The sequence below is a fragment of the Vulpes vulpes genome, chromosome 6, assembly GCF_048418805.1.
Source record: "Vulpes vulpes isolate BD-2025 chromosome 6, VulVul3, whole genome shotgun sequence".
In the NCBI taxonomy this organism is placed as follows: Eukaryota; Metazoa; Chordata; class Mammalia; order Carnivora; family Canidae; genus Vulpes; species Vulpes vulpes.
Window position 1 is genome coordinate 109,535,197 of NC_132785.1, and position 144,179 is coordinate 109,679,375.

The 144,179-nt window shown below is 42.9% G+C and overlaps 1 protein-coding gene and 1 long non-coding RNA gene across 6 annotated transcripts; one reads left to right on the top strand and one right to left on the bottom strand.

Moving 5' to 3' along the window:
- Positions 1-44,659: 44,659 nt before the first annotated feature.
- LOC140599232 (uncharacterized) lies at positions 44,660-47,192 on the bottom strand. The gene is made up of 2 exons (XR_012001916.1): positions 46,833-47,192; positions 44,660-45,515 (listed from the first exon to the last, which is right to left on the bottom strand). It is a non-coding gene; the product is annotated as an uncharacterized lncRNA (long non-coding RNA).
- A 16,254-nt stretch (positions 47,193-63,446) lies between these two features.
- On the top strand, positions 63,447-119,459 carry GPATCH2L (G-patch domain containing 2 like). Of its 5 annotated transcripts, none has more exons than XM_072762081.1 (11): positions 63,516-63,603; positions 64,040-64,251; positions 66,202-66,873; positions 80,812-80,876; positions 86,168-86,344; positions 87,874-87,953; positions 90,847-90,905; positions 93,748-93,787; positions 96,108-96,193; positions 107,772-107,866; positions 114,482-119,459. In XM_072762081.1, the coding sequence occupies exons 3-11, from the start codon at positions 66,212-66,214 to the stop codon at positions 114,640-114,642; spliced, it is 1,425 nt and encodes a 474-aa protein (XP_072618182.1). In that variant the 5' UTR covers positions 63,516-63,603; positions 64,040-64,251; positions 66,202-66,211; the 3' UTR covers positions 114,643-119,459. The 5 variants fall into 5 exon arrangements, with proteins under 5 accessions (XP_025852192.1, XP_025852194.1, XP_072618180.1 ...); XM_072762080.1 differs by lacking the exon at positions 93,748-93,787 and adding an exon at positions 93,844-93,898 and having other exon boundaries at positions 63,528-63,603; XM_025996407.2 differs by lacking the exons at positions 64,040-64,251; positions 93,748-93,787 and adding an exon at positions 93,844-93,898 and having other exon boundaries at positions 63,447-63,603.
- The last annotated feature ends 24,720 nt before the right edge of the window (positions 119,460-144,179 follow it).

Here is a 144,179-nt window from a genome sequence, read left to right on the forward strand (position 1 = left end):
GTCTATGGCTGCCTTTGTGTTACAAAAGCAGAACTTGGTTGTGACAGAGACCATGTGGCCTGCAAAGCCTAAAATATTTAATGATCTGGCTCTTTTCCTCCCAACCTCCCCTTAGAGGAAAGAATGAAGATGACGCATAACAGCCTCCACATGCTCCCTAAAGTTCAGCTGCGTGGTGCTCAATTGCAGTAACAGTGATTTGAGTTAGATGTAAGGGAAGACTGGACGAATGTGATAAGGTTCATGGCTCCTAAAAGAAAGAGACAAACTTCCCTTCAGCAAAGTGTTGGGGGGGGGGAGCCACTTCTCAGTTCCAGCACGGTTGGGACACAAGCTCTCTGGAGACAGAAGCTAGGAGGAGTGACTCTGGGCTTCTTCTGGGCCTCTTCAAGATTGGGGAAGGCGGGGGTTCTCTGGGAGCCACATACCTTTGGCGGTGGGCTCAGAATAATGAAGACAAAGCCCAGAGGAGGGGGGTGAGGAGCAAGGGAGGAAGGAAAAGGCAAATTTCTCTTTTGGCGAGGTAGAAATCCAAAAGCAAGGGTGGTGGAAGCAGACGGAGCAAGCGGCTGGCCCTCTTGTGGCTGTGACGGGGCGAATTAATTCCCGGCATATGTTCCCAGCATCTGTCATGGTGGCCTGGACCGGAGGGGTCAGCAAGAGAGGGGACCATGCCAGGGCTGAGCGTTAGCCCAGAATTCCCGGGCTGCTCGGGCTCTTGGCTCCCACGGAACCGTGGCCGGCCAGCGCGCCCAGGAACATCTGTTGCAGCTGCAGCAAGCAGTGCTGCTTTGGGGAGGAGAGGGAGTCCCCTCCGCGTGCTCTCTGCACGAAAACACCTGGCTCTGAAGGGGCTGAGAGAAGGCCAGTAAGAGTCCTGCAAAACGGTCTTTTCCAGATCTTGGCTGCAAGGAGATGCGACCTGCCAGCAGACGGGAGGGGGGGGGGGTGATGTAAGGGACTGCTGTGGGAGGGGCAAGGGTGGGGGTGCTGCAGCCCTGGATGGAAAGAATGCAGAGATCTTGGGATGACCTCCTAAGTCCCAGAAGCCCCCTGGGTACTGTTTGGGCTGCTTACTGCAAAGTGTCCCTCGGGAGTCTGATCCACGGAGAGAGGCAAGAGGGCACAGGGTCTAGGAATGTAGACGACGCCAGGTTCGGGTTTCTGCTCTTCCACGCTCTACCTGTACAACCTTGCACGGGTCCCCATACCTGTCTATGCGGTGGTTTCCTCATCTATAGAGTGACGTAGAAAATAATTACCATCTCAGAGGCTCCAGGCTGATCAAACAGCCCGCTACACATCAGGTGTCTGGCACAAAGTAAGCACTCAGTGAGGGTAGTTCGGATCACACGGAGGGATAGTCAGGGATCACTTGTTGCCCCGGATAGGGAGTCATGGGCATTAGGGTCTATATGGGCGTCTACCCTAAGGTCATGAACTGGAGGCCCACAGGCTGACTTTGACCTAGAGGTCATGTTTGATTGGCCTACCCACTTTTTTAAATTGTGTAGTTAACTCTCAGTATTAAAAATGCAAAGGTGTCACATTAAACCCAGATTTCTGGCTTCTCTGGGGGAAATTAGAGGATCTGGCCACTCTGGGGCCACAGCTCCTATGGTGGTGATTGGCCTGAGCAAAGAAGCAATGGCTCCTTTAAGTAGGGGCAGTTCAGCATCCCCCCACTCCCTTCTCCCTTACATGTTGGCCCGGCCACTCCGGACCTCGACCACCGTGAGACCCCTGCCCAGCCTCCCCCTTGCCAACGAGGCCCCTGCCCTCCGAGAGCCCTTGCGCTGGCTCATGATCTGAGAGTGGAGCCTGAAGTGTCCTTTGTCAGTAACCAGGACCCTCCGGTGGATGTGTCACCTAAAATCACGCAAGCTCTGGAAAAAGATCTAGTTTGCCTGCCACGAGCTTCTCCTCCTCTGATCGAGAAGCCCGACCCTGTGTCCGGCACGGATCTGACGAAAGTATGAGCAGAGTCCTGGGGTATTTCCTGGGCCAGTGACTGGTTAGCCATTTGCCCTCTACCGAACCACTTAAACTGCCATGAAACTAACAGTGTCTGCTCCGGAAGAGTGTCCAGCTCAGCAGTCAAGAAAGATAGACGGTGGGCACCTGGGTGGCTCAGGGGTTGAGCATCTGCCTTCGGCTCAGGTCATGATCCTGGGGTCCAGGGATTAAGTCCCACATCGGGCTCCCTGCATGGAGCCTGCTTCTCCTTCTACCTCCCTCTCTATGTCTCATAAATAAATAAATAAAATCTTAAAAAAAGAAAGAAAGAAAGAAAACTTGCCTCCTTCTTTCTGTGGCAGCCACCAGTGCCTCAAGCATGCCACTGAGGCTTTAGGAGGCTGGGGGAGAGCTGAGACTGCAGGGATCATGTCTGCCCTGCAGGCTTCAGGGGCAGGAGAGCACCCACATCCATCAGGCAGGAGGAGGGACAGCCCCACGGGTGCACCACTCAGCTCACCCTTCAAGAGAGAGGACGTAGCTCGTGGACAACATCCGGCCACGGAACCTTCAGGGTCTGCCCCAGTGGGCAGACAGCACCCAGCCGGTTGCTAAGTGTGGTGGTGGCGAAGGCTCGCCACTGCTGGCCAGCTCGGGCCTCCTGTACGGCAGTCTTCCCTGCAGAGCTCTCCCTGGGCCGGCCAGGACGTCCTCAGGAGCTGCACCACAGTCTGACACTCTCACTGCCCGGTCCTCCTTCCTTCCCCCTCTCTCTCCACTGGTGACAGACCTTCATCATTGGAGGCTTGCCCTGCTACTCCTGCCTCCTCCCCTCTGCATCCTTCACAGGCCTTAACCACGTGGTATCTGCTTCCTCAGGGATCCAAAGAGTGGGCCTGGGGTGGTCCAGCCAGCCAGGGCAGGCACGTGCCAGCGTGGGGCCGGGGAGGGGGGCCAGCTTGAAGCCTCTTCTCCAAAGCCACATGCCATGGGAGCCCCAGTGGCTCAGCTGCGGTGTGGGTGGGATTCCCAGAGAGGGATAGAAGGAGCGACCACAGGTAGATTCCTCTGTCGCTCATGCCGGTTTAGTAACAAATCCAACTGAGTAGGCCCGGCAGGCGTTTGGCAAAAGGAATTTGGTTTCCTTGCAGCAGGGAGAGGCAACAGCTCTCCCCACCCCTTCTTTTTGTTTTGCTGAGGTTGGGCATGAAGAACTTCTATTGGTGGCTTTATGGCCAGAGAACAGGGATGTCATGGTGCATCAAGGGTGCTAGGAGACGAGGATGTGCCCTCCAGAGAGCTGCATGTTGCCCATAGGGATCTAGGGGCATCGCCACTGAAGGTGGGAAGAGAGAAGGAGTTTGGGCAACTGCACCCCAGACCTCAGCGGGGTGGGGCCGGGTAGCAAAGCCCCCTCTGCCATGCGGCGGTACTGGTGGCAGGTTCTCTGCCCGCAGAGGGGAGCCTGCGAGGCACTGGTGAAGGGCCAGGCTGTTGTTATGGGAGCCCGGTGGCAGTGGGACACCGAGACACAGTGCCGGCCACGGGGTTCTTGTGGATTTAAGGACAATGAAGCAAAGACGAAATAAGAAAGATGCCTCACCGGGTGTAGATGACAGAGATGGTACTAATAGGGGAGGCTAAGCAAAGAGGAAAAAAAATAGTTTAGCTCTTTAACTAGAGAGCAGAATAAAACAAAATCAAACCCCCAACCTGGGTGGGGTGGGCAGGGCGAGTGAGGATGGATGGCGGAAGGGCAGGAGGGAAGTTTCTGGGGGTGATGGAAATACCCTACAGCTTGACTACGGCTGTGGTTACACGTCTTTTTATATTTGTGCAACTCAGCAACTACCCACTTAAAAAAGGGTGATTTTTTATCATATATAAGTTATACCTCAGTAAACATGACTTTAAGAGAAGACTCTCCCCGCCACCGCTCACAGCTAAGGTGCATCAGGAGTTGGGGGAGTTTGTGTTTATCCCCCCACGTCCCCCGTGCCGTGGTGCTGGGCAGCCTGGGGGCCCTGACCAGCAGGCTGGGAAGCAGAGAGGTGCTCCAAGGCCACCTCAGCCCCGGATGCCCTGCCCAGGGAGCTGCTCAGAGTCCGGGGCAAGCTTTTATATCTTATCTGCAGCTTAATTTTCCATGATTTTCCACGAAAGGAGAATCCAGTACATTTGACGATCGGGGACAGCAGATGGCCCGATTTGAAGTAAAACACGGGCATCTGGCAATCATTTTTGACATTCTAATGGAAGCCTGGGTCCGCAGAGCCCAGAGTGAGGAAGGACACAGAGACCCTTGAAGACCCGAGACTGTTGAAAGAAGATACGACCCCAGAGAGAGCAGCAGGCTGTGCCTTCTTCTGCACTGCAATGGTTCTTTTGACCTGGGGGAGGAGCAGGGATATGAAAACTTTTGATACGAGTCCTTTAAAAAAAGTTTTTTCTTTAAAACCTTATGAATGCTATTGTAAAATATTATCTTATTATATAAAATATTATAAAATACTATTCAGGAATATATATTCACTGAATTAAAAACTATGTATCTAGATATAGTGAATATTCCTTTTCACTCTGTCCTGCCCCGTCCATTCCAGAGGCCTCCCCAGAGGCGACCGTGGTGTTCCTCCAGATGTTTCAGTGCATTTACCTACACATGGATGTACGAATAGAGACCTAGGACTTGGCTTTATTTATGTAACTGGGACCATTCTGCAAGCGTGGCCTCCGTTTTGCTTTCTCCGCTTAGGAATGCGTCTTGCACTTGCCCCTCTCTTCCTCTCTTCCTCGCTCTCCTCCACACTGGCGCTGCCTCACCTTCGAGTTCTTTCCGCCAGGCTGCCATTACGCCTCCAAAAGGACAAGCAGCTTTCCTACCTATCCCGATGCACCCTTGGGATGAGAAATGACAGAGAGAACACAAGTCCTCTGGGGTAGCTACTCCAGGGCAATGGGAGGCTGAGGGAAGCAAGAGGGTGAGGTCACAGAGACAAGAGGTGGGTGGCCCGTGGCGGGGACAGAGGAGGCCTGGCTTGAAAAACTGGGCCAGTCTGTGTGTCAGGGGCTGTGGGCGGGCTGTTGCATTTAGTTTTAGAGGGGAAATCAGGGTTGGATCCCCTGTGGGTCTTCTGTTCGGCCCTTTTTTTTTTTTTTTCAAGATTTTATTTTTTTTATAAGAGACACAGAAGGCAGAGATGCGGGCAGGGGGGAAGCAGGCTCCCTGCAGGGAGCCCGATGTGGGACTCGATCCCAGGACCCTGGGATCACATCCTGAGCTAAAGGCAGATGCTCAACTGCTGAGCCACCCAGGCGTCCCTGTTCGGCTGTTTTTAATACACTGGTGAGTGTTCTGTGGCCGGCACAGTATCAGGCGCTTGTCACCCAGTTTTGTACCTAGTTACAACTAAGAGCTAACTCCCTGTGTTGTCCTTAGCTCCGGGTACTGGTTGCTGTCTCTCTCCCTCTAGTAATAGTAATGCCTAATGTTTGGGAAGCCCTTACCACATACCAGGCAATGTACAGAATGCTTTTTTTTTTTTTTTTAAGATTTTATTTATTTGAGAGAGAGCATGAGCAGGGAGGAGAGGGAGAAGCAGGCTCCCTGTCGAACAGGGATCTTGACATGGGACTTGATCCCAGGACCCCAGGATCATGACCTGAGCCAAAGGAAGACGTCCACCGAATTGAGCCAGCCAGGCACCAGCAGCCCCAGAAGATTTTATTTACTTATTTTAGAGAAAGCGCATGTAAGCAGGGCAGAGGGAGAGAATCTCCAGCAGACTCCCCACTGAGTGGAGCCCACATGGGGCTGATCCCATGACCCTGAGGTCCTGGCCTGAGCCCAAACCAAGAGTCAGACCCTCAACCGACCATGGCACCTGGGTACCCCTACAAAATGCCTTCTGTGCATCATATCCGTCCGTCTTCTCACCTCCCAGGAGGTGGGTACTGAGTCATGCCGGCTTTGGAGGTAAGAGGCTTTTTTTTTTTTTTAAGTTATGAAGAATTTAAAATTTTTTAAAAAGTTTTATTTATTTATGATAGTCATCAGGGGGTGGGGGGCAGAGACATAGGCAGAGGGAGAAGCAGGCTCCATGCACCAGGAGCCTGATGTGGGATTCGATCCCGGGTCTCCAGGATCACGCCCTGGGCCAAAGGCAGGCGCCAAACCGCTGCACCACCCAGGGATCCCTGGAGGTAAGGGGCTTAGACCCAGAGCTTTCTCATTTCGTGCTCATGAAGCATCTGGTGAGGTGAGTAGTGTTCCTTCCTGTTTCGTGTATCATCAGCGTCCTGTCACTTCCTCCTCCTGACTGGGGCACAGCAAGGTTCTGTCCCCCAGCCAGGGTCTCCCTCAGGTTTTCTTCCTGGTCTCCTTTAAGGAGGCCATTTCAAGTGTTTTCCTGGAGGCTAGAAGCAAAATGAGATCATCTGCAAAGTAGGGTTTCTCAGAGGTGGTCACCTGGCATGGACCACCCGCATCAGAAGCATCCACAGAGCTTATCAAATATGCACATTCCTGAGCCCCCAGCTGCTGGATTGGAGTCTGAGCAGGGAAGACCTGAGAATATGCACTTTATTTCTTTTCCTTTTTTTAAAATTTAAATTCAATTTGCCAACATATAGTACATCATTAGTTTCAGATGTAGTTTTCAATAATTCATCAGTTGCATATCACACCCAGTGCTCATCACATCACGTGCCCTCCTTAATGTTCATCACTCATTACCCCATCCCCCCACCCACCTCCCCTCCAGCAACCCTCAGTTTGCTTCCCAGAGTTAAGAGTCTCATGGTTTGTTTTCCTGTCCGATTTTTTCCCCATTCTCTTTCCCCTCCTTCCCTATGGTCCCTTGCCCTAGTTCATATATTCCACATACAAGTGAAACCATATGATAATTGTCTTTTTCCGACTGACTTATTTCACTTAGCATAATACCTGCCAGTTGAGGCTATGCATTTTAAACAAGCACCTTCCCAAACCCCAACCCTATTCAAGAACCTTTCGAACTGCTGGCTCACAGGTAGTGGTCTGCACTCTCACAGTACTGACTAAGACAGTTTACCTGCCCTTTTGGTATTAGTGGTCAATCTTGAGAAATCCAGAGTATCCTAGGAAAATCAAAGAGACCTCTGGTTTTTTGGGAAAGATCCAGCAATGCCAAGAATACTGTCCCTTGAAGCACTAACTGGAGGAGTAGTGCAGGGTTTGGGCTACCCTAGTCGGCCCCAGTCCCTGCCTCCTCCTCCTGGCTTCCGTGGACATTTTGCTTGTGACCACAGGTTAAAGGAGATGGCAGTGCTTGTGTCTGTCAGCGCCAGTGCCAGGTGGCCAGGGCACGACAAGCAAGGCTGATTGTGGTATGCACTTCCTCCCTGCATGCAGGCCTGCAGCTTTGTGGAGCCCGTGCAGAAGGCATCAGAAGGCATCCTTCCCCCACCTCCCCCTCTGCTCTCCATCCTTGGGCAGCTGCTGACAGATGTGTTTTTGAAATGATCCAGAAGTGAAACATGTCCTCCAGGTTGGCATAAGATCAGCCTTTCCCAAAGCATTGTGCATGGACCACCTGTACGAGATCCTTCTAGGGGGGCTCACAAAATATAGATGCCTGGCTTCCACGCAGGGACCTGGGCGATCAGAATCCCTAGACTGGGGGAGTCAGAATTGCTGGGGTTGGGCCTGGGAATCTGCATGTTATTAAGCACAGTGCCCCAGGGGATTTTGATGCACTTTAGGGCATCAAGGCCTATATCCACCAGGAAGAAAGAGGTTAAATGAAAGTTTAATTGGGCCTCGGGTCAGATCAGCCTTCTGGGTCTTTGGCTTCCCCAAAAGAAGCAAATCCTTTCCCCAGCCCTGCACCTCCACGGCAAATTTGGCTCCCGTGGCCTCACTCCACCCCCAGGGCTCAGCCTTCTATCAGATTCAATCTCCTGTCACTTTCAGGACCAGTTCATTATTCCTTTATTATTTCCATTCTCCTGCTTATCATTATTAATAATCACTCTGGACTGGCCAGGGTGCTGACAGCTCCCCCTTGTCCATTCTTCCTGTCTGTTTTAATCCTGCCTGCTTATCTGGCATTAACCTGATCTTTTCTCTATTTAATTAAGCAGTGCTGGTCAGCCCACTACGGCCTGCTTGGAGATGGGAATGATCAGGTCTTCTGATAGGCAGAGGAGTGATAGGCTCTGTGGCCAGGACATTCTACCTCTCAGAGGGGCCCGAGGGCAGGGACATGAGTCCCAGGAAGGGCCACACTGGGTCTGAGGGCTGGCGAGCCAGGGATGGTTGATGACCAGTACCCACCAAGAAGCGGTGCTTCCCAAACCTTAGTGAGCCTCAGCATCACCGAGAAGGCCTGCTACAATATGGATTACTGGGCCCCATCCCAGGATTCTGATTCAGTAGGTGGCCATGAATCTGAATTCCTCATAAGGTCCAGGTGGTGCTGAAGCTGGTGGTGTCACTCACAGTCGAGTGGCCCGGCATTAGCCGGCCAACCTCAGCATAGTGCTGGATGCCGGCCTACTCCAAGTGTGCCTTGCTGGGAATGGACTGATGAGGAAGAGACTTAGGGGGAGATTTTCACAGATGTGAGGTGGTGAGGGACTGTACGACTGCACCAACAGGGTGTGTGGACTCCAAGGAGAGGGATGGATCTGGATCCAGCATCTGGTCTGGAGAGCCTGGGGGGTCTTCGTGCCGGTAGGGGCAGTGCAAGAGAAAAAGCAAAGACATTTAGTTTGGAGCAACTCGCAGTGTGCTTGACAGGAATAAGGACAGAGGGAACACCTAGGGGCAGGTCTGGGATGTGCTGAGGTCAAGAGAAGCTACATAACTCTCTGGGGCTAGAGAAAAATGAAAGCTCCGGGATCCTTCAAAAATTATTAAGAATTCCAATTCTTGCAGGACAACAGAGCATTAGACCAAGCATGGGGCCTTTTTAAAATGCAGGGCTCTTGTGATGGCTCTGTGGGCCCTTAGGTGATTGGGGTGTCCACTTCTAGATGCCACAAAAGATGACATGGGAAGTCACAAGGCCCAAGGTTCACAATTCAGAGCCTTAGGAGGGAAGAACCCCAAATAAGAAAACATGATGGGAAAAATCCTAAAATAAGTCACTCATCAGACAACCCGTAAGTGAAGGGTACCATGGCCGGTAGAATCTGACAGTGTCTGTGGATGGACCTTCAACAAGCCTATGAAGTGTGTGTTACTGTCTCCCTTTTACCGATGAGGAAGCCGAGGTGGGGAGAGGCCCAAGAAGATCCCCAGGGAGGGGACCCGCTCATTAGGCCCTGTTTGGGGTGGGAGGTGCTCTGTGCAAATGACAGAGGTGTTGGGGGGCTGATGTGGACGAGGGGTGCTGGGGGTGTTGCAGGGAAACGCACAGATACCCAAGTGCCCGCCAAAGATGGAAGATGGAAGGATTTAGAGCAATTAAAATGTTTTGCCTGGGAGCTGTTTGGAGCCTCTTTTTTTTTTTTTTTTTTTTGAAGCGAGAGTTTCCTGACTTCAAGGTGTTAACCGGCTCTCTAAATGGTTTTGTTTTTTAATTGCAGCAAATGACTGTGGAGCCATTAGATTTTTGCCTCTGTGGTTGTTTCTGAGCCCTTCCAGGCCTCCTCCTTCTATTTATTCTGTTTAATTCAGTCAGGTAGCTCCGGGGCAATGGAGATCAATACTTCTCTTTGATAGAAAAGAGTCAGGTTTGAAACCCAGAGATAAAACTGACACATTTTGTATAAATTTAATTAAAAATGCACCTTTAGTGGCTTGTTGCAGGCACAAAGCCGAGGTCTATCTCTATCTCCCTGTCTCTCCCTGTCTCTCCCTCTCTCCTCTCCCCTTTCTTGTTGCTAACCGGGAGATCTCTACATCTGCCTCGCCAGAGTCCCGGTTCGTGATTTTGGACTTGAAACTTCCGTGCCCTGGGACACCGGGAAGGGGCTGCAATTCTCAGCAGATGCGCCCGGCCTCCTTTTGTCCAGAGCAGGCTGAGGGGAGGACTTCTGGGGGACAGGCCTGGGAAGCAGAAGCCCCAGGATGGGTTTGCTTTTCTTCTTCAAATCCTTGTCTTCGGGCCCCGCGGCCTGTATGCTCAGCGGCTCCTCTCGTTGAGCATGTTTGACCTGCCTGCCAGTGCACCTGCTCACGCTTCTGGGGCCCTGTGGGGGGGGAGGGGGTCCGTGGCAGAGGTGGGAGTGGGGGCACAGGGCCTGGAGCCCCTCTCTGGTGACCCCAGGGCTGCTGCACACATTCGTCTTGTGTTTTACAGCCCCTCCCCCCCCCCCCCCCCCCCCCCCCCCGTCACCTCCTTCCCCGCCTGGCTCTCCCCCTTTCACGCGCCTCAATCCCATCTGGCTTTCCTCATTTTTCACTTGAGTGGGTTTCCTATCCCCGACTCTGCTCTGGCCTCACTCTGCTCAACACCAATAAAACACACTCAACACAGGTAGAACAAGGTGCCCGGGCCCGGCGTGACAAATGACTCACCAGCCCTCGCTAAGCGCGGCTGTAAATCGCCCCTCCCGGGGCGAGCCTGGGCCTGTTGTCCCGCGGCCCCTCAGTGGGGACAGCGAGTTGGCAGCGGGGGGCCCCAGGCCCAGAGTTGGGTCAGCCCCCCTCCCGGGATCCGGGGAATGGCAGGGTGGCAGGGGAGGGACAACCGGAATGTACCTGCAGCTTGGACAGGGGCCGCTCAGACATGCGAATCTATTGGCCATTAACCCCGACAGCTGGCACGTACTACACACTTTCGTGTGCCAGGCACCGTGCACGGGTTTATGTTACATTTTCTTTTTTTTTTTTTTTTAAGATTTTATTTGTTTATTCATGAGAGACACAGGGAGAGACGCAGAGACACAGGCAGAGAGAGAAGCAAGCTCTAGGCAGGGAGCCTGACGCGGGACTCGATCCCGGGATCCCGGGATCACGCCCTGAGTCAAAGGTAGATGCTCAACCACTGAGCCACCCAGGCGTCCCATATGTTAGGTTTTCTTTGACCCTCCCAACGATTCGGTGTGTTGCAGCTGCCGTGGCTGCCCCCCCAACCCCGTTTCACAGATGAAGGCCCTGATGGAGGCCTAGCAAGGTCACAGAACCTGTCCGAGGTCACGTGGCTAGGAAACATCCAGGCAGCGTTAGGGCAGACCTCCCAGACGCTGAGGTCTGGGCTGTTCTCAGTGCCATATCCTGTGTGTGTGGCAGCAGGTTGGGGACACTGGGAAGCAAGCAGATTTCCTTCTCTACTCCGTGAGGCTCCTCCCTCTGGAGGCCCCTGCCCCACCGTGTGCGTGTGTGCGGGGGGAGGCTTGTTGCTCCTTCTCCCCAGGAGGAAAGGGTCATCAGAAGGCGGGGGCCCGGGTCCCTGCTCTTGGCCTCCCTGGAACAGCAAGGCTGCCTCCGCCACGCCACGGAGAAGCAGATGGGGGAGCGGTGGCCCTGGCGGAGGGCAAGGGGAGGGCTTCTCCAGCACGTTCTGTTGCCAGGGGAGCCTCTGGGCTTGTGGGTCCGGTGTGTGGACCCAGGGCCTGTGAATCTGTGCCGGGACCCCCACCCCCGGGGGTGTGCACAGGCGCTGCGGTGGGACAGCATGCTGCAGCCCGCCTCCGCCTTCGCTTTGGGTGCCTTGAGCCGCGGCACAGGACTGCTCAGGCTGGAGAGGCAGACGTCGGGGTTTGAGCCCCTGGCCCTTCCTCCCTGCGCCTGCCTCCTCTCTGGCAATTACAAACACCAGCCGCTTTGTGTCTAAAATGGCTGAGATAATTGAAACGGAATTCGGAATCAGGGCCCTGCAGGCAGCACTTGTTGAAAGAAGAAATAAAGATCGTTTGGGTCACGTCTTTTGTAATTTGCGTTTAATAATCGTACCAGGAGGTGCGCACAAAGGGAGAGGCGCACACGAGCCGGCTCCCAGCCTGCCGGCCACCCTCCCCGGTCTGCTGGGGGGGCGGGCAGTGGGGGAAGGTGCCAGGCAGGAGGCTCCCAGGTTGGACAAGGTTGTCTCCATGGGGCAGTGGCAGGAGACGGGGCACAGCTGGGGACGGGCCTGAGCAGCCGAGATGGCAAGCTGGGTGCCCTCGCCCCTGTCCTGGGCACATCCTCCACACACACCCCTCCCCCCTGCAAGGGGAGGGTGAGAGTGGGGTGGGCTAGCAGGAGCCCCCAAGACCCATGCAGTGATTTCAAACAGGCTGCAGTGGGGCTCTCGTTGGATCAGATGCTCGGGACACTGCCACTACTCAGTATTGCCAGCCACACCTGGAGCTGGGGCAGAGACAGCATCTAGGCTATGGGGTGTGCGGAACTTCAAAGGTGTCCCCCAGGTGCCCCACAACCCGCTTTTCCTAAGAATCACAGCTGCTCGCATTTGGGTCCTCAAGGAGTACGCAACGTCTACACTGATACAATCCCCTCGCCCACCAACACCATGTGCTCCTCATACATAGTCACCGACTCCCCACTGCTTCCAAAAACATTTCTCCCTCTTCCCCCACAAGGCTGTCTTTTCCTGTCTGCAAGAACCCATGGACTCAGGATCCCAAAGGCTCCCCACTGTGTCCACCATCATCGTGGGGTGGGGGAAGCTGTGAGTTGCTTAGGCTTGGGGTAGAGAGATGGTGGTACAAGCTGAACTGTGTCCCCCCCTCAAATTCATAGGTTGGAGTCCTAACCCCCATTGTCCAGAGTGAGATATCTCCATATTTGGAGATGAGGGCCTTTGAAGAGGTGGTTAAGGTAAAATGAGGTGGAATGTGTGGACCCTAATCCAATAGGTCCTTAGAAGAAGAGAAAGGAACACCAGGGATGTTCATCACAGGGGAGAGACCACATGAGCACACAGTGAGCAGGTGGGCGTCTGCAAGCCAAGGAGAGAGGCCTCAGGAGAAACCAACCCTGCCAACACCTTGATCTTAGACTTCCAGCACTGTGAGAAAGTACCTTTCTGCTGTTGAGGCCCCCCAGGCTGTGGTACTTTGGTATGGCAGTGCTGGTAAACTAACAGACGGTGAGCTGCGGGGGACACTTGCTGGTGGTGCTCCTTGCCCTGCGTCCTCTCCCTCCCTTGCCCAGGCATGCCTAATGTATGCTTGGGCAGCCCCGGTGGCACAGCGGTTAAGCGCCGCCTGCAGCCCAGGGTGTGATCCTGGAGACCCGGGATTGAGTCCCGCATCGGGCTCCCTGCATGGGGCCTGCTTCTCCCTCTGCCTGTGTCTCTGCCTCTCATTCTCTCTGTGTTTCTATGAATAAATAAATAAAATCTTAAAAAAAAAAAAAAAAAAGAAAGAAAGTAGGAAAGAGAGGAGCTCCAGCTGTTTTCCATTCCCAGCGGGGCCAGAATCTAGATGACACATGGCTCAAGGAAGGGGCTTTGCCTGCCAGTCTTTGCCCTTGGTTCTTTCTCAAAGGCTCTGTGCTGCCCACCACCAGGCCCTGGGGTTGGGATGCTCACAGCTCAGGGATGTCCAACTCCAGTGTCTTCCTTCCATTCTCCAGACCCTGACCCTTTTGCCATTGGTCATGTTGGTGATGATACAAGGGGACTCTAGGCGCTTGCAGAAGCCAGAGCCCTGGTGTATCCTAGAGACCTGTCACCTGGAATTGCCTAGTCAACAACAGCCCTGAACAAATTGCTGTAGAAAAGGAGGGATGAAAGGAGAGCTTTTCCAGTCCTGGATATCTGGTGTGAGCACTGTGAATTCCTCCCCTGCCCAAGAGTCCTGGCACCCCTCCCAGGGCAAGGCCATAGGGTCCCAGAATGGCTGGTGGGGCACACTCTGGTCCTGGGCCCTTCGTGGGGCATGGCTTGGGCCATCAGAGGAGCAGGCTCTGGGTAAACTCTAGGGCTTGGGGACAGAGGAAGGAGGCAGGAGCAAAGGATGGAAAGGGCCAACCGTGTCCTGGACTTTTTAGCTCAGAAGGGCCTTGTGGGGAAGAATCCTGGATCTGCTAACATTCCTAAGGACCACTTCTGCTTCCAAGAGCTGGTTATATGCTCTTGACCTCTCTCATCCCTGCGGGCTGGCAGTAGATGGTGGCACCTCCATTGTAGCAAAGAGGAAGTGGGGGCCAGAGAGGTTATGTACTTGCTCAGGATTGTGAAACTCCTAAAGGGCGGAGCTATAATTCAAAGCCAGGACTTTGGGCCTCCCAATCCAGCTTTCTCCTCCTTCCAGAGCAGCCCACAGGCTGAGTCCAGCCCACCGCCCATTTCTGACTAAACTACAAACGGCTTTTATATTTTTAATTGTTTGGTGGAAAAATCAGAAGAAAAATAGTAGTTCATGACAAGTGAACATTATATGAAATTCAAACTATACACATAGTTTATTGGCCCACAGCCACACCCATCTGCTAGTGTATTATCCGTGGCCGTTTCCATGCTATCTTGGCAGAGCTGAGGGGTCGTGACAGAAACTCTATGGTTCTCAAAGCCTCAAATATTTACTTTCTAGGCCTTTATCGAAAATGTTTGCCAACTTCTGCTTCAGAGCCACACACAACTTGGGAGATGGAAGAGATCTTAGAAACCACCTAGTTCAAAAATCTTGATGCTCTTACTCTAATCACCCATTTTCCAAATAACTGGAACAAGGCCCATCGCATGGGAAGGAGCCACAGTCCAAAGCTGCCCTTGGGTCCCAGAAGTACAGTATTTGCTCCTTTGTCTGTGCCTCGGGTGTTTACGGGGCTCCTTTGACACCAAGTTAGCAATGTTCTCAAGCTCAGGAGCTCGCAGCCTGCGGGAGCACCAGACCCTGGGGCCCAGAGGTGACTGTCACTCAGCCAACAGGACGGGGCCCACGTGATGGAACTTGGGGTGCACCACGGGTGGTCGTGTTGTGGTTTCCTCTGGTTACATCCTGGCTCGATGACTGGTGACCTTGGGCCAGTTACTTGCAGCTTCTTGTGCCTCAGATTCTTCACTTGGAAAGTGGCAGAAGTAATCGTGTTCACCCCATGGGACTGTGTGAGGATTAAATGCCTACAAGGGGCTTGGAAGGGCCTCTGGCCCATAGTGTGTATTGCGTGAGTGGTGGTAATGATGAGCCCTGGGGTAGTCTGCTCATTATCCTAGCCCAGCTAGACCGAGACAGAGATTTCTACTGGCTTCCCCGTCCCTGCAGGGGCTTCCTTCCCCGGGGCCTTCACAGGACCTTCAACTGCAGAGAGACACAGGCCATGGGTCTTAGCTTGAGATTTTCTGCCAGTTTCTTAGAGTCTATGTCTGGGCCTAAGGGGACGGGAGAGGGGAGAGGGTGCGGGTGGTGGGGGAGGAGTGGGGAAGTGGGTGGAACCAGAGGATCAAGGCCACAGCCTGGAATCCTGTCCATCAGGGGAACCAGGGTGCTATTGAAAAATATGGGCAAGAACGCAGTGAAGGTGAGCAAATTGACAACATGCTTAAATCCCATAAATATAATACGGAATCAAAGGAGCAATTAGTGGAAGAAGATGCACTATGTGCTGGCCATTTATATAGAACTTTAAAACATACAAAATAGTAGTGCCTTCTGTTTCAGGATACATTTCTGCATGGTAAACATCTAAAGAAATTTGCAGGGATGACAAACACTGAATTCAGGGTGGCAGGTCCCCAGAGCGGAGAGTAGTTACTCCAGGACCTTGACTTGAATTTGGAAAAAAAAAAGTGTAATTTCTTAAGCTGAAAGGTGAGTGTCTGAGAGTCCCTCCTACTACTCTTTTTGAAGGCCTTAAGTATCTAATGATATATATATATTAATTTAGGCAGGGCTGGTTTTGCGCAACCCAATAGAATTTGGAGGCCTCTGATTTTTACCAAGATGCCTTGTAACGGGTTGGTAGGGATGAAGGCATCCCAGTGTATTGTGTGCTCTGGTGACTTGTGGACATACACCTGACACTCTGTGGCCCCCCATCCATGGCCACTGGTCTCTTCGCCCCCACATATCCCCGGCCTCTCCTGCCCTCTCTGTCCACGCCTAGCAGCCCTTCCCCATCTGCTGGCTGTGTCGTTCCATGCCCAGCCATGTGTCCTCTCTAGGCTGCGGAGCGGCAGAGGCTCTGGCCCCCCTCCCCGGTGAGGCAGAGGGGCTTTGGAACATGTGTTTCTGGGAGGCAGACACCAGCTGGTTGGGGAGACATTTGCATATTCAACTGAGCCCCCCAGAGCCAAGCCAGGACTGTGAGGAGGAGGCTGTGGCAGGACGGAGGGACAGGGAAGGCTCTGGTCAGCTAGGGGTCAGGTGGAACAGATTTCAGGCTGCAGAGACAGATGGTTAAAGCAGAAGAAGAGGGAGGGAGCAAATCCCCACTCTGACATGAGGGAAGCCATTCGAGAGCCCTGAAATAGCTTCTCTCTTCACAGGGCTGTGTGGCTTCCAAAGCATTTTCGTATCTTTCATTAGATACTTCACTGTAGTCCTGCAAAGTTGGTATTAACATCAGCCCCATTTCACAGATGAGGAAACTGAGGCTCAGAAAAGTTAGACCCCTTGTCCACAATCAGAGGGCTAGGTAGTTGTGGGGTGGGGGGGGGGGGAGATGTTCATCCCTTGATCTTTCTAAGGCTGACTTTAATTTTTTTTAAAGTAGGCTCCACACCCAGCATGGAGCTTGAACTCATGACCCTGAGATCAAGAGTCGAATGCTTAACTGACTGAGTCACCCAGGTATACCCCCTAAGGCTGACTTTTAAAAATTCAGATTCAAAAATAAATAAATAAATTCAGATTCCCTGGGGTGCCTGGATGGATTAAGCGTCCAACTCTTGATTTTGGCTCAGGTCATGACTTCAGAGTTGTGAGATGGAGCCCCATGTTGGGCTTCATGCTGGGCGTGGAGCCTGCTTAAAATTGTCTCTCTCCTCACCCTCTGCTCCTTCCCCTGTGCACTCTCTCCCTAAAAAAAAAAAAAAAAAAAAAAAAGATAAAACCCCTCAGATTCCCTGACCAGTACTCTAGTCAGTCATTGCCACTTCACCCCATTTAAAATGTCCTGCATAACACCTATTATTAGTAGATATTTTCTTGTTAATTATTGTTTGACTCTCTCAATAGAACACTGTTGTCCTAATAACAGGGATTTTGTCTGTTTTGCTCATTGTACCTCCCCAGCTTCTAGAAAGGTCACATCATAGGTGCTAGATACAAATTTATTGCATGAGTGAAGTGAATGGTGGCTTCAGCTTCAGCCTGGGGATGGCCTGACACGTGCCTCGTGCACAGACCTTCTTGTGATTGGCAGCCGGGGAGGAGGAAGCTACTTCCAACTGAGAAATCGCTGAGAAGGCATTTACTTGTGTGTCCAAGCCCCAGAAATGTTGGAGGGTTCATAAATGATCTCCCATCCATTCCCAAAACATGATCACAGCAACCACACTCTCCCTGTCTTGACCCAGCCTGAACAAATCCCCTCTGTCTCTCTGCTGGGGTGGGACAGCCAGTTCTAGCATGCGGAGGTCAGACAGGAGGGCAGGAGTATAGAGACCAGTGCTTGGGTCACCTCCAGAGCCAGAATACCCCCCTAAGGCCACCACACCCCAGGAATGGGGATGGAGGGATCACCCATGAGCTCCTTCCTCCAGGTGCCACGGCACTTCACCTCAGATTGTAGCCCTGTCTTTTTTCTTGCCTGCCTTTCTTGCATTCAGGGCTAAGAAAGATAAAATGACACTAGGAGGTGTGCATTTGGGTCTGTGCAGGTGGCCCTTTAAGATGCAGGGCGAGTCTCCTCACCTAGGAGCCAGGACCCAGCTCAGGTCTTTTGTGTTCAATCAGGACCCAGCTCCCTTTGTAGACAAAGCATTTCCAACCTTTGCAGAGAGCATGAGTTGCAAATCTCTGATCCCAGTGACTGAGCCATTGGAGCACACAGGCTGGTCAGATGTGGGCAAGGCTTTTGATCTACTGGCTCAGGTCATGGGCAATAAAGGGGTCTGGTCTTCCCAGCCACCATGGGAGGGCAAAGGCTTCAGGCAACTGTAATGCAGGAGGAAAGTGTACTAGGACTAGGAGCCCCAGAGATCCAGGTGGGTGGCAGTGGGGGAAGGCAGGCTGGGTCCGGGAACAGAGACCAGGCACCAAAATACACAGAGGCAGGACAACGAGATTCTCCTGGGGACGGTCGCTAACGGGCTACAGCCCCCTTCGCTGCATCATCACGAGGTGGCTATAGCAGCTCCAGCTTTGGGTCCTCAAATCCACTGGGGAGAGCTTCTTTCCAGATTCCCAGAAATAGAATCATTATGCACCACGGCCTCTCCCCAGGCCATGTGCCCATTCAAGAACCAATTGTTAGGTTGGGGATGGGAAGCTGGGATTGGCTGGGAAGTAGGTTACCTGTGCTCAGCTGGTGTTGGGGCCCTCGGAGCACGGGGCTGAAGGGTAAGGGAGAGCTGGCTTCCCAGAAGGGAGTTGGGGTACAAAATAGGAAGGAATTAAAATTCCCTTTAAAAAAAATTGTCCACGGGATCCCTGGGTGGCGCAGCGGTTTGGCGCCTGCCTTTGGCCCAGGGCGTGATCCTGGAGACCCGGGATCGAATCCCACATCAGGCTCCCGGTGCATGCAGCCTGCTTCTCCCTCCGCCTGTGTCTCTGCCTCTTTCTCTCTCTCTCTGTGACTATCATAAATAAATAAAAAATTTAAAAAAAAAATAAAAAAATAAAAAAAATTGTCCACTAGTCAATGATTGGGATTCTTTTCCACCCTGAAAATCTGGTCACTTCATATGAGGACAGTTCAAGAATTTCCCAAAGGGGTGGTAAGCCAGAAGCTCTGAGGCCCCCAAATTCTCCATAAATATGTACTGAATTAAATGTATGTTTTAGTGTCCAGTTGGCCGCTGTCCGGGGGTTGGGGTGGGGAACACAAGGCAACAGTCTTCTCTCTCTCGCTCTCCCTCACCTTCTCTTTTCATTAAGCAACCATGTGTTAACTAGATGAAATAGTAGACTTTTTTGTTGTTGAAAGCTTGGGAGGGCTGAATCAACAGAAATCAGAAACCCTACTATTTTAGCTCTTTCTTTTTTTTTTTTTTTTTTTTTATTTTAGCTCTTTCTAACGTGATTGATTCCACAGTTTTCCCCTATTTTGTAGGAACACGTAGCATGTGTAGGACAATCGTCTTATGTTCATGGGCTTCTGCCTCCCACCCAGGATTATCATAATGAGTCCACCCACATATAGTTTTCCAAAGTTTGATGAGTGACCTGGATCAGAGGGACAAGTTGGCAGGAGGGGATCAGGACAAGGGAGTATCCAGACAAGGTGCTATATGAGGAGTGTTCAAAGGAACCGGGTCTATTTGTTCAGCAGAAGAGTTTTCAAGAGCTGTTTTCAAAAGCATCATAAGAAAGGCTCCATGGATTTATCATGTGTGACTTCCAGAAGAAAGAATCAATGGTTCAAAGTTCAGGGGAGGCGGATGACAGCTTAGTATAAAGAGGAATTCTGTGGGACTACAGATGCCCCTGATGGGAATGGAATGTGGTGACGATAGCAGTGAGTCTCTGCCACTGGAGGCCTCTCCGCTGAAGTTGGCTGTTTTAGAGGCGACTCCAACACCAGGGATTGGTGCTCAGGACCTTAGAGGGTTTTTAACTATCAAGTTCTCCAGTTGTGCAGACGGAAACACAAAAGAGCATGAGGCCCAAATCTAGGGGAGCATGGAAGTCCTTCTACCCCCTTCCCTCCAATCTTAAGGTGGGAGTTCTGTAAGCGCCTGTAAGGAAGAGTGTGGTGCAGGGCTGGGAAGGCCCATGGGTGGGGCCAAGCCAACTCCTGCACACACAGACCTCCCTCACACACCGACCCCGCACATGTACAGTCCCTGCTCACACACAAATCCTGCCCATGTGTGGACCATGCATAAGCTGCAGACCCCAGTTTCCTGCTCACTCCTACTGAGCTGGCCCTGCCTCCTAGAGCGTGTGGCCACCAACAGGCCTCCCCAAAGGCCAGCCCTGCCCTGGGAGCTCACCAGTTTGCCTGGCGAGGTCCAGGCAGAGGAAGTGTGAGGCACAAAGACAGCGGTAGACTTAGGGTTTGACCCACCTTGACTTGAATCTCCATCCTGGCCCTTTACAGCCCTGGCAGGTGACCCCACATCTTTATTTCTAAAATGGAGAGACCAAGATCTACTTTGAGTCTTGATGTAAGACACAAAGAGATGTTGGAGAGCCTAGAAGGGGAAACAGAGCCTGGGGGAATTTCAGCCACCCAGGCTACCCATCCAACCAGAGGCAGAGCCTGGACTTGCATTCCTGAAGCCGGTTGAGTGCCCTTGCCAGGACTCCAGGCTGTTTCCCAGCCCTGGAGGATAGCTTGGGCTCCGGGGCCACAGGTGGCTTTATGACTCCCCAAGTCCAACGCAGCCTTGCCCCCACCTCGGTTTCGAAGCAGGGGCCTGGTGGCAGGCAGCCGGGAGGCTGAGCTCTCTGCAGGGCATCCATCACTAGAGGTCACTCTTCCTCTGTGCGTGTAGTCTGGAGGGCAGAAATGAAGCTGCCGAGTGGGTCTGGGACTGCAGGTGTCTCCTCCGGGGAGGGTGCCTTTGGGCCTACTTTGCCAGAAGTGAGAGCACCACCCCTTCCCAACATCTCTGGGACTGAGGGGGCCGGAGCTGTCTCCTCCCGCCCTCCTCCCCCGCCCGCAATAAGCCAGTCCACCAAGTGCCTGAGCTTGCCTGGATGCAGGTGGGAAGGCTTATGTGGTCCCAGGGTGGCCTGGCCAGGCCAGGTTTCCATTTAACACTTTCTGGTTCCTCCTGAGCCAGTTGTAGTGGGGAACAGGCCTGAGGAGAGGCATTGCAAGGCAAGAGGCCTGGATTTCCCCTACTAGTTCCTAAGCTTGTTCATTATGACCTATGTCAGAGCTCCCTCTTCTCCCAGGAGTGGCCTCACTCAGCACCATCTCTTTTCCAACCACTCTGGCCACCTCCTGTGCCTGCCAAGCCCATTCCTGCCACAGGACCTTTGCACTTCCCTCAGCCTGAATGTACTGCCCAGATCTTCACCTGCGCTTTAGTCTGAGCTCCAGTGTTACCTCCTCAGAGAGGTATTCTCTGACTTCCTAGTCTAAATTAGCCACCTCTGAGTTTCAGCTGGCTACCTTTTATCTTACTATCCTGGTTGCCTCCTTCATGGCCCTTAGCAGAACTGTAATCCTTGGTTATTGCGTACGCCCCCAGACTCCCATTGACTAAAGCCCCGTGAGCACAGGGACTCCATCTTGCTCTCCTCTGTACTGCCAGCTCCTAGAATAGTGCCTGGCACATAGTAAGTGCTCAATAAATATTCATTGGATGAATGAACTAAAAAGTCTTAGAAAATAGACTGTTACTATTGTTCTGTTTTATAGATAAGGAAGTTCGTGAGAATAGAAGATTTTCCAAGACCACGCAGGTAGAAAATCACTGAGTGAGGGACTCCACCCCAGCTCTTTGGATTTGAAATCTGTCTCCCTTCACCTCCTGACCCCCAGCAGTCTCTGTGCCATTTCACAACCCGAGGCCAGACACCATGTGAGTTCCCCGGTGGCGGGTCAGCAGGTGCAACCTTACCCCCCTCCACCCCAGCCTTCACGATCTGGGGTGGGAGTGGGGTGCACAGTAAAGACAGCAAAGCGAAAAGGAGGTCTTGGGGTGAAGAGTTATCTGGGGACCCCCCAGTCCTAATGTTGCATTTTTTTTCCAGGATAAAATTAAAAGCATATGTAAACGGTGCAAACCTCTTTTGAGGTGAAAAGAATACAAGTGACCACATTCCAATGTTTGTGTTTACAACAGTTGCTTCACGGCACTGAGTTGACAGGTGAGTACCCCAGTGCATGCCTAAGGCAGCCCCATCCCCCCCTCCCCCAGAGCATGAGGATGGGCCTTGGCTCCTCTAGGTGTCCTCCATGGATGTGCACGGCTTCCTGGGGCCCTGAGAACACTCAAGGCCGCACAATGTGGATTGTGAAACCAGATTGTCCTGTTTTCACCTGCCCCCTCTGGCCTGGTTTATATAGCCAGGCAGTAAAAATTATAGTCAAACCTAGGCTATTTTTCATTCTTTTAATTTTCCAAAGACTGGACAAGTCTCCCCAGCCCCAGTCCCAGCTCCGATCCCCCAACCCCTACCATGCACCTAACATCCCACAGCAACCCCACTTTGTCCCAGACACACCACTCGTTGCTTCACCTGTGTTCCCCACTGCCCTTGAGATTGAATTGCCTGCCAGGCTTATGGGGGTGGGCTGAAGTGCTGACAGAGAGGCGCCTGGTATTTGGGGTCCGATGGAGTCTCTCTACCCCCGGAGGAGAAAGAAATGGAGGAGAAAGAAAGACAGTTATCTCTGGGGCTACCAATAACATTGGGCTTGGAGAGTGGGGTTGAACCTATGTAGACCAAATGTGAAACCCCTGAGGAGCACAGGGATCCAGCTCCCTGGGGGAGGCCAAACCCAAACCATTAAGCACCAAGTTCTTAGACCCAACCTGTCCTAGCCCTGACTTGGCCGGAACCTGATGGAAGGTCCCTGGATTAGGAGCCGGAACACCTCAGCCCTTCCTTATAACTGGGAGGCTTTGGGCCCCTCGCTTGGCTGCTCCAAAAGCTAAGTGAATGTAGTAATGATATGATATGAATAAAAGGTGGATATAATATAAATAATTTACATTTGTAAATAATTCTGCTACCGCGAGCATCAATAATGTGGTCATGCCTGTGAATAAACAGAGATTATAAAGTGCTGTGGATGTGCAAGGTGGGCCCAGGCCTTTGCTTCGTGTTTTCCATCTTTTTCTAGAGCAGCAGCGGGTCAAGGTTTCCACCAGGCAAGGAGTGTGCTTCGGGCCTCAGTGCCTGTGGCGGCTGCTCCAGCCATTGGCCCACGTCCCATGCCCCTCTCTTTCCTGGCATGTGGGAGGATTATCCTTCTCTGCCCCCCTTAAGTTAAGCAGCCCTATGATGAGTTCTGGCCAGTGGGTTGTGAAGTGCTATGTGTTGCTTTGAGGCTGCAGCCTTTCTCTGCTGCTGGGAGACCCTCCAGCCCTGCTCCTCACCGGCATCGTGATCCTAGGACTCAGCTCGAGATGGGATCCTGTCAGCCTGGTCTCTGAGTCACGTCAGCAAACAGAGCCTCCCTGCCAACCTGCAGCAAGAGTGCAGCTTGAGCAAGAACTGAATTGTTTTTGTTTTGAGCACTGAGGTTTGGGAGCTATTTGTTATGACAATGCAACCTAGCCTGATCTATTTTTTTTTAAGATTTTATTTATTTATTTGTGAGAGACACAGAAAGAGAGAGAGAGGCAGAGACACAGGCAGAGGGAGAAGCAGGCTCCATGCAGGGAGCCCGATGTGGGACTCGATCCCGGGTCTCCAGAATCTCGCCCTGGGCTGAAGGCAGGTGCTAAACCGCTGAGCCACCTGGGCTGCCCTAGCCTGACCTAACTGATACGTAAGTGCTCCAATGGTTAAGTGTCAACATTTGGGGGTTCAGGGACCCACGACCTCAGAATCACGTGGAACAGCCCTGTTAAACACGCAGATTCTCAGGCCCCACTCCAGATGCACTGAGTCAGAATGCCCGGGGGTGGGCCCCCAGGATCTGCAGTCCTAACCACAGTGAGTGCATCTGCAGAGAAGCAAACAGGCCACAGGCCTGGGGAGTGGTGGAGGCGGCCTCTGCCCCTCATCCACTTCTTGGGCACCCAGGGCAGGTCCGCTCGTGGTGTGGCCTGGGTTCCCCGGGTGTGGCTGCGCTCCGGGCCTGAGAGGTCCCTGCCCTCCGCTCCCAGCCACAGAGCTCCACCTTGTCCTGTCTCCTCTCCTGCCACCTGGCAGCTCCGCAAATCCCCTGGGTCGGGCCTGGCGAAGGGAGCAGAGGAGTGTGGGAACAGGAGCTAGAAACCCTGCGTGATGGATTGAAGGAGACGAGACCATTCCCGGCTGCTGGCTGATGTGCAGCGCCGGTGACAGGCGGCGATGTTTGTGCTCTGAACCCGCAATCTCAGCTAATGGGAAAGATTGAGGGGTTCGGAATGAGATGCGTCATGGGCTACAGCCTCAGGGGCCGAGATGCTGCTGGAGGGCAGCAGAGCTGCGTGGCTTCCCGCAGCGGGGACTGGGCGACAGCGTCCTGCCCCCGCCCAGAATGTCTGGGGCTCACTGGGGGCCGGGTGCCCTCTGGCCGCCTGTGACGTCAGGAGGGCCAAGCGGAGGAGCTGTGGCACCCGGCGGCAGGTGGGCCTCCCTGTTGCCCAGGCGATGGGCCCCTGCGACTCCGCGGGGCTGCCGGGCCCAGCACACACCACGCCGTGGCCAAGGGCGGTGACGCCCCAGTGGGCCGAGGGAGGGCGAGGCCCGGGACCAGAGCAGCCCCGAGGGACCTCCTCCCTGACTCTACCCGGGAAGTCCGGGGAGAAAATAAGAATCCAAAGCTCAGAATCAGAGGATCGGCTCAGAAACCTCCCGTCACTTCTCTCTGGGTTTTGAAGCCAGGCCGCCGGCGCTCAAACTGCAGCACTGACCTTGGACAACGAATTCCACGCCTCTGGGCCTCCGTTTCCTCAGCCGTAAGGTCCAAAAGGAGAAAAAATCCCACGTCCTGGGAATGTGGTGCTAAGGGCTATAAAGCAGTGTCTGAATCCCCAGGGGATCTTGTTAAAATGCACATTCCCACTCGGCAGATCTGAGTGGGGCCTGAGAGCCCTCGTTTCTAATAAGCTCCCAGCTGATGCCCACGGGTCACGATGTTAGCAACAAGGATGCAGGGGCCCAGAGCAGGTGCCAGGCTCAAACAATGGCAGCTTCGGTTGTTGTCACTGTCAGTGCAAAACAGTGAGAATGTGCTTTTCCCCACGACAGCTCACACCTTCCTTCTTAACTTCCTGTTCTATGCAAGGTGTCCCTTGAAGCCACCCAGATACAGATGTTGGAGAGTTAAAGTGGGGTTCATCACAAGCCTCACCTCTAGAACTTTCCCCGGGCCTTGGGTCCACCACGGCTGGCCCAGTGGCCAGCTGTCCATTTAGAGGCAGCTCTAGTCCCCTTGACCTAGAGCTGATGGGCCCAGTCCTTGAGGAGGACTCATGGGAGGAAAGCCTAGGGGGTCAGAGGCAAGCTCCTCCAGCCGCAGTGGAAGCAGCATGGCTCAGTGGTTGAAAGCACTCGTGTAATCACTCAGAGCTGCAGTTTGCTCATCTGTAAAATGGGGCTAACGCTACCACCATAGCTTTGTTGTGAGCATGAAGTAACGGAAGCAAGACCCTTCTACATGGTGCGCACCAAATGCAGGTCATATTGTAACCATTTCCGTCCCCATAATTCTGGGTCCTGTCTCCTCATGACCTATCCCCCAAAAGCTGGCCTGGAACCACTGAGCTGTGATAGGAACTGTGGTTTTGAACTGGCCCTGCTTTAGCTTGGAGGGAAAGTGATTCCTGTGGTTTGGAGCCAAGTTAAGTGTCGTAGAAGCACGGAGCCAGAGGATCTAGAGGAGACACCAACTGTTTACACCTGTGGCTCAGGTGAAGCAGACAAGCCACTACTGAGAAACTGGGAAGAGGAGAAAGAGGGGGAAAGAAGATGGAGAGAAGGAAGAGGAGTGGGTAATTTTGGAGATGCAGATGCAGTGCCACCCTCCCCTGAAGGCTGACCAGTCCATGACCGGTGGAGTCTGGGGAGGGTAGGGGTGAGGCTGCAGGGTATGTGGTGGCTGCAGGAGGGCTGAGGTCTTCACATTTCCTTTATCCATTCATCCATTGATGGGCACTTGGGTTATTTCAGTGTCCAGGTCTTTCACCTCCTCAGTTAAACTTATTTCCAGGTATTTTTTTATGCAAATGTAAATGGAATTTTCTTAATTTCTCTTTCTCATAGTTCATTATTAGTGTATTGAAACACAACAGATTTTAATATATACATTTTGTATCCTGCAATTTGACTGAATTTCCCTGTATTAATTAGTTCTAACAATTTTTTTATGGAGTCTTCAGTGTTTTTTTTTTTTTTGAGTCTTTAGTGTTTTCCAATATCATGTCATCTGCAGACAGTGACAGTTTTTCTTCTTCCTTTCCAATATGGATGCTTTTAATTTCTTTTCTTGCCTAATTGCTCTGGCTAGGATGTCCTGTACTGCGTTGAATGCAAGTGGTGAGAGTGGGCATCCTTGTTTTGTTCTTAATCTTAGAGGACAAGCTGTCAGCTTTTCCCCATTGAGTATGATGTTAGCTGTGGGCTTGTCATAAATGGCCCTTATTATGTTGAGGTACATTTCCTCTATACCCACTCTGTTGAGAGTATCATGAATATATGCTGAATTTTGTCAAATGCTTTTTCTGCATCTATCGAGATGATCACATCATTTTTATTCTTTATTTTGTTAATGTGGTTATCACATTGACCAATTTGAGGATTTTGAACCATCCTTGCATCCCTGAGATAAATCCCACTTGACTACGATGTATGTTTCTTTTAATGTATTGTTGAATTTGATTTGCTAATATTTTGTTGACAAGTTTTATATCTATGTTCACTGGGGATATTGGCCTGTAATTTACTTTTCTTTTCAGGATAATCTGTCCTCGCAATATAGGTTTTGTAGTGTTCTCTCTTCTTCTGAATTTTGGAAGTGTTTGAAAAGGACTGGTACTAATTCTTCTTTAAATATTTGGTGGGTTCACCAGTGAAGCCATCTGTCCTGGACTTTTGTGTGTTGGGAGGTTTTTGATTATGGATTTAATCTCCTTACTAACAATCAGTCTGTTCACATTTTCTATTTGTTCATGATTCACTCATGAACAATGATAGGTTATATGTTCCTAAGAATTTATCCATTTCTTCTAAGTTGCTCCATATGTTGCCACATAATTGTTCATAGTAGTCTCTTATAATCCTTTGTCTTTCTGTGATATCAGTTGTAGTGTCTCCTCTTTTATTTCTGATTTTATTCATTTGAGTTTTTGTTTTGGTGAATCTTGCTAAAGGTTTGTCAGTTTTGTCTACCTTTCAAAGAACCAGCTCTTGGTTTCTTTGAACTTTTCTACTACCTTTTTAGTCTCTGTTTTATTTATTTCTGCTCTGATCTTTGTTATTTCATTCCTTCTACTAACTTGGGGCTTTGTACCTCTTTTTTAGTTCATTGAAGTATAAAGTTGTTTATTTGATATTTTTCATGTTTTCTTGATGTCAGGATTTACTGCTATGAACTTTCCTCTTAGAACTGTTTTTGCTGCATCTTGTAAGTTTTGGTAGGGGGTTTACATTTTTATTTGTCTTAAGGTATTTTTAAATTTAAATTTCATTGACCCATTGGCGGTTCAGTAGCATGTTGTTTAATCTCCACATATTTGTGAATTTTCCAACTTTTTTCTTGTAATTGATTTCTAGTTTCATCTCGTTAGGGCTGGAAAGGATGCCTGATATTATGTCAATCTTCTTAAATTTGTTAAGATTCGTTTCGTAGCCTAACATATCATCTCTCCTGGAGAATGTTCCATGTGTGCTTGAGAAGACTGTGTAATCTGTTGCTTTTGGATGGAATGTTCTGTATATACCTGTCAAGTCCATCTGGTCTAATGTGTCATTTAAGGCTGATGTTTCCTAATTGATTTTTTTTGTCTAGATGATCTATCCATTGATGTAAGTGGGGTTATTAAAGTCCTCCACCATTATTGTATTGCAATTTCTCCCTTTAGGTCTGTTAATATTTGCTTTATATATTTAGGTGTTCCTTATTATTATTATATATTCATTGATATTATGTTATAAACATTACTATATTAGGTTCTCCCAATATATTTTAACTATTTTTGAGTGTACAATTTAGTAGTGTTGAGTACATTCATATTGTTGTACAACCAATCTCCAGAACTCTTTTTTGTCTCCAAACTGAAACTGTCAATTTGGCTACCGGAGGTATATCATGTGAGTAGAATCATGCAGCATTTGTCCTTTTGCGACTGGCTTATTTCACTTAGCATAATGTCCTCAAGATTCATCCATGTTGTATATTTTCAGTTTTTAAATCCAGCTTTACTAGTTGTTCTTGGAGGCCAGATGGGCCAAATATAAGCTAGTCATCCAAAGCTAGAAGCAGAAGTGCAGGCCAATGGCTGTATGAGGCATGGGGCCAGTTCCCCCACTGCAGCCAGCCATCACTTCTAGGAGGCTAGTGTGAAAGCATCCCTTCAGCTCAGCACCTCATTTGTAAGGAATAGCTTCCAAGAATAGGCTGGCGAACTCAGCTGGTTACAGTGGGCTCATGAAGTCAAGTTCATGCATTCGCTTCCTCCAAGGGCAGTGTTGTATGCTGATAGGGAACCCAGACTCTGGAGTCAGGTGGCCTGACTGGGACTCCTGGTACTGTTACTTTCAATGTGTTCCATTATAAGTTGGAGATGATGATACAGTTGTGGGGATTTGATGAAATCGCCTCTCTAAAGTGCTTTGCCATGCCTGGCAAAGAGGAGATGCTCAGCAAAGACTTGAAATGACTGGTTTTATTAGTATTTCATTAGTTAAAACTTCATCCATATGACTTCTGATGTTGCCCAACTTGGACAAAAATGAGCAAGATGTGGTCATTCTTAGGCTAGTCTGGTGGTTTTTAATTTTTGAATATTTGTAAACACTAGAACCCTTTGGGCAAGTTCTTTTATGTAACTTTAGCATTGGGATGGAAAAGGAGAGTTTCTCCAACTGGGAGGGTCGGAAGTCTAGCCCTCTCTGAACCACAGGCACATGCATACTCTCTACACACATGTGTGAACACACACATACAAACACACGCACACACACACACACACACACACACACACTTTCTCACTCAGCCTCCCGAAATGGAACTTCTATAAAGCCCTGGGCACGATGGAATTGAAAACCACTACCTTGCAGGAGGACCCCTAGGAGGTGTCTCTTTCCCTGTGAGCAGGAAAATACTGGGCTCCATGGGAGGAAGAGAAGGGCCTCTGCCTGATGGGCCTTCAACATAGTTATGAACAGGCTGGGCTGCCAGGAGCTTGAATCAGGGCCACAAGGAAGAAATGCTATGGGCCCCCCATCCTTTTATCTCACCTCTCTCATGTCTTCACAAAATATTTTTCCCTCTCTTCTCAAGAGGAAAGACAACTTAAAAAGCAAGGTATCATGGGGTATATCTCAGGGCATCTGCATAAGCTCACAGTATATTTCTCTTTTTTTTTAAGATTTTATTTATTTCTGAGAGAGAGACAGAGAGTAAGCACAAACGGGTGAGGGTCAGAGGAAGAGGGAGAAGCAGACTCCCCACTGAGCAGGGAGCCCAATGCAGGGCTCGATCCCAGGACCCTGAGAACAAGACCTGAGCCGAAGGCAGACATTTAACCTACTAAACCACCAAGGCACCCCCAGTGTGTTCATTTCTAACACTGAGCCAGCCGGAGAAAGGGGTGTGTCAGATGTGAGTGTGCATGTGTGTTCCTGTGTGAACATTTGCATGTGTTCATCTACGTGTGTATGTGTTTATATATGTGCAATATATCTGTGCCTGGGTATCTGTGTTCATGTGTGTGTTTCTGCTTGTGTGCATGCATTCTCAGAGAGGTCCTCATACTTCATCCTGTTCCCCTGCAAAACTTCTAGTTAATTCACTAATTCACTCATTCCTTCAATAAACTAAATAAAATATCTTAAAATGATGAATTATAATTTTGCTAAATGCCACAGTGCCACAAGAGCAAACGCCTATGATTCTGTGATCTCATAAGGTCTTCAGAGGCACCTGTGCCTCCTTGATCTCAAATACTGCCAAGAAGGCAAGCACCTGGTTCCTGGCCCCCCCTGCAGCTGTGTGTGTGCTCTCTGAGCCTTATTTAGGTGTACAACCCTATTCCTCCCCCATCCCTGTGGCATTGGGCCATCACTGAGCAGTTCCTCTTGCTGCTTTTTTGCCACACCAGACAGATGTGGGTCCCATCAGAGGGTTCCCATGTCAACTCCAGATGTGTGCCTGTGTCCCTGGATGGGTGTGTATATGCTCCCTTGGATGTGGGAAGGTGTGTTTTGGGTATGAGGTCTAGGGGGATACTGAGATCCTTCTGTGGGGACATGTCCCAAGTGTGTGGATGTATCTCCGAGCTTGGTCTGGGCCTGGACCCATTCCAGCCCGTCCCCCAGTAGCCCCCACTGCGTTGTCCTGCCAGTAATTACAGCAGATAAACTGCTTGAGTTGAGGGCTGCTGTCCCCGGCTGGCTGCCAGCCGTGCGGCCCCAGGCTGCGCCGTGGGAGTCCATTCATTTTAATAAGAGGTACACCCTGTGTTATTAAGAAGAGTGTTTATTACTGTCGCTGCGCACTGACAGCAGCTTCCATCATGGTTAAACGGCAGCTGGGGGAGGGGTAGGGGGCCGTGCACTGCAGCTCTTCAGAGGCCCTGGCCCAGCTGGTGAGGCTAGAGAGGGAAGGTCTCCCTCTCTCCCCGTCTCACCCTGGGATTGTGTGGCAACCCCTTTCCAAGCAAGAAGGGAGCCGTTCAGCTGATCCTGACCCTGCTTGAGGCGAGGGTCAGAGCTGGTGATGTGATGATGGAGGGATCTTTGCTCACCATCCAGATGCTCCCAGAGAGAGAAGGGGACCCCAGTTTTGGGCTTGTCCTAGGGCCAGGCAGGGTGACCTGTTGGCCCCACTGGCCCCACTCTTGATTTCACATGGAATGTTCTACCCAGGGCATTGCTTGATGAGTCCTTGGACTCATACAGTTTCAGCTCCGTCTATAGGAGCCTACTCCCAGGCCTCAGTCTCATCCCACCTCCGGCTAAGGTCATCTTCCATCTCCATCCCACTGAAGAAAAGCCCCATGGAAAAGGGCCTCTTCGGTCTGTTCACAGCTCTGTCCCAGCACAGAGAGCAGGGCCTTGCATTGAGCAGAGATATATTCAGCCATCGAATCAATGAAGACTCACCGAGCTCCCTACCTTGCCTGTTGTTTTTCAGGATGCCCAGGTGTGGACAAGCTGGGGCACAATAATGAGAAGTGTGGTGGGGAACAAGAAAGAACAGAGGTGCCCAACTTTCTCCATTCCCGGAGTTCTTAGCACCTTAGTTGTTTTTTTTTTCATGATGCCCTTTGCTGGAAAGAAACACCTACAAGTTCCATTTATTAACTGACTAGATCTAAACTACTTAGGTAGCCAAGTCTTCACAACTAAATGGGCATTCAAAAAAACAATATGTGTAAGTTGAAATGAAAACTTTTTTGTCCTCACAGACCACTTACATATCAATAGGATGGGTGTGCCTGTTGGGCACTGCACATCTTCTCAGACTTTGCTGTTATATTGGACACCGTCACCTCGTTGGCGTTCCACATTGATTTCTATCACAGCAACCACCGAAAAGCCAGCTTCTCAAAGATATGATTCCGTTGCAAAGAATGTAGTGTGACAGAATGTGGAAGCTGTGAACTACCTCAAGCTAGTAGTGTCTGACTGATGCTGAGCATCACAGTGTTTGCCTGGAAGGTTTAAAATGTCCTATGGGGAGCACCTGGGTGGCTCAGTTGGCTCAGTGTCTCAGCCACGTGATCTTCATCTGGCTAATGATGTACAAAGAGGAAGTGTGCTAGGGACTTCTAGAAAATATATTTTGCTTCCCCATAGGAAAAGGTTAGAGAAGAGAATTCACTGGTGCTGATCTTTCCCCTTTCTTTGTGCCTCAAAGAAGGTTGCAATGCCTGGAACTGCAGTAGCAATCTTGTGATGAGGCGCAAACCAACAGCCCAGGACAGCAGAACAGAAATAAAGAATCTGAGTCCTTGAGATATGGTTAAGCTGCTAAAACAACCCTAAGACTTGCTGCCTCTGGACTTCTTGGTATGCAGGCTCTACACATCCTTACAACCAAGGCACAATGGCTGAGAATTCTGTGACTTCCAGGTCACAACATTTTTAATGGAGGCAGGTGCTTTTCTTTACTGGTAGAGGCCACGGCTTAGCTTGGTAAGTGATCAGGAGAAGGGTTCTGACTTTGGTTAGGGATTGTTGTTTTGGGCCTCAAGGAAACTGAATTTACTCTTTTTTTTTTTTTAAGATTTTATTTATTTTAGAGAGAGCACAAGTGGGGGGAGATGGGGAGAGGGAAAGGCAGAAAGAATCCCAAGCAGATTCCACACTGAGCACAGAGCCTGATGTGAGGCTCAATCCCAGGACCCTGAGATCACAACCTGAGCCAAAATCAAGAGTCAGTCAGTCAACCGCCTAAGCCACATAGGTATCCCTGAATTTATTCTTCTTGATTGAGTATAACTTTGACTCTAAGGAGAAAGACACTAATACCACATTGTTTCAAATTTCCAATAGGTGGTGCCACACATTCTTTATTAGTAAGATTGATGCTCCCCAGTTTAGAACAGTGTGCTTACCCAAGAGATGGATTTGGAGCTCCTAGAAAGGTATGTGGGTCACAAGGGGCCAGCACTGCTCATACCAGCCAAACCTCACTTTCCCTGTTTTATAAGATTGATGAGAGGAAAGCCAGAGATATCATATTCTTATATTGCAAGGTGTTCAAAAAAACATATCACAAAAGACTTGAGGCCTGATACAGAAATATGGGTTGAAGAATAGCACAGCCTTAGTCCATCTTTTTTGATCAATCAAGTCTCAGCTGTTTGTTTGTTTAGCAAACACTTTCCTATCTATTATTTTCCATGAGCCAGGTCCTGTTCTAAGAACTTTACAAATATCAACTCATTTAATCATCACGACAATCTTAGGAGATAGGTGTTACTGCTATTCTGTCATTGGATTGATGTCAGCCTAGATGGAATGTCTAGTGGCAGGCCACAGGGCTCTGCTCTTAATCCTGTCTTGTTAAGTTTTTTAAAATCAAAGTCTTGGATAGGAAACACATAGCCATACACACAGTTTAGGGCTGCCAAAGCGATCCTATATTAGCGCTGCAATCATGGGGCTGAAACTACCAAGCTAAGATTGAATAGGATTATGTATAAAACTATGCACCTTTGTTTTAAAAACTTCCATGGTGTTAACACACAGGGGAGGTTGGTAGCTAAGTGGCAGTATCTGTGATGAGTTGCCTGCAGACTCAGAGAGCCGGAACTGCAGTGTGGTCACATAATAGCAAATGGGACCCTTCACGTGTGATGGAAGTGGGGTGTATTCAGGGGTAGGTTATACCCGCAACCCAATTTTCACAGTTGATATCACACATGGGAAATTGGGTTCTACTCTCTGAACTACACCCCGCAGAGAAATAGCAACACACCAGGAAGCGCACGGAGAAGGTGATCAGGATGGGATGGGCCTCCAAACCATGATGACTACTGTGGGCACTGGTTGTTTTGGTCCAACATCCATTCTCCCTTGTTCTAGAAAGAGCTCTATGATTTTTCATAGGGTACCCACCCACCTCACTGCATGCATCAGGTAGGTAAAATCAACCTCCAGTGGTGGGTATATGACCCAGGCCTGACCATTCCAAGGTGTCCATCTTCCTGGACACAGGGACTGACTTAGGGGTGAACATGTGATCCAAGCCCAGTCAAAGGGAGCCCTATTTATGGCCTTTTCTGGAACCACTGGGAAAGAAGAGATCTTTTTCTGCCACATGTGCTGAGCTGGTGGGACTTAGGCTGAGTCCGCCAAGGGCTGCCACATGGGGAGTGTGCCTAAGAATAATGTCAATGAGGAGGAAGGTGTAGGCAAGAAATGGGGACAGGTTCCTGAAAATGTTGTTTGAACACTTGGGTTCCACAGTGACTAATACTGGATTTTGCCAGTTTCACAAACCAATAAATTCCTTTTGGGGTCAGGATTTTGTCTCTTGTGATTCCGACTGACATAGCAACTGAGCCTATTTGGCCTGACGAAGGGTCTTCAAATTCTTAAAGTCAATGAGACTTTTCCATGTGGATCCTGAAAGGAGCAATTAGAGGACCTCATGAATTTGAGCTCCAGGAAGATAAGAATTTTCTATGGACAAATACTGCCCAAGGATGGAGCAAGCCATCCCTCTGAGCTTTAGTGAGCTCTCTGGCCCCAGAAGATGCCAACAGGGACTGTAGGAACACCTATGTTGTGGTTATCATGAAGGCTCTTTGTTCATAGGATAGAGAATTGGGCAAATAGACCTTGAACTCTGAAATATGATGATTCAACTACAAATTTGTGGTTGGGTGTGGTGGAGGCAACAACTCAGTAGGATTATGGTCTGGTGAAAAAAGACATCGGAATCAGAATCTTTGGGTCCTCATCTCTCTTTCATTGACCAGCTGTATGGCCCAAAGCAAGCTGATTAACTCTTCTGATTCATGTTCTCCATCTGCTCAAGTAGGGAATGGGGATGATGCTATCTGCTCTCTCAGGGAGATATTATGAGACTCAGGTACAGTAAAAGCTACAAAAGGTTTGAGGAAATTAATGCAACATCCAGATAGATGTAAGAGGCTGGCAGTAAGTGGTAAAGTGGAGAAGGACTGCAAGCAGGATGGAAGGTCCGAGTGGGACCACCCAGTAGCCATGCTTGGGTAACAAGGGCATCCTCATGATTCCTATGGGGAAGAGTCAGGTGATATAAATGATGGAACTGGGATAGAGTGAGATGACAGGTATCTGTGAGTGTGTCCTGTGACCCTACCCTGTCTGAAGAAAGGCAAGTTCCAATTTGATAAAACAACTGAAGAACACATAAAGACATCTGTGGGGCCATATTTGGCTTATGGAGCCCAGTTTGTAGCCCCGTGACTAAATGAATAGGTAAAGAAGGACTTGGAAGCTGGCCTGTGTCTTATGATGAATGAGAGTGTTTCAGAAGTCAACTCATACCAACTCAAGGATCCATCTGTGGAAGGGGAATATGCCTGCCATGCTCAGGATTTTAGTCTATCAGATTCCCATTCATTTTCAGATGCTTTAGTGAGGACAGATCCCCTTATGCTAATCAGTGAAGCTTGGAAAGACCCTGATAAGTCCTACACACAACTCATGAAGTCTTCCACACAATGTCTACCATCCAGGTGACTGGAGGCCCCACTCCAGACTCTCTCAAGATATTGGAGAGATCTGCAGGCTTGGTGATGGTCCTGTTCTGTCTACTGACTAGAATGAAGCTCCCGATGGAGCTGCTCAGAGAACCTCAACCAACAAGGGTCAGGCCAGGGGTTTGAGCCTGGTTCTTCCTCCTTCCTTCCCTCCCCTTATGATGCAGTAAACCAGCCTAGGAGCTGCCATCCATGGTCCTGCTGCTCACGCCTGTCCCGTTCTCCCCAGGGACCTCAGCATGGATGTGACATTGGGACTTGTGTGGAGCTTTGGCTTTGGCAAGGTTGATTGGGACCCACATGTCAGCCTGGGCCACTTCCTCATCACCGTAACTCTGCGCCAAATAACAAGACCACGGGAATCTGCTAGCGCAGACCTGGAGAGCGCACTCCATTACTCTCTTTTATTCACTAGGGAGATTTATGTGGCCTATCTCCCTTCCCTTTGTCCACCTGCGAGGCCCTATAAGTCATGTCCCCGGGCTGACAGGTCACAGGGCCTGTGCCGCTGCTCTGTCAGAGTGAGTGATGCCGGGGGGTGATTGAAGGAAAGGAAGGGTGAGAGGTCAGCAGCAGACGGCATGATGGGAGTTGGGGATGTAATTATCACTCCCATGACATACTGCTGGCTGGCTCTCCCCCTTCTTATAATAGATATACACACTTGGGTGCAGCTTAAAGCGGGGGAGGGTGGCAGTGCTAAGAGGGGCTGGAGGGACCTGCCTGAACTAGCTGTGTGCCGTGGGCCTCGTAGGTGAGCTTCCAGCACCAGGGCAGGAGTACACCTGAGGCCCCCTGGATAGCAGGCCCTCCTTGCAGTGAGACAATTTCCCAAGGCCAAGGCGCAAAGCATGGGACAGAGAAGTATGGCTTACCTGTGTTCTTGTTACTCGCTCTGCCAGAAAGTATGGAGGAAAGGTACAGACAGAGCCTGCTCAGGAGGAAACTCCCCAAATTATCCAGAGCTGAGGTTTCACTAATTTTCTGGACAGCATGGCACTTCCCACTGGCATATAGTCAGTCAGGGGTGCCGAGCCACACGGTGACACAGGATATGTCAAGCCCCCACCTGCTCTAAAACCTCTCCCTCCCCCACTTGCCATGATGCCTGGAAGCTTCTCCAAGCGAGCTATCCCAGAAGACTGCTCTGGCTGCCTGTGAGGTGGGAGGGATAGGCCCCAGGCTGCCTGGGACTCAGTACACTGAATGACAACTAGCACCACTCAGCGTGGTCAGACAGTCCTAAGGGTGAATTCTAATGGGTATTAGGAAAAGTCAGGAAAAGTTATTCTGGAAAGTGGGCTTGAGAGAGGGCCCTGGGGAGGCCAGGCCTTGCCCAAAGTCTGTGTGCTGGAGTGAGGCTATGGAAGGCTTCAGAGAATCCTCAGCTGCACAGCCAGGTCACCTGTCGGCAGCGACTCCCTGCATGCAGGAGAGTCCCAGAATCAAGGTGGTACCTGGCTGAGTCAAGTATCCACCTCTCTGAATTCACACTCTCGTGGGTTGCCTTCCATGTTGAATCAAGACTGGCCTGTGACTTGTAGCAAAAGGGAGGCTGTGCAAGTTCTATGCCAGGGGCTGAAGGTGCCTTCTGACTTCCATTTTTGGTCTCTTGGGGTTTCTGAGTGACCTTGTAAAGAAGTCTGGGTTATCTTCTTAGAAAACTTAATGTGCAGACAAAGAAAAGCTATGTGCAGAGTAAAGCCTAGAGGATGAAAGACCAAAAAGAGGGAGCAGTACCCATGTTCCGGCCATCCCAGCTGAGGGTCCAGGCATGAGAGGGAGGTCACTTTCAATCCTCTAGCCCAAATTGCAAACCGTAGGCCAAGCCCAGCCAAACCACATGGGGCAGAGCTGTGCTGTCCTGGCTGAGCGCTGCCCATCAACCCCAACATCCTAAGCCATAAAGTGGTGATTGTTTTAAGCCATGTTACTTTGGGATGTTGGCTATGCAGTCATAATGACTCTCTTATCCATGGTCCCTAGAACCATCCTCCCCTGCTACTGGCCTCCTGCCAGCCACACCCCCCCCCCGAAGCCCAAGGAAAGACCCCTTATTGAAGCAGATACAGTTGTACCAACTAGAATTCCTACCCAGAGGTGTACCAAGGGTAGGGTGGGGGAATGGCCCATTCCGAATGCAGGCATTTAGAACTTAGACTCATAAAAGTTTTCCAGGGAAGAGTGTTTTATCACTGGCATGGTTTAGAATTGCTAGGACATGTTAGCGATAAAAAGCAGAATGACTTTCAATTATTCTCATGATTGTTTTTAAATTCTTTGAGACAATACACCCCTTATTGCTTGTACCTGCAGCAGACTATGCTCATTGATCACCCTTGAAATGCTGCTGATCTTAGATCTTCCGGTGACAATGTGAGCTTCAGGAAGGGAGAATTGGGAGGACGTTGGATTTGGAAACAGCCCAAAGGCCCAAAGAAGGAAGCACAGTAGGTTTTCTTGGGTCTGCAACGTATGTAGTGTTTTTGCAGGCGTTATTGCTTTGATCCTCAGGGAACCCTGCCTGCATTTTGACAGAGGGAGGTAAGAGGCTCTCCAGAATGGAGATTTGCCTGAGTTCACAGAGCAAGGACATGGTGAGGCTGCATATGGACACAAGGCTTTTTCACTTTGGACCACAGAACTAATGAAGGTGGAAAAGTGAGCCCCTGCCCTGAAGCCTGGGACATCCCGGACAAGGCCAGGGTGCTCTCTGACAGAGGCTATGGCAGCCTCCTCCTAAATTCCTTTCTGAGACTTGTATCCTCCTTTTCACAGCCACCCCAAGGAATTAAATCCTGCTCCTCCCTGTCTGTTTTACAACCCTGACATGTAGTGTAGTGGTGAAGTGGTCCTGGAAAACCTGGGTTCAAATCCTAGCTCTGTCCATAACAACAGAACTATTTGACCCTGGACAAATTTCTCAAACTCTCTTTGCCCCTCCCCCTTTTTCTCTTTCCCTCTAATGGGATTAGCAAGAGGATTTATTTCATTAAAACTGATATGAGACTTAAATGAGTTGATATACATAAAAAATGTGTAGCCTCTGGCCTACAATATTTTTAATTAAGAATCACTAATAAAACTTTAGAGGCAGGCACTTTAAGAACAAACATTAACTCATTTAATTCTTCTAACAACTCTGTACGGTAGGTACTATTATTATTCCCATGGAATAGATGGGGGACTCAGGGCTCAGAAAGGCTAAGTGACTTACTGGGGGTCACACAGCTAGCAAGTGGTGGGGTCAGGATTCAAACCCAGATACTTCTGCCTCCACACATGGACTTCACATCAACACAGAGCTGTGGTCAGTAAGTCTCAGCTATTTCATTTTACCTATTTCCCCTGAAAAAACTCCAGTATCTCCTCTACCTCTCTCTCCATGTCTCTTCCATAGACATTATACCAGGGTCCTTTTCGTCAAATGGAAAAAAAAAATCAGAACAGTTAAAGCAGGTACCATTTCCATCCACCAAGGAGGCAAACATTGTGTGGTAACATCAAGGATCATCAAGAGTGTGAGGAAGTGGGTACTTTCATGCACTGCAGATGAAAGTGTTTGTGGTAAATCTTTGAAAGGATTATTTGGGGGCCGGGCGCCTGGGTGGCTCGTCAGTTAAGGGTCTGACCTGTGATTTCAGCTCAGGTCATGATCTTGTGGGTCATGATATCAAACCCCACATTGGGCTCTGCACTCAGCAGGGAGTCTGCTTGAGATTCTCTCCCTCGCCCTTTGCCCCTCCCCCAACTGGCTCTCTCTGGATATAAATAAATAAGTCTTTAAAAATATTTATTAAAAAAAAGTAGGGATTGTTTGGAAAAGATAATTAGAATTAAAGCCATGCATTCCTTATGAACCAACAATGTCACTTCTTGGTATCTTTTCTAGAGAGACATATGCACGCATGCATGAGGTGACATGGGCACAGTGTCCACTTCTGCATTGTTGAGAGTGACAAACCAGGAACAAAGTAAGTGTCTATCAACAGGGGATGGCTGCACAAAATACAGGGCCACATCCTGCCCTGCCCACTGTGGAGCATCATGGAGCATCATGCAGTGGTGAAAACAATGTGGGAGCTCTGCAGGCCCTCCATGAAAGGCTCACCAAGATAGTGTCTGTTCACTCATTCATTTAACCAACAAACATTTACTGAGCACCTGCTGTGTGTGCCAGGCACTCTTTTAGGTCCTGGGGACACAGCTGTGAACAGGGCAGACAAAAATCCTTGACTCTGTGGAGCTTCCAGTTACTGCTGAGTGAAAAAAGCTAAGCTGCAGAGCAACACATAGAAAGCCACTTATGTAAAAACGAACCCACACCACAGAACAATGATGATACATGTTTTCTAAGGGCATTCACATATGCATGTAAGTACATAGGAAAAGAACTGAAAAATACACACCAAATTACCAAAAGTGATCATCTCTGGGAGATCAAGAGGAAAGACCAAGACTTAAGGTTGGCTAAACATTGTCATTTATTTTATGATAAGAATTTGCTTTGTATTACTTTTAAAATGAAATTTTAATATTAAAATAGGAAAAAATTGATGGGATCCCTGGGTGGCTCAGCAGTTTAGTGCCTGCCTTCAGCCCAGGGCCTGATCCTGGAGGCCCGGGATCAAGTCCCACGTCGGGCTCCCTGCATGAAGCCTGCTTCTCCCTCTGCCTGTGTCTCTGCCTCCCTCTCTCTCTCTCTCTCTCTGTGTCTCTCATGAATAAATAAATAAAGTCTTTAAAAAAAAAAAAAGAAAAAATTGATCAAGGAATGGACTTCCTATGGCCTCACCCCTGAAATTAGACAAACCTATTGCCTTAATCTACTCAGGCTACCAGAACACGATGCCACAGACCAGGTGATTTAGATAACACACCTTTATTTCTCACAGCTTGAGAGACTTGGAAGTCTAAGATCAAGGTACTGACCAGTTGAGTTCCTAGCAAAAGCCCTTTTCCTGGCTCGTACAGAGCCACCTTCTCACTGTGTCCTTGCAGGGCAGAGAAAGGGAAAGACAGCTCTGGCTTCTCCTTTTATTCTTGTAAGGATGCTGATCCTATCATGGGTCCCCACCCTTATGACCTCATCTAAACCCAGTTACCACCCAAAGGCCCTATCTCCAAATACTATCACATTGAGGGTCAAGGCTTCAACGTATGAATTTTGGGGTGACTCAAACATTCAGTCCCTAACACCTGAATTCAAATCCCAGCCATTTACTGTGTGGCTTTGGCAAATTATTATTCTGTCTCAAACCCTATTTACTCAGCTGTGAAATGAGGCATACACCCCTCACTTCCCTGGATTGTGATTTTTGAAAGACCCATGTAAGAAATGCCTGACCTATAAATGTGAGTCCCATTTTCCTGAACCCTGCTTCCCTACTGGGCCTGCACCAGACCTTCTCACCTCCCTGCCAAACTTCTTTGACCTCATGCATGTGACTTCCTGTCCTTGAGCCTCTGCATCAAGGTTTGTGAATGGAGAAGACATGACGCGGGTGCCAACGTCCCCCAGGCCAAGCAATCAGGAATGTGCTCGTGGTTGCCCAAATTTGGGCATATTGATTTGTTACAAGAAGGCAAATACAAGTCATGGGGAACTGTGGGTTGTCTGTGGGTTGTAAGAGAGTGTTAGAAATGAATTATTGTAAGATTTGGACTCATGGTAGGTGATATGGGGGAGGATTCAAGGAAGTGGGGCTTTGCTCTGGGCAGAATGCTGTCAGGAAGTTGGAGCAGTTCTATGATTGGGTATCTTAATGAGGCTTACCTAGAAGGAAACAGAAATAGATCTAGGTTAAATCTATAATTGGTAAAGAAGCAGGCATCAACCAGTTAGTCCAGAGAGGGGAGTAGTTGGTCATTTTATGTTTTGGATAATGTTCTTGTTTTTGTCTATGTTAAGACATGATCTTGAGGCAGTCTTGTTTTCACCTTGATTCATCACGGTTACAGAGTGGCTTCGTCTGATGTTGGTGTTCTGTGAAATTGTTTACAGTCACCAGGAAAGCACCACAGTCTACCTGTGAGTGCCAGGTCAGCTCTCTGATGTCAGAAGCAGCTTTTCTCCTTCTCATGTGTGAACATCTTTGAGGTCAAAGTATTTTTAGGGTCCTTAGCTTGAGTTGGAGAAAGAGGATGACATTAGCCCTGTTCTTCCACCTTTGCCCAGGAGAACTCCAAGGGCTTCTCTGGCCCCAAGCAGTACCCAAGATGATAGGGTACCCAAAGATCAGGAATCTGCATTCTCAGCAGCTGCAAAGGCAGATAGGTGTGAATTCAGAATAGGAGTGAAGTCAGAAGAGGAATGTAGCAGGTGTGTGTGTGTGTGTGGTGGGGAGATGGAGGGTGTTTTCTGTTGAGAAGGTAGGAACACTATTCCCAGCCCAGTGCAGGGCTCAGGGATGATGGAAGAAGTGTAGAAGGTCCTGTGGCCAGAGAATCAATGCATGATAGTGCTGCAGAGATCACTTGGAGCATCAGGGGGAGCATAGACTATACTTGCAGAACTTTTCCTCAAATGAAATCCTGTGCATTAATCCAGCACAGGTCACAGACATCAGTGGAGCCACTAAAGCTGAATCAGAGGAGCAGGGTATCTGGAGCCCCACCTACTCCTCCTCCTGGAGCCCCCTTATCAGTGGTCCCTGAATCATCACTGAGGACCCCTTAGAACTCTAAGGGTTGCAGGGTTAAAGTCCCTTATCTCACTCCATACTGCACTTTCTAAAAGCCTAGAAAGGAGTGGTTACTTATTCAGGGAACTACCTCCTTACCTATCTTCTAGAGTCTACTGGGTCCTCCATGGCCTGAGGGATTTTGTTCACATCTCATTCAGGTCTTCTTCCAACAAGATTTTTACTTTCAAGAACTTCTCTTTGGGAGATGTTGGCTAAAGGGTACAAAGTTACAATTATGTAGGATGAATAAGTCTAGCAATCTAATGTACAGACATGATAACTGTCCCTAATAATACTGTATTGAACACTGGAAATTTGCTAAGAGGAGATATCAGATGTACTCATCATACACAAAATTGTAACTGTGTGAGGAGATGATGTGTTAATTAGCTTGACTGTAGTAACCACTGTGTATATGAATATCAGATCATGTTGAACATCTTAAATACTTTTATTTAAAAATATGTAATTAAAATATTTTTTTAAAATCTCCCCTTGATGGTAAGAGGGCATGATAGATTCTTCTAGAGTACTAGAACTCTACCATATTTTGATTTGAATACATGAGTATATATATTGTATACAGAAGGCCTCTGGCTCTAACTCAAACGTGGCTCCCACCTGCTCGTAAGAGCCAATTATGTGAATCTCTTCCCAGCTCTGCATTCAGTGGCATCATGTTAGTGACTTGAAATTGGCCATGCTGGGATTTACGCCATGGTAATGGGCAAAGTTACAATCAGGGCTTTTTTTTTTTTCTCCTGAAGAGCCGGTTAAACATTTACCAGCACATTGCTGGGTATATATATATATATATTTCTTCTCTGTTTCTTTGCTGCTCTCTGAACAGAGCACTTACTTTGTTTGCTGTGTTGAGTTGAGGGTCATGTCCATTCCTCCTACAAGGCTAGGGATTGTTCAAGAAGGATTGCATCTTCCTGGTCTCTGGGACATGCCTGCAGAGCTTACATGCCCCAGACCCTTACCAGAGGCCTGTCGAATGAATGAAATGGGCTTCAGAAGAAGATATAATATAAGAAGAAAGAGAGGAGAGATTGGGTCTGGAGGAAGAAGAAACTGCCCCACTGACTAGGTCACACTGTCAAACTAGGGGTGACTCTTTAGGAACTAGAAGGGCCAGCGTGGTTTGGGATGTAGTCTTACTTGGTGGAGGAGCCTGACCAAGCAGTCTTTGAGATCTCCACCTCCGCAACCTCACTGTCACAGGACACGGCTGTGAATAAGAGCATCAAGTCAGAAGCCACTCTGCCACGCTGGCTGCCCCAGGCTGTGAGCTTCCTGGATCTGGCACGGAGACATTACCTCCACACGCACAACCTTCTGGACTCTTCTGGATCCTCCAGGACTAGGGGATTTCACTCTCACATCTAAGCCAGGCCTCCTTTTAACAAAGGTTTTTATTCTTAAATGTCTCCTTGCCTGGAGGATGGACATGTGAGGGAGGCAGCTGGCCTGCTAGAAATGTTCTATAGCTTGATCTGGGTGATGGCCACACGAGTGGTTGTTGTCTGTAAAAGGTAACCACCCCCTACACTTAACTGTGCATTATGTGTGAGTTATACATCAATGAAAAAGTAAAAGAAAGAAAACTGAAATCATGCCCCTGTTGAGGAAGGCGCTAGCCCAGCGAGCATGCCTCCGTCACCTGCAGGGGATCCTGAGCCAAAGGCCAGCAGGAATCGAGGGCCTCTAGAGGCTGGGCTAACCAGGAGAGAGAGAAGGTGGAGAGGCAGTGAAAATAAAGAACTCTGGGGCTTCCCTGCAAAGACAAGGGTGGTAGGGCCATTTGGGGTCCGGCCAGAGGAAGGCATTGGGCTTGGCGGAAACCCTTGGGAATGCGGAGGGCAGAAAGGAGCCTGGAAGGAAAGCCCGGGCTGCGCTTGCTGGGCGGTGGCCAGAGCCAGTGCTTGCACTGTGCTGTCCGAGGCGTCTGTCTAGGAGGAGGGCCGAGGCAGGCTGGGGATGAGGGGAGGGGGAAGACAGCGTGACTGCGTCTGATCTACAGTGACGAGTACCAATGTTAACTGTCACCTCTCATCTCCAAACTAAATCACACCTGGAATTGGAGGCGCCGAGGAGCTGATAGAGTCAGCCTCGCAGAGGCTACAAGTCAATCAGTGCGGAGATGCGCACGGAGACACCGGCTCCATGAGGCCGGGCGCCTTCATTCATTCTGGGATTTACACTTGTCAGGCTGCCGCCTGGGGGTGGACAGGAGGAGGGGTGGGCAGGCTGGTTTCACTCCAGCTCCACTTAAAACTGGATGACTGGCGGCTTCACTCCAGGGGCGCTGCAGGTTAGGTCCACTTGCTTTTGCTGCGCCTTTACTTCTTTATCCTCTGGGTCATTCCCCAGGGTCAGGGGACTTTCGGATCAGTGGACTTCAGTCTCAAGGAACAGAAAGAAGCCCAGCAGTGGGCAGATTGGGAAAGATGGGTGGTCTCAGGGCCGGCAGGGGTGTGGGGGTACCGGCTGTCCAAGCAATGCTTGCCATCCTGGGAGCATATAAGGGGAAAAGAGATCTCGGTACTTAGAAGGCACCAGCCAGGGCATATGTTTGGAAGGGAGCAGTGAGGCCCTGTGGGGGAAGAGAGATAGATTTAAAATGACTACTTTGGAGCAATTCTGTGGTCAAATGAAATGTAGCCAAATGACTTTGTTTGGCCTTTTCTTCATTCCTTTACCCATTCGGTCAGTGGTATTCAGTGAGGCTCTATGGAAGGGCTAAGAATCCAACAGTACAGAGCCCCCATATCCTGCGAGAAAGGAGGACTTAAAGTGTTAAGAACTTCTTAGGCTGACATTTCTGTCACAGAATTAGTCTATGAATTGGTAACCACTATCCCTCCATAATCCTCTACACGTTTATAAAGTGCTTTTTCACATATGAACATAACTGTGCTGAGGGCTGTGCCAAGGAAAATGCCTGGAGATATAAATTCCAGATGGAGAGAAAAAAAAAACACTGGGTTTCCATTACTGTTTAAACATCTATTTTATTTTTGTTACTATGAAAGTAATATTACTTTATAACAGGAAATTTGGAGCAATAAGGAGGGGAAAAATCACCTAAAGATGAAGCTAACATTTTGATAGCTTCCTTCTTGTCTTTTTTCTTTTGTTCCTCCTTGTCTCTTTAACTTTTTTTTCCTCAAAAGCCCATAGCCCAGGGCATGTCCTATGTCACTCCAATGCAGAGTTAGGGTGGAAACTTCATTTTTCTCTTCTGACCCCCAATCAGAGTGGCCCCTGAGGACGAAGCTTCATCCTGCCTGGTGCCCGGGCACAGAAATGGTGATATAGGCATTCGGCAGGCTGATCTCTTAATCCAGATTGGTGTAGTCATTTGAAACTGAAAGCAGCTCCTTTTTATGTCGCCTGCTTCTCGGCATTAACTTCTCTTTGATGTAATTTTGGCTTCCGATGCTTTCTTCCTTCATGGGTTAGATTAGTGTGAAATTGGCCTGGCTCCTCCAGAGACTGCAGTGTTAAGCTTCAAATACTTGGTCCTTATTGGAAATCCTTAACCCACATCAGGGGAGAAAAGTGGCAGCATTACTTGGGAGTAGGGGGGGTGGGGTGGAGTGGCGGGGAATGAGGAGGAGGATTGGGTGTAGGGCATCAGGGAGAGAAGTGCTTATTGGCAAGAGGAGGATGGGGAAGTTGAGACTCCTGTCATGTATTGACTGCTGAAGATCTCCTCACCTTGATGGTGGGGGGATGAGTAAGAATGGGTCTTAGGGAACTTGAAGATGGTTTAATAGGGGAAGAAATCTTGTTTCTTGGCTGGAGCTCTGGCTGGAGCTCTGGCTGGAGCTGTCCAAAGGTCTTGGTTCTGAAAGGAAGGTGACAGTGTTTGGGAAAGGAATGGAGCAATGTCACCTTTCCTAACCCTGTCTAGATCCCCGGGGCTGGGCCTGCTCCTGTGAGTGCTCTATCTGGTTCAGGTGTGACCTTGAAGTACATACAAGACACAGTTACCAACGTTCTGTGAGACCTGGCAGAAAGAAGTCGGTCCCTTTACCTGTTCTGTCCTGTTCTCTTACCTCCTCTCATCTAGTGGAGAAGAATGATAATTTATTTTTGTTTTCTAAAAGATTTTATTTATTCATTCATGAGAGGCACAGAGAGTGAGGGGCAGAGACACAGGCAGAGGGAGAAGCAGGATCCCTGCAGGGAGCCCAATGCAGGACTTGATCCCAGGACTCCAGGATCATGCCCTGAGCCAAAGACAGATGCTCAACCGCTGAGCCACCCAGGCGTCCCAATAATTTATAATTGAGCTAGACTCCTGGAGGGAGTACTTAAAGGCAAGGGAGACTCAACTGAGCATCTGACCCAGGAGAGAGTTTCTGCATAGTTTTAAGGCAGAACCGGTGTCTGTGTGTCGGGGCGGGGGTGGTGGTGGTGGTACTCCTGCAGTTGATTTGGAGGGAAGAGATACTCCAGGTTTGGGATAGCACCTCAACTTACTCCTCAGTGACACCCTCAGACCTCTGCACTTAAAATCAGATTGCTGCCTGAGGATATCATTGGAGGACAGAAGCTGCCAGAGGTGACTCTCATGGCCAAACTGGCCCATGCTGTCTATAGAGGAAGTAATCACCAAACCATCTGACCATCGGAGTGTCCTGGAGGAGCTTCAGACACTCCATTCAAAGACAGTTTAGTTCCAGATATTTCAAGTTGGTTATCAGCCAACATAAACTTTCCCCCTGTAACTCCCACCCACTTTTTTCTGCCAGACTACCCTTGACCTTTACTTGTGTCCCCAGCTCCTGTCCCGGTTTCTATCCCTTCCTGCAATGCTTCATTCCCCAGCTTTGGCCCGATACCTCTGTGACCTTTCTTTCCTTGGCGGGTTCTCAGTTCTTCCCTTCACTCCCAGCGGGTCCTTGCACCCACCTGCCCACTCACCTGGATCCTTGGGTTTGTCTCCTGCTTCCCCCCAGCTCGGCCCACCTGTCCCCACTCGGTGGCCCTGCCCTACCAGGTCTCTGCAGATTGGAAGGGCCCTGGCCCACTTGGGTTTATTTAGCCTTGTGCCTCCCTGCGCATGGGCCCTCCTCTCCCTTTCTTGAGTCCGCAAATCACTCCTTCCAGTGTCAGCCGGCAAATTGGTTTATCCTCCCCCCAACCCGGCTTTCATTACCTTGCCGAAATGAAGCGATATCTCCTCGGCGGAGGCTTCCCGTCCGTGCCGCCGCTGGCATAATAAATGAAGACAAAGTGCCGGCGGCATAGACCATCTCTCCCACCGCACCACCAGCCGCTGCCAGCTTCATTATTCGCTTAAGTTGCCGGAGAGAATTACTTAACCCTGACCCGTGTATTAGGGGCCTGTATTAATGCCGCGACAGGCGCCTCTTACGGCAGAGAACAATTTATTAGTGCCGAAACAGGCTGCTTTTCTCTGTCATTTTTCCAATCTGAGCTTTGAACACACATCATTAAACTTGTCTGACTCTCTCCCCTTCTCCATCATTCCTTTTTCATTTTTTTAAACAGAAAGCACCGTGCAGAATGGAGATTGTTCTGAAAATCTCCAAGTGCCTCTCTCTCCCTCTCTTTTTTCTCTTTCCTCCTTTTCCTTTTCTTTTTTTCCTCTTTCCAGTTCTTTCCTTGTCCTCTATTTTGGTTTTGGTCTCTTTGCTGGTGGCTCTCCCATTTTTAGGGTCAGAATAAAGATGGGAGGGAACAATTTGGCTCCAGGAAGAGAATCCCTTTGGGTGTGGGGGTTGGGGGATAGAAACAACAGAGCTCCCTAGGAGTCCCCTGAGCCCTGAGTCAGTCAATCTGAGTTGCCCTCAGATTCCTTTTCCAGAGGCAGCCTGGCCCCCTTTTGTGTCTCCAGCTGGGAGCCTCTAATTTGAAACCAGGCCTTGGGATGATTCTGGGAGCTCAATGACCCCAGTGTGAGGAAGGACTGGGCAGGGTTCCTGCTTGTCATAGGGACTTTATCACGTCCACATCTGGGAAAGGAAGTGGCGAGGGGTTCAGAAGCATTCCAAAATGACTAAGCAATGTCTGAAACACCCTGTGCCCCGGTGTGGTAGCTGTGTGCTGCCATAGGGCCACATCCCTGGCTGTCCCTGATCAAGGCACACGGTGTGGGGTTCAGGTGTTGTCATCTCCAGCTCCCCCTGGGGCTTTGTCCCACCTGAGCTCCACCTATAGCTTCCATGTGCTCCCTGGCCCCTGGTCCTGGCTCTTCAGGTATTGCACACGCCCTTGTCTCTAACACCACTGCTGCTCAGAGCCACAGGAGGCCATTCCAATGCAGCGCTTGCCCCTTCTTCCTGGTAATTCTCTCCTGCCTTCTGTACTGGGGACACATGTGGCCACCGTCTTAGTTCATGTTCCCTGAAAACAGAGCTTGAGCAAATTTGGGCACAGGTAGGTGAGAGCTGACACCAGGAAACAGGGATGAGGGGTGGACAAAGTGAGGCCAATAAGAAGGAAAGGCCAATTAAAGAGTGCGTTATCCAGAGGGCTGTTATAGGAGTGGGCTTGACTCCTCCAGGGCTTCTGAGCTCCGTAAAGAACACCTCCCAGAATCACCCTTCTGGAAAGCCTTGGAGTGTTTACCCACAGGTTCTTGCTCCCCATTGGCTAAGGGTTGCCCCTGGGGTATAAACTCTCCCATACCCCTCCACTGCACTTGTGCATTGCTTGAGGGGTACTGCTGAGCACTTTCTTCTTGGAGAAGTTCCTAGGGCAGAGAACTGGAGAGAAACATATAGTGCTTCTTGAGGCCCCTGTGCTTGGGATGCATTCACCTGCCATAGTTACAGCTATGGCTGAAATCAGAGGTGCGCCGAGAGGATGTGAGGCAGCATCAGTGGCATCCACTCCTGCCACCACCCCACATGTCTGCCTCCTGTCCCCATGCCTCCCCCTCAACTCCCAACCTGCAGGGCCGCTGGCAGTTCCCAGCTCTATCCAGGGGCTGCTGACACAAATGACAGCACAGACCAGACAGAAACATAAAGTGAGGCAGGATGGGGTCAATAAATAGGAACTGTGGGGACTGGCAAATCAGAGAGTAGAGATGATTTTTTAAAGACAATGACACAATTTTAAAAACCTATGCTATTAGACAGACCTTTCTGGGGGGCTAGGAAATTTGACTGCAGACTCCCAGTTTAGCATCAGGGTTGATGGAGTCTTTTCTATTTTTTTTTAAGACTTTATTTATTCATTCATGAGAGACACACAGAGAAAGAGAGAGAGAGGCAGAGACACAGGCTCAGGGAGAAGCAGCTCCAAGCAGGGAGCCTGACGTGGGACTCAATCCCGGGACTCCAGGATCACGCCCCGGGCTGAAGGCGGCTGAAGACGGCTGAAGGCGGCGCTTAAATCGCTGAGCCACCCGGGCTGCCGGGGTTGATGGAGTCTTGAGAGAAGATGTGACTTTTGTGAAGTTTTTACTCACTTTTTTTTTCTTTTCTTTTTTCTTTTTTTTTTTTTTTTTGCATTCTTTGCAACTTGAGCCAAGCCGACGGCTTTGGGACTCCTTTGGAAATAGGACTAGGGCAAGGGGCTGAGGGGGACCGAAGAGGAGGAAAGCCCATCGAATTGAAAAGTCCAGCGGCTTCCTCCCAGCCCAATCCTCCCCAAATTCCCCTGGCCTCCAGATCCCCACAACCCTCCCTCCCGCTTAGCTCAATAGCTCTTGAAAGTTCTCTAATCACCTCTCTGCTTCCTGCATTAATGAGCCTCTCATCTCACTGATGGCAATCAGAATATTTGCTTATGAAAGGGACACGGTTAATAACACGATTGCCCCCCTCCGCCTCCTTCCTTCCTCTCCTCCCCCCTCCCCTTCCCTCGCCCTCCACACAATTCTCTCAATTAACGATAGGCAGAAATTAATTTTTCCCTTCGATCGAAACAATTGCAGGGAAGCGGATTGCCAGCGTCGCTCCAGATAGGGACCGCTCCCAGCAGAGTGGAGAGAAAGGAGGGGAGATGGAGGAGATACGCACGGCCCTATCTGCAGGCACAGGACAGAGTAATACAAATGTTATCCTTAGAAATGTACTTAAAGAGGATATGTTTATAATTCGGAGGGGATTTTCGGGGGCTCTCCTGCCCTCCCTCCCTCTCCAGGGCACTCCACTCGACTCACTTCTGTATAGCAGAACCCAGAGTTTGTTGGGAATTTTGCTATTGCTGCCTCAGTGAGTGGAGTGGCCTGGGGTGAGAAGGGAGAGCAGATTGTGGGTGGTGGTGGTGCCCAAGGCCATTGTCCTGAGTCCACTAGTGATAGTGCTCTCTTTGTGCCCGAAAGCCAAACATCAAGTGTTGATCTGGCTGTTTGTTGTATGGGCCTGGCTTATTTGCCATGTTTCCCCTACCTTCTGTGCCTGCCTGGACTTTTGGGTTGGGCCTCCTTCCCAGCCCATTTCTCCATCCAGGTAGGGAGGCCTTCGTGGAAGCCAAGATCGTATCTTAGCAAGGTGGGTAAGAGGACACAGACTCTGGAGCCAGACAGCCTTGGGTTTGAATGCCGCTCGGCTGCTTAGCAGCTCTGTGGCCACAAAAGTGAAGTAACTTGGTTTCCTCATTTGTAAAATGGAGATCACACGTACCTCATAGGGTTGTTAGTAGGATGGGATGGGTGAGTATTGGTAAGTACTCAGAATAGTACTTAGTGGGTAGCAAGTGTTATTGGTATGTTTGGTAAAGAAGTAAAAAAAAAAAAATTTTTTTTTTTAAAGGCCCCTGTGACAGTCAAGAATTTGTTGATCCATTCATTCAACAAACATTTGCCGTCCTTTGCAGGACATACACATTTTAAAGATTTGGTGGGCTCAGCGCTCCAGTTACAATATGGGCAACGGTGGTATGGGCAGAAATCACCAGAAGAGTGGTGCGAGGGGTGCTATAGGATTTCACAAGGAGGAAGGAGGGAAATTCAGGCGGGACAGGACAATCAGGGTTGGCTTTACAGAAGGGGTGGCCCCTGAGCTGAACTCGGAAGAGTAAGTTGAATTCTTTCTATCGTTGGGGAACGTCCGTTGCTATTGGGCTCGGGGTGGGGTGGGGGGGCCAAGAAAGGGTGCCTCTATCTGCAATGCCAACAGGTCAGGAGGGCAAGTTAGAGACCTGGGGGGCGTGGCAGGGGGGAGGAAGGGGGACTCGACTCGGTCCCCCGCCCCTCCCCCCTCGTCATCACCATATGCCTCGGGGTTCACCCCACCCCCCCACCCCACCTCCACCCCTCGGTCCCAACTCTCCCTTTTCTCTCAACATCCAAGAAAGATTAACTTCTCTCGCGGCGAGAAAGTTATCATTAGCAGAGAATTAAAAGAGTGATTAATGGGGCCCCCCCTCCCCAGGCCTTATCTGGTGGCGGTGAGCTGGACAATGCAGCGGGTGGGGAGGAGGAGAGCTGGAGAGGGAGAAATGGAAAACAATAAATATTAAGTGCAAAGGGAAAGAGAAAAAAGGGGGGGGGGCGGGGGAGCTCCAGCGCGGTTCCCACTTGTTAGATTGAAGGCGCCTCTCCAGAGGGGGGAAGGCTCCAAATTGCTAATTAGCGCCTCTGAAAAGGCCCGGCTCTGATATGCGCGCGGCTGAAAGGGCTCCGTTAATGAAGCGGCGGCGAGCCCGCTTCCCTTTGACCGGCCTTGCTCCCTCCCGCGAGCCCCGGGCCGCCCGAACAATGCGGCGGGGGGCGCCGGCTCCCCCAGGCCTCGGCGGGACGGCCCGGGCAGCGCGCGCGGGGAGCGGCGCGGCGCCCGCGAAATGTGGAGGGGGAGATAAGGCCGAGCGCAGGGAAGAGGCTCCCTCCCAGGGGCCCAGGGAAAATTTGCAGTTATTATGAAGGAGATGAGACAGATTAAAAGCCCTTGTGTTCGCCGCTCTGCCCCTTTATTTAGTGGCTTCATCTAGGAGATGAAAGAAGTTGGAAATGACTTTCTCTGCTCCGCGCTGCGAGAAGCTTCATGGCACATTTCTTGACTTTATTCCTTCTTTTGTTTCTCCCTTCCTTGCCTTTAACCCCTGGCACACTCCACTGTGGCCACAGGCACCGGAGGCCGCCAAGTGGGGGGACTGGCAGGGGCCTCCCTCGTTGATTGAGCCCTGGCCGCCAGACCTCGGAGGTCTGGGGCTTCTTATGGTTGATCCCCCGGGGTAATGGCCCAGCCAGGGTGGGGAATGAGCTTGCCATCCCTGGGAGCCCCCAGGAGGAGGCTGGGTGACCCGAGATCCTGATGGATTAGGGCTTCTTCTAGTGCCCAGAGGGTAGCACGGCATTGCGCACAGGGACTCCACAGCCGAATCACCTGTGTTCAAACCCAGACTCCACCACGCATTAGCAGAGACCTGGGGCGAGTTACTTCACTTCTCTGGGCCTTAGTTACCGATCTGTCAAATGGGGACAATGATCATATACTAATACCTACTTCATAGAGTAGGATACACTGATTGGCTGTGTAACTTTCCCTGGTTTTTCATGCCTCCCTTATTCTATACCTACTGTTGGTGCCTTTCCACGCTGACTCTGGGCCCAGCCGCATCACTGGCTTTGGCCAGCTTGATTTAAACAAAGGCATGAAAAAGCACTATGTGTTTCTATCTTAGCATGTGTGCCTCTGTGTGTACCTGTCTTAGAAATTACCACAGTCATAAGAACACACCATGACTTGCCTCTGGCCGTGCAACCGTGACTGTAACAGCCTGCTGGAGGCACATGGGAAACATATCCGGGAGTGCTGAGTTGTGCCAGACAAGGATATACTAAAGCAGCCAGACCTCAGTTGACTGAAAATACATGAGCAAACTTAGCCAACCTGCCAGTCCTAGTCCAGATGGGTAAGGCTTTCTAGAAAGCTTATGGACTTGTGAGAAATAATAAGTAGGTGTTGTTTTAAGCAACTAAATGTCAGGGTGGCTTGTTATGCAGCGTTGCTATACAGTAGATAACCAATACACAAATTGGTGCCTAGACGTTTGATGTTGCCAAAACCAAAATCAAACAAAACCCCATCCTAAGACACATAGCAATGGCTTTAGGATTGGAAAGCAAGTGGAGTCCAGAAAAGATGATAAATTGCTAGAGTAGGTTGGACAAAAGCTGACCTGTATTATGTATGGTGAAACAATCAATAAAACTGTGGTCTGAGGTAAATTTGGAAGGTAGAAAAAGTACTTAATGAACTTAGAGATTTAAGTAATGAGATTTGGTGGAATGTTGGAAGGATCATCTGGCTCTTACTAAGTGAATATGGTAAAGGACTATGAGAAAGAGATGAACCCTAAAAAGGCAACAACTGTTTGTCAACAGAATGTAGGGTATATAAAGGTCCCAGAACTTGCTGAATTGAAAGATAAAATTGTTTCTCATCTCCAGTCTCAAGATTCTCAATGTATCATATGGAACCACAAAAGGCCATGAATATTCAAAGGACTCTGGAGCAAAAAGAATAAAGTTTGAAGCATCGCACTATCTGATTTCAAAATATACTACAAGGCTACAGTACCCAAAACAGCATGGTACCAGCATAAAAAGAAACAACATAGATCAAAGGAACAGAATAGAGAACTCAGAAATAAATTCACACTCATGGTCAACTGATCTTCAACAAAGGTGCCAAGAACACATAAAGGAGAGTCTTTAACAAATGGTACTAGGGAAACTGGTTTTTCACATGCAGAAGTATGAAACTGAACCATTATCTCATTCCATATACAAAATTAAACTTAGGCATCTGGCTGGCTCAGTTGGTAGAGCCTGTGACTCTTGATCACAGGGTTGTGAGTTTAAGCCCCATGTTGGATATGGAGATTACTTAAAAATAAAATCTTAAACAACAACAACAACAAGATTAAATTCAAAATGGATTAAAGACTTAAATGAAAGACCCGAAATCATAAAACTACTAGGAAAAAAAAAACAGGGACAAAGCTTCTTGACATTAGTCTGGGCAATAATATTTTGGATATCACTCCAAACACCACAGTCAACAAAAGCAAAAATAGACCAATGGGATTGCATCAAACCAAAAGCTTCTGCAAATTGAAGGACATAATCAACAGAGTAAGGAGACAATCTATAAAACGGGAAGAAATATTTCCAAACCATACATTTGATGAGATGTTAATGTACAAAATATGTAAGGAACTCAACTCAGTAGCAAACACACACACACACACACACACACACACACACACACACACAAGACAAACAACCTGATTTAAAAATGAGCAAACAACTTGCATAGACAGTTCTCAAAACACACAAAGGAAAAACAGATATGTTTTGTGCTTACATCACAAATCATCAGGGAAATGCAACTCAAAAGCACAATGAAATATTATCTCACATCTGTTAGAATGTCTAGTATCAAGAAACACAGTGAGGATGTGCAGAAAAGAGAACTCTTACATGCTATTGGTGAGAATGTAAATTGGCATAGCCATTAAAGAAAACAGTAGAGAGTTTCCTGAAAGAGTGAAAATAGAACTTCCATATGATCCTGCAGTCCCACTTTTGGATAAATGTCCAAAAGAAATGAAATCAGGAAAAAAAAAAAGAAATGAAATCAGGATCTTACAAGAAGGCTTATTTGCATATCCATATTCATTGCAGTATTATTTATAGTAGCCAAGACAGGAAACAACCCAAGTGCCTGTTGACAGAAGAATGAGTAAAATGATGTCATATATACATAAAAATGGAATTTTTTAGCCATCAGAAAGAAGGAAATCCTGCCATTTGTGGCAATATAGATGAACCTGGAGGCCATTGTTCTAAGTGAAATAAGCCAGATACAGAAAGACAAATAATGTATGATGCCACTTCTAAGTGGAATGAAAAAAGAGTTGAACTCATAGTGTCAGAGACTAAAATAATGGTTAGTAGGGACTTTTGGGGAGTGGCAAGGATTGGGGAATTGCTGGCAGCAAAGGGTGCAAAGTTGCAATTATGTAAGATGAATAAGTTTACAGATCTAATACAGAAGCATGATGACTGTATTTAATAATACTGTATTGAACACAGGAAATGTGCTAGAGAGATTTTAGGTGTACTCATCCTGCAAAAAATTGGTAATTATGTGAGGAGATGATATGTCAATTAGCTTGACTGTAGTAATCATTTCACTGTGAATATGTACATCAAGTCATGTTGTACATCTTAAATATATACAATTTTAATTTAAAAACATATGAATAAAAAAGGAAGATTCTGGTGCAAAAAAAAAAAAGAGATTCTCAACATAATACAAGAGTTAGGACTTCTGCTTCTTGCATTAATGAAATAATAGGAACTATTTAATCTTCCATCCTAAGTAATTTAAAGAATACAAAAATTTTCAGTATCCAACAAGGTAAATTTAACCATGCCTAGAAAACAATAAAACAATACCAGGCATAGAGAAGCGGGAAAATATAACCATAATGTAAAGAAAAGCCAGTCAATAAAAATAAACCCAGAATAACTATGTACTATATTTCATGTGTTTAACAGAGAGAAACATGAACATATTAAAGAGAGACATGAAAGACTAAAAATTTTTTAAGATTGTATTTATTTATTCATGAGAGACATAGAGAGAGAGAGAGGCAGAGACATAGGCAGAGGGAGAAGCAGGCTCCATGCGGGGATCCCGATGTGGGACTTGATTCCAGGTCTCCAGGATCACACCGTGGGCCAAAGGCTCAACCACTGAGCCATCCAGATGTCCCGAAAGATTTTTTTTTAAAGCCTAACTTCTATAAAAATACAGCATCTGAGATTTAAAAAATATATTGGATAAACTTAACAGCATGTCAGATGCTGCAGAAGGAAACATTTGACTTTGAAGACAGGGCAACAATATAAACCATTCAAAAGAAAAAGAAAAAAAAGAAAAAGAAAAAGAAAAAAAAAACAGAAGAAGGAAACAAAATAAAGAGAACAACAGAACAATTTCAAGCAACCTCAAATGAGTGTAACTGGAGTCCCAGAAATAGAAAGGAAGTGGGAGGAGAAAAATATTTGAAGAAATAATGGGCCCAAAGGTTCCAAATTCGATGAAAATTATAAATTCATAGATACAAGAGCTCCGAATCCCAAGGACAAGAAACATGACACTGAAACCCATTGTAATCAAATCACTTAAAACTAATAATAAAGAAAATCTGAACAGCAGCAGCAGAATAAAGTATCACACATAGAGGGGAAAATGATAAGAATGACAATAGACTTTATCTCAGAAATAATGTGAGTCAGAAGAGAGTGGAATAACAGCATTAACGTAAGGAACGAAAAATGCCATTAAGCTAGGATTCTTTACTGAGCAAACATGTTCCCCTCCAAATGAAAACAATATAAAGACTTTCTCAGGCAAACCTGAAGCATCACCACCAGCATACCAGAGCTACAAGAAAGGTTAATGAAATACTTCAGGCAGGATGAAAATGATATCATAGAGAAATCTGGGTCTTGGCAGAGGAATGGTATTTGGCACCAAAAAATGGTCTTTGTAAAATTATCACTTTTCTCATTTTAAAAATCTCTTTAAATGACAACTGACTGTTTAAGGCAAACAAATAACAATGTATTCATGGAATTTCTGCCATACCTAGCAATAAAATATATGACAACAGCACAAAGGCTGGAGGGAGGAAATGGAAGGATACTACTGTCAGCTATTTTTTTTTAAGATTTTATTTATTTATTAATGGGAGACACACACACAGAGAGGCAGACACGTAGGTAGAGGGAGAAGCAGGCCCCCTGTGGGGAGCCCAACATGGGACTCGATCCCAGGATCCTGGGATCACAACCTGAGCCAAAGGCAAACACTCAGCCCCTGAGCCACCCAGGCGTCCCTATTGTGAGCTTTTTGTACTAGGCATAAAGTGTTATAGTGTTACTTGAAGACATACCAAGATGAGTTAATAACATATATTACAAACCCTAAAGCACCCATTAAAAATATAAAACAGAGTAGAGCTAATAAGCTAACAATGGAAATAAAATGAAATAATAAAATATACTCGATCCAAAAGAAGGAAGTAAAAGAGGGGGAAAGGAACAAAAGAACAGATGGGACAAATAGAAAATAAAAAAGCAAGATGGTAGGTTTAAACCCAACTCTTGCTGGCTGAGTTGTATCCCTACAAATTCATGTGTGATGTCTTCACTCCCGATACCTCAGAATGGGACTATATTTGGTGAAAGGATCTTTAAGAGGTATTTAAGTCAAAATTAGGTTGTCAGTGTGGGCCCCAATCCACTAGTCTCCTTATAAAAAGACTAGTCTCCTTATAAAAAGAATTTGGAATTTGATACACAAATAGAGAAGGAAGACAATGTGAAGGTACAGAGTGAAGATCCATCAATACACCAAGGATAGAGGGTTCAGAAGAAACCAAACCTACCAATGCCTTGATCTTGGATTTCAAGTCTCCAGAACTGTGAGAAAATACATTTCTGTTGTTTAAGTCACCAAGAATGTGCCACTTTGTCATAATAGCCCTGACAAACTAATACATTAACCATACAAATAATCATATTAAATGTAAATATTCTAAACCTTGGTTCCCACCACCACATGAACCCAACTAGACCAGAGCCAACTTCATCTGCCTTGGCCCAGTCATCTGAGCACTCTGGCTTCTTGCTTTTCTTTCCTTCCAATGCCTTGCATGTAAGAACAAGCTCAGCCAAGCAGAGGGGGTGAGTAATCTGTGTTTGATTGCTTCAGTCCCCTGTTACCTGCACAGATGGGTCCTGGCTCTATCATTTTCTAGCTGCGTGGGTTTAGATAAACTCATTAGCCTCTAAAAATTTCAAATTTCCTCATCTCTAAAATGGGGATAATATACTGGATAAATATGTGAACTGTGTAGTTGTGATGAAAGTTAAAGACCTTGAGATGGGATGACTCTCCTGTATTATCCATGTGGGTGTGTTATTTTAAGCTTGTGACAACTTGTTATGCAGCAATTGGAAACTAATACAAACACCTGTAGTAAGCCTTCGGGAAATGTTACCTCAACAAAAATCTCAAAATTCTGTAGTTGAGAAGGGTACATAAGAGAGTATGAAAGGCATGACATAGGAGGAAATTGAGCAGCCCTATGCCTGCTGCCACCTAATGCCCCGTGGTTACCTGCTCTGGAGACAAAACAGTCTCTTTCGCCATCCCCTCACCTGGTATGCTCTACAGAAGTTCTGTTTCTGTTGACACTGCCACCAAGGAATGGTGGACACCGGCCCCCACACTCCCATCCCAGCATCCAGGGAGGAGGTTTCTTATAATGCAAAGCAGAAGGATGTGCTGGGGCCAGAGAGGAGGGCCAGTTGCCCTGAGTCATTCATTTTTCAAGTAAATGCTGACACTTCCTGCTGTCCTTGGTGGACACTGCTTCTATTAGTAACATTTCTCTAGTGACTGTTGGAAAACACTTCTGGAAAGATTCTGGAATGTCTTGGATTGGTTAAGGGATGATTAGAGCAAGGAAAAGGGGACATGGAAAAAACACCGTGAAGATGAAAGGATGAGGAATTCCTGCCTTCGTCAAACTGCGCTCAGGGGACAGAAAGGCAAAAAGAAAGACAATGTCCCCTTTCTTATGATTTATGCTCTAATGGGAGGTGACAAAAGATAAGCAAGTACACATCAAATCAACAAGGTCACGTTGGATTGTGATACGAGCCACAAGGCAATAGGGAGGAGGATGAGATAGAAAATGGCTAGGGTCATGATGTTAGGAAAGCTCCCTATGTGAAGGTGACACTTTAGCTAGGACATCAGAATGAGGAGATCCCCCAACCCATGCCTGCAAAGCCCTGTAGACAGGTATTCTTGGTTGCAGGACAGCATTTGCCAAGGCCCTGGGGCAGGGTGGTGGTGGGGCAGAGAGAGAGCTCTCAGGGAGCTAGTACTGTGGGCATGGGAAAGGGGTTCAAGATGAAGCGGAGACATGGGCAGGGGCCAGATCAGAGGCTGTGCAGGCCATGATGCATGGTGAGGACTCTCAATTTATTGAGAGGGCACACACACACACACACACACACACAAATGTTTTACGGGAAGGGCACGGGAGGAAGAAACTGATTTTTTCCTACACGTAGATCCTTTTCAGCTAGTGATTTCCTCATTCAGCCAACAGTTTTGCTTTTATTGGTCAATCGAGGGAAACGTGTGGACTAGATTCTCTTCCTCTTCTCAGTAACTCCTAATTTCTTGGAGCACTTAATTTGTGTTGGGCTCTATGCTAAATGGTTTGCATTTATTATTTCATTTAATCTCCTCTGAGGGGATGTGTATGTTCTATTATTGTCTCCATTTCGCAGAGCGGGAAGCAAAGGCTTAAAGAAATTAAGCAGTTAGCTCTGGACACACTAGTCCATGCTGGAGCTTCACACTCGACTTCCCTCCTGCCTCTGTTGTCATTTACTTTGAGTCTGCCCGAAACTCCGTGTCATCAATGACTAGTCACCAAGTGGGACAACCTTTCCTGAGAACTATTCCTTATCATGTCTCCTTTTGGTTCTCTTTTTCTCCAATTTCTCCCTCTTCTGGCTTCTAGACACTGGTCCTCTTCAAATGCTCTCAGTTCTTTTTTGAACTGTCCCCTTTATCCCCAGAGGCTTCTCTTGCCATACTCTTTCTTTGAGTGATCCTGCCTCTGACTACCATTATCACTGGAAGGTGAAACTTTTATTTATTTATTTATTTATTTATTTATTTTTTTTTTTTTAAATAATTTATTTTTTTATTTTTTTTAATTTTTATGTATTTATTTATGATAGTCACACACACAGAGAGAGAGAGGCAGAGACATAGGCAGAGGGAGAAGCAGGCTCCATGCACCGGGAGCCCGACGTGGGACTTGATCCCAGGTCTCCAGGATCGCGTCCTGGGCCAAAGGCAGGCGCTATACCGCTGCGCCACCCAGGGTTCCCTGAAATTTTTATTTAAATTTTGTCTTAAGATGGAGACAATCGCTTCTAATTTCCTCTTTCACCATTTAGTAAGCAAATATTTGTTTTTTTTTTTTAATTGACAATAGTTATGCTCGCTTCGGCAGCATATATACTAAAATTGGGACAATAGTTACTGAGCCCCTACCAGGTCCAGAGCATTGAGGAGAATACAATGGCTAGGACAGGATCTCTGGGGCAATGGGATTGGCTTCATTTGGTTCACACAGCTCTATCACCAGAGCATAGGTGCTTAGTATATATTTCTTGAATGAGTAATTTAGTAGGGGAGGCAAACTTGCACATAATTGACTCTAATTCAGGTTGAATGAAGAAAATGCTGAAATACCAGCAAGTGCTGAGCCCAAAAGAGTGAGCAAGCAAGGGGAAGTCTTCATGGAGGTGACATTGACATTCAGCCTTTAAATCACCCTGAATCTTAGTGGTATTCAAGAAATAGCAAGTGAGAGGTGCCTGGATGGCTCAGTTGGTAAAGCATCTGAGTCTTGATTTCAGCTCAGGTGATGATCTCAGGGTTGTGAGATTGAGTCCCACATTGGGCTCTGTGCTCAGCAAGGAGTTTGCTGAGGGACTCTCTCCCTGTCTCTCTGCCCCTCACCCCACTAATCCTCTCTCTCCGTCTCTTTCTCTCTCTTAAATAAATAAGCAAAATCTTAAAAATAAAAAAGAGATAGCAAGTGATCTGGTGTGCTCAAGTAGGATGCAGGAGGTAGTGAAAGATGGATGAAGTGAAATTGTGTTTCAAGAATCTCACTCTGGTGCAGTGTAGAGAATAACTTGCTTGGGGACAGACCATCTAGAAGAGTGGTTGCCTACCCAGGTCAATGGCACAGAGAAAGCAAGATAGGGAAAGTGAGTGTAAGAATACCGTAAAAGAATCTATAGGGCTTGGCATGTAACTAGATAAAGGGATATAAGAAGCAAGAACTAAAAATAACTTTGATGTCTCTTGCCTGGATGACTGCATGATGGTGATAACATTTCCCAAACAGGGAACAGTGGAGAAGATTTTATAGGGACTATGGAAGAAACTAAGGTTTGTTTTGTTGTCTTAAATTGGAGATGCTGGTGGTGTAAACCTGTAGAGATAGCTAGCAGAAAGCTGAAAATAAAAGCTCGGTTTTAAGAAATACAGGAGCTTCCAGAGCTGATTGAGGCAACTGACATCATGGGAGATGCTGTGATTAATGGGAGAGAATTTGTTTCCATAGTTTTATTTTATTTATTAAAATTCATTTATTTGAATTAGTTGACAATGTTACATTAGTTTCAGGTGTACATTGTAGTGATTCAACTTCTCTATATGTTATGCTACGCTCACCGCAAGTGCAGCTACCATCTATCACCATATAACGCTTTTAAAATATTATTGACTATATTTCCTTTGCTGTGCCTTTTATTTCCATGACTCATTCATTACCTAACTGGAGATTTGTATCTCTCACTCTCCTTCATCCATTTTCCCCCTCCCCCTAAGCAGCCATCAGTTTGTTCTCTGTGTTTATAGGTCTAATTCTGCTTTTTGTTTGTTTAATCATTTGTATTTTTAGATTCCACATGAGTGAAATAATATGGTATTTGTCTTTCTCAGCCTAACTTACTTCAATTAGCCCAATGCCCTCTATGTCCATCCATGTTGTTGCAAATGGCACCATCTCATCCTTTTTAAACATTGCCTAATATTCTGGTGTGTGTGTGTATGTATACACCACATCTTTTTAAAAAGATTTAAAAAAATCTATCAATGGACACTTAGGTCGCTTATGGGAGAGAACTTTACTTAAGCAGAAAAGAAGGCTGATGGCTGTGGACAACTTTTGAACATTTCTTTCTTTCCCGTGGGAGTTACCAATTCAGTGTGTCCAAAATGGAATTAATCAATTTCTTGATAAATCTGTTTCTCTTCTTGACTCCTCTAGCTGTGCAAATAGTACTGACCACTCTCTTAGTCATGCTGGCTCCAAACTTCAGTCCTTCTTGTCCTTTTCCTTAATTCTTTACATAGTAAGTTTCGTCTGTAGAAAATTCTGAAAATCCATAAAACTAACGGGTAGAAGATACAGTCATTTGTAATGCAACTATTTTGAATGATGTGTAGTGTATCATTCTGGTTTTTATTTCTGGGCAAGTACAGATTTAATTTCCTATAAACATGAATACAGCCATATGCTACATTTTTTAAAAGATTTATTTTTATTTATTTATGATAGACACACACACACAGAGAGAGAGAGAGAGAGAGGCAGAGACACAGGCAGAGGGAGAAGCAGGCTCCATGCCGGGAGCCCAACGCGGGACTCGATCCCGGGACTCCAGGATCACGCCTGGGCCAAAGGCAGGTGCGAAACTGCTGAGCCACCCAGGGATCCCATTTTTAGAATACCCTTTTTATTGGAGTAAAACAGTCATGCAGAAATGTACACAATCAGAAACTGATGACTTTTCATTCATTGAATATACTTTCACAACAATTTTAAAAGGCTTCAAAGGTATCCATCCCATAGATGTACCATAATTTAGATAACTAATTCCTGTTGTAGGATTTTTTTTTTCTAATCTTCTCATCTCTCTCTCCTATTTCCAATTTTTCTTCAGAAAAAAATTCCCTAGAGGCAGAATTTCGGGGTCAAAAGGTATGTGCATTTTAAAAAATGACCTTACTTTAGACTAGTTTTAGGTATGCAGAAAAATTACAAAGGTGCCACTACAGACCATTCCTGTCTACATCATACCCAGTTTCCCCTATTATTAACATCTTACATTGATACAGAACATTTGTCACAATTAATGAACCAACACTGCGATAATATTATTAACTAAAGTCCATTGTTTATCCAAGTTTCCTTAGTTTTTACCCAATGTCCTTTTCCTGTTCCAGGCTCCCATCTAGGATACCACACTACATTTAGCTGTCACATTTCCTTAGGCTCCTGTTGGCTATGACAACTTCTCAGACTTTGCTTGACTTTTTTCCCTTAACAATTTTGAGGAATATTGGTCAAGCATTCTGTACAATGTAAGAGTTGGAGTTGGAGTTGTCTGATTTTTTTTTCTCTTGATTAGAGTGGGTGTATTGGAAGGAAAGTATCTTAGACATAAAATGCCACTTTCATCACGTCATATCTAGCCTACGTAGGGTCCACATGATTTATCACTGTTCATGTTAACCTTGGTCACCTGGCTGAGGTAGTGCTTGTCTAATTTCTCCACCATCCTCATTTTCCCACTTTCCATGCCATACTCTTGGAAGTCACTACACGCAGCCCACATTCAAGGAGCTGGGAGTTACACTGCAGGGTGAATTATCTACATAAATTCCTCACAATTCTTCTGCACCAGAGATTTATCCCCCTTCCCCATTTATTACTTTGTTCATGCCAGTATTCATCTCATTAGTTTACTCATGTCAGTATAGACTCATGGGTATCAATTTTATACTTAAGATTTATAATCCAATAGTACTTGCCTTGTTGCTCAAGGCATTTGTATTTGTAAGACTGATTCACTGCAAAGGTACCGGCTTATAGTTGGACCCACTCTCACAGTTAAGAATGAGGATGCATTTCTCAATTTCGCACACCCTTTGTAAAAGTAGGTCAGCAAACAAGGGCGAGGCCGTGGTCCCTCCCTACCGCCCAATGTCTTGACGTCCCCAAGCCCTGGAGAGGGCTGACCTGCCCCAGACGCGGACCTCGCCCCTTAGCGCGCCCGCCCGCCCCGAACCACCGCCCCTTGAGGTCCCCAGCCCCTTCCCCCGGCGTCGCCAAGGCCCCGCCCACCGCGGGGCGGAAGTGGGCGCGGCCACGGACCGGAAGCGCCGGGCGGGGGCGGGCCCTCTAGAGCAGCCAGCCCCTCCCACTCCACCGCTGCCCCACCCCTCCGGCCCAGACCGGAAATGAGGTCAGGAAGGGAAACCCCGGCGGGGAGACTCGGCCCCAAAAGCGGCGGCCATTGGAGGTGGCTGCGGCAGCTGGTGAGGGGGCGGAGTGGGTTGAGAGGGTCGGGGTCCAGGGGGCCGGCGCCAGCGGGGATCGGGGCTCCGGACGGAGGCAGGGGCGGGGGCCGTGGCCGCCGCGGGGCTCCGGAGGTTGGCGGGAGGGGCGGGGGTGGCTGGGCCTTGTTTTCCAGGGCCCATCGCCCCCATCCCGGGGAGTGAGGTTCGGGCGTCTCCGGGGCGACAGTCCCCTCTTCTCCTTTATTCTTTCTGGCTCTTCTGGGCAGGCCGACAGGGTGTGAGCTCGGTGTCCCAAGCCGTGTTCGCTTTAGTCTTGGGGGGCGGGCCGGGGCGTGGGGGCGGGGAGTCCTTCCAACCCAGCTCTTCCTCACGTGTGGCCATGTTGCGACCCTGGGTCACGGAGGGAGCGTAGTCGCCACCACTTGCTTTTTTTTTTTTTTTTTTTTTTTGGCAGTTTGTGCCCGAGAAGGGCCGACCCCCCTGCCCGGGTGAGCCCAAATGAGAAGTTGCTTCCTGCCGCCCCCCGTCCTTCGCCGCGACCCTGCGCCTGCCCCTTTTTACTCCTCTCCGTCTCCCGGCCCTGTGTTTGCGTGGCTTAGCCTTTCCTCTCCTCGAGGGCTAGCTGGACAAGCGGGTCGTCTTGGAGCGCGCACCTGAGGACTGAAGGTGTGGGGAGCTCAGGGTCGTGTCCCCAGCTGTTGGAATTGCAGCCCTTCGGCTAGGAAGGGATTTTGCTCAAACAGCTGCAAGTTCTGTAACTTTGTTCCACGTTAAAGTGTACAGTTCTTTTTTTTAAAAAAATTTTTATTTATTTATTTATGATAGTCACAGAGAGAGAGAGAGAGAGGCAGAGACACAGGCAGAGGGAGAAGCAGGCTCCATGCACCGGGAGCCCGACGTGGGATTCGATCCGGGGTCTCCAGGATCGCGCCCTGGGCCAAAGGCAGGCGCCAAACCGCTGCGCCACCCAGGGATCCCTTTTTTTTTTTTTTTTTAAGATTTTTATTTATTTATTCATGAAAGGCACAGAGAGAGAGAGGCAGAGACACAGGTAGAGGGAGAAGCAGGCTCCATGCGGGGAGCCCGACGTGGGACTCGATCCCGGGTCCCCAGGATCACGCCCTGGGCTGAGGGTGGTGCTAAACCACTGAGCCACCCAGGGATCCCCCAAAGTGTACAGTTCTGCCCCAGTTTTTAAAGCATTATTTCTTTATTAAGGGAGTAGGTTTGGATGTGCTGTCCCCACATCTGTTTTGGTCTCAGGGGTAGTTGTCTCCCAAACCCCATTCAGGGCGTTTTAAACTAACTTTGTATTGCCTAAAGGGACAGTGGTCATTTTGTGCTGTTGTGGCTTTTGCCACGATGAGACGTTTTGTGTGGTTGGTAGTTTTGGAACTAGGTGTCCCCATGGCTCCCGTCCATGTGGCAGATAAGCCAGCCCACCAGTTTTTCTTGCCTTTGAATTCGTTGGCATGGGGACAGCGTGAAAATAGGTTTTAGAAAGCCCTTTGCAGAACGTAAGCTGCATGAACGGAAATAGGGCCTCGGAGTGGCGCCACACAGTTTTAAATTCTAGTTATGGACTTGAAATACTCTAGGCTTCACAAGGGCTAGGGAAGAGGTGTTAATTTAATACGTATTTAATAAGGTGTTGTACAAATTATGTTGGACATTTCCCTCTTAAAGGGCGTTTTGGAAATTGCTCCTACTGCCCGCATCCCTTGGAAGGTTTGCCTCTGAAGTGACCCCTGATGTATGACGGTTTGACAAGAATGAATGCAAAAATAGAATTTAGAAAGCAGTTAGCTAGAAATTTTAGGGACTCCATCAATCCCTGTCATTTCAGCCTCAGCTATATCCTCCTTTTGTGTGATTGATACTAAAGCACATAATTAGGATGATCACTTAATTTTCTGAAGGTTGGGAGAAGAACTTAGAAGTTGCTAATTGTTAAAAAATATACAATATATCCGATAAATTTCCTTTCCTTCTAGCTTCCAGGTGGTAGTTGGGACCAGAATAGGTACAGACTTAGTCTCTTTTTTCCATTCAGAATACAAATCTGGGCTACTACAATTTCTTGGATCACTAAAACTGCAAGCAGTGATCCTTAAAGTGTGTTACTAAGTTGTCTTTCTCCTCTCTTTAGCAACATTCTTATCAGGGATCCCAGACCATGGAGCAGTTCTTTTACCATGATTTTAAAGTTGTGTGTTTTTCTGTTCCTGTCTAATGAGACTTTCTCTAATCTTTTTGGATTTTATCATCAGATAGTTTAGTGACAAATTTAATTGGGAAAAAGGGAAGGGGCGATTTATTTCCCAAGGTTTGCTTGTTTTTGCTAGTATTTTAGTTGTGATCTGGTGAGTGTTTGCTTTCTTGTGCTTTAAGAACATATTGACTTGAGGTTCCTAACAAGGGCCAAACACCTATTTTTAGTGGCTTAAGGGAGCAAGGATGGTAGGAACAATCTTAAGTGTAGCCAGTTGAAAGGTGATTTTATTTTCTGTAAGTCAGATAGGCTCTGCAGTCTCGTGATGTATTTTATAAACTTACCTTAAAACAACAGATCCTATTCAGGTTTTCTTTTTCTTTTTCTGAACTTTCTTTGGGCAGATGTGGCCTCATGGATGAGCTGGTACATGACTTAGCCTCAGCGTTGGAGCAGACATCTGAGCAGAATAAGCTTGGTGAGCTGTGGGAGGAGATGGCTCTGAGCCCTCGGCAGCAGAGGCGGCAGCTTCGCAAAAGGAGAGGCCGGAAGCGCCGTTCAGACTTCACCCACCTGGCAGAGCATACCTGCTGCTACAGTGAGGCCTCTGAGTCAAGTCTTGATGAGGCCATTAAGGACTGTCGAGAATTGGCCCCTGTTGCCAACTTTAGTGACTCTGATGACACAATGGTAGCCAAACGGCACCCAGCTCTCAATGCCATTGTGAAGAGTAAGCAACACTCTTGGCATGAATCTGACTCCTTTACTGAAAATGCACCATGTCGACCACTCCGGCGCCGGAGGAAGGTGAAGCGAGTGACGTCAGAGGTGGCCGCCAGCCTTCAGCAGAAGCTCAAGGTGTCAGATTGGAGCTATGAGAGAGGCTGCAGGTTCAAGTCGGCTAAGAAGCAGCGCCTGTCCCGCTGGAAGGAGAATACTCCCTGGACCTCATCAGGTCATGGGTTGTGTGAATCAGCAGAAAATAGGACTTTCCTAAGCAAAACAGGAAGGAAAGAAAGGATGGAGTGTGAAGCAGATGAACAAAAACAGGGCTCTGATGAGAACATGTCAGAATGGTGAGATCTCCCTTACTAAGTCAGAGATTGTCCTGGTTATTTTTACCCTGAGTACAAATCCATAGTCTTGAGGAGTTCAACCTTCTTTCAGAGCTAGCCACTGTAATGCTGACTTTGTAGCCCCTCCTTTAAGCAATCTGCTAGGGTCTGTCTCTAGCTTTTTACAGTATATTCCTGATTCTATTTCCGTATGTCAAGAAAGCTATGTATAATGAAACGCATTTGTTTCTAAAAATTGTTTAAAATGCATACCTCACATGCATAACCATGACTTTTATTTTAAAAACAATTTACTGCAGTTTATGCCATGTAGATCATATGTAGATGTGAGAACAAGGGTCTCAGTAGAGGCTGGTGTGTGTGTTTGTGTATGTGAGAAAATGTTGGTGCCAGGCACATGGAGTTTGTGTATGTTCCTGGTAAGCTGCCTTTCCCCTTAAGAGTCATGGCTTTAGCTACGGCTTTAGCTATCATTCTGTTGTCTGCTCCCTCCAGTTTGACTGCACTGAGTTTATTTTTTATGGCTGACATTCAAGCCGCCTGAACACATGGTGGGCTTTGAGAATAACGGTACTGAATCCCATTAGTCTTACACCAAATGCCATTGAGCCAGAAACATTTGTGTCCCTGCTTTACAGGATATATGGCATCCCTACACTGTTCCCATCCCCTTCATAGTATCAGACCAAGTGCCTTTGTAGGTGCTGCCTCTTGGGCTGGTAGTCCCAATTGAATGGTCAGAACTCCACTGTATGGTAGGCCCTGCTGTTCGTATTTTAGAAGAGGAGATGAAGGTTCATAGTATTGAGATAATTTGCCCACGGTCACCCAGTAGCAAAACTGGGAATTGAACCTGATTCCAAGGTTCATATGTAACAACCATGTTTTGCTGCCCTTTGAATTTGCCTTTTCCATGGCTCTTTTTCTGTCTCATCGCAACTTTTACAACCGTAGAATGTGTGGCCTTTCTTAGGACTTTGCTTCTGAAGTTCGTCTGAAAAACAAAGACATAAATCTTAGGAATTATGAGGTAACGCTATGTCAGTAATAGGAAAAGCTCCTTAATCTTTATGCCTGTACCTTTCATGGGCGACTTTTAATCAAGCTTTAACAGTTTTTCTGAGTAACTTTATATTTGCCAGTCTGCACAACCAGGTAGGCTTATAATTTGCTTTCCCTCATTTTCTTCTAATGTATATCCTAAGTCCTATTTTCTCAATTTATATGCATAATTTTGGGTTATAAAAGTTTTCTTATCAAGATGTTTTTAATCAAATAAATGTTTAGTCAATTACAGTCTTTAACAATATCAAAACCCTCAGTTGGGTCATTTATTTTTATTTTTATTTTTATTTTTTTAAATTTTTATTTATTTATGATAGTCACACAGAGAGCGAGAGAGAGGCAGAGACACAGGCAGAGGGAGAAGCAGGCTCCATGCACCGGGAGCCTGACGTGGGATTCGATCCTGGGTCCCCAGGATCGCGCCCTGGGCCAAAGGCAGGCGCCAAACCGCTGCGCCACCCAGGGATCCCGGGTTGGGTCATTTAAATATGTTTCAGTATCAAACATAATAATTTACTGTTGAGAATTGTGATGTTTAAAAATTGTTTTTTGCTGTGATAGCTTGTGTTTATTTCTTTCCCAGAATTTCTTGTTATGACGTCATTGTAGGTGAGGGACTGTTAACTATGTCTGCTCTTAAGATAACAGTTCAGGAATGGTTCCAGGCATAGAGTCTGTAATCTAGCAGTGAGGTTCTTCAGTCTTTCCAGTCCCCCGCCCCCACATTTATTGCACATAGTCAGGTTGTGATAAACACTCTAGTTATCTGAGAGCCTGAATAAGTTGAAGTAGGCAGCAATCCTTATGAAATATTTATTCTCTTCAAATTGAGAATACCTTGTGTATTCTCTCTCACAAATACCCCATTTGTGCTTTTTGCCTGGTCCATGACTTTAGAGTTCTTTTAATAATGGACGCCCAAGTCCTTGAAGCTCTGAGGGAGTAGTTGATGGAGTAGTAGCAGACCTAAAATGAGAATAATTCTTCTTTAGAATCTAATTTTTTAGGAGTTTTAAACATACTTTGACTTCTGTTGATTCATCTGTAGTTAAAACAGAAATGCTTCTTACCTTTTCCTCCTAAATCTACTCTTTGGAGAAAGAGAGGTTGACTGCAAATTATGTTCAGCTTCCCAACAGTAAGATGGAACTAAAATCTTGCCTTGATTATTAAGCCCATCTTGTGGATAGGACTAGCATTAGTGTGTGTTTAAGTAGATAATAATTTACAATTTGGATATTATATGATTTTGGGGGAGTTGGTTTGTGAGAAATCTTCCTATCTTTTTTTCTGCATTAACAGATATTTTTAAGAATCTTGGTTATTCTTTCATAAATCTGCTTAGATGTGCCTGTTTGTTCACCTACAGCTCAAGTGTAGAACTTTACTTTTTTTTTTTTTTTTTTTTAAGATTTATTTGTTTTAGAAGAGAGAGTGCATGCACATGTTCACAAGAATGGGGGTGGGTGCAGAGAGGCAGAGTGAGAGGGAGGGAATCTCAGGCAGACTCCCTGCTGAGTACAGAGCCCAACTCAGGGCCTGATCTCACAACCCTGAGATCACAACCAGAGCCAAAATCAAGAGTTGAATGCTCAGTCAACTAAGCCACCCAGGTGCTACTAGAACTTTACTTTTTATTAGTGGTGTTGAAGATTGTCAGCCTGTATGATCCTACTGGTAAAATTATTAGGATCAGGCTGATCATTAAGCTTAACTTAGCCTTGTCAGTGGATAGAGTTCTTTTAAAAAATGCGTATCAGATGTTTTAGGTTTGAAAATGTGTGTCTCAACCAAAGAGCTTTATTTCTAATTTCCTTAAACTTTACTAATTAACCATGGAATAGTTTTAAGCTTGACCAGTAATTCCTTTACTTTTTCTATTATTCCTTCAGTTCTGTGCCAACCAAGTCCTTCAGGAGTTCTGAGGAACTGAAAGTGGTTATGATGTAAAAGTTTCTTACGCCTGCAAAAGATCAATTATTATTTTAATATTTTCCTGTGTATGTGTATTCCATTCTAAGATGGAGCAATTATTTTGTAAAATTAGTTTCTGTCTTTATTCATATCGTCTGTATAGCAGCTATTAGGTGATTCATAGCATGATTTTGCTCTATTCTTCACTAACACATCATTTGTTTGTTCCCCTTGAATATAGTTTAGCTTCTGTTCTTTTATAAGGGAACTGGTTTGATGTTGGCCTGAAGTCTCAGTCAGGAGCCTTCCTGAGTGATGTATTAGAGGCCAATCTCACAGGAAAGAAAATATTCCCTTCTCTTAGAAGGCAAGTGACAGAGATAGAGTGCTAAACCTCCTCCCTCCTTCTCCAGCCCAGGCTGACCTTCTGCGGCCCCTTGGTGCCTCTTGTTTTCTTATTTTTATAGAAAATCAATATCCCTTCTGACACAAACAATAGCTCAGAAGCAAGAATAAATGGGAAAAAGCTGGGATCTCTGTCCATCACCTTTCACTTTTACTCCCCCAAACTCTTTAATTATGAGCATGCTTTGCTCCAGGTATTTGTGACAGAGAAATTGCTAAATGAGGACCATTTTAACCAAAGATTGGGTGATCAGTAATTCTCCATAGCAGTAGCTTGTTGGATCAATAGCATTCATTATTTCATGGTTAAGGTAAGTAGCCTTCTTTGCAAGTGTTGGTCATTAATCAGGGGCTACTGGAACTGTGGGAAAGAATATATGTAGTAGATTGAGGTGGTTCTGTTTGTATTCCATAACTGGGGATGCTGACCAAGAGTACATTTGCCATTGTTGGAAATGGTACTATTGCATTTGAGGATATTGAATAGCCGGCATAGTGTGCCTACATGGATTATTCACAGTTCTGCTGGTATATCCTTAGGAACAACTAAGGCAGCTTTGGAGGTGGATTTGATACTACTGTATTTGAAGATCTGTTTCTTGAAAGAAATATGTTCGGATTATTTTGTGGGACCCCAGAGGACAGAGGTAGGACTCCTAGAAAGTACAGAGAGTTCAGTGTTGCCTCAGTATAAAATATTACATCCCCAAATTCGAACTCTCTACAAATGAAATGAATTGTTTCATGAGGTAATGATTTTTAGGTCACTGAAGGGATTCGAGCCTGGGCCTTGGTGACCATGTCCTGAGTTATTACAGAGTTGGAGAGGTTGTGCTGCGTGACCACTCAGATCCCTGCAACACTGAGATTCTGTCATTCTTTTCAATCACAGCCTCATTCCAATGCGTCATTGCAGCTTCGTATTTTCAAAAGCCATCTATCTGATAAGCAGCATCAGCTGCCCACTAAGATACTTATGAAGACATAAAACATTGTAAACTCACATTACCAGAACCTAGGACCTAGAGTTGGCCTCTTGCCAAGATTTCCTCAAGCCACAAGGCTGATAGATGTGCAACCGGAAGCCCACATCAGCAGGGCTGAGCCTGCACTGAAGGTGGGTAGTGAGGGCCTTCATCCTTTCTCTACGGTCAGACCTTTGTTCAAAGTGCAAGGTCCACTTCAGCCAGAAAATGAGGCAGCTGACGTTTGAGCTAGAGTGTTGTTGCGTACAGTATTCCTTTCTTATCCATCATTTCTTTCTGTGGTTTTAGTTACCCACAATCAGGTCCTGACATGTCATCAGAAGTAGTAGCAGTAGGCTAGTACTCACTCACAATGCCTGCATCATTCACCTCACTTCATTTCATTTCTTAGGCATTTCAGCCTTTCACATGATCCTAAGAAGGGTGAGTATAACAAGATATTTTGAGAGAAAGAGACCACATTCATAAAACTTTTATTATACATATTGTTCTATTTTATTATTTTATTGATTATCTTTTACCGTGCTTAATTTATAAATTAATCATAGATATGTATGTATAGGAAAAAAATGGTATATATAGGGTTAAATATTAGCTACAGTTTCAGGCAGCCACTGGGAGTCTTAGAAAGTATCTGCCATGGATAAGGGAGGACTACTGTACTTCCCAATCTGTATCTTTCAGTTTTTATTTGGAGGCTTTAATGTCCAGAGTACAGTTGGATAGGAAATGAGTGTTTTCTATGTGTCTATTTGTGTTTGGGGTAGAGGTAGTCACAGCAAATTGAGTCCTGGGAAATATATTTGCCAAGAATAAAGTTTACAGTTGGCATGGGCAGAGAAGGAAAAATCACTCTTAGTGATGCATTCTAGAAATCATAATGTTTTATATATCGCAGACCCTTGGAATGGGATCAGAATAAGGCAATGAGAGTTAGAAGATCCTGTCTTAGTCCAACATAGCTATATGAAAGAAAAGCCTACCAGTGACACTGAGTTATTAGGCTAGGGGCTCTGCACATAGTCTTGGCCAGTTGTAGATGTGAGAAGAGCATGTTTCCCCACGTCCAGGGAAATAGAGAATGGAATCGGGTAATTTACATACCCTTTCTTTTTTTTTTTTTTTTTTACATACCCTTTCTATTGACAAGTAATCAGATTCTAGGTGAACCAGTGCTCAACAAGAGGCTTTTGAACAAGGCCTGCAGAATAAGGGAAAAGGAACATCATCTCAAAAGTTGAGAGGAAAAACGCATCTTTGAAAATTATTGCCAGTGAAAACCAGAAGAACATTTTCAAAAATCTTTAGGATGCAAGAAGACTTAGCCACTTTGTTTTTGTTTGGTTGGTTTTGTTTGTTTGTTTTAAAGTCTGTATTTAAATTCTAGTTAACAAAGTGTAATACTGGTTTCAGGAAGTGACTCATCACTTAACATATAATACTTGGTGCTCATTACTACAAGTACCCTCCTTAATACCCATCACCTGTCTAGCCCATTCCCCACCCACCTACCTACTCTCTAGCAACCCTCAGTTCTCTATAGTAAAGAGTCCCTTATGGTTTGCCCCCTCTCTTTTTTCCCTTCCCCTATGTATATCTGTTTTGTTTTTTTAAATTCCACATCTGAGTGAACTCATATGGTGTTTGCCTTTCTCTGACTGACTTATTTTACTTTGAAACAGGAGCCTTAAATTGTAAGGACAGAAAGGTGGCTATTTGAAAACCCAGTAGTATGAGAGGAGAATTGTAGGGAAATTTGAAATGTAACTGCAGTGTTAAAATAGGACAGTTCATTTTGCTGAAAATCGAGTTAATGTGGAAAACTTTGGAAGCCCTCCCAAAATGCAGAGAGGTGGTGAAAATGACAGAGAAGTGGATAGATCTGGAAGACAGAGGATAAGAGGCCAGTCAGTCTGTAAGTATGTGAATATTCCAAAGGAAGACACTGAAGCATTAGAATAGAATAACGATTTTAAGAATACAACTAAAGAGAAAAAGTGTTCCTGGGTTGAAAAAATTAAGTATAAAGATTAAAATGGTAAACAAATGAAAAGACATTTACCTGGACATACCCTGGCAAAATTTTACATTCTGCATTGGTGGTGGGGGTGGAACAGGTATAAAGAACAATCTCAAAAGGGATGAAAACAAGGCCAGCATTTATCCCTACAGTTCTAAATGTGAGGGGCTACAGTTATCTGTAGAATTTGGAGTGGGGGGGGGGGCAGATTGTTCTCCCACTCCTCCCTGAGTTTTATATATAGCCAAGATAGATTTCATATAGATAGGCAGCAGAAAGACATTCTTAGACATTCAGGTCTCAGAATATATGCTCTTTAAAAATTTACTCTGAAAAGACATTTCATCTAACTGAAGATGAATCACTCTTAGCTCTAAAGAAAGGTAAGTCTTAAAAGGGTGGGTGGGTCTCTCTAAGGCACAGCCCCCCTGCACAATAGAAGAGTTGTGAGGAAAATCATTCTTTACAAAGTGTACCTGATTGCAGGGGCTGAGTTAATGAGCCTGTGAAACCAGTGAGGTGGTTTTCTTTCATGGTCTCCTCTAAATGAAACGAAAAGACTCCTTCATTACACATACTTATAACTTACTGTGAGAATGATTTTGCAGTTGATGTGAGATATTTCTCTGAAAAACCTCTCCCTCAGTCATATTTACTTTTAGACTCTGAAGTCTGATTATATATGGTTGTAAATGTATCACCTTGATCCAGGAAAAAAATTGAGCAAAGATGTCTTTGGGCTCTGGGTTTAGGAGTGACTTCCTTTGTTTTTTCTGAATTCTAAGATAATTTTAAACTTTTGTTAAATGCATTATTTAATAAAAAATTAAAATGAAAACCTCTAATGTTTTAACATGATGGTATAGGCCCTAAACTCTATCCTACTTGTTTCTTTTCAAATTAGATGTAAAAAGGGGTGCCTGGGTGGCTCAGTTGGTTAAGTGTCTGACTCTTGATCTCAACTCGGGTCTTTTTTTTTTATTTTTTATTTTTTTATTTTTTATTTTTATTTATTATTTTTCAACTCAGGTCTTGATCTCAGAGTGGTGAGTGGAGCCTACTTAAAAAAAAAATTCAGTGGGTGAGGAACTGAAGTGTTAACTTACCTTGTGATTATAGGTGATAAACTAATTCTATACCTCTTTATTTTAATTGAGATAGGTATAAACTACTCTCATTTAGTTCTGAATTTACAGTCCTTTGTGATTAGGAATACCAAAGAATCAGCAAGCTGTCAAGGCAGAGGACAAGCTGTGTTTTTTTCTTCCCCATTATGAGAATTCAGAGAGATTTGTCTTATGGAAACTAGAAGCTTCTTGTTAGGGCTAGAAAGTAGGGAATTATTTTCAAAAAAGAATTCATAAAAATGCAGTATTATTTATTGCTGCAGAAGAAGTAGAAGTAGCTTTAAGTAATAAATATTTCCAGTTCCTGAAGTCCAGAATCTGGAAGCAGCTTAGCTGGATGGTTTAGATTCAGACTTACATTGTTGCAGTCAAATTGATGGCCCTGGCTACAGTAGTCTCAAGGCACAGTTATATTGATAATTTTCTTAAACTCAATTCGAAGGCCAAACTCCTTGAGACACATGTAGTTTGGATATCTGCTTAGAGCTGTGTCTGCCTCTCTTGGATGAAACCCAGAGAAAATACTAGGTTTCATAGGCCACATTTATTTTTCCATTCAAAATGAAAATAGATTTGATTACCATAGCATTTTTTTCTTTTTGAAGTATTAATGAGAGGCCTATTGAATTGAGATTACCATTTTAATAAAAAAAACTGTCAGGAAATTACTATTAATGTCTCAAATAATAATAATGGGCACATACAGAATTAGCTCCCTAGATGTAGCTTTTGAATCTTTCATCCTTTGCCTCTATGTAATGCTCTAGAATTCGCAGCGTGGGTTCACATGCTTCATGTCATCACATCCTCAAAACAGCCCATTCGCCTTTCACATGCAGGAAGTAGGATTAGATTGAAGTGGCATGCTGCGAAGGCCATGCAAGGGGAAGCAGTAGAGTTGATCTGAAGGAGTTCATTCCATTTATGTAACATTTGCTGAATGCCTGCTGTGTGCCAGGTACTCTGCTAGGTATTGAGGACATTGAAAAGAGCAAGATCTTTCCTTTCGCAGCCTGGATATCTCTCTCTCTCTTCTCTCTGTAACATCTTCTTTCTACCTGGGCTAGGCAGGGAGAGGTGATCTGTACTACTTGCAGTTTATCAGTTGGCCTGAAGGTCCATCCGGCCACCTTCTCATGATTCCTGGGATCCAGAGGCCTCAGGCTTTTTGAGGCCCTGACATGAGAATGACATTGTTGCTATTATGGGATGTTGACTTCTGTCCCTGAAGGCTGACTTTATCCAGCAGAAGTGCACAGCCTCCTCTCCTCCTCTGAAGTGGTATTTCCCTTAACATAATGCTTTGCCCTCTGCATCCTGTGGTTGGTTCAGTATAGATGAGAGTTCTCAACTTTGATGCTACTGACATTTTGAGCCAGATAATTCTCTGTTGTGAGGGCTTGTCCTGTGCATTGTAGGATGTTTAGCAGTATCTCTGACCTCTACCCAGTAGATGGCCAGTAGGACACCAACTTGCCCCTCCTTTGCTCCCAAGTCCTGACAAAATGTTTATCCAGACATTGCCAAATGACCCTGTGGATGCAGAGGGAGGTAAGGGTGGGGGTGGGGGGATAAAGGGGGTAAAATTGACTTTGAGTTGAGAGCTAGTGCTGATGTTTTTAGGTACTGAGATGGGGTTTTCACTCCATTGACTGTGCTTTTACCAACAAGCATGAGTTTCAATATTTAGGGAACTTAGTAAGACCGAAACGTTGATCTTTTCTGTAGAATAAAAATACTGTAGTTTTAAAAACTTTATAACTGAGAGTTTTTGCTAACTTGAAAAAATACCCTTTAATTGCTCCTTTAAGAGCAGTTCAGGTGATTGCATTTTATTTTATTTTATTTTTTTAAGATTTTATTTATTTATTCATGAGAGACAGAGAGAGAGAGAGGCAGAGACACAGGCAGAGGGAGAAGCAGGCTCCATGCGGGGAGCCTGACATGGGACTCGATCCCAGGACGCCAGGATCACGACCTGAGCTGAAGGCAGCACTAAACCGCTGAGCCACCCAGGCCGCCCAGGTGATTGCATTTTAAAGTTCATACCAAGCTTTGCAGTGTTTAGCTAAGAGTGTTTGCCCTAGAATTAATTATTCAAGTGGATGTGGGGTATCAGTAGTGTTTTATTAAGCTTGATTCCTATGATAATCTACTTCTCTGAGAATGGATGCCATGCCCAATCATCTGGTCTGCCAAAAGTGCCTTGAATTGTAAAGATATCCGGGTGGGAAGATTAGATGTATAGGTGTGTGATGAAACAGAAAAAACAAAATAGCAGTTGTAATGTGTGATGTGCAATAGGTGATGTGATGGAGTATGAATGGTAACTGGAACTTCTTTCAACTTTTTCATATGTTAAAAGTTTTTGTTATAAAATGTTGTGGGAGGAAAGTCTCTGGAACTGTAATCTGGGGTGACTGTCTTTACATATCCATTATTTCAGTTGGATGTGGTTCAGTTGCTTTTCTGACAATGTTATAGTAATAAGGTAACACAATTGGTTTAAAACCCAGGCTTTAATTTTATTTGTGTCTTATTTAAATTGGTGCCTATGCTGTTGAATTAAGTGTGGGAACATTTTTTAGTGAAAACCACTGTAGAGAAGTGTGATATATTGTAACTATTTTTACTCACACAGGAGTACTTTTGAGATGTTTTTTGGCTTCTGAAATGTGGTTTTTCAGTGTCATAAGGTTAAAATGTAGGCTTGACCACCTCCTTTGCAGAGTATTATTCTTTGGAAAGCATTCTTCTCTGTTTTCACAGCCTTCTCCCAGAGTCTAGACTAGGTTTTTAATAAAATGTACACCTTGATATTGTTATTAACATGTTTTCTTGTTAGTTTTAGTACTGGGTAGAGCAGTTTCTGGTATATGGTAAATAATAAATGCTTACCAAGTGAATGAGTAAAAGTTTAGGAGAAATAGGGGTGGGGATTCTTCCTCCTTTTTCTGTGAGAAACTTACTGCCCCAATTTGGGATTGAATTTTTTGAATGTTGTATAAATTATTTGTAGGGTTAATACATTTTTAGAAATTTTAGAGATCCTAGGAAGATTTTTTGTATGCAAACTATTTATAGTTAGAACCATGTGAGAATAGGGAGTACAGAACAGCTCCCAAGCCAAAGACAGGAGGCATTGATGCCTGTATGAGTTGCTGCCATTTTGGGAAAAGACAAGATTTCATACCTGCTATCTTTGTGGGTTTTGTCTAGTTACTTTTTCTGAAGATTAACAATGGCTGAGTTTCTGTCTTCCTGACTAAGCTTTGGAAGACCACAAGTAGAGTGGACACTAAAGGCACTACTTGTGGTCATAGCAAAAAACTTATAAACAAATTTGAAGATTTTGGAATAGGAAGAACATGTAGGATCCTGACATCTTTTAACTTTTTGACCTTGTGAACTATATATAAAAGTGTAAAAGAAACTTGTGTTTGTTGAAAGATAGGAGCTTAGTTTTAATAAAATAGTAAACATTCTGTTGTTTAGCTAACTTAACATTTTATAGTTGACTAAATCATTATTAAAGTTCCACTAATCTGATTTTTTTTTTTCCAGAGAAGTCATGATCTCTGAGCCAGAAGTGAATGAAGTCTGCAAGACTGGCCAACTTTGGCCTATAACTTGGAAGGGGAAATATTTGCTTCTATTTTTCTAGCTAGCACTACATTTTTGCATGATGTGTCATAGTGTTTATGTGCAGACTTCCAGCCGTGAAGTTCCCACTTTTGTCTTCATCAAATTATGCTAACAATTTCTTGCATATGATTAGGTTTCCATAATGCAAGTCCTTCTGAGGGAATAAATAGAATTAGCAAATGTCTATCTGATGAAATAGTCATTTTCAAATACCAGTAGACTGGTGATACTGTTATGTAATTAGCATCTTGTAAGACAGATTATTTTCTTTATGAAGAAAATACCTATCTCCCTTGCTCATAGCCTTAAAATCCTGGTGATATTTCTGTGACATCATTGCCATTCCTCAAATTAACTATATATGGAAAGCTTAGACAAAGCTTAATGCAAGCATTTTCAAAAACAATGAGTCTTCTTAAATGCTGTTGAGAAAAATAGAAAATGTACAGTTGACAGGAAGGCTTCAGGTTACCAACATCTTTCTTGATCTGGATTTCTTTGAGCTTGTCCCCTTTGCTTAGAATACGAGGAGAGAATGGAACCCACGTGAAAAGGATCAAGGAAGCACTGTATCTTGTAGTACTTATAAGTGGCTGGAAATGAATGGGGAAAAGAATTGATAGATTTGGTAATAAAGCAAACAGTTTTTTTAAATTGTTAAATACTCAAGTAGAACTTGTAATACATGTAGAGCAGGGATCAGCAAACTTCTGTAAAGAGCCAGATAGTAAATATTTTAGGGATTTGTATGTGATATGTTCTGTGTTGCAGCTACTCAACTTTGCTGTTGTAGTATGAAAGTAGCCATCGATGATATGTAAATGAATAACTGTGGCTATGTTCCAATAAAATTTTATTTATGGACACTGAAATTTGAATTTCATATCATTCCCACATGTCAGAAAATACTCTTTAATATTTTTTCTTTTTCTTTTTCTTTTTCTTTTTCTTTTTCTTTTTCTTTTTCTTTTTCTTTTTCTTTTTCTTTTCCTTTTCCTTTTTTTTTTTTTTTTTTTTTAACCCCGAGTCATTTAAACTGTAAAAAAACACTCTTAGCTCACAGGTCATGCAAAAATAGATGGCGGGCTGTTGTTTGCTGATCACTAAATCTCAGTTAGTGATACTGCTAAAGTAAATAACATGATGGTGGGATAGAATATTTGTTCGATGGTCTAATGTACTTTTTAAGCTCTCCTTACTCTCAAGAGGAGTTTAAAAATGTCAAATATGCTTTATCTTTAAGGCCAGAGGAGGATAATAAAGTAGTAATATGAGAAAATGTGTAGTAGAATTCAAGGGAGTTAGACCACTGATATTCTTAGGAATTTTCCAAAAGCACAAAAATAACACCATTATATTCAAGAGGTGCAGTTCCTTGAACTCAGAGGTAGGAAGAGTGCAGAACTCAGTGGGGATGTCTTCTGGATTTAACTATAGCTCTTTGAGGATTCTAAATCCATCAAAATCTAGTATAGTTTTGTAGGGCATTTCTTGGAATGACATGTGAGAAAGTTCCCACTTACAAGTACAGAAGAAAATAAAATGAAAGAATCTTTAAAGAAATCGAGTATTTTTTATTGACTCTTGCTATAGATCTATTCAGAGATAAGTGAGGAAAACATTGCTACTTAATTTAATCAGCATTTTAAGGATATAGTGTTGACAAGATACTTGGAAATGTTGCAAAATACAAAATATTTTCATATTTTTGTTCCAGAAATGTAGACTGGGATTTTGCCAAGCCTATTCCTTATACAGTATGATAATGTTTCTTCCTTGCTTTGGTTTTTTTCCATCTTGTAGAGTAGGTGAAAAAAATTGACTAGCTTGGAAGGAAACACTTCCAATCAAGGAAATAGCTTATATAATATATGTAAAAAATAGAGAAATTTTTCTTGAACCAGATCAATCAAATTTAATGACGATTAGGCAAAAGAAATACAGCATCCAAAGAGGCAGAATCAATTGTTAGCAATAGGTTGGGAAATGAAGCCAACTGAGCAGAATTCTATAGGGCAAAGTTTTTATTTCAATGGGTTTCACATGGCATTTGTTTTTATATTTTTAGTTTTAACCTTCTGTTTTGAAAATAAGTTTTGTTGTACCCACTTCATATCAGGGAGACATTAAATTTAGAAAACATAATTTTGGTCATATTGACTTTCTTTCCTGTTCATGGATTTTTGTTAGCCACTGTGTAAATGCGGAGAAAACTTGATATATGTTAGATGTCTTAAAGTTGTATAGTTTCATTTGAAACTGATAGTTGACAGTATTTAAAAATAAAATGGGTTGGTAAATTTTTAAATTTGTGTTGTTTGATATACCTAGCCAGGTTGAGATTACTTCTGTGACTTTAATTAATTTTTTTTTTTTTTTTTTTTTTTTTTTTTTTATGATAGTCAGAGAGAGAGAGAGAGGCAGAGACACAGGCGGAGGGAGAAGCAGGCTCATTGCACCGGGAGCCTGATGTGGGATTCGATCCTGGGTCTCCAGGATTGCGCCCTGGGCCAAAGGCAGGCGCCAAACCGCTGCGCCACCCAGGGATCCCCTACTTCTGTGACTTTAGATATTTATAAAGTACTTTGAAATATAAGTAAAAGCTTTAATAAGCTTTCCTCTATGGCTTGAGTGTGAAATTTACATTTCTCATTGGCTAATGAACTGGAGTGAAATTAGGGAAACTTGGGATGTTCAATTTGAAAACCAGAAGAAAGGGCACCGCTTTGTTTTTCATAGGACTGATATGTTCTCTTGTGTTTGACTCTTTTTCCAGTGAAACCAGCAGCGTGTGTAGCAGCAGTGACACAGGACTCTTTACCAACGACGAAGGAAGGCAAGGTAATCTTGATCTCAGCTTTGGGAGGTTGGTTCAGTATTTCTGGGAAGATTCTAATGATTAGAGGAATGACCTACTGAGAAGATGGTGGTTGTCATGGCAATGGTTCTCAAACTTCAGAGCATATAAAAGTCACCTGTTAAAATTCCTGAGCTCCTAGAAATCAAATAGGTCTAGAGTTGGCCCCTGGAATCTGAATTTTTCACAAGTATCTGCAATGATTTTTATGCAGGTAGTTCAGACTTTAAGAATCATTGATTAGGGGAATATAGTGTCAAGGATGGGACTTTGGGAAGTTGCCAATTTTATTAGCACCAAAAAGTATCTTCTATATTATACTCTTTTATTGTATATTAAAACATTCTTCATTTTACATAAGAAAGTATTTTTATAACCTTATTTATAAATGAGCTTAATTGTTCTAGCTTAATATATTATAGAAAACATCTTCTTTCTAATTTTAAAACTCCTAAAGTTTATTTTATTTATTTATTTTTAATAAATTTATTTTTTATTGGACAGAATAACACCCAATGCTCATCCTGTCAAATGCCCACCTCAGTGCCTGCCACCCAGTCACCCCCACCTCCCGCCCTAAAACTCCTAAAGTTTAGTATAGGACACTGTGAATAAGGCTGGGATATCGTAATTACCAGTTCTTTATTTTTACAACCTAAATAGTAATCTGAAACTTTGTTTTGTCCTGTGGACTTGCTAGGACCACACTAATTTTGTACCAATAGTAGTTTCATATAGCTTCTTTGGACGTTAGTTCTATTAATCTAAATAAGGGATTTGTAAATGTCTTAAAGTCCCTTTTACCTCTGTGACCTAATAATTTTTCTTTAAGGGTTAAGTGATTGAAGGACAATGCACAATGGCTAAATGTCCAGATTGATCCAGATAGGCTTCCTAGTAACTGGAGGAATCCTGGAACTGTGAGACTCAGGATCCAAGTTCTGATTTTGGAGAGAGATCATGGGGGAGGGTATCTCACCCATGCCTCAGAGTTGTGGGTGTGGATGGAGTTGCTGAACTTCCTACTATGGTGGAGATTGTTGTGAGTACATTTTTGTCCCTTTCTTTTTTCTAATTTTTTAAGATTTTGTTTATTTATTCACGAGAGACACAGAGATAGAAGTGCAGAGACATAGGCAGAAGGAGAAGCAGGCTTCCTGTGAGAAGCCTGGATGTGCAATTTGATCCCAGGACCCCAAGTTCACGACCTGAGCCAAGGGCAGATGTTTAACCACTGAGCCACCCAGGAGCGCTTCTGTCCCTTTCTGATTCTGAGGGAGCTAGGTGTCACTAGAGGCTGTGTGTGTATACTCCCATGTATGTTGCAGCTAGGGTCTTGATTCTTTTGTCTCCTACCAGGGAAGTCTGATTGTCTTTCTGTAAATGAACTAGTGCATTCTATTTAGAATTACAAATGTTCCTTTTTCTTTGCTTATATACTGTTCTATGAAGTATTATAAAGTCTCTCTCTCTCTCTTTTTTTTAAAGATTTTATTTATTTATTTGAGAGAGAGACATAGCAAGAAAGAGCATGAACAGGGAGGATAGGGAGAAGCAAGCTCTTTGCTGTTCTGGGAGCCTGACTCGGGGCTCCATCCCAGGACCCCAGGATCATGACCTGAGCTGAAGGCAGATGCTTAATGCACTGAGCCAGCCACCCAGGGGTGCCCCTCATAATGTGTTTTAAAGATTATGATGTTTAATTATCCAAGATTAAGAAAGTGTGGACCTGTTACGACAGATCAAGTTTGGCCTTTGGGAAACCTTTCTACTGAAGGAATCCTTGGTTTATGATGGAAGATTTTAGAATATTCTATAGCCTCAGGTTTTCTCTCTGTGTCAACTTCACACATTTGATGATATTTAGATACTTGGAGTTCTCAGCACAAAGCTATGTTATTCCTTGCTTCCATGTTTCTGTTTCTGCCAGTGTCTTTGCCAGAGATTTCATCCTTACCTTTTCTTGAATGGTTGGTCATACACAATTTTCCTTTTGCTCCTCTAGCGCTTATTTATGGACTACATCAGGGGTTTTTTTGGGTTTGATCAATAGGAGGCATTAGCAGAGGAATGGAGAAAGGTGAATGAGATAGTGTATTAGTCAAGTTTGTATCATGATAATACTGTTAACAGCCCCAGAATTTCAGTGGTTTACCACATTTATTTCTTGTTATGGGGCTGGGGGTTGGCTATGGTTTAGCTGATCTAACCTGGGCTCAGCTGGTCTCCAGGCTTTAAGTTAGGTTTGTATCTACTCAGTGTATCTTATCCTGGGAACTCCATCAGAGGAGCAATGACTATATGTGGCTGGACTTGTCATGCTGGGAAACATGAATGCTAAATAACCAAACCAGAACATCCATACATATTTAAAGCTTATGCTTGAATTAGGTCTGCTAATGTTTTACTACCTAAAGCAAGTTATATGACAAGCCGGTATCAGTTGGTTGAAGAAGTATGCTCTATCTCAAGGAGAAAGCTCTGGAACTCTATGGTAAAAGGCAGAAGGCATGGATGTATTATCATAAGGAGGTAGTGAAGCATTGGAAACAGTAATGCAGTCTACCACATTGGATTGTAGCTTTCCCTGGCTCCCTTTTTATTTGGCAGCCTTCTATATTACCTAAGTTTTCTCTGATTTCTTTCTTTTTCTTTTTTTTTTTTAAGATTTTATTTATTTATTCATAAGAGACACAGAGGCAAAGACACAGGCAGAGGGAGAAGCAGGCTCCATTAGGGAGCCCAATGTGGGGCTTAATCCCGGGACTCCAAGATCACGCCCTGGGCCAAAGGCAGGTGCTAAACCGCTGAGCCACCCAGGGATCACCTTTCTCTGGTTTCTGATAACCATTCTTTCTCCTTGCTGCTTCAGGTTTAGGAAGGGTAAAGATTCCCTACCATGCAGCTCCAGGGTTCTTCATCATCCCTTATTGGTACCTCTTAATACTGTCTACACTTTTGTAAACAGTCACTTCATTAAAGTCTCAATTATCCATTAAATATGTTTGCACTTCCTGAGGATTCCAACTGATAACACACTCAGTGCAGGTATCATCTTCTAGAACCCTTACTTTTTCTTTCCCTGTACTTAGTGCTTTCTTATCACTTACCATATGACATTATTGTTTATAGGTATGTGTCTTTTCCATTAAAACCTTCCAAAGCAGTAATTTTTTTTATTTTTTTTATTTTTTGCAACTACAGTGGGTAACATGTTGCCTGGCATATATGTATATGCCTGACATATTATATATATATATATATATATATATATATACACACACACACACACACACACACACACACACAGTAAGATCTTAATAAATAGTTACTGGGAAACCCAGATAAGGGGGAAATTCTCCTTCTTCTCCCTCAAACAGAATTAGATGTAGAACCTCAGATTATAAAGCAGCTAAATCTATTTTGGTTAAAGCAGGAGGAGAGAAGTCTGGAGCCTAACCCAGCAGGCTCTTCCTTATTCCCTGGCAATAGTTTTTGGGGGAGCTGCTGCATCATGCATCTTAATGAACCCAGAGTTGGAGACTGTTGGTCTAGATGATTTCACAAGGTTTCCTCCAGTTCAGTGAGTCCATTTTTGTGTTCTCAAAAAGCTTGAGTGAATGCTTAAGAACCCCCCCCCCCAAAAAAAACCCCAAACAAACCCCATTACGGGATACCAGTTGTCTTCAGGAAATATGCTCTAGCTAACTATTTAATAAATGGCCTAAGGAATGCTTATGAATAAGAAAGGAATTAGTATAGTGACATGCAGAGAAGCTAATTGTTAATTTTAAAGCCTATCTTTAGTTCATCTAAAGAAACTAATCATTCTTAATTCTTTAGCCTATCATTTGTGTACCTGATTCGATGAGAGGCTGTCAGGATAGTGGTTCTCAAAATGTAGTCCTGGAGTAAGCTTAGCATCACTAGGGAACTTGTTAGAAATGCAAATTTTTGATCCTTCCTGGACCAGAATTGGAAACTTTGAGGGGGTAGGGGCCTGCAATCTGTGTTCTGACAACCCTTTCTGCTCCTTTTGATGTACATTGAAGTTTGAGAACCAGTGTTCTAGAGAAACAGCTGTTGGTGGTGTGGTTTTGTAAGGGAACACTTTGAGTAATTTTTTTATGGGCATTTCATTTTCCTTTTTAGAGATTTCCAAGGTGAGTGTAAAGTTATTATCTGGCCCATCCATGTTAGTAACTCATGAATCTGATGCTTCATGTGTTTAACTTGGCCTGAGCAGTTTTCCAGGGATCCAGCAAACCTTAGAGAATGAATGCATTGTGAACTCTTTAGATATTCTTGGGATAATTTCCTTCATTCTTGCTATTTTGAAAGGAGTATGGAGTGGCAGACCTAAACTTATCTGTCTTACTACTTTTTGTGGGCGGGAACGAGTTCTGTTGCAAACTGAGATGTTTCATCCTCGCCAGTAGAAAGAGGTTTGAACCAAGAGTGGCTATATGGGTCTAATTGTGACTTTGTTGGTGGTGAAGAGTCTCGCCTTGGGGAACTGGTGTTAACTTCATGACAAGCCGTGGGGAGTTATATTGCTTGTCTCTAGTTTCTTCCTGGTTGCTTGGATTGCTAGTGTCAAGGTAATTTTTTGTCCCATTAATGGGGTACCAAGGAAGAATTGAGGTATGGGTATACAGTTCTTATTCTCCTATTATGAGAAATGCAAGTATTACATCCGTCAGGAATACTAGTTTTGAGTTGAGAAACATTTGTGGGCTTTGAACTCCCAAGTCCATTTATACCATAGAATGGTACATAAGAGGCAGTTTATTTTTGTGTTAAGGCTTTGGAGTTAGTCAGGCTTTGGGTTCAGATCTTGGTTTCATCATTTACTGACTTGATTTGCCTTCTCTGGGCTTTAGTTGCCTCATTTATAAGTTGGAATTAGTGTAGGGTTTAGAAGAGATAGCATACTTACAGATTTTTAGCATGGACCCTCATAGGTGCTAAGGATTTAGTAAATGGTAACTTTATTAGTTTTTTACTCTCAAAAGAGGTCCAGTGTAAAACAGTATGTGAAATGAGTTGATACTCTAGTCTTCATCATAATATGAATCAAGAAGAAGGATCAAAACAATTTTTTTGTGTTTTGACTTTATTTGAAAAGTATAATCAAATCTATAGCCCTGAGAATCCATCCTCGCATTTGGCTTTCCATGGAGCATGTTAAAATTCCAACTTACGAGCTTTGTGTAGTGGCAGTATCGTAGCCAATGAGATTTATCCAGCTTTTGATATGATCTCTTTATTTTAGGGGATGATGAGCAGAGTGATTGGTTCTATGAGGGAGAGTGTGTCCCAGGATTCACTGTCCCTAATCTTCTGCCTAAGTGGGCTCCTGATCATTGCTCTGAAGTAGAAAGAATGGATTCTGGACTGGATAAACTTTCTGATTCCACATTCCTTTTACCTTCTCGACCAGCTCAAAGAGGTAAGTTCTGAGAAGACCAAAATGCTCCACACTTTTAATGGTTCTCTTTGGGGAGAATCATCCCATGGCAAGCATACTCATGCCTCTGAGCATGCATTAATTATCTGAATTTTGGAGCTAGTCCAGGGATTTTTCTAGAAGATTCAAGGGTGAGTCTCAAAGCTTGAGGTTCTCCATTCGTACCTAAATCAACCCATGGAGACTCTTGGGATATCTATTAGCAGGGCATTCCTTCAGCTTGCTATTGCCATTTGTGCCAGATTTAGGAAGCCTAGCAGCGTGTCACTGCTGCTTACCTGCTGTGAAACCGATGGGCTATGGAGTGCTCAGTGGGAACCTGAAGTATTGGATCTTGGAAGAGAACAGATTTCAGTAAGAACATTCACATACAAGGTATAATGACATTTTTTTTTAATTGGATGATTTTAAAATAATTTCCTTAAATAACTTTTATTTTATTCTATTATTATGGACTTAAACACAAATACTTCCTTTCCCTTTGCTCTTCCTTTACTTAGGATGTAGCAAGGTAGAGTGGAAAGCACCTAGGACAAGGGGAAGGAACTGTGGTGATAATATTCTCCAGTACTATCTTCTTAGCTCTGGGACTGTGACAGTCACTTTATTTCCTTGGGCCATCAGGGTCATCAGTTTAAATAATAGCGACTTTGAGCAAACTGTTGCAGAGGTTTCTTTTAGCTCTATAAATTTATGATTCTAGGGTGCCCAGTAATCAGTAATCAATCGGTTAGTCAGTTATCAAGTATTTATTGGGCATCTCTTGGTGATCAGAATTATGCCGAGAGCTGTTAACTCCTGTAGCATTTTGTTACAATGAATTTGGATGATTGAGAATCCTTTTCAAAACAGTTGGCTCTTGGTAAAGATTATTGCCTGGCAGGCACATGTTTGCTACGGTAATAACTTTCATGAAACGTTTCAGTGACCATTTCTGAAAGTTCTTTATGGACCTCTTAAAATGCACACAAGTATATGCCTATAATTCCATACCCAGAGACAGTGTCATTGATAACACTTTGGTGTGGATTCTTCCATTTGTGTTTTTTTAATGTGTAGAACACATACAGCAACTAGAAGAAATGGGCTTATACTCTACAGGGTATTTTTACTATTATTTTATGACTTACATGTTTTTGAGATAATAACTAACATTTAATTTGTAATTAGAAATTGTTGATGGTGCCTTATCTTTGTGTGGTGTTTTCAGTTTATAGAGTACCTTTCCTGTGCTACTTCATCGAGTCTTCAGATCAGCTATGTAAGATAGGACTGAGCAAGTGATTATCCCACCTTTGTAGGTGAGGATGCCTAGGTCAGAGGTAAAGACACACCTATGATCATACTGCAAAGGCATGATAATAATAAATCCTTGGCAAATAGACTAGTGATACTAGCTTAAGGGTCAGTCTAGTAAGATCCTGGGGAGGAAGGCCTTTGGTATACTAGAGGCATATCATCACTAAGGAGTCTTCTGCATTCTGTTTCTGAGGACTTTCTTTTTTTTTTAGGGTACCATGCCCGCTTGAATCGTCTGCCTGGAGCTGCAGCTCGATGCCTCAGAAAGGGCCGAAGAAGGCTTGCTGGGAAGGTAACTGCTCTCACTGTCTACTGGGCTCACTGGGAAGACAGTATTTTCCCTTTGGGATTTGTGTACCTTGATAATCAAAGGTGCTGCAGAACTCCCCTGGAGTAAATGAAGCCAACTGAAATATTTTGCAAGTTCATAAGAATGAACCTTATATAGGATATAAATGGATACACACATAAAAGATGAAGCTTAACTCATACAGAAGTTTCGACAAAGCAAACACTGTTATGACAGTTTGTCTATAAATCTACAGGCCTGATCTTGTCTCTTCTACTCTTTTGATTAATCTTTTATCATTATTGTAGAAGTTAAAATACTCTTGGCTTCTTTATAACTCCTCCTGAATTCATGAATGCTTCTTCTGTCCTAACTTTGATTCTAGAATTCGTTTTAAAAAAAAACTGGAAAGAAAACCTCAGATTTCACAGCTTCTCCTTGGCCATGAGGGAGGAATTTCTACCACTTATGCAGTTCTGCCTTTGCCCAGGGGCTCTGCTGGACACCCAGTTCATTTAATCCTTCCAACAACCTTGTAGAACAGTTGATGTTTCCACTTAGCAGATGAGGAAAACTTGGGTTCAAAGAAGCTAGGTAAATGGAAGTAGCAGAAGAGAGAATTGAACTCAGTTGTACTTTTATCTTTTCTAATTTAAATTTTAAAAATTATTTTTAGAAAAAGATTATTATTTATTTGAGAGAGAGTGAGCGAGAGCATGAGTGGGGGGAGGGGTAGAAGGAGAGGGATAAGCAGGCTCCCCACTGAGCAGGGAGCCCCAAGCAGGGCTCAGTCTTAGTACCCTGGGATCATGACCTGAGCTGAAGGCAGACATTTAACTGACTGACCCACCCAGGTACTCCTAAAAATTATTTTAATTAACTTTTTACTCTAGCTTTGAGATTGAGGGTAAGTTGAGCCTGGGGCTCATACCTAGTTAGAGAAAATGGTGGTGGGCAAAAGGCAAGGGAGTGAGAGGCATCTCAGAACATTAATTCGTTCACTGCATAAATATTTAGAATGCCTACCAAGTGTCAGGCTCTGTGCCAGGCTAGGTACAAGTGATCACAGCCACAGCCTGGCTACCCTCAGGGAGCTACTGTTCTGTAGTTGAAATAGAGAACTGTTTATTTCCAGGTGAACGGAGATATTTTTAATCTTTAAATTCAATTTCAAATCTCTTAATTAGAAAAACATTTGATTATTGGAAGAATGATATCGTCTTCTTTTGGCTCATTGATTTCTCAGACAAGAAAATGCTCCTTTTGCTGTTCTGGGAGCTTATTTTTAGTTAATAGGACAGCTAATAGGGTAGGAGTACATGAAGTGGAGGGAGGCAGGAGGTTGGGAGTAGGAAGCAGAGAGATGGTTTTATTTTTTCTGTGTATTAGTTAGGCTTGAAAGATAATGTTTTACCTACTATCTACCTTACTTTGTTTCAGCTCCTATAAAATAAGAGCCTTCCATTTCCAGAGAAGTAAATCAGTTCATCTTGAAGGCTTCCTTTAGCTTGCCTGAAAGGAAACTCTAGGGCCTATTGGATGTGCCTCTAAGAATTTCAAATGAATAGGATAATATTTACTTGTTTAATTCATCTTCATCACCTTAAAGGGATATTTGTCATTTCTAGCAGAGGTCAATGTTCTGCCCCCCTACTTCCCCCTCCCCCACATCTCTGCTCTTTTTCTAAATTGTAATCATAAATAATGAGTTTCATTCACAGCTCTCTGCCAGCGAGCTGCTAATTACGCAAAGTACTGCTTGTAATTTACACAGTAATAAACTGTAAATTTAAACATTACGGCACTTTAAGTTAATAATTTTTCTGCAGTAACAAATAGCTCATTTTTCACTCATCCTTTCCCTTGGCCCCACTACTATGGCTATGTCTGTGACCAGGAGGTATGTGTGTAAGGGATGAAGAATGTGAAGAATACAGTATGTGAAGCCTTTTCATTTAGCTCCACTCCCACCCAGAATCTGACCTCGCATCAATTTTTCTAGAGTCAGTTCTGCTGAAATGTGTAGCCCTAATATTTTAGGCTAATCCGCACACATAAATGAATACCGATCATAATGTTTGCCCAGTAACAAATGTAACAGGCTTGACATTCACGCCCATGACTTATCCTCTCTCATCTTATCACTTAACTCATATGTGTATAACTCTTATTCATGTACTATCAGCGCACTTCCCCAGGTACAGTCATAGGCATTCATTGTAAATGTACTCAAGTTAAATGAAGGGTGAGCGCCTTGTGCCAGTTTTTAATTTTTTTGGAGGTGATTAGTTTCCGATTTGCTTGTGGTGTTATGGGTAAGATTTCATATTATAGTCTTAAGAACCCTAAATTTAAGGACCAATTTGTACAAACATCTGTTTTACTCTAAGAGATGATGCTTAACAGACAAGATAGGGTAACAGTTTTTTTTAAGTTACAAAATTCCTTTAAGATGTGTACATTTAGTTAGCAGATTTTAGGTGTTACCAGTGAGGACTGGGTAAATTAAATTTCCCATCATGATGGTTTTTGGAGCTGTAATCATATGATCTGAGGGAGTTTGGTGTGCAGCCTGTTAAAAATCAGCTGTTGTTGGATTTTTAAAAGTTGTTTTTTCTACTATATACTTTAATAACTCACTGTATTAAAATGCTATATAATATAGTAAACAAGGTTTGTAATGACTTTTTTTGGAACACTGGAGAAAACTCTAGAATAACCTTTTAAAATAGATTCCCGTAAAAAGAAATAAACTTGCTGTTGGGTTTTAAGATTGACATTTGACATGTGCCTTTGAGGTTGGTTGCTGGCACAGTTTTGGGAAAGTGTGAACTTGATGACAGATCATACTTTGTTTCTGTGGTTAGATGACACTCTTGTCTTCTTGCCTTTGCAGGAGACCAGCCTAAGTACTGAGAGGATAGGCCACATCATTAGTGACCCTCGGCAGAAGGAGTAAGTGCTTATATATTTATGCATTATCCTAGCCCATTCCTTAGAGTAGGAAGCATAGGGAAGTTTTATGAAGGAACGTAGAAATCTGACTTTAGAGCTAATTGAGAAAATCTTAAAGATTTGTACTTCACAACAGTTAACATGGCTAACACCCTAAACTCAGAGATTTTTTTTCCTTTCTAGACTAGTTTTTATTTCTTTGCTGTTTATATGTACAGGTGATTGCATTTTAAAAGTAGCCTCCAATTAGGATGTTACTACTTATGTATTTATATTGAGGTAAATTTGGCATATAACATTACATAAGTTTCAGTTGTACAACATTGTAATTTTCAGTATTTTTATCCACCTCAAAGTGATCATCACCATAGATATAAGTACCATCCATCAGCTTGAAACGGAGCCCTTTCAACCACCCCTCAACCCCCTTCCACTCTGATAACTACCAATCCATTCTCTATGTGTTTTGTTTTGTTTTATTCTTTCATTTGTTTTTAGATCCCACATATAAATGATATCATACAGTATTTGTCTTCTCTCTCTGATTTATTCATTTAACCTAAACCCTCAGGGTTCATCCATGTTGTCACAAATGGCAAGATTTCCTTCCTTTTTTTATGACTGAGTAGTATTCCATTGTGTGTATGTATATTTATGTATACACTACATGTTTTTTATCCACTGGTGGACACTTTGTTGTTTCCATATCTTGGCCATTGTAAATAATGCTTCAGTGAACATAGAGGTGTATATATTTTTTCCAGTTAGTGTCTCCATATTTCTTGGATAAATATTCAGACATGGAATAGCTGGATCACATGGTAGATCTATTTCTAATTTTTTGAGGAATCTCCATACTGTTTTCCAGAGTGGCTGCACCAATTTACATTCCCACCGATATACAAAGATTCCCTTTTCTTCCCATCCTCACCAACGCTTGTTATTGTTTTGTTGGAAATAGCCATTCTAACAAGCGTGAAGTGATATCTCATTGATATTGAGCATCTTTCAATAGTGCCTATAGTGGCTGTAGGCCTGTATGTCTTTGGGGAGATGTTCTTCACAACCTCTGCCCGCCCATCTTTTAATTTTTTTGGGGGGGGGGTTTGTTGTTGAGTTATATGAATTCTTTATATATTTGGGATGTTAATCCTTTATCTGATATGCAATATCTTCTCCCATTCAGGAGGTTTCCATTTTGTTTTATTGAGGATTTCCTTTGCTCATAGAAGCTTTTTAGTCTGATGTCCCATTTATTTATTTATTTTTGTTTCCCTTGCTTTTGGAGTCATAAAAAAAAATCAAAAGAGACCCATGTCAAGGAGCTTACTACCTATGTGTTCTTCTAGGAATGTTATACTTTCAAATTCTATATTGAAGTCCTTAATCATTTATTTTGAATTAATTTTTGTGTGTGGTGAAAGATAGTGATCTAGTTTTCTTCTTTTGTATGTGGCTGTCCAGTTTTCCCAAAATTGTTTACTGAAGAGACTGTCTTTTCCCTGTAGTATATTCTTGCCTCCTGTGTTGTAAATTAATAGACTATATATGCATGGATTTATTTCTAGGCTGTCTATTCTGTTCCACTAATCTTCCATTATCTGTTTTTATGTCCATACCATAGTATTTTGGTTACTATACCTTTGAAGTATAATTGGAAACTAGGGAGCATGATACCTCAGCTTTGTTCTTCTTTCTTAAGATTGCTGTGGGTATTGGGGTCTTTTGTAGTTCATACAAATTTTTAGAATTATTTGTTCTAGTTCTGTGAGGTATGCTATTGGGATTTGAATCTGTAGGTTGCTTTGGACAGTTTAACAATGTTAATTCTTGTATGGACAGTTTAACAATGTTAGTTCTTCCAGGCTATGAGCATGGAATATCTTTCCATATATCTGTGTCTTGAGTTTCTTTCATCCCTATCTTGTAGTTTTTAGTATCCAGTTCCTTCACCTCCTCAGTTAGATTTATTCCTGGGTATTTTATTCTTTCTGATGTCATTGTAAATGGGACTGTTTTCTCATTTCTCTGATAGTTAATTATTAGTGTTGAGAAATACAGGTTTCTGTACGTTGATTTTTATCCTGCAGCTTTCCTGATTTCATTTATCAGTTCTAACACTGTTTTGATGGAGTCCTTAGAGTTTTCTATGTATGGTATCATGTCATCTGCAAACTGATAATTTTACATCTTTCTTTACAGAATATTCTGTTTTAAGCTCATTTTTCTGTCTCTTAAATTTTTTTTTGTTGTTGTTCAAAAAGGGTGATTGCCTCTACATTCTCCTATAGGCTTTTCCCATTTTTAGACCTCTATCTAGAGAAATATCTTTTTGTCTTCACTACTGTGGTACATGCAACTGGAAAGCCTGTGTGCAGTGATAGGAAAATTATTCTGCACTTTATTGTGACAGCTTTGTCCCCTAACATGATTGGCTGTTGGATGTCTCCTGTATGCTTCATGGTCCATACTCATTAGCCTGGTCAAATTCGTCATTTACAAAATAGGCAAGATGTGAATATGGTTTGTGTTCTCGTTGAATTTGGGAATCTGTTGTCACCACGCAGCTGAGAGTATGTTGGTGTTACACTGTAATCTTGGTCTGTTTTTAGAGTCCAGTGTTTTATATTTCATTACAAAGCTTTTTCCTTTGAAGAATTATTTTTCACACAAAAAAGTTTGTACGCACTTACCATCCCTTTCCATTTCTCCTCCAGTTCTTCCTTTTCCCCAGTTCTTTCTTGGTCTTCACTTGGTTACCCCAGCATCTTGTTTTCTTCTCCTCCTCTATAATTGCCAACCGCTGCTTTTATTTTCTTTCCTGTTCTCTCCCTGTCTTTAGTTTCTGGTTACCGTCAGCTGGGAAAAGAGAACGAAATCAGGTAAGATCGCTTTTCTTTGTCATCTTTATTTTATCATTTGATTTCCTTTTCTTTAGAAAGAATAAAGCATTGGCTTCTGATTTTCCTCACATTTCTGCTTGTGCACATGAGGTAAGGCTCCTGTTCCCTCTGTTATTCTGATTTTTTTTTTTAAGAGGACTGTTGTCTAAGATTATCTGATATTCACTGATAAGAACTGTAGCTGATTCCCCTTTTTAGCTTCCACTGTGTTTTTCGATTTATTACTTGTCATGTATATCTCATAGGGATCCGTTTTTTTATTTTAGTTTTGAACTTTGCAGTAAGAAATCAGAATAAACCTTGTTTGCTTGTGGTTCAGTTCAGCACCAGCATCCTGCGCTGAGAAGTACAGTGGTGAAGCCTGCACCCAGGGAGCAGAAAAAGGGTGGGCTGTTGGGAGTGGACTTATTATTAGTCTCTTAGTCCCTTCCCTCGGGACTCCCTAGCAGAGGGCCCCTGGCAAATCTGGGCCTTTGTAGGGGTCATAATTTAAAAATTACTGACAGCAGCTATCAATATGTTCCTTTAATGTTTGAAGCTTTTGATTTTTGTGGGAATAGAGGTTGCCTTATGTCGATTAGGTATAAAATAAATGAAGACTGGTAGGTAAAAATCTCAGGCTTCCTGTTGCTCAGAGTTTTTGTTTGGTGTTTTGACTACTCAGGACTTATTAAATTGATGTACAGTTTAGACTTGGAACTTTCCTCCTGAAGTTACTATTTCAAAATGAATTAGAGCAGTGATAAACCTAACTGGTGTGTATTTAAGAGATAATTGTAGATGGTGTTGGACATATGATTATTACATTAAGTTATAATTTGTTTTAAAAAATATAATCATTATATCAATCTTGTTCCATGGAAATACAGTGAGGACAAGGCTGAGTAAAAGTAATTGGTATGAAGAAAAATAATATGTAAATACAGTGCAGGTGGTGAGCAGATAAAGAAAAAGTCATGAAGGTGGTATGTGAGAGACTGCAGCTTGGGAAACATGAAGCCAGGGTACCAATTGTGTTTGCATCAGAGAATGTAAAGGCAGAAGAGGATCTGTGATGATCACTTAGTCCAGATCTGTTATTTACAAATAAGATTTAAATGATTTGCCTAAAGTCATACTTCTTTGTAAGTTCTTTTGAAATTATCATTCAGAGTTCTTCTGGTCTTAAGATACATTTTGTTCTAATATTTGGGGAGAGGATTATTTATTCTGGGAGAAGTCCAAAGAAAGCTAGACAACAGAAGGTAAGGTATTTTTATATATTGTATCCAGGTTTGATCCTCACAACCACCTTTTAAGATAAGTCTTACAGAAGAGAAGTTGGAATTATAAACTAAAAACAGTATTTAACTTAGCCCCCACAGTAGTCCTGTAAAATAGGTCAGATAAGCAGTGCTTCCATTATACAGATGAGGACAGTAAAGCTCAAAGAAATTATGTAGTTTTTAATGTATGGCAACTCAGGGATAGACTGGAATTATATGTTAAGTATTTTATTTTTTAAAGATTTATTTATTTATTCATGAGAGACACAGAGGCAGAGACATAGGCAGAGGGAGAAGGAGGCTTCTCTCAGGGAGTCTGAGGTGGGACTCAATCCTGGGACCCAGAATCATGACCTGAGCTGAAGGCAGACGCTTAAATGCTGAGCCAACCACACATCCCTAAATGTTAGGTATTTTAATTCTGCTGCTGGCATGTGTTAACCAGTTATTTACTGGAAACATTGATCAGGATAAGAAAATTAAAAGATAATTTCATACTAGTTTTCTTAGGAACAATGGCTAATAATAGCCTAAGTTCTTGTTATGTCAAATAGAAAGTACTATCTTTTTTTTTTTTAAGATTTTATTTATTTGTGAGAGACACAGAGAGAGGCAGACATAGGCAGAGGGAGAAGCAGGCTCCATGCAGGGAGCCTGATGTGGGACTCGATCCTGGTACTCCAGGATCATGCCCTGAGCCGAAGGCAGATGTGCTCAACTGCTGAGCCACCCAGGCGTCCCTAAAAAGTACTATCTCCTGCCATGCCATTTAAGTAATTGTCATGTTCTAAAAGTTTTTGAAAAATTGTTACTTCCCAAGGAATAGCCTTTTTTTTTGAGGTGTGTGGGATCAGTATACTATATTCATGGTTGCAACTTTAGTGAATGATGTCTACTGTATGGTAAAAGGGTTGTGAATGGTCAAGAGGCAAAAAGTAATCGAACAGCAGGTCACTCTTTAGGATAGGGTGTTTTGTGGGTTTGTTTTTTTTTTCATATAAGCTTTTCTAAAATAATCTCATTTATTCCTGCAGTTTAATCCTCTGTCTCCCCTTTATTCCTTGGACGTTCTCACTGATGCTTCTCACCGAAGATGTTCACCAGCACACTGCTCTGCCAGGTAATTGTCTTCTAGGGATGGTTTTCTTTCAGATAATACCATTTCCTTTTTTATAACACTTTTCAAATTATAAAGTGTATTTCTGTATAGTATCCAATTTGATCTTTATAATAACTTTTAGAGGCCAGTAGATGTTTTACGGATACAGAAACTGAGGCAGAATGTTGAAGTAACTTTCCTATGATCACATGGCTAGTATGTGGTTTAAGTCTCAACTATGACCTAAGTCTTCTAACTTGTATTAGAGCATAGATTCTTTTTCGTTTTGTTTTTTAAGTAGCTCCTTGCTGGGTGTGAAACCCAGTGCGGAGCTTGAATTTACAACCCTGAGATTAAGACCTGAGCTGAAATCAAGAGTCAGACACCTAACCACCTGAGCCACCCAAGCATCCCTAAGTCTTCTGACTTATATTTTCTATTCTTCTTGCTAAATGGTTCTTGCCATGACCTGCAAAACTCTGTGTAATTTACCTTCTGCCTGCATCTCCAGCTTCCTTTCTTATACTTCTTTCTCCTCACTAGGGGAGAGGTCCATCTGTGCCAGGGAGCTCAGCTCCATTTTGTTCATCAAAAATAGCAACCCTTTCCTGCCTCTGAATCTTCACACTTATTCCCTTTGTCTGGACTCCTGTATTAAGCCTCTTCTCATGGTTGGCTACATCTCATCTCAACTCAGGGAGGACCTCTCAGACCATCTTATCTAAAGGAGCCACCTCCACTGCTCTCTGCTCATCGATTTCTTTCCACTAAAGCTTTATCACAGTCTACAATGAATTTGCTCATTGGGCATCCCCCTCCAACTTTTTTCTCCTGTCTCTCTCACTAGTGTAAAAGCTTCGAAGTATAGGACTTTGTTTTATCTTGTTTCCTGATAATATCCCTAGCATTTAACACAGTGTCTGGCACTTACTAGACATTCGGTATATATTTGTCAGAATGAATCCTTTGCCAGTGTGGCAGAATGAATCCTGTGTCCTTCAATATAAATTATCTGGAGTTAGATGACATGGGAAGTAAACGTGGTTTTAATGGTAGCATCTCCTAGCAGGGTTATTGTGCACAAAAGAGGAGCTAATAGGCTGAACCATAGAACTTTTATTATTTCTAGTAGCACAGAGGATTTTTTTCCAAGATTCTGATATGGATTTTTCTTTTTTTCTTCTTAATTCATTCTTACATGGATATGTTCATAGATTGGTGTGCAGGCACAAGGAATTATCTTTTCACAGATCCAATGAGAACTTCCACTATAATAAATTCATACTACTACTACTGCCAACTGCCAGCCCTTCTATAGAAGAAGTACTATATCAAAGAAGAAAGTCTTTTGAAAGAGAGACCCTCACAAATGTTGTTACTAAGAACATGGAAAATTTTGTGAGATGATCATAAACTACTTCTGTAAGGCCTTGTCGTTAGTAGCGTGCTGCTTGTTCATTATTCACTCAATCCGCACTTATTGACTCCATACCATGTGCCAGGCTGTTTGTTTAGCTACTACCCGTAGGAGTTTCTTTTGAGAAAGTCAGGCATGGAAATCAGCAGTTACAGCGTGGAGTGACAAGTTTGTAAAAATGTGCACCAAAATGATACGAAGCACAAAAGACAGGCTTCTAAGTCAGAGGCTCAGGGAGGTTTTCTTAGAGGAGGTGATCCTCAACTTGTTTTGAAAGACCCAAGATTTCATTGCATAGAAAAGCAGTCCTCCAGCTTTTTTGTCTTAATACCACATGAAATAATGGCTGTGTATACTCTTTGGGAAGATTATATGAATAGCATCATATCCTGTCAGATGCAGAAAGTGGATTCTTTGCCCTCCACCATTTACCTCTGTTACCTAGAGTTGTGCCATGCTGTGCCGAGATCAGTATCCGCACTTTTATCAGGTTTCCTTTTGCTTTTAAAGCCTCATCCTGGCTGCAGTGGGTGTCAGCTTTTTGTTTCTTTATGTATCTTATTATCCACATCATTGTCTTCATTCTCCTGCTGACAGTGCTGTGGCCAGACTTGGAAATATAAGGAAGTCTAGGCTCTGTTTCTGGTACAGTCAGCTCTAGGGAAATATTGCTTATTGCTTTAGACCATTGCTGCAAACAAGGTGAGGGAATGTAGACAATTCTAGCTCATCCTTGTCCTTCTAGATGTCATTCCCAGGGCAATGGATACACAGAGGGTTGCATTCTTTGGGGTAGGGGAAGACATTTTTTAAACTTACATATATTATCTGATCCTTAAAAAATGTGGTTTCTTGTTTTGTTTTAAATTGTACATAGAGAAATCCAGTAGCATATATATATATATATATATATATATATATATATATATATATATTAATGTTTGTTACATACATAAAGGGTTTTTGTGGAAATGTTTTACTCATGAGGGAGCACAGTCAGTAGTTTGGCAGCTATGGCTCTGTGGGAAATGGTCAGCAGAAGTGACTGCTAAGCAATTTTTAGAAACCCTGGGTGATGAGACCCTGAGCCCCCAGGGCATCCTCTCACTCCTTTGAAGGGGTAGGGGGTTGGTCAGGCCCTGCCCAGCAAGAAGTCAGTTGAGAAGGAGCCATCTAGCTCTGGTGTGGCTGAAGGACTAGATGGACTTCAGAGCTGGATGGTTGGCTTTGCACAGAGTGGACACCATTTAACAAAGCCTGGCATCTAGCAAGGAATGTTAAAGAGTTGTGGTGGCAGGGAAGAGGCAGGTGAATGACTGTATTAAAAACTGTTTCGAATGGAAATTTTATCTTTTTCTTGTTCCATTTTATTTGTAGTAGGAAAAGATTTCTTTCAAAGCGTCTGGGCAGCCTTGGGAATTTCACACCTATCATTAGAACGATGTGTGTGTGTGTGTGTGTGTGTGTGTGTGTGTGGTGACTATGTTATCATTAGTGGTATAATTTTATTTTGCGAAGAGAGAAGTGTTTCCTGTTTTATCACAGCTTTCCCCGAGGAGGGCTGGTGTATTAATTTGCTGTATTGCCTCCTGGCTGTTCCCAGGCTGTTTTTCCTCTTCATCATGGAATTTTTAATGGCCCTGGTGCCTCTTGGGAAGCATGTGAGGAAGAGTTCCTCAGGGAGTGCTTCCCTTTTTTCACATGCCTATAATTACTCTCCTTTAAGAGCACAAAGAGTTTGATAATCATGCCTGAACTGTGAAGGTTTCCTCTTGTCGGGTTACTGAGCTGAGGCTGCTTCTTGCCTGGACATTGCCTGTTCCCCTCACCCAAACACTCAACTGCAAGAGGCTGAGGACCCCTCAACCACCCTCTCACTACTGGAGCCATTCAGCTCTGGTTCTCAGGGTGAGGCCTGGGGGCCACTGGGAGGCCATGGGTAACCTCACGTACTATTTTGATTAGTATTTCATTGCTAAAAACAAGGAAATGATGGGACTGTGATTTTAAGAGAACACTGTATTGATGTATTATTTTAATACAGCCCAGATGGCAGGTGCAATGGATCAGTAAGGGAGTCTTTGTGGTCTTTGTACCACCTGATAGATTTATGGGCTATGAGGTTTTCAGAAATACCACTCTAGAAATAACTTAAATTTGGTGTTTTTCAACTCTCACTGCACTTTTGAATCCACTGAAAAGCTTTAAAAAATATAGCCATGCTGAACCCCACTCCAGAGATTCTGATTTAACTGATTTGGGATGAGGCCTGAGCATTGGCATTATTTTAAAGTTGCCAGGTTACTCTAATACATAGTTGGGGTTATGAACTGTTACCTTAAATGCATATGATTTCATGACTCTGCTTTGTAATTTTCTTAGTAGGAAATCTCATTTCATACTCAGCATGAGCTCTTTGATTTGGTATTGCGTGGTGATTCCTTATGGAAGGTGGAATGCTGGACTAATCTTCACTTTGGAAGACTTCTGAGGTGAAGAAGAGAATGTCAGGATCTAGCACAGTGCCCAGCACATAGTGATTCACTTGCTGGGTAGGTGTTTGGGTAGTTGGCAGGGTACATGGATGAACTTCATAAACCAGCTGTTTTGGTTTGCTTGTTTTGGTTGCTGGTATTGGGATGTTGTATTAAAGTAGTGATACTTGTTATCCGTGTTAGGAATTGCTGCTGCTCAAACAGCAGATGGTGTGATTGGTGTTCTGGTAGAGGCAGTGGTATTGCTGTCAAGGACACAGTTCTAGAATGGTAATAAGGAGCTAGTGCTGGAGGCAGCTTTTCCTAAAATGAGAGATTTATTGATTGTGAAGGATAGCTTTTCTTACCATGATTGCTGTAGAAAACCATAACTAGAACTTATCAAATGTTACATCTCTGTATGATGCACAAGTCACCAGTTGTGGTTTTTGAGTGTCTTGTGGCAATTTTGAGTTTTCTCCAACTTTCCTGATCTTTCCTCTATCATGGGTGGTGATTTGGTAATGTGTCACCGCTTCCATTTATCCCTTCTTTAAGTTTTTAATTTCATGTTAGTGGGTATTTTTTTTTTTTTTTTGTCATGTTAGTGGGTATTAGTGTGAGGCAGTCAGGACTTATCCAGGATAAGAATATTGGTTTTATCTGGGCAAATGACTTAACCTCCTGTACCTCAATTTTCTTATCTCAAAAATGGAAATATTCATTTTTATTGGGCTAGTGGGGATCAAAACAAAATATTTGACCATTTAGCATACTGGTAGCTAATATGATCATTTTTGTTACATTGCCACTACTCCTACCATGTCCTTAGGATAATTACAGCTTTATAAACTTCAGGTTGGCTTCCAGAGTCATTTGCTAATGAGATGTACAGATTCTTGAGGTGCATAAATAGCCTCAGATGGACTATAAGAGGAGGCATTTGGACAGTGTTTGAGTAAAAAAGAGAAACCTTCCTCCCATTAGAGAGTTGAAATGTGATAGCCTGTGCTCATTGTAATTCATTTTATCTGTTCACAAACGTTATGATCTGCATATCAGAGTTGTGTGCCCAGCTGGCTGTGCCACTTGACAAGGAGTTTCAAAGAGCAAGAAGAAGACTCAATTCACGCTATTAATTTTGACCTTTGGTGCCATAGTAAACAGCCTCAGGTTTTACCTCAGGGCTAAGGGGAAAGAACCTTTTATTAGTCCCATATCTGCTGGGGATGCTGTGATGCACAGCAGCCCTTGCCCACCTCTTCAGTGCCTTAGCCTTGGCCATGTGTGAGGAAATGTTTCTGCTGTGATATTGTCCACAAAGCTGCCCTGTCCTACTGGAACTTCCTGTCATAGAGTGTACAGCTCTTGAATCTTTTGTCCTTCACCGGATGGTCTTGTTGACAGCAGCTCTCAGCTGGCTGGCATCTTACTGCCTGAGCGGGGTGATGAAAGCATTTTCCCTCTCCGGCCACTGTAATGGACCCAACTTTCCGATCGGTGCAGAACTTTTCTGCTCCTGTGGGGTGGCATGTGACCACTCTGAGATATATGCCAACCTTGGCCCAGCCAAGGGAAGGAGCATGCAGAGACTTTTCAGGTGCTAGTGAGCTGTTTGGCCCTGACTGCTGCAGGTTAGGTTTGTGGATTAGGTTTGAGTGAAAACACTATTAGAATTGGTGGGATCTCTTCCTGTTAGATAAGCCTCCTCTGTGTCCTCTAATTGTGGTTTTCTGTCACTAGCTGCTGCTAATGTCAGGCCCAGACCCTACTGTGTGCAAATCTCAGAAAATAGCTCCCTTACTGGGTGTTTCATAAATGTCAGTTAACCCCAAAGATAAAATCACATGTGAGGAAGGGGCCTCTCTACTTCCCTAAATTTAATCCTCCTTTCCTTCATTTTACCTTAGCATTTTGTTCTTTGATTACAGATCAATGTCTTGTATCTGTTCTTTACACATCGACCTTCCTCACTGTGTCGCTCTGGGGGGACGGGCCCTCTGCTCGGTCATCTTGTGTATACCCTCTCCACATCCAGCAGAGTGCTTTACATAGGGTAGGCCTCCATAAATTTGTGTTAACAATAATTGAGGGGAGTAGATTAGTAATTAAGGAGAATAATTGGAATATATGATATATATGACCTTTGGTCCTTAGAAATATCAATAACTTTTTCTCCCGATATTACTTGTTTGTATGTGCCTAAGAAAAAAATACAGCAAATAAATACCTTTTCACAATAAATTTTATTTTTATTTTCCATGTTAAAAAAGTGAACTTTTCAATGGATTTTAAAATTGAGTGAATTTTTGAAGGTGAACTATTCCTTAAATTGGCTTGCCATTGACAGATAAAGACTGTTTTCGCTCCTTAGGAGCGACTCTAAACATCTTTGTTCTGAATCTAAAGCAGCCACTTCAGTTATTTTTTGCCAACATTGGTTCTATTAAACATGCATGTATTTCTCAAAGTAATTTTTTTTCCCCCTAAAAGTACATTCCTGCCCCAGGGACATAGTGATCTGCCCAGTTTCCTAAGTAACACTGCAGTTTTAACAACTCACCTGATCTTTCAGTTACCTGCACTGAAAAGTGAAATAGAAATGTTGTGTTTATGTGTGGATACACAGAATACTCTTTCAATTAATTGCTAATCTTCAGCATTCACCTTCACATTTATGAAATGAATTTAGTTACTTTTCCTGAAGTCAGATTTTTTTTTTTTGAAGTCAGATTTTTAAAGACTGTATCTGTTGCTTTTAATGCTCATTCCCGACCCCTCACCCCCACCCCTCATTAGTCCTTTTTGGCCAGTGCTGCTGGATGTGGTATTTTTAGGGGAAATACTTATGCCTGTGAAAGGAGGAGTGCCCCCAAGAACTCCCGAGGCCCAGATTAGATGAAACAGAACCAGGGTAGCCTGTCTTTTCTCTAGGGTAATTGCTTGTATACTAGGGAACAGCATTTTTACTTAAATTAATTTTCATTTAATCATTCTGTTATTCTTTAGTTTAAATTTTTAGATCTTTTATTAACTGGTTGGCTTTGGGAATTTGGCTTTTTTTTTTTTTTTTTTTTTTTAAACTCAGTAATTTACACAGCAGGTAGAAGCTTACTGGTTCTTCTCTCACCCCAGCGTGGTGGGCATGCATATTTTGTAAAAATCTCCTTACGTGATTCTGATAACCATTGCCACTTCTATTGAGAAGGAAGTTTTCACCTGGTAGAAATTTCAGCCGAACTGATACTTAGCCTTTTGGCCCCCTGAATAATTGAAAGATTCCCCTCCCTCTATATACAGTTCATGATTTGCAACACAGGAATGACTGTATACTGCTCTTGACAAAGAATTTTTTAAAATCCTGTTAAATCTTCTACCTGTTATACCTCCAAAGGAGGGGGCTGTTTGTATTGGTGAGAAGGGAAAGCTCTGACTTTCCCTGTCCTTTGTGAGAGCTGCTTGTGTGTTGACCCTTTTCAATTTCTATCTTGTGAAAGTAGACAGATACCATCGAAGCAAACGAACACAAATTAAAGACACAACACACTGGGAAGAAAGGGAGCCAAATGAAGAGTGGGGGGAGGTCATATTTTTTCCCCTTTCCTTAATTTCTTATGTCTGTAGTTATTGATATGGAATTATTTGGGGACAAATGGAAATTGGAACTGCCTCTTGAATAGGGAGCTGGGGCTGCAGCAGGTGCATACTCCCAAGCTCAGGCTCCCAAAAATAACACAAGGGGCCCTTCCAATACCACACGGATTATTCTCCACTCCTGAACAGGGTGTCCTAATGTTCGGAATGTGCTATACAGCATGGCAGGTTCCATGTCCTGTCTCCTTTTTAAGTCCTCTTGCTCTAAGCTCTAAGCTCTGGGTCTCCAGGCTTCTGGGTCTCTTTCCCTCTTTGTCCTGCAAGGTCCCTTCCAGGCAGACAGAGCCCTCAAAGGGAAAAATAGATTTTTCCTAAGCTGTGAACTCTACTAATTAGTAGTGTTCACTTAAAACCAAAAAGAAGGAAAATGTCTTATTGTCCTTTATAATAATTTGACTGTTTCTCTTTTTCCTTTCCTACATCTTTACTAGTAAGGGGTGTAGTGAGAGACAAATATCCCTTCTGTACTCAGACCTAAGGTGTGATGTTATTTAACTTCTTAGGAAATAGCTTTCCAACCTGGAAATGGTCTTAAGAGAAATGTGTTAAGAGAGAAGGAGCATTAAACTGAGTCTTAGGAATGAACATGGCTTCTCTTTATCCCTGCCTCATTTTCTCTCTTATCCAGATTCTGTAACTAGAAAAGCTGTGTGGCTAGAAGTAAGACTAGGCTACTAGATCCTATAGGGATGAGACTGTCTCTCTTGTTCACCACCTCAGTAAAAGCAGTGAACAATGAACGAAGCAAAAAGAACCTCCTGAGCAGAAAGGAAAAATACATACTTTTACAACAAAATAAGGTGGTTGACTTCATAAGCTTTATTACCTGGGTTCCTTACAAAACCTTCAGTTCTTTCCTAAGTTATCACCAGAGAATTTTCAAAGTTAGAAGGATTTAGAATGTTCAGGCCAACCATGAAGAATGAGAATGGGGTGGTAGAAGTAGATATTTACCACAGAAACAAGTAACAGGTTGGAGGCTTAGCAGTCAGAGGTCATTTAATGTAGGAACAGGTAACCCTGAAGCCCTCCCTTACCATCACTGAGTAGGGCAGAGTGGGGATCCAAGAACCAAGGCCTGAAGGGGCGGAGTATGGTAAGGACCACCTGAGTCTTTGCATCTGCAGCAGCCCCCTAAGATGTAGTAGTGTAATGATCTATATGTGTAGTGGTAAGTAAGTAATACTTATTTTCATTTTACTAAAATAAGCATTTTTAAAAACACCATATTGCTATTTAAAATGATTAAAAGTTTAAATATCTTTGTACATAAATGATTTCATCTTTTTATTCCCAAATGTGTCATTTCTTGAAAATGTGAGAGAAATGTTACTGACTAGGTCAATAAAGGAGGGATAATAGGGGCCCTTAACTGTCTTATTGAAATATATCAAACATACGAAGCTGAAAATGATGGATGGTGTGGAAATAAAAGGCAGTATTTATTTTGTTCAGCCCAAGTGGATACTCCAAGAATTAATATCTTAAGCTGTCTTGAGTACTTTTCTTACACTTTTCATTTTGCATCTCCTAAAATTAAACATTTTGCATCGATCTTGAAGAAGCAATGTTTTTGTTTTTTGTTTTGCAATTTTTAAAATTAGACTTTTTAATGAAGGATAATGAAATCACATTCAAGTAACCTGTATCCAGATCCAGAAACAGAGCATTATCAGAAAGAACCCTAAAAGCTCCTGGTGCTTTGTCTAGTCACTGTCCCTCCTCCCTTCTGCCCCACAGCTCGAGGGTAACCACTGTCCTGACATCTAATAACATAGTTTAGATTGAAAGGATATTAACGTTTAAAAAGTTTTGGAGAGTCCTTTAATGAGCTTAAGGTAAAGAAGCATGAATATATCCTACTACCCTTTATTTGACTTGTTTTTCTTTCTGAAGTACTTGAGGAGAAGGATGATTGGATTAGAGCAAAGTGGGGCAGCCTGGGTGGCTCAGGGGTTTAGCGCCGCCTTCAGCCCAGGGCATGTTCCTGGAGTCTCGGGATCAAGTCCTGAGCATGCATGTAAATATATATTCTTTTCTCTATATGCAAAATCTTAAGAATCAATTCATTTTTAAGCGAGAAAAGAATTTAACTGAAATCATAAGATTTTCGGAATGCAAACAACACTACAATAGGCAGAGATTTACAGTATAAAGCCCATGTTTGGGGAAATTCCATCCAAGTCACCTTGTATTGATAGCCCTCTCTTCTATGTGGGAAAAGAGTTAACTTTTAAGTATCCCAAGCCATGAATAGTTAATTCTGAATGCCCGAAGTGAAATGTAAATATTAATGTGTAAAGTAGGGGAAAACAATTCATTTTTTATACCTTATCAAAGTCCTGAGAATAAATCAGCATGTTGGTTTAATAACAAGAAACACAGATGATGGAATATCATAGATAGGCCTTCAGTCTAAAGGGAGAGGAGGTAATTCCCTCTGAAGCCAAAGACACAGAGAAGAGAGTGATTCTCAAAACCAAATTTTGGTTTTTCTTAAAACAGAGAAATGTACAGAATAGGACTCCCATCTTTTTCATAAACACGGTACTGGAGTACATACAGATCCGACCTCAAAATGACCACTTTGTTCTAATCCTTTTTGGTTTTTTTAAAGATTTTATTTATTTATTCTTGAGAGACAGAGAGAAAGAGAGGAAGAGACACAGGCAGAGGGAGAAGCAGGCTCCATGCAGGGAGCCCAGTGTGGGACTTGATCCCAGGTCTCCAGGATCACGCCCTGGGCTGAAGGCAGTGCTAAACCGCTGAGCCACCTGGGCTGCCCCCATGCATGCTTTTAAACTGTGGAGCTTGCCAGATTGGGAGCCCTCTGAATAGGAAAATTTGTCCAGACATTTATCTTGGTGCTTTGTTAACTAGGTGGTCTTAGTTTTGACTGAAGTTCTAGTATTAAGATCATTAAGCCATGAGACTTAATCCCCAGCTGGGATTACCAAATAGGAGTTCAGTCTAGTATAATTTTACTAGAATCCTTTTTATATGTTACATACTCTATTTTTTAAAAATTGTGGTAAAATATATATGACATAGAATTTGCCATTTTAGCCACTTTTAACTGTACAGTTGACTATTTGGTTTTTAGAACTTTTATTCATTCATATCAGTTCTTGTCAACAGATATTTAATGGCCGTCAGCTAAGTGCCTTGTGCTGAGGTTAGTAGATCATTGGAAAATTATGAAAGAAATATAAATATGCTCCCTGTTCTCTAGGAGATTAAGCCTCATTAGGGAAACAAGATATATGTATACCAGTTAAATAATGATTCATGGTGAGTAAGGCCTTGAATGTTCAAGGAAAGGTGAGAATCAACTAGGTCCTTAATTAGGGGTAGGATCTGTCTAGTTTGAAGAAGGAGGAAGTTTCAGGCAACTAAAATAGCATACCAGCTGTTTAGTGTTAAGTCCATTGTCTTTCAGACAGTCTTTTGCTTTTTTGCAAGCTTTGAAATACCCACTGTTCTGTTACTAGAGTATGCTGAATATTCAGATGAGGGATTATATTATTAGCAAGTAATTAATACTTTTAAAAATCACAGAAATCAAACTTATTTAACTTGTGATATAGACACTTAATAGTGTCTATAAATCCAGATTTATAGTGATAGAAGGGTTAAAATTGCTATTAAAATTCTATGCAAATATCTGTGTTCATGCAGCATTAAACTTTTCAATATATTACCACTTGGGAGTAGGTATTTCATTAGTGAGTTTAGAACAATTGCAGTTATAGTTTTTATGAAAAATAATTGTACAAAAATCAGCATGTAATGAAACACATTTATTGAAATTAATCTTGAGTGTCTGCTATTCTGAAATTAGGTAAGAAGTTTAGAATGGGTGTATATTGTGCATAAAGAATGAGTTATGATTAATCCTGAATAATCTTATACGTGACACTTGATGACAAAGAATGGTGCCTGTCTTGTTAGTGTATGTCTGTGTTGGGTCAGGGATTTTATCTGGGCTGAACATAATGTCTTACAATAAGAATTACAGAGTGAAAACAATGTTTTTTCTTTCTCATATCTGCAGACAGGCAAACATACACTTGGGACCCCCATGTTCACGTGACATCAAGAGGAAGCGGAAACCTGTGGCCACAGCATCTCTCTCTACCCCAAATGCAGGTAACTGTATGTAGTTATTTATTGAGCACCTACTGTGTGTCAGGCACTAAGTTATGTTTTATATACCTTTTCATCTAACTTTTATGATAAGCTAGATCATTTTATTCCCATTTTACTTGGGGAAATGAGAATGTGAGAGGCATTTGCCCAAGGTCACACTCATATTAAGAATTCAAGCCTAGGGCAGCCCGGGTGGCTCAGCGGTTTAGCGCCATCTTTGGCCCAGGGTATGATCCTAGAGACCCGGGATCAAGTCCCATGTCAGGCTCCCTACATGGAGCCTGCTTCTCCCTCTGCCTGTGTCTCTGCGTCTCTCTCTCTCTCTTTCTCCTCTCTGTGTATTCTCATGAATAAATAAATCTTAAAAAAAAAAAAAAAGAATTCAAGCCTAGTTCTCTCTAACCCTGAAATCTGTGCTTTTACACTGTGTCACGTGGCTTGTTTGAATCCCAGTATTCTACAACCAGCAATCTTCAGTCATCTGTGCTTTTGTCCTAGCACAGATAGGAAATTAGGTCTGTGTTAATGAAAATCCAGTTAGGGTGGTGGTTTATTCAGTAGCCAAGGAGTCACATGGATTTATTTACTCTCTTACTTGGTACATAGTATAATAAATTCTCACTGTTTTTATGTGTAGTAGAGTGCTAATACTTTTACTAGTCATGAAATTTCTAATTAAAAACTATTTTTCGGGATCCCTGGGTGGCGCAGCGGTTTGGCGCCTGCCTTTGGCCCAGGGCGCGATCCTGGAGACCCGGGATCGAATCCCACGTCGGGCTCCCGGTGCATGGAGCCTGCTTCTCCCTCTGCCTGTGTCTCTGCCTCTCTCTCTCTCTCTGTGTGACTATCATAAATAAATAAAAATAAAAATTTTAAAAAAAATAAAAAATAAAAAATAAAAACTATTTTTCAAGTTAAAACCTTTTAGCTTTCTGGGCAAAACCTGTTGGTTGGAAACCAAAATAGTGATTATCTTTGGTGAAGGGGTAGTGACCAAGAGAGGACATAATCAGAAGTCTGAGAAATGCTCTATGTCATCAACTGGGTAGGAATATATTTTTACACTTATATGTATATTTTTACATATATATGTGGAATATAATTTTACATATATGTATATTTTTACATATATGTGTATATTTTTACATATACATATATGTATATTTTTACATATATATACATATATTTATATTTTTACACATATATTTTACATATATATGAGTTTATATATATACATTTATATATATAAATCATGTTTATGATTTATACACTTTACATGTATGTTATCCTTTAAAAATTGGGGGGTAGTTGCTATTTATATCAGAAAGAATACTGAATTTAGGTATTTTTCTTTGAAGTTAAGAAAAGGTAGTTAAACATAATTGGTAATCAGGAAATTTTGTGTTATTTCAATACAGTTGAGGATGAATTGCTCTGGATAAAAAGATCATGTCTGTTTGTATGACCTATCAGATATACCTATAGTTACTTTATTGATGATGGTGAATTCACTCTGAGGAAACTGAGTATATCATAGATTATTTTCTTCAGAAAATACTATGTATTATATAGATCAGATCAGTTGATTGATGAGTGAAGAGTAGAGTTCAGAAATAGGAAACTCTGTCCCCCTCCCTTAATTTAGAAAGTTTCAACATACTTTGAAATTGACCTCTTTGAGCTTCTGTTTGGGGCAGCTGCTTGATAATGGTTCTTACTGGACAATCTTAATCACATGTCTGATAATTATAATAAATTTTTTCTAGTGATTTCTACATGGCCATGCTCTGAGCTGATTACTTTGCATGGATTATTTCACTTAATCTTTGCAACAACTTAAAAGGGAGATGCTGTTTTTATTCCCAATTTACACCTGAGAAAATTGAGGCTTATAGAGAGAGGTTTAATCACTTGTCCAAAGTCACATGGATGATAAATTGTGGGGCCAAGGTCAAATTGATTTCCCTATGACGCTAGTGAGCCTGCCCTCTTACATACTTCAGGTATTTTGTGTTATGTAAGATAGCATTGGTTCCAAATTAAGACTGCATCAAAATCCAGTCTGTGGTATTGGAAGTATTAAAACACAGTCTCCCCTCTTTTATCTTTTGTTCTTTCTTCCCCTCAATATCCAGCTTCTATTTTTAGCTTTTAATGTTCAGAAGACAACTGTTGAGAAGAGTTTAAAAACCTGTTCCATACTCAAATCAGGAAATGTTACTGGGGGTACTAAACAAGACTTCGGCATTAAGCATTTCTCCTACTGAGCCTGACTCCTCCTCTCACTTGTTGACTAAGGTCTGCTTCACTGAACATTTTCTTTTTTTTCTATCCACAACCTGAGTGCCCCATGGAGGTGAAGGACACAGCCCGAGCCCGCGCCATCAGTCAGTAGAACAAATGGGCTTGCTCTGCCTAACATCGGGCCATCTCGGATTCCACCTCTTTTATAGAAATGAGTGATGAAGAGAGGTGCGTTCCGCTTTGCCGCTGTATTAATACACATCAGGGGCCAGCTCCTGGCACTAAATCACGCTACTGCATACATCTGTTATCGGACTCTTCACCAGTGTGATGAACACGACTGCAGATAGAGGCTTCCTTGTGTCATTCTTTATAGGATTTTCCTAAAAGAATAAATAGCTCAGATCTCTGCCAACACTCTCCCCTGTCACTGTGATGAATTCAGCTTCTTTCTTAAACATGCAGCCACAAATCTTTTCCCTTTTCCCCACCCCCAATGGTGGAAAGTTTTGAGTTGAGATTGACTGAATTTAAAGGTATTAATAAGGCTAGAGAGGTGAAGAGCAGAAAAGAGTAACTTGTCTTCCTTGTCTTTTTATATTAATACTCAGGAAAGACCAGGGAAAAAGACCTTTTCATTAGGGTCATTAAGTAGATTCTTCTTGAAAGAGTAGCACCTTTATTTTCTTCTTTTTATCTCCACTCCCCTTCCCTTTATGGCTTTATAACCTGCACAGAACCACCCTTGGATTTTAGCAAGTAACTGTGTAAACCTGCTTCTGTTTCCATAATAGCAGAACAGGGAATGCCCAGAACAGAAGAGGGAATGCCCAGAACAGGGGAAGTCTTTACCTCGTGCTGAAGTGAATTGGCTCTGTATACTCTTAAAGAATGTAATTGGAAAAGAAAAGATGGGTTATTTTCCTCTAAGATTTGAGATTAGCTATAAGAAAGAAACATAAGGAACTCGAAAACCAGATTTCTTTTTTTTTTTTAAGATTTTATTTATTTATTCATGAGAGACACACACACACAGAGGGGCAGAGACACAGGCAGAGGGAGAAGCAGGCTCCATGCAGGGAGCCCGATGTGGGACTCGATCCCAGGACTCTAGGATCACACCCTGGGCCGAAGGCAGGCGCTAAACCACTGAGCCACCCAGGGATCCCGAAAACCAGATTTCATTTCTGAGATGATTTTTCTTCATCAGAATGACAAGAATGGAACCTTTGGTGTACGAATCCCATTCCTTCGAAAATTAAACACATGGCTCTAGGTAAAGGAGAATTAAGCGAATGATAAAGACATTGTATTCAGAGCCCTATTTCGGCCATTACCAAAGCCTCTTCTGACCTTCCTGTCCCTGGTGTAGGATATATGCCCGTAGAGCAGCAGTTGGAAGGGTACCCAGCAGTTAATCTGTTAACTAGTTAGATCAGATTCCAAATACCAGGCCAGTGCTAGTAGAGATACATTTGCAAGAGCAGGAATTTTAACTCTTTTGCTCACTTCTGTACCCTGAGCATCTAAAAGAATACTCAGCACGGATAATGGTCTCAGTAGATATTTCTCATATGAATAAGTGAATAGAATCTTAAAGCTGAAACAGTTACTCTAAAAATTATTCTTACCCTGTGATGGGATTCAGGAGTTCCATTGTAGGTCAGCCCTTGTCTCAGGTGTCATAGGGCAGATTCTTATTGCCCCTTTTTTTTTTCTTACTGCTCCTTTTTAACATTTAAATGGTTTTTAAAGTTAAAAGTGTTTTTAAAGTAAATATTGAATGGCTATAAAAACATTTATAGAAGATATACAAGGTGTCAAGAAAAACAACAGTGCAAATATCCATGTACCTACCATCTACTTTAAGAAAATGAACATTACCTATAAAACCCTCCCACTGCCCTTTTAAGTAACCATTGTCCTGATAAGGTTTTTTGGTTATGTGAATATGTTTTTTGTTAATCATTTATCATTCCTTGGGAGTTTTTTCAGATAGCTTTAACAGATATATAGCTCTCTAAGCAATGTATTGTCTAGTTAGCATTTTTTGGAGTTTTTGGAGACTTGTGTAAATGGGATGTCTTATTTTATAAGTTACAAATTTCATCCAGTTATGTTTTAAAAGTCATTAATGTTGTATCCTGTCAGTCCTTTTTTTTTTTTTTTTTTTTTAACCACCATGTACATATGGTATTCCATTGTATGATATGAGGAGCATACTATAATTAAGCATTCCTGGTGGACATTTGTGTTATATCCCATTTTGTGCTATTGTGAAAAACAACTGCATTGTTCTCTGGGAGAGCCATGTGCAAAATTGTTTCTGGGTTACTTCACACTCCTTAGGATGGCTATATCAAGGAACAGGAAACAACAAATGTTAGGAAAGATATAGAGAAATTGGAACCCTTGGGCATTGCCAGTGGGAATGTAAAATATTGCAGCCACTGTGAAACAGAGAATGGTGGTTCCTCAGCATTGTAAACATAAAACTGCCATATGATCCAGCAATTCAGTTTCCAAGTGTATACCCAAAAGAATTGAAAGCATGGATTCAAACAGATATTTGTACATCCAAGTTCATAGCAACATTATACACAAGAGCTAAAAAGTAGAAGTGACCCACATGTCTCTTGCTGGATAAATCAATAAACAAAATATGGTTTACACTTATAGCTATGGGAGTATTATTTGGCCTTGAAAAGGATGAAGATTCTGACATGCTATAGCATGGATGATGACATAATACTAAGTGAAGTGAGCCAGACACAAAAGGATAAATACTTTGTCATTTGTTATATGAGATACCTTGAATGGTCAGATATGTAGAGACAAAGTATAGTAAAGGTTGCCAGGGCCAGGGGAAGGAGGAGAGGAGGAGTTGGTATTTAATAGGTACAGTATTTCCATTTGAGACAGTGAAGAAGTTCTGGATATGGATGGTGGTGATGCTTGTACAGCAGTGTGAGTGTACTTAATGCCACTGAACTGTACATGTAGAAATTACAGTGGTAAATTTTGTGTTATGTGTATTTTATTGTAGTAAAAAAAATAAATAGAAAAAAAGTTTTCTTAGGATAAGGGTTTTTTCCCTACTGCAGTTGAATACCATATAGTAATTGTAGGTACAGTTTTATGAAATTTATTTTTAGCTAAATATGAATGAGTGTGTATGTGCATGTGTTTGTGTGAGAGGGAAAGACCGAGATTTGGGTTGTGGTGTCAAATGTATTTCTTGCTACTGTGGTTGAGGTTCCAAAATGTTTGAAAGCTGTTACCCTCAAGAAGCTCTTGCATATGTGCCATAGAGTCATACCCTATAGATTTTTTTTTGCAGTGACTTATAGTAAGAACTCATACTTGAATATGTATGTGAGTGTACATGTAAATCTGAAATAAATTCTTGAGTTCACTTTTGTATATCCTATTCTTTTTCATTAAGAAAAATATTACTGGTCATGACCTACTCAATTGACTTTGTGACCCACAATTTAAATATTACTATTCTAGTTACATTCCTAGGAGTAGGATTATTTGAGTGATAAGGTAAAACTGAAAATTTTCTAGATTTTGCTGTATTTTAGTGTATGTTCATTTGCTCTGAACAGAGTGGGCGTGATGGTGGTTTGTACCATTCTGTTCAGGGGGCATTTGTAAATGTGAGGACAGTGGTCATCACAATGACTGAGGAGTGCTTTTAGCATTCAGTGAATGGGGTCCAGAATGGTAAGTGTCCTAAGATACACAGGACAACCCTGCACAAGCAATGATTATCATGTTGAGAATGTCTTTGGTGTCCTTGTTAAAAATGCTGGACTTGAGTTTGTGATTTTTCTTATGATATGCTATTTATTGGAAACACTGTGTTACTGGAGGCGTAGCGTGTAACAGAAAGAGCCTAGGGCTTGAAGTCCAGTGTCTGAGTTTGAATATTGCTACCTACTTAACCAGCTCTGTTGGGTTCCTGAACAACATATCTGTTCTATCTTTGCCTCAGTGTTTTGATCCAGAAAATGGAGATGACAGTTCCTACCTCCAAGGGTTTGCATTAGGAAATCAGATTATGGTTGTACAGTATCTACATAGCATAGTACCTGGCACATAAGTGCAATAAATGATCATGACTACATTATGAATTTATAGTATATGAATATGAATTTGTACTGTATTTATGTATTTGTTCAGTTGAACCCATTTTTCTCAGGTATAGAAATACTTTACTGAGGAAAAAAAAGCCTTATGTGGCCTCTTGGGTTCTTAAGTTATAAAATAAAAGGATTCAGAGAATTGTGCATTGATGTGTCTCTGATTCTAATTTGTCTCCCCTTGATCTCTCCTTCCTTCCTTTTATTGTAACCACCTTACCAGTTCACGTGGATGTAGTGGAGCCAACCACACCAGCATCACAGGTCCAGAAACCTCCAAACCCTGAGTGGTTGGTCAGGACCTCTGCCGCAGAGAAAGCCACTGACTCAGCTGCAGCTACGTTTTTTAAAATGCCACCGGAAAAGAGCCCTGGATACAGCTAAAAAGCAGGATTCCATCCACCAGGAGCCACTGGGTGTTGTGAGATGCATCCTAGACTTGGTATTGCAGAGTCTTGCTTATCATAATTGACATTCCCAGTCCTTTCACCGCCAGGATGATCCTACTTCCAAACAAAGCAATGGACTTTCTCTTAGAAAATCATGTTGTGGAAATCAGTTTTGTTTTTTTTTAAAGTATTGCAGCAGCAATTTTTTTTTTTTTAAAGGTCATCCTATGTTATCTTTGTTATGTTATCATTGTCCCAACAGCTACCTACAGCTCCTTTTACAGAGCTGTTGCTTTTTGCAGGTATGTCTCTTTTCTTGAAAAACTAGTAACTGCTTTTGCATACTTTTTATGTAGAGCTTTTAATATCATTTGAAGAAGTCCCAAATTTGTAGCCAGTTCTAGACAGATGTAAACACTGAGTTAAGACCTGTGTGTGCGATTGTGTTTACAAGAGACAGAGTTTGCCTTTGAGCATGGTCTTGATTCACTGAGAGTGCCAATAAGCCAAATTCACCAAGTCCTCATTTGGAAGCTTCAGAGGAGACACCAGCAGCATGGACGGTGGGAACTTCTTCCATTTTTCTAAATGGCCCAATGGGATCTTCAGCAGCTGCACCATACTTTGCCTCATCTCCAGAGTTGGTGTTCTCCCACAGGAGGATATGTATATTCATAATATAATGAAGAAATGGTTTAGTTGTTCAGCAAACTTAAAATAGTCTGTGTATTGTGTCTTAATACAATATAAGTCATGTCACAGTATAAGCTTTTATGTACTAAATGGGATTTTTATTGTTAGCTTATAGGTCAATAACCTGTAGCAGAAATTCACACTCTATTATAATAATGGCTTCTTGGGGGCCATATTTGGGGAGAAAAATGTCTTTTTGACACGCCTTTATACTTGGCGTGTTTATGACGGCTCAGCTGCGTGTGGAGTTATATATACAGCCATGCCTGAAGTTGGATGCTCCTTTGTCAAAATGAGGAATAAGTGACTGCCTGGAGCTGCTGGAGAGAAGCCGCCCTTTCTAAAAAAGTATTATCAAGAGTGTCTGTCATTCAGGGGCCTAGTTGACAGAAGGGTTCTTTTTTGTACGAGTTGAGTACATTTACTTTGAAATACAGAGAAACGGTCCTCTAAATGCCCACTTCTCTGCTAACAGAACTCCCAGCCCCACCCCTGGGTATTTCCTGTGCTTCCTGAATAGGTGCTGAGTGCAACAGAGCCTCCTTCCCCCCAAAGCGCAGCTGTCCCCTTTCCTCATACAGAATGTGAGGGTGGGCTGCTCTCTCCTGTTCCCTTTAAAAAGGATAGTCCTTCTTAGTGCTAATGCCAGGATTTCCTTGTTGATGGGCACATGTGTGAATCTAGTTGGAGGGGGGATTTGAAACTAATTTAAATGGCACTTTCTGTAAGATGGATAACACATCAGTTGTCCATAACAAGAAGTCTGGTGGAGGGAGGGACAGATGGAGATTATGGGGTTGAGAAGTAGCATTAAAGCCAACCCAGGATCCCCGGGAGTCACCCCTGGTTCTTCTGTCATCCCTCGAGGCTGTATCCATAGCAGTATAGAAAATAAAGTGCCTGTTGAATATGAAGTGGCACTCCCAAGTTGTTTTAGTGCAGAAGGTGGGTTTTATTGTCATATGTGCATTCTTACCTAGTTCCCATCGTGTCCTGAGACACATTTCTAATGTAATTTGTTGGATTTCAGGGAAAAATCCATGGACATAATTTTCTTTGCGCTAAGCTCTGGCTCTTTAAGAGATAGGTCCTATGATCATGGCTTATTCAGACCTCCACAGTCCAGATAGACTGTTGTTGCCAAGCAGTTCTCTTTTCTACCTGTTATTACAAATAATTTATATATACAACTTTATTTACATTTTAAACATCTCTAGGATGTACTGCCATTTTACAGAGACGAGAATGGTCACAGAGTATAGCAACTTGCCCAAAAATCACAGGATCGAGCCAAGATTAAAATCCCAGATTTTCAGCCTTCCTCTGCCCTGGGTTATAATCTTTTGTTTTTCATTGATAGATCTGAGTCACTCTGAGACCCATAATTTTGAAACAGTGTGTCATGAATGTTTATTATCTTTCTTGGGCATGCTTTTCTACATATTTTGAATACATACAATGGGGATTATCCAAAAATGCCGTATCTTCCTGTAATAAGTGGGGAAGAAAATTAATTGCCTAAGAAATAGCCATTAATACTTTGCAACACAGGGTTGTAAATTGTGCTCCTCATTTTAAGCTGCTGCATGAGCATGCTGACAGAATTATTAACCAACTTACTTTGCTTGTTTTCTATGAGTCAATTCCAAAGGAATAACCTTAGAATTGAGTGTTTTTTGAATCATAAATTTTAAATTTATTTTTTATATAGCAAAGTGTATGATACCATACACTGAGTAGTCTGTTACCTTTCAACAAAAGATATAATTTCAAATCAGGTTTTATAGTCTATTGAAAAAACTGATAGCATGACTTCCTTTGAGGATAATCATTGAGCTCACATGTATTTGATCTGCTCAGAAGTGGTAACTGGAGTGGAGTTCCACAGTTCTTATGTATTTCAGGCTTCTGATTTATCCTAGCTTGGCTTCACAATCTGCCTGTCTGATCTTCTGTATTTTCTACAAGGAGCAGAAGTCAAGACATTATCCACTTGCATGAGCATCATTCATAAAAATTAGTGTTGCTTATGCATTTAAGGGAATTTGAGATTGTTTTCCCGATGCAGCATTTTAAAGGGAACAGATTCATTTGCATCACAACTCTTGTGTTGCTTTTTTGGTAAGAACCCATGCAGAAGAGGGAATTAGCTGTTTACATGGTGCCAAATTTAGGTGGGGCAAAGTGTGATCTTTATTGAGTGGTGTGTGCTTCATAAATAAGGCGCATTTAACCTTGAAGTCTTTTGAAATCAAATGCAATTAAAAATATCAGACATTGTTTTGCTGAGCTGTGAAACAGGCTGCAAACAAAGCCATTTGGCAGCAGAATGACCAAAAGCTGAAATAAAATTTCTTATTCTGTGATGCTTGTGGCATCCTTTTTGCTAATGAGTAAAGCTCCGCACTGACGACAGGTAATTAAACTATTTATGAATCCCACATAGATGACTGTGATCTATCTTCTTGCATTTTGGCATCAGAAACACAGTCTGGACCACAGCATTGGAAGTTCTGGAGCTGCAGAGGAACAGGGCTATCACAGAGGTCACTTGGAGTCGGACAAATTAGAGTCATGTGAAAGGAACTAGGCTGGCAGTGTCATTGCTGATGTGAGGGCTTCTCCATTTGGCTCCAGGTGAGGGCTCCTGGTGAAGTTTGATCATTTCAGGTCTTTTCTTTAGTTTGGCTTCATTACTGTGGTCTGAACCATACGCCTTTTGTTTCCTAGGGAGAAAGCTAAGTAGCAGCATTGGGAGCCATAGTGTTCTGTAAGTCTGGTGAGCCTTATCAGAGACTGGGTGAAAACAGTGGCTAGAACAGACTCTACCAGTGGTGGATGTGGTCCAGTTGGGGGCACAGTTTGCAGGGTACATCTTGATGCATGGCGTGACAGGAGGGATGGTAAAAGCAGTTTGCCATTGGTGCCAGCTGCTCCCTTTGTTAACGCTTGAGCTGTCTTGTCAGTATTTTCTTATCTCCTGCTCCAGTCATGCCAGCTAGTGGAGTTACTAATGGTGGTAGCAGTCAGGATGGGTCCCTACCCCATCAAGAAGTGGTACAGAGGGAAAAGGTGAGGGAATCGGTGGGTTCTGCTGTGACACTAAGTGCAAGGTGGCCCAGAGATGCTTTTACCTACATTAAGATCCCAAAACAGATGAATGTCAAATGCCTGGAAACAGCAGCATTGAAAAGAAGCAAGGGAAGTGAATGATCTTGCTGAAGAGTGTGGATTGTAAGGTTTTTAACAAGCCCAGCAAAACAGACCTTGGGCCAGAAGAGCTTTGGCTGTCACCGCAAATAGACCTGATAAGCACTTGGCAAAACTGCAGGGTTTTTGGAGTGAAAACTTTTCCGAGCACACTATCAAAGAATGAGGCGGATCCCAAAGATGTTCACCAGGGAGGGCAATCTTGGCAAAGTCCCGAAGTGAGAAAGCATGAGGAAGAGAAGGAGAGATGCTTAGTCAGGGGTGCTGGGGCCCCTTGACCACCAGCAGCAGTACGTACTTGCCCCTACCAGACCCACTGAATCGGAAACTGAGGGTGAGCCTGGCAGTCTTACTAGCCCTTTGGGGACTCTGGTGCATGCCAGTGATTTGAGAACCACAGACTGTGCTGTACTTAAATGTTTTAATATATGGGCATCCCCCTAAGCTCTGAGGTACACGTATATTTCCCTCCATAACTATAGACCTGTTTTGTGAATGATTCTTTGCAGAAATTGTTAATGTCTTTGTTTCCCATGCTTTTTCTTAAAGCTCCTAAAAGATCTCCTGGAAATACTGAGAATGAATGATGTGGAGAAAAATGCCATCAAGGTCATATTTAGGTGGATGGAAACAACCTTTAAAGTGGATTAAAATATAACAATGAATTTTTAGTCTGTGAATGATAGTCGTTTTTCACAATAGACAGTAAAACATTTGTGTAAGGTACTGCCATCCATGATTTCATGATATTTGTTCATTACATCTTAGATTCCCGGGAAAATGTCGTGTATTCTCCAGCATGATAATGATGAAGTCTTTAAAATATGGCTGACAAAAATGAAAATAATTGGAAGAAAAAACCACCCTGAGTACATAGTGTTGTATAATAAATACTTGTGTTATTGGTGATCTTTTGCTAGGACTTAATCTTGGTACTTCAGAGCATGTAAAAATCAATTTTCAGTGATCCACTTAATCACACCCTATTGTCTTTGTTTTACATTTCAGTGATTCTACAGGGCTTGGTGGCCAATAGCAATTGCATGTTCTATTTTTTGTTGTTGTTGTCTAACTCATGGATTCAGCATTGCAGAATATGGTACTCTAATCCTAAAGCTTTGTAATGAAATCACAACCATTTTTTTTCTTTCGGTTTTATTTGAATGAATGGGGCTAGGCTCTAATTTATGACTAATGCCCACAAACCCATTTTCTCTGGGAATTTGTGTGGTCAAAGAGGAGTTCTCTGGTATCATTTCTCAGATGTTCATGCTGTTTTGTGTGTAGGACTTAATTGATAAAGGTGATTAAGTGAGGGCTCAGAGATATCTGGGCCACTGAAAGAAGTTTGTTGTTACAGTTGCCCTGGAAACAAGGCACGGCTTGTCACTCAGGACCACAGGACGAACACCAGGTTTGGGTCAGGAGGCAGAAAGAAGACAGGAACAAGCAGTAGGTTTAGGCCAGAGCCTTTATTGGGGTTTCCTCTAGGAAGGCAAAGCATAGTGAACAGTCTAGAAATGGCTAGTTTGACTTATTCTGGGGCCTTTGGGCTGCAATACACTCTGTGGTTATCTGGTATCTGGGCCTGGGATGATTGCTTCTGGAATGTAACAGGCCAGATGGAGGGGGTATGGCTCCATCACACCTGGTTAGTTTGCACATCAAAAGCATGCTACTGGCTGAATCCTTTGCTGTCTAAGAATCAGCTAGCCCTGGGAGGGGCAGTGTTTTCCCAGCCAGAAGGGTTTTTTTAAATCTGTTAAAACATTGTACTTTATAGAAAAGCAAAAAAAAAAAAAAAAAACAAACCATGATTAACACACATGTGTAAGCTGCTAACCTCTCCTTTCAATCTTTGCAGTTTTTTAAAACATGTAATTTTTCTTTTCCATCTTGAAAACCAGTTAAAAATACCTCTGGCCAATAATGTTGTTACTGGATGCTTTCAAACTATGGGAATATAAAAAGATTTTTAAGATGTAAATTATGAAAATAAATGGGTTTTTTTTCCTCCAGAAGTGAGTTCTGACCCTTGCAGATCCCTCATTCAAATGTTTTTAACTGAAAAAGAAAAAAATATCAGAAAACTTATAAATGGCCTTGGTGGCTTTGACTTAAATGAACCCATTTTATGTAGAATCTATGTGTAGATTCTACATCTTGCTCCTCCCAGTGAGCCATGTATTTTTCCATGAACAATTGTCATGATTATGCAGACTTTGCCACCCTAAAATCATGGCAACATTTTGAACTGCTCTCAGTATTTATCCCATCCTGTTGTCAGTAGCTATTGCAGACTGTGGCCATTTCTAACTCTTCTTACCTCCACCTCCTCTCAACCTCAGCAGCTAATCTCCCCCGTCCCCTAACAGGTAATAAAGCATTAGACAGGAGTACCCCCAGTTGTGTACCCTTACATATACCCTTCCTCACTTCGTTCTTGTTCTTATCCTGCCCAAGACAAATCCCTTCTCTTATGCTCAGAGTCCCTCTTCTTGGATCAGATGCCTTGTTCAGTCTAGCTATAGCTTCTTACTCCTGACACAGCTTTGCATTTGAACATGTTTAAAGATTCCCTCTTGAAACGAAAACACCTTTCTGAACCCTTTGAACCCCTTGACTACCACTAAAATACACTTACACTTCCTGTTCATTAATTCTCAATCCACTGAAGCAGTGGTTTTTTAACCCTGGCTGCATGTTAGGACCACCCCAGGAGATTTTTAAAAATCCTAATTCCCCCAACTGGACCACAGACCAATTACATGAGTATGGGGAGGTGGAACAGGCTTCATTTTTAAAAACAATGGTGTATGGGGATCCCTGGGTGGCTCAGTGGTTTAGCACCTGCCTTTGGCCCAGGGCACAGTCCTGGAGTCCCAGGATCGAGTCCCGCCTCGGGCTCCCGGCACAGAGCCTGCTTCTCCCTCCTCCTGTGTCTCTGCCTCTCTCTCTCTCTCTCTCTCTCTATGTCTATCATAAATAAATCTTTAAAAAAAAAAAAAAAAAACAATGGTGCAGCTGGGGCTGAGAACCACCATGCCAAAACCTGGTTGCTACATTCACTGCTATTAAAATCGTTTTTGCTGGATTCACCAGTGACTTCCAGTTGTCAAAATATAGTAGCCCTTCGGTTGATGGTTATGACTTCACACTGCATAGCCATTCCCTTTTTGGAATTCTGCTTATTTCACCATGCTCTCTCCTGATTTTTTTTCTCTACTTTGCTTTTTCCATCTCCATACTGTGCAGATTGGTTGGTAGGTCAGTCCAACAGTGTCCCCGTTCTCACTTCCAATTTTTCAGTTAACATCTATGTACTAATGAGCTCCTTGGCCATACCACCTAATGCATTGGCTGAAAGCATGGACTTAGAGGGAAGCATTTACATTCCTTAGTCATTGTTGGGCACATAGAGGAGAGCATGCTCGAGGTCTCCGCTTCTTCCTTTGTTTCTCGCTGTCTCTCCTCCAGGTCCACTGAGATAGGAAGGTTGCCAGCCACGTTGGTCAGATGGATCGCCCCTGTTTACTCTTGGAATTGCCATTCATGAAAAGTCAGGCTTGAACTGTGGTCCTTCTTCTGCTTTCTCCTATCCAGGATCTTGGACTGGTAAGGAGGCCTGGGCCCCCTTCTCCGTATAAGGTGGCTACCTCCACCTAGTGCTTGCTTCCGTTTTTTATTTGCTGCTGCTGTTAAGAGGTTGGTTTGGGTTTAATGGGGGAGACAGACTCATTTCCTCACCAATTTTTGACCTTTGATCTGACTGTGTTGGATCTTACTTTATTAGAGAATATTTATTGGAGTTTCAGGCCCTAGCTCTACTAATGGTAAGGTGGAACTTGATTTTCTACTTTATTACCATCACTGCATGCTACCTCTGGAACTATATGTAGGGGTTCCACTCTGACCAGAAGGGATCCTGTGTTCCTGGCTTCTTTCAATCATTAGTTTCTGTTTTGAAGTCTGGGATGAGTGGCTCTGATTAGTACTCATGAGCTTATGTCCTAGCTGCTGAAAGGGAGAATGAGGTTATCTGGAATGTGTAGCTTCTGTTGGAGTTGGATGAATTCCTCAAACATAGGAGACAAGTTCAGATGCTGGACGGCTGATAAGAATAACAAAAGTCCGCTAGGGCCATTTTCCTATTTACTGATTGAACCAACATGTATTGAGCACTCTCTAAGCCAGTCTTCCTCAGGGACCTATTGGGGAAGGTGGCTGCTGCAAAGCAGGAATTTCCTAAGGTCCTTAGATATACTCTGCTTGAAGCCAGCCTGACCCTTTCCAGAGCCCCTAATAACAATAATAATGACTATTTACTGAGTTATTATTATATGCCATTTGTCAACAGCATCTCAATCTTCAACTCTAAGGTAGATAAATTTATGTCTGTCTTAAAGTAATGAAATATGCTTGTAGTTAGAGATTAACTTGCTCAGAGTCACATAGCAAAATCAGTGTAAGCCAGCATTTAAACTCCCAAGTTTGTTTGGTGCTAGACTTTCTGTTCCCAGTAACACCCTGTACTGCTTTTTTCACAATATAAATGAACTGTTGGTGGCCATGTATATCTGAAATAAACTGTGCCACTAGGCCTGGAACTGGGTGTCTCATGACACTCTTTTGCTCCATTTACCTGTTGCTCCTGGTAGGCTGTTTCTCTATGAAAGCAACTGTGAATGGGCTCATCTCCTCTATGCCTACATCATTGAAAGAAGATAGGCAGTTTCTGTGGCATCTTCTTACAAAGACCAATTCTTGGTTTGGGAAGAAATAACTAGAGCAAAAGTCAATAAAATCTTCCAAATCTATGGCAGTAAACAGACATTATCCTTTGTAGGCCAAAGCAAAATGGATCCCTAAGCCAGGAGGACATGTACTTTGAATTGTTAATGGTAATGATGAACCATTCTGAACATCTTGCTAAACATCTCATAGAGCTGCTAGCAAGATAGCTGTCTTAACAGTTTTAGCCTTTATAAATGTCCCTTCACTCAGATGTGAAAAGAGCACATTTTATGTCAAGCACCCTGCTAGCTGCTGAATATACAAAGAAGAAAGGCATTCCTGTTGTCATGATATTCATGGTCTTCTGAGGAAGAGACCAGGAAAGCAAATATTACAATTTAGAATGATGAATTTTGAGAAAGGAAACCAGGGTATCTTGGCAGCAAGGCGTAAGGCACTCCAACTCAAACTGAGTAGAGAGAGGATTTGAAAAATACTAGACCGAGTCCTGGGGGATGAAGAGGAGAGGATGAGGCCATCCAGCCTAAAGGGCATGGTCCGTACACAGCACTGTAAGTATTTTGGTATGGCTGACAGTATATACGAACAGGAGACAAAGTGAAGGACCCTAGGTAAACTAGCTTGCTTCCTGATTTGTAGAGCTGTTCCAGTATTCCTCTGCTGTGTAGTCATGGAAAGCCTACTGCAACTGGCCCATTGTGCAAAGCTGGAACTGAAATGTGAACAGGTTTCCAACCCCTTGATCACCTCCCTGGGAAATATAACCAGATCCATCTATTTGTAGGAGCTACTGACAAGCTTAGGAGTAGATGAAGCTGAATTGGAAGTATCACCCTGCACCATGGCTGACTGAATTCTTCATGTGTTCTATCATGATGCCAGTCTGAGGTTATTCTTAAAGCACCTTATCTTGGTCGAATTTAATGCACAGTATGCTAATCTTAATTGCTAGTTCTGTGCTTCAGTAGCAAAGTTGCCAGTCTAAAATATGTATTTGGGGATTTTTTTCCTCAGTCATCACAGTAAATTGGTGTTGATCAATTTACACTCTATATTGGGGAACTTTGCAATCTTCACAATTTCAATGCTGCAGAAAAGTGTCCATAGGATAAAACCAATGCAGCTGGCCCATACTAAGCACTGATTCCATGATTTGGGTCTCATTGATACCATGCTATAAAGTTAGCTGAACCCTGTAAAATGGAACCAATTTAGTGGTTTGGGCCAACAATGGTAATGTATGGCCCTTTTTCTGGTGTTCCATATTAGTGTGACTTAGAGCCTCTTCTCATTTTTTGGAGCTCGATTTAAAACTTAAATTTTTTTTTAGTTTGAAATAAGTTTAGACTTCTAGGAAAGTGGCAAAAATAGTATAGAAAGTTTTGCCCTATGCCTTTTTCTTAGCTTCTAATGTTAACTGCTTGCATAGCCATGGTACAGTTATCGAAACTAGGAAATTAACATTGACATAATCCTACCAACTAAACTACATACTTAGTTCAGTGTCACCAGTTTTCCCTGTAATGTCCTTTTTCTGGTTAAGGATTCAATCCAGGATCCATATGTACTTGGGTCTGTTTCTGAGCTTTCGATTCTATTCATTGGTCTATCTGTGCACAGTAGCACACTGTTTTAAATAATAGAAACTTTATAGTATGTTTTAATGTCTGATAGAGCTAATCCCATGTATAATCTTTCTTTTCCAGGCTATTCTTACATACTTGTTTTTCCATATAAACTTTAATACCAACATGTCTGAGATTGCATTACATTTATTAGCTCACTTAGGGAGAACTGACATCTTTACAATGTCAAGTTATCCAAAAACAGGGATGTATATCCATTTTTTCATGTCTATTTTTTTTTTTTTTTTTTTTTTGCCTTTTCAGGACTGTTTAAAAATTTTCCTTGGATAGGTATTATGCATTTCTTGTTAAGTTTATCCCATAGTAGTCCTTCTTTGTTGCTACTAATGAGGTTTTCTCTACCATTATGTCTTCTACTTGGTTATTGTTCTTATATAGGAAAGCTTTTGATTTTTGTATACTAATTTTATATCCTGCTACCTTACTGAATTCTTTTACTTTTTGGGTGAGTTTTATCATTGATTCTCAAGGGTCCAAAAAAAAAAAATCTTCTGAATGCACTGAGCAGTAACAAGGAATGAAAGAACCTATAGAGGTCAAAACTATTGTGAAAGCTCAACTTTGACTTAGGCAACAAGTGAGATAAAAGCCATCTTTCACCCTCAAAGTATCTGCAGAGATGTTGTCCCCTTGAGCCTCTGTTATGGTGACTGTGGTGAGTGTAGGAGGTAAAGCAGGGCTTGCTCAAAGCAGAGAGTTTAGCCTGAGATCTCCCACAAAATGGAGGCTCTGAAAGTGCTATACTCACAGCGTAAGTATCAATACTAAGTAAATCCACCAAGCAGAAGTTACAGCAAGTCCTTTCTCAACCTTAGCCTTAGGTGGAGGAAAAGTTTGTTTCAGCCTAAAAATGTTTAACAAGTTGTCCCTTATAGAGGTTTATGGCCTAAGTTTATTCTGTTGGTATAGTCTACTACAAATGGGAATTTAATTTACAATGGACCCAGGTCAGTAGTAACCTCAGATGACTTGTGGAAGCAAACACAAATTCTCTCAAGAGGAGCGAAATTTTAATCACAGTATCAAAGAACAACACATAGTTATAAAGAATGTGGGTAACTCATAGTTAAAAAACACAAACCAAAGAAGGAAGCAAGATACCATAAGGGAGAGTCATCAGAAACAACCTGCAGGAGAATCAGACTCAAACACATTAGATGTACTTACTGGCACACAATATAAACTAAATGTTTTAAGTCTATATCAAGAAATAAAAGGCCTCAAAATACCAGGGAACAAAAACATGTAATTTTGAAAGGGTGTAATGAGAGTTACAGTGTCCTACTGCCCTTCAGTTGTTCAGGAGGAGTTAAAGACATTATTTTGGGGCCTTTAGGTAAGAAGACATGTCAAAATATTTGGGGTAATGACTAAAAGAATAAATATAGAGAATATAGCCTTTAAGTTACTATGGGGGTGGGAGGAAAAAATGATAAAAAGACAAACTGGAAAGGTGAGAAAAAGAAAATAAGCTGGTAAAAGAATTCAAATCTATCAGTTATAAGTGTTACTGAACTAGACTCTCCAGTTGAAAGATAAAGCCAGTAATACTGGATTTTAAATATCCACTTATATGCTATTTAGAAGAGATACATCCAAAACTTAGTCACGGGAAGATTGAAAGTAAAGGATGGAAAAAAAAATAGAGGAAGCTAATCAGAGAAAGTAAAGATAATCTTTGTGAAATAACACATGTTGGCTCAATCCCTGATAAGTGGTTCAATTTGCCAGAGAGACATACTAATTCTCAACTAAGCTTGATAATAGAGTCTCAGTATACATAAAAGTTAATGGGCAAAACTAAGTTTAAAATACCTTCTTTTAGGGGATCCCTGAGTGGCTCAGCGGTTTGGCGCCTGCCTTTGGCCCAGGGCACGGTCCTGGAGTCCCGGGATCGAGTTCCGCGTCGGGCTCCTGGCACGGAGCCTGCTTCTCCCTCTGCCTCTGTCTCTGCCTCTCTCTCTCTCTCTGTCTATCATGAATAAATAAATAAAATCTTAAAAAAAAACCAAAACCTTCTTTTAGTAATATGACAAATGGACAGAAATTGTAGGCAAAAGTAATAATAGTGATAAGATCTGAATTTAATGAAATGAAATAAACACATTATTGAAAAATCAACAAAAATTATGACAAACAAGCAAATCTTTAACATCATTAAGAAAAGATAGAAAAAAAAAAGATAGAGAAGGCACTAACAATATTAGGAAAGAAAAGGGACACATAATTATAGATACCTTAGAAGATAATAAAGTAATACCATGAAAAACTTTAGACAGTAAATTTGAAAGCTTAGACAAAACGGACAAATTTCGAGAAGGATAATTACCAAAACTCAATCAGAAGAAATGGAAAACTTGATTAGTCCTGTAACACTAAACATTTAGTAGTTTAAAATCCGAAACTGTATATTCTTTGTAGAAAGATTTTGTGTGACCCACCAAAGTAGTGGAAATCCCTCTGACTTATAGTTTATTTAGAAGAGCAAATGAGCAAGACTAGCCTGAAAAAGGGCACTTGAAGGGAAAAGATATTAAAGCATACAGCCTCTAAGACTGAAAGTGTACCAGTACATGAATAAACAAACTGAATAGAAAATTCAGAAATGGATCCAACTGCATATAGAAATTCAGGATACAATAAAGGCAATGTCTGAAGTCAGTGGGGGAAGGATGGACTGTAAAAATGAATGGTGTTGAGGGGTGCCTGGCAGGCACTGTCGGCAGAGCATGTAACTCTTGGTCTCAGGGTTGGGAGTTAGAGCCCCACATTGGTAGTAGAGTTTACTTTAAAAAAAATGTTTTTAGGGGATCCCTGGGTGGCGCAGCGGTTTGGCGCCTGCCTTTGGCCCAGGGCGCGATCCTGGAGACCCGGGATCGAATCCCACGTCAGGCTCCCGGTGCATGGAGCCTGCTTCTTCCTCTGCCTGTGTCTCTGCCTCTCTCTCTCTCTGTATGACTATCATAAATAAAAAAAAAAAAATGTTTTTAAAATTAAATGAATGGTTTTGTTGGGATAACTGGATAGCTATATGGAAAAAGTAACTTGGATCTCTTCCTCACTATGTACCAGGATAATTTTGAAATTGATCAGAAGTTTAATTGTATGATGCTAAACCACACAATTACTAGAAAAAACAAGATGAATTCCTCAGCAAACTGACCTGAGGGCTAAATCTGGCCAGGGGCCTATTTTTGGGCTCCTGGGAGCCAAATAAGATTTTTTTAAAATATATTTTTAAAAACTTTTAAGGTGTTCAATAAAAAAGGGGGAGGAGAGAAAGGAAATAAACTTACCTGGTTTCAAACCCTCAAATGTTTACTATTTGACCCTTTATAAAAAGAAGATTGCCAGCCCCTAACTCTATAATCTAGGAGTGAGGAAACTTTCCTAGTGGTATTAGCTAGTCATTGCATAATTCTGGACCTGAGCTCAGCTAGGGCAGCTTTGTACCACATGTCTTTCATTCTCCTTGGACCACTAGGAAAATAGTCTTCATGCATTCGTGGAAAGGATTGTAAATTCACATGGCAAAGGGTGGGGATACTGAAAAAGGGGCAGGATTGAGGCCAGGAATGTAATCTTCCAGATTACAAGTAATTTAAAAATCCAGGTACACGAAGAGATATATTTGACTATGCCAAAAAATAAAATCAAAAACTTTTCCATGCAAAATATACCAAAGTAAAATACAAGTGATAACTGGGATGACATATTTGCAGTTTATTTCCACACATTAAGGGCTTATATTCCTAGTTTATGAACACTTTTTTTTTTAAAGATTTTATTTATTTATTCATGAGAGACACACAGACAGGCAGAGACACAGGCAGAGGGAGAAGCAGGCTCCCTGCAGGGAGCCCAATAAGGTACTGCATCCCAGGACCCTGGGATCCCTGAGTGAAAGGCAGACACCCAATTGCTAAGCCACCCAGGTGTCCCATGAAGACCTTTTAAAAATAGAGGAAGTCCTATAGGAAAATAGGGAAGAGATTTGAACAATTTTCAGAGGAAAATGTCCCTTAAGCAAGTGGAAAGATGCTCAACTTTTCTTAATTATTTGATTTTCACAACCTAATGAGATATTTTTATCATCCCCATTTTTCAGAGAAGGAAACCGAGTCAAAAAGGGATTAAAGTATTTTACCTGGGATCCCTGGGTGGCGCAGCGGTTTGGCGCCCGCCTTTGGCCCAGGGCGCGATCCGGGAGACCCTGGATCGAATCCCACATCAGGCTCCCGGTGCATGGAGCCTGCTTCTCCCTCTGCCTGTGTCTCTGCCTCTCTCTCTCTCTCTCTCTGTAACTATCATAAAATAAATAAATAAAAAAAAAAAAAAATTAAAGTATTTTACCTGAACTCAAATACTAATCAGTTATGGTTCTAGGATTTTAACCCAGTCAGGCTGGCTCCAGATAAGGGGAATTCACCATGACTAAATGAGGCTTATTTCAGGAACACAAGGACCATTTAATATGAAGACTAGCTGGGTGTTTCCTTAATATGATATAATATATTTATCTCAATCCAAAGCCAGCACCATGCTTAACTGAATTAGAGAAACACTTTCATTAAAGTCAGAAATAAGACAAAGGTGTCCACTAATAATCACTATTACTTAAAATTGTCCTTCAGGACTTAAAACAATTAGACAAGAGAAAGAAATGAAAGGTATAGAATTAGTAAGAGAGGATAAAATTATAATTGGCTGATATGATTGGATTATCAACCTAGAAACTAAAAAGGAGTAACCAAAAACTTAAAACAAGAATTCAATAAATTAAATGGCTTACAAAATTAATTTTCAGAATCAACAGCCTTTGTATACACAATGTCTGATTACAGCTATAAGGAAAGAAAACCCACTTTATAACCACAGTAGAAAACATAAGATATAAAATACTTAGTAATAAACTCAAGAAATACTGTTTTTAGAAAATTCTAAAATACTAATGACACAAAACAAGACCTGAACAATTGAAAAGACATACCATGTTTATACATAACAATTAGCATCATAAAGCTGTCACCTCTCCCTAGTTAAGCTATAAATTTAATCTGATATCCAATAAAAATACCAATCAGATTTTTAAAATAGATTTACACAGACTGATTCTGAAGTTCATATGGAAAACCAAGAGTATACAAGAAAGAAAGGGATGGTGATAAAAGGAGATTAATAATATAGATGCTTAAAATTTATAAATCTACAGGAATTAAAACAGTTGTAATAATTTGAATAGTCAGATCAGTATAACAGAACAGTTTAGAAACAGATTGAAGTACATATGGGAATTGAGTATGATAAAGGTGACTTTTCAATCGGTAGGAAAAAGATTACTCAGGAATTGGAGATCACTGGGTAGTGTTCTGGAAAAAAATTGAGTTGAATCCACACTTCACTCCTTATTTCAGGACAACTTGCAGCCAGTTCTAAGACTTAAACATAAGAAATAAAACTCTCAATGTACTAGAGAAAAAGAAAATTTTCTTATGACGTGAGACTGAGGACAGCCTGAGTCTGCTACAAAACCCAAAAGCCTTATAAGAAATGATTGCTAGATGAGACTGTGTAGAGATAAAGAATTTCTTTGTAACAGTAGCATCATAAGCAAATGCCAATGAGAACCTGGGTGAGATATGTGTAACTCCATCAAAATAAGGACTAATTTATCTAATGTAAAAAGAGCCCCTCAAAAAAGAGGCAATCCAATAAATAGGCAATAGATCAGCAATACAATAAATTAATAGACATTTTATAGAAAAGAAAATACAAATGCCTCTTAAGCATATGAAAATATGTTAAACCTCACTTGTAATAAGATAAAGTTTTCACCTATCAAAAATAATAAATCTTGATAACATGCTATAATGGTGAGCATGTGGTTAAATAGGCATTTTCACACCTTGCATAAATTAGTGCAAACTGTGGAGGCTGGCAATATCAAAGTTACAAAGGCACATTATATCTTTTAACCTAACAATCCTAGGAATTTTTCCTGCAGATAAACTTGTATTATGTATAAAATGACTTTTGAGCATGGCTGATCATTAGAATTCACTACAGTTGAGTTAGTTTTGGTGCACACTCAGGGGAAGAGATTATCCAAGGGCTTGAATACAGAAGGTGGGGATCATTTGGGATCATCTTAAAGAGGCTGCTTACCACATGGAAAAATACTTTTTAAAACCTAATTATATATTGCTTTCAGGGGCACACTTTTTAAGTATAAAGACAAAGGAAGATTGAAAGTAAAATGGAAAAAGGTACACCAACCAAGGGCTAACCAAAAGGAATCTGATGTAGCTATACAATATTAGTCAAAGTAAACGTTAAGTCAAGAAGCATTACTAAAGATACAGAAGGACAGTTCATAAAAATAAAAAATTAAATCTACCAAGAAGATGTAATAATTTTGTATTTTAATGCACCTAATACTGTAGTTTCAAAATATAGAAAGTAAAATTAGAGAACTATAAGTAACTGATAGTACAGTGAAAAATCTTTAAGAATATGGAAGTTTCAACATAAGTAATAACTTTAACTGATGCACACAGCATACTACAACCAGCATTGTCAGGATATATGTTCTTTCCAAATGCTTATGGAACATTTACCAAAATTTGCCATATACTGGTCCTTATAAAGCAAGTCTTAACAAATTCCAAAGAGTGAAATCATCCAAAATATGTTCTCTGACTAAAGTGGGATTAAGGCAGAAATCAATAACAAAAAGATAACTAGAAAATCCTCATATGGAAATATGCTTCTAAATAACCAATAATTCAAAAGAAGTTACAATGATGGACAATATTTTAAACTAAATTAAAATAAAAATTATGATATATCAACACTTGAAAAACAAAGCTAGGCCTGTACTTAAAGGGAAATTTGTTTCTTTAAATCTGCGTTTAATGAAAGAAAAGAAAGACTAAAAATCTAAGTTGCCATCTCAAAAAGTACAGAAAGAATAGGAAATTAAATCTGAAAAGAGAAAAGAAAATAAAAAAGGTAATAGAAATTAATGAAATAGAAAAAGTATATAAGAAAAATCTAGAGCTGGGTTTTATGAAAAGACTAATAAAATTGATAAACTGCTAGCAAGAAAAAAGTTACTAGATCAAGAAAATAAGAATAAAGGTACAAATTACCAATGTTATAAGTAGGTATTATGAAGAATTTTATACTAATAAATCTGAAAATCTACATGAAATGGAATTTCTATGAAAACACAGTTTATCAGCTGAGGAGGAAATTGAAAATCTGAATGTTTTATAGCTAAGAACTTGAATCTGAACTAAAACTTTCCCATAAAGAAATCTCCAGGTCCAGATGTCTTTACTAAGCAATTTCTTCTAAACATTTAGTGGAATTAGACTAGCCTTACACAAACTCTTTCAAATTATAGAGAAAGAACAAACAATTCCCAACTCATTTTGAGGCCACCATAATTTTAATGCCAAAGGATCAGAAGAACATTATAAAAAATGAAAGTTACAGGACCAATATCTCTCATGAACATACTTTTTTTTTTTTTAAGGATTTTATTTATTTTATTCATAGAGACACAGAGAGAGAGAGAGGCAGAGACACAGGCAGAGGGAGAAGCAGACTCCATGCAGGGAACCCGACACGGGACTCGATCCTGGGTCTCCAGGATCACACCTCAGGCTGCAGGCGGCCCTAAACTGCTGCACCACAGGGGCTGTCCCTCTCATGAACATACTTAATACCCTAAACAGAGTATTAGTAAGTAGAGTCCAATGATGTAATTTATTTCAGGATTACAATGTTGTCTTACTACAAAATCAAGCAGTGTTTTCAACAGGTAGTTCTGGAACAACTGGATATTCACAGGCAAGAAAATAAAATTGGATCTCTTCATACTCCATAGGGAAAAATTAAAATGGATAAAAAAAACACCAAAGTGTAAGAGCTAAAATATAAAACTATTATTAGAAAATACAAGTATAAATCTTCATGATCTTTCATTAGGCAATGATTTCTTACATATGACACCAAAAGCACAAGCAGCCAAAACAAAAATAGATAAACTGGACTTCATCAAAAATTTAAACTTTTGTGCTTCAAAAGACACTAACAAGAAAAAGAACAGACAAACCATAGAATAGGAGACAATATTTGTAACTCACATTCTGATAAGAGTCTGGTATCCAGAATATATGAATAATTCTTACAACTAAACAACAAAAAGTTAATCCAACTAAAAAATAGTCAAGGTTGGGGGCTGCCTGGGTGGCTCAGCCAGTTAAGTGTCCAAATCTTAATTTTAGCTCAGGTTATGATCTTGGGATCCTGGAATCGAGCCTTGCTCAGCAATGCCCTCAGTGGGGCATCTGCTTGGGGATTCTCTCTCTCCCTCTTTTCTCTGCCCCTCCCCCTACTCATATGCTCTCTCTTTCTTTCTCTTAAATAAATAAATGAATCTTAAAATAAAAAAGCAAAGGATTTGAATAAACATTTGTCAAAGAACAGATACAGATGGCCAATAAGCACATGAAAGGATGTTCAATGTGGTTACTCATTAGGGAAATGCAAATCAAATCACAATGAAATTCCACTTCACACCCACAAGGAAGACAATAATAGAACCATAAGAGACTCTTAACTCTAGGAAACAAACTGAGGGTTGCTGGAGGAGAGGTGGGTGGGGGATGGGGTAACTGGGTGATGGGCATTAAAGAGGGCACATGATGTAATGAGCACTGGGTGTTGTATGCAACTGATGAATCACTGAATTCTTCCCTTAAAGTAATTAAGAAAAAAAAAAAAAAAAAAGGAAACAGAAGAAACAAACAAAAAATACAGGGACCCCTGGCTGGCATGGTCAATGGGTCATGCAACTTTGATCTCAGGGTTGTAAGTTCGAGCCCCGCATTGGGTGCAGAGATTACTTTTTTTAAAATCCTCAAAAAAATACAGACAATAGCAAGTGTTGACAAGGATGTGAAGAAATTGGAGCTTTCATAAATTGCTGTTGGGAATGTAAAATGGTGTAGCCACTTTGGAAAACAATTTGAAAGTTCCTCAAAACAAAAAAAAAATTAAAAAAGAAAAAATAATATGTTAAATAAATGAACAAACAAAAAAGAAAGTTCCTCAAAATGTTAAATACAGGTTACCTAATGACCCAGAAATTTTATTCCTAGGTATCTAATTCCCAAGAATTAAAAATCTGTGCCCCTATATTCATAGCAGCATTATTCATAATAGCCAAAAAGTAGAAACACCTCAGATGTCCAACTAATGAAAACTAATAAACAGAATAAGGTATATAGATATGTGAGATGATTTTTCAGCCATGAAAAGGAATGAAGCACTGATTCATCCTACATTGGTGAACTGTAAGAACGTTATGCTAAGTGAAAGAAGTCTGACTCAACAGCCACATACTATATGATTCCACTTACAAATGAAGTGTCCTGAATAGGCCTATCTATGTAAGCAGAAAGTAGATTAGTAGCTAGGAGAGACTGAGGGAACAAGATAATGGGGAATGACTGCTAATAGGATTGGAGTGAGTTTCTGGGAATGATTAAAATGTTCTGGAATTAGATACTGATGACAACTGCACAGCTTTATGAATATACTGAAAACCACCGAATTATACACTTTAAAAGGATGAACATTATGGTACATGATATATCTCAACTTAAAAAAGTAGTGTATTTAACCAAACTAGTATAATAAAGGAGAAAAAGAATGAGACTATCTCAATAGAATAATGTAGAAAAAGCACTTAATAAAATCAAATACTTATTCATGATAGATACTTAACACACTAGGAATGGAAGGAAATGTTCTTAAACTGGTAAAGATCATCTATAACAATCTTACAGAAAATATCATGGTTTATAGTGAAATATTGAAAGCTTTCTCCCTGAGGTTGGGAATACCTCCTAATCATATTTATATTCTATATTGTGCTAGAGATTATAACAGTTGTAATAAGGTAAGAAAAAAAGTTGTAAAGATTGTAAAGGAAGGGATAAACTGCCTTTATTCACAGATGATATGATTGTTTATGTAGAAAATCCTAAAGAATCTATGGTTTATTAAGATTATTAGAAATACAGAATAGAGCAGTCCCCAAATTCAGGGGACTATATATATATAGTGCCATATATAATATATATGGCATATATATATATAGGGCATATATATATATAGGGCATATATAGCATATATATAGTGATATATATACTAATAATATTTTATATTATTATATATTATATATAATAATATTATATATATAAAATAAATACTATGAACAGAATATGAATAAACAAAATGAAATTTTAAAATGCCATTTACAATAGCATTAAAGATATAAAATACCTGAGAATACATCTAATAAAAGATGTGCAAGACCTTTACAGAGAAAACATTATTGAGAGAAAATTAAAATGACCTAAATAAATGGAGAGATTTGCTGTGTTCATGAATTGAAAAGCTCAAATGTCAGGTTTTTCCAAATTAGTCTATAGAAAGGATGCAATCCCAGTCAAAATCACAGCAGTTTGGGTTTCTTTGGGGGACTAGGGAGTGGAATTAAGCTAATTGTAAAATTTATGTAAAAACATTAAAGACCAAGGCACCTGGCTGGCTTAGTTAGTAGAGCATAGATAGGACTCTTGATCTTGAGGTGGTGAGTTCAAGCCCCACATCAGGCATAGATATTACAAGAAAGAAGAAAGAAAGAAAAGAAAGAAAGGAAAGAAAGAAAGAAAGAAAAGAAAAGAAAGAAAGAAAAAGAAAAGAAAGAAAGAAAAGAAAAAAGAAAGGAGGAAGGAAGGATAAAATGTTAAACACCAAGAACAGAGAAGACAATCTTGAAGGAACAAAGCTGAAAGATTTATACCACTATGTATCAAGACTTCTTATAAAGCTATAATGCTATGCCATATTATAGGTACACACATAGATACATCAATGACACAAAATAGATCAGAAGCAGATTCAAAGGTGACTCGATTGTGCAATAAGGAATAGATGACCTTTTCAGTACTGGTGCTTACTCAGTTGGGTATTCATTTGCAGTATAAATCTTGATCCCCATTTTCACTACTTAAAGGAAACCAGTTCTATAAAGATTGCATCATAAAGGTGAAAAAGTGGGGCACCTGGGTGGTGCAGTCAGTTAAGCAACTGATCCTTTGTTTCTTCTCAGGTCATGATCTCAGAGTCTGAGATATCAGAGTCTGCTTGAGACTCTCACTCTGTCCCTCCACCCCTCTCTCCCTCTCCCACTCCCTCTCAAGCAAATAAATAAATCTTTAAAAAAATAAAAATAAAGGTGAAAGAGTTAAACAAACTTCCAGGAAAAAAGAAGGAAAGTATCTCCAATATCTTGAAGTTGGGTAAGATTTCTTAAAATATTTAAAGATAAAAGATTGATGCATTGGGTTACATTAAAGTCAAAAGAGCCCATTGGGAGTAAAAAAGTCACAGAGATTATACCTGCAATACAAAGATGTGACAGAGGACTTGCATCTAGAATCTATTTTTTATTTATTTATTTTTTTTAAATTTTTATTTATGATAGTCACAGAGAGAGAGAGAGGCAGAGACACAGGCAGAGGGAGAAGCAGGCTCCATGCACCAGGAGCCCGATGTGGGATTCGATCCCGGGTCTCCAGGATCGTGCCCTGGGCCAAAGGCAGGCGCCAAACCGCTGCGCCACCCAGGGATCCCTAGAATCTATTTTTTAAACTGCTACAAATCAGTTAAACTAATAATCCAATGGGATAATGGGCCAATGACTTGGACAAAACATCACAGAAGAGGATGTCCAAATGGCCAATTAATATATGACAAAGTGCTAAACGTCATTATTCATTCATGAAATGCAGATTGAAACCACAATGACATATCATCACACACTCAACAGAATGGCTGAAATTATTTATTTTACAGATTTTAGATTTTATTTATTCATGAGAGACAGAGAGAGAGAGAGAGAGGCAGAGACACATGCAAAGGGAGAAGCAGGCTCCATGCAGGGAACCCAACATGGTACTGGATCCCAGGTCTCCAGGATTACGCCATGGGCTGAAGGTGGCTCTAAACCGCTGAGCCACCAGAATGGCTGAAATTAAAAAGAGCAACAATAGCAAGTACTGGTAAGGATGTGGAGCAACAGGCACTCTCTTAAACCTGGCAAGGCGTACATTGGTACAGCTGCCTCAGAAAGTTATTTGACAATATCTATTAAAGCTGAACAGGTGCAAACCCAACCACCTAACAATTTCACTCTTAGGTATATATTCAATAGAAACGTAAATTTATGTGTACCAAAATATGTGTACATAGCAGCCTATACATAGCAGCCCAAGCTGAAAAGATACAGATGTCTGTCAACAGAATGAATTTATAAATTGTGAATTTTCATACATACAATGCTGTATAGAAATGAGAGTTAACAAACCACATGCAATAACATGGATGAACCTCAGAAACATAAGCTTGAGCAAAGCAGCCAGAAACATGAGAACATATTGTGTGATTCCATTCATATGAGGTCAGGAACAAGCAAAATGAAATTTGCTGTTAGAAATAAGGAGTGTGGGGATCCCTGGGTGGCTCCGCAGTTTAGTGCCGCCTTTGGCCCGGGACGTGGTCCTGGAGACCCAGGATCAAGTCCCACGTTGGGCTCTCTGCATGGGGCCTGCTTCTCCTTCTGCCTGTGTCTCTGCCTCTCTCTTTCTGTGTCTCTCATGAATAAATAAAATCTTTAAAAAGAAGAAGAAAGAAGAAAGAAAGAAAGAAAGAAAGAAAGAAAGAAAGAAAGAAAGAAAGAAAGAAAGAAAGAAAGAAAGAAAGAAAGAAAGAAAAAAGAAAGAAAGAAAGAAAGAAGAAAGAAAGGAAGGAAAGAAAGAAGGAGTGTGCTTGCCTGCTGTAGGTGTGATTAACCGAAGGAGACAGAGCTTCTGGAAGTTTTGGTAATCTTGCCTTTGTTTAGTGAGTATGTTCTCTTTATGAAGATTCATCGAGCTGTACATGTATGACTGTGCATGCATGTCTCTGGAAGTATGTTGTATTCAATAAAAACAATACAAAACAAGCAAACAAAAATGTATGTGACCATAGGTAAGTGTTTTTGAGTGTCCGAGGGGTATGTCTGAGAGCCCAGAGCAGGGCATGTATAGACCGCATCTCTCCATCAAGCTCAGGACCTGGGCACGAAGTACTGGACAGAGGTCCTTGCTCCTGGGCTGTCTGAAGGATCCTCCCTCCCTGTGGTGTGGGGATCCTTGAAGGTGCCTGGCATTTACTTTCAGAGCAGGCCACGAGGCCATATATAATTTGTCACATTGTCTGCAAAGGAATTTCCACAGCAAAGGCCACACTGCGACTCTGCCCCCTGAGTCTTCTGTTCACCATCTGTTCTGAATAGGATATATCTCTTCCAGCAGGATATCCCTGGTGTGGGACGAAGCGGCTACTCAAAGATGTCTTTAGCACCCCTCCCTGCCAAACTCAAAGCTCCTGAGCACTTGTCTGGTCAATGTGGAGTAGAGGAAAGAGCCCTGGAAGCAGGAAAGTGAGGCTGATGGAGCCCCAGAGCCTAGGGGAGACTCAGGCACCAGTGACTGCCACCAGCTGAGGGGGGTAGAGCCCAAGGCATGAAGCAGATCCCCTGTGGGAAGAAGAATGTGTAGAGACACTGCCTCAAGACTCTGGTAAGATGTTCATGTTCCACAGCCTCGCTGGTAGTACCGTTTCACAACAAGTCACTTGTGAAACGAGTAACAGAATTAATCATAGACCTGCTAGGACACAACCTTTTACTCTAAGTTATTAGAAAAGTAGCTCATGGTTTTTTTGTCTGCTGTTTGTTTTATTTATTTATTTTTTAGCTCATCTTTTTAATACACACGATCCTATACATATAGCAATACATTGGAAAGCGTGCTGCTAGAACTCGAGTGGAATAGGTTATCCATACTGCGTCGGTGTGCAAAACAGGAGCTGCTCCATTCTCCCTACAAGCAGAAAACAACTCCCTTCGGTCTACACCACGGGGATCCGACAGAGTCCGAGAGTTGGAAAGCCCACTGGAGGTCACGTGGTCCAACCTCTCCCAGGCAGATGGTTCAGTTCCTATGATTCTTGGCCCCGGGGAATAAGGTAAATGGAGAAAAGTGAGTTCACTTCTCCTAGGGTAACTCCTACGTGAAGGGCATAAACAGCAATAGATAATCCTAGAGTTTTCCAGAGGCAACACTATATGGGTCTATGAGGCTGCAATACTGAGGAGGTTAAACGGTAATAAAATGCCCTGTCTGGAACCAAAAGGTGAGTATAGCTCTAGGTATCAGGATATTACTGGTTTGGTTCCCCACTTCTGAGACAATAAAGTAGTATTGCTTTAACTTCACCCTGAGACCCTAGAGGGAACAAAACCTCCCCTTTCCGTTAGATCCAAGATCCTCAAGCATTGTGTTTCAAATGTTGGGTTCCTTCTGGGGAGGGAGGAACATAAACACTTGTGGTGTTTGATTTGTGTGTGTGTGTGTGTGTGTGTGTGTGTGTGTACACACAAAGAGAGGTTGCTTCTTGCCTCTCACCTCCCTGCAATACAAGTCTTTGCCTCTTTCTCTGAACTTGTAACGTTCAGCATTGTGCCAGGGGGCATGCAGTTTCTAGGTTGTCGGTTTTCCAAGGTCATCCTTTGAGATGAGCTGTCTGCTGTATGCATCTGTAATAAGTCAGACAAGGGTTTCTTCGGCTGACTTGGTAGGCTCTTCCCCTCTGATCTGAACCTGCCGAGGAAGTCTGTGCATCCTGTAACCTGTTAGTGACTGTGAATTCCTGAGAGAGAATGAAAGCAGAGTTTAATAATTCGAAGCACCCGGTCCTTCTCTCCTCTCCTCTCCCTCCCTGTCCTTCGGTGAGTGTGAGAGGATGTGACAACGTCTGGAGGAGTTGGTGGAGAGAGAAACAGTGGCCTGTGGGCTGGCACTCAGAGAAAGAGGTTATCCTAGAATGAAATACAAACCATATCACATTGATTTTCCCTTTGGGGGGCCCGGATATCACATCCTTCCATTTCCCTCTAGTCCCGGCCCGCCATCGACGGGGAAGCATTAACAGGGAATAATCAATGGTGTTCTGTCCTGAAAATAAAAGGCTTGTCATGTCTCTCCATTTGGTGGAATGGATGTGGGACCAGGGGTCATGTGGCCAGCTTCCATCTGTCTCCTGACACAGGCACTGACTCAGACATGCTTTCCATCCAGAGGGCTGCAGCCCACAGCCAGGTGATTGCAAACTCTCCACGGGCATCAAGAAAAACAAGACCTCAGTGTCTTTGAACTCTTGTATCAGGAGTTTGGCTAACTATCAACATGGCAGCTTAGGAGTGGCTTTACTGAACTTTAATTTCTGGGTTCCATAATGGGCTGATGTTCCTTAATATGATGGGTGCTGTGCTTGCAGTCAAAAGAAGCCTATGTATTTACTGTTTGACAATAAAATCACAGAAATTCAGAACTAATAGGGACTTAACTCTGAGGTCCAGTCCTATTCCCCATCTGATATGTGAATTTGTTACAATTTTCCCGGGAAACCCAACAGCTGCCTGAATGTTACTGCCTCCTAATATTATTCATCCATAGTCAGGAAGCTCAACTCTTAGAAGGTATTTCCTTATACTAACGAAGATCTGTTATGGTGCTCGTGGCCATTTCCCTAGTATCCTCTCCATATGCTCCTACTTCTTTCACTTAGACCCTGTTTCCACTTGGTTCCCAAGTACTGATTCTTTGCCATTCACAATCCTGTTAAGTCCCTTTAGATTTAACCCTTATATTTGGTTATTCATCAAAGACTCTGGCTTAGGAGCGTGCCAGTGGCCCTTTCCTTGTTTTTAATATTTATTTATTATTATTTTTTAATAAATTAATTTTTTATTGGTGTTCAATTTACCAACATACAGAATAACACCCAGCACTCATCCCGTCAAGTGCCCCCCTCAGTGCCTGTCACCCATTCACCCCCACCCTCCGCCCTACTCCCCTTTTAAACTCTTTGAGCAGCCTCCTTATTTAACCCTTATATTTGGTTATTCATCAAAGACTCTGGCTTAGGAGTGTGCCAGTGGCCCTTTCCTTGTTTTTAATATTTATTTATTATTATTTTTTAATAAATTAATTTTTTATTGGTGTTCAATTTACCAACATACAGAATAACACCCAGCGCTTATCCCGTCAAGTGCCCCCCTCAGTGCCCGTCACCCATTCACCCCTACCCTCCGCCCTCCTCCCCTTTTAAACTCTTTGAGCAGCCTCCTTATCCCTGCCTAATCCCCCACTCCTCCCCTCAGAAGTAAGTGGGAAGCATCCACTTCCATTTTCTGTACTTGTGTCCACTTTGCTGAAGACTAACTCTGCTGGCTTCAGTAGATATCCTTTGGACTTGTTTTAAACTATCACTAATCTAAAATCTCTCTGCATTTTTGATGCCTGCTATAGCTAAAGCCATATTTTTCCATCCTATATGTATATGATTTAATTTGATTTGGACCCACTTGAAGAACAGTACAACTGCTATTGCATTTAATCTTCTTAGATTAGTTTGCTGCTCCACTTTTTAAAGATCTTTTAAAATCATATCCTGACATGACATGCATGCACCTTGATTCATACGTAGCTTTGGTTAATCTGCAGATTTGAGAGGAATACCTTTTCTGTGTTGGCCTCCATCACTGGCAAAAATGAGAGGATGGGATTCAGGACAGAGCCCTTGAATAACCTCTAGAAACCTCTCTTTAGATTAATATTCATGAGGCAATCTCATTGGGTATGGTAGTTACTGATTCCCCCTAATTAAACTAGCATCTATGCTGTATTCCTAATGATGAAGATTATTTATTGAGACTTACTATGTGCCAGACAGTGTTCTGGTGCTTTATGTGCATTGTCTCACTTAAACTGCATAATAGCCCAGTGGGGTAGGTACGAACATTATTCCCATTTAACAGACGAGGGACAGAGCAGTTAATTAACTTGCCTGAGAGCACAGAGCTCTTAAGTGGCAGAGCCACAATATGAACCCAAGTATTCTGACTTAGAATCCATACTGTTAACCACTCTGTTATATTTATATCTCATCCTCCACAGTGTAAAATTCCTGGTCAGATGCCTGTGTATTCTAGCTCCTTCAACAGCTGCATGCTTATGAAAGCCAGAGTGAAACTAGATAAAGCCACTCTGAGCATGAGCATCCGACCTTGGGGACCTCTTCCAGTTTGCCTTGCACTGGCCTGGCCCTCTTTGCCATTGTTCTCTCAATGGCTCCTCTGATTTGACTGTGATTGGTTTGGGGATAGGTAGATAGATGAGATCTTTTTTCCTTCCCAAGTTGGGAACCAACTGAGATATAGACCCAGTAACCAGGGAGATGGAGACCCAGATGTCAGCTTTACAACTGAATGGAATGCATGGCTCTAGATTTGCCAGGTGAATTACATTTCACTTCCTGAAAGAAGCCTCCTTGTGACAAGGACCGAGCCCATTCCACTAAGTTACTACACATAAGAGAGCAATGACCCCTGAGGGCAGGCAGGCTTCAAAAGAGAGCCCAGAAGGTGAATATGTCCTATTCCTTCTCAAAATGTACCAGAGAAGTTTTCTCCCTCCCATCCTATTAATAATAAGAGTAAGCATCTTACCATTTCTGAAGCACTTTCCTATTCATTTTCCCATTCAGTCCTGCCTCAACCGTTCTGTGGAAGGAAGAGTGTTTTTTTTGGGGGGGGGGGGAGGGGGGCGTTTTTTTTGTTTGTTTGTTTTTTGTTTTGTTTTGTTTTGCTTTTGCTGAAATCCCTCCACATGTTAGCATGGGTTCTGGAAACAGATTACCCCTGGGGCCCAAACATGGTTCATTCACCTTATTTCCAGCAACAGCTCTGATTTCTTGGGGGAAGGAATCTGTCCTCTTCCATTCTCACTTCATGAAGTTTAGATGAAATTTCTCCTCCCCTTCTCAAGGGATGGGAATACTACTAAAGCTAAGCAGTAGGATTCAGTGTCCCAAACTTCCAATCTTGAGTAGTTGGATGTAAGGACAGCCTCCAATAGCAAAAGACAACACCAAATACACACATTCCATGGGGAGTGCCCTGACAACATGGTTCTCTAGCCAATTAAGTCCTGGACATCCTTGCCCTGCCACTCCTCCTTCCTGTCAGTCCTGTGAGTTCACCAAAACTTTCTCAGGAAAGTCCACTGTTTCCTGTCAATAGATGAAGAGTCTATTGCTTATAGCAATATAACTGTAAGAAAAATAGGATACACATTTTAATAGTTACTGGGCTCTGACCCAGCCTACCCTGACTCAGCTTCTAGCCTCATTAACAATTTTCTAGGTTTCCCGGTTGGCACCTCTTCTGACATGCTTCTACCATCCTTTAAGGGACAGCCCAACATTGTGCCTGATGGGAGGGGATTAGGAAATCCTTTGTTGAATTACAGATATACCATATCCAAGAATCTAATAACCATGGCAAAGATAGAAATGATGTCATCATGTTATATGTGTGTGTTTTGTAAGTGAATCCATACAATGTCCTAGTGTTTGACATTTTGTTTCCTGAGTGCGTGGAAGTTATTTAGAATTTGAAACTCTTGCTTGGGTGTTAGTAATAAGATCCCTGTATTTGCAAAGTGAACCAGCAATGGGACCTTGGGCAAGTCTATTTGAATCACAGTGTCTTCCTCTGTAAGATGGATGGAATAATTGTATCTATCCTACTTATAATTCCAAACCTCTGTTTAGGGCTTTACCATTTAGCCTTTATTCTCTTATTTGATCCAACCATACTGTTTATTATTATCAACATTATAAATAATAATATTATATATTATTATTATTAAAAAACAAACAGGAATTTGTATGAAAATGCTTAGTGAAATGTAATGCATTATATCTGGGCTGCAGTTTGTTATAAAAGCTCCAATCTCCATCTCTGAAAATCTTCTATTCTCCTGGTTGCCTCCAAGATCCCTGACAATAATTTAGCAATCCCATTTGCAAGGGTTATCAGCATCCTGGAAAGTAATTCATTGAGGTAAGCGACTTTAATTCATTAGAGTAGCTAGGGAACAGGTGCACTTTTTATAATCTCTTCACTCAGGGTTTTAATTCTCTCTTATCAACATTTGTGTTGCCCATTTCATGGTAGAAGATGTTATTTGACAGAAAA

Bases quoted from the DNA above. Each gene is read 5' to 3' on its own strand.
- GPATCH2L (XM_072762079.1), top strand. From the start codon at position 66,212: ATGGATGAGCTGGTACATGACTTAGCCTCAGCGTTGGAGCAGACATCT. The intron at 86,345-87,873 runs GTAAGTTCTGAG...TTTTTTTTTTAG, and splicing joins TTCTCGACCAGCTCAAAGAG to GGTACCATGCCCGCTTGAAT. The intron at 87,954-90,846 runs GTAACTGCTCTC...TTGCCTTTGCAG, and splicing joins GAAGAAGGCTTGCTGGGAAG to GAGACCAGCCTAAGTACTGA.